We start from the raw sequence: 144,179 nt of genomic DNA, 5'->3' as shown, positions 1-144,179 counted from the left end.
TGAACAAAATTGTATTCTTCGGTTATACATAAAATCCAAATCTAAGAAATGAATTTTATTTTATGTTTTTTTCCTGATGTAAGTCTTCATAATAACAAAGAATGGAAGACAATATAAAGATTTCATTAATTCCGTAAATCAACTTGGGAGAAAATCAAGATATTTTTTACAATAACAAATATTTTTATGTGCTCATCTTGCCAAAATTATTGCACTTGTTCAGTTGACAAGACAAGGAATGGATGTAAAAGCACAGAAATCAATAAAACTTACAACTGTATCCCACTTCTCATCCACATCCTCAGCAACAAATGTGGAGGAAAAATATACTGTGTTTGGGCTAAAGGTATCCAAAAATAACATATAACAATGAGAGAACCACTTGCTATATATTTGGAATCTGATGATCAGTTAACAGATTTGTTCAGTCTCGCATTTGAGGTCACGGTGCAGGAACATCACCAGTAGTTATATTCTTGAAATTTTTTTGTTGGGATGTAACTGCCTGGTCAACTTGATTTCCACATTATTTTTTCATAGGGCTTCATTAAAACTATCTACCAGAGTAAAGTTTGGAATTTAAACTTGGCAAGTTACCTTGCATAACAATCCAATGAAGATTTTAAAAAATCTTACATCTGCTGAGATATACAGCGTACATCTGTGTACCTTAAATTGTAAGGTTCCACTCCCCCCAAAGCTGAAGCAATATATAATGCTTTACATTTGATGGCATTTTGAATTGAAAGAAATATGGCATTTGTTTACTTTTGGATACTTTTAGCCCAAACATCCTTAACAGTGTTTAAGAACCTGTCAGTAGCTTTCATCTAAGTCTGAACAGAAGATGCCAATTTGGAATCTGCAATAAATATAAATATATATATATATATATATATATATATATATATATATATATATAAATCAAATAAGGTAAAAGGAAACACTCACCGGACAGTAGGAAAATTCAAAATTTTCGCTAATTTATAGCATCATCGGTGTGAGAAGAAACAGAAGACGGAACCGGAAGTTGGGGTCCTGCAGAGTTGCCAGGTCCCCATTGAAGAAGAAGCGGTGCGTAGAACGAAAAAAACACTGTTTCGTCACCAGGCTCGTCGTAAACTGTGAGAGTGTAGGATGAGTTGGGAGGGAGGGTGGGTGAGGGTTGGGCATTACTGGGTGGCCTTGTTCAGGCCAGGTGGAGTGGTTGCACTCATGGCCGATATATAGGCCCTCTCCCATCTTTTGCAAACAGAGGTGTTGGCTGGTTGGGGTAGGAGGTGGATGATCGCTACCCGGAAGCAATCGTTGAAACTGATGTTGTGGTGGTTGGTGTGGACGGCGACAGTGAAGTCCAGGTTGTGGGTGGAGGAGCGGTGGTTATTGATGCGGAGGTTGAGGGCCGTTGATGTTTCCCCCAGGTAAAAATCACCACAGATGTTGCAGGTGAGGATGTAGATAAGGTTTGAGGCATGGCAGGTCCCTTTGGGATGGAGGGTAAATTTGCCAGTGGCCGTGTGCACCTGGAGGGTGTGAGAAGTGATGAGGATGTATATATAAACACAGGAATAGGATCAGAAAAGTTGCCAGAAGGGCGGATAAATATTAATGATGAATTAGACAGTAAACACTTACCACACGAAGATAAAGTATTCTATATTTCGCGATCTGAGTCGCATTTTCAAGTTGAAGGAGAAAGATCGGCGTTACTTAGAGAAGAGGCACAGAATACTGACCGTAGCGTCTCTACAATCAGTGTTGCCAGAAACAGTTGATAGATGACGAGAAGTACTTTCACCAGTGTTTACTGTAAGGTGGGTGGGTAATTTTGGGGAGGAGAGGAAAGGGTTACTGGTTGGCTAGGTTGAGTCCACACCAACAGCCATAACACCACCTTCAATAACTGCTTCCGTGTTGCCATCATCCATCTTTTACCCCCCCGCTCTGACACATCTTTCCGCAGGCGATGGGAAAGGGCCTACATAACGGGCATGCATGCCACTATACCCCCCAGACTCAACCTAGCCAACCAGTAACACTTTCCTCTCCTCCCCAAAATTACCCACCCACCTTACAGTAAACACTGGTGAAAGTACTTCTCGTCATCTATCAACTGTTTCTGGCAACACTGATTGTAGAGACGCTACGGTCAGTATTCTGTGCCTCTTCTCTAAGTAACGCCGATCTTTCTCCTTCAACTTGAAAATGCGACTCAGATCGCGAAATATAGAATAATTTATCTTCGTGTGGTAAGTGTTTACTGTCTCCTTCATCATTAATATATATATATATATATATATATATATATATATATATATATATATATATATATATATATATATATGCATAAATACATGTAACTCTTTTTTTATCTTCATGTGTTAAGTGTCGTTGATAATAAAGAAGATGATCAGCTGACGTCCAGATGATTTGCAGAAGCTACACTGTGCCCTCTACTATCACACAATAACAACTATGTTAAGCATGACAGTGAAAATGGATGGAGATGAAAAGGGGAAAAATTCCTCATATTTGTCAATTTTACATTAACCTGAATCAGTGTACAATGCAAACTACAGTAAAGCAAAAATAACATTAACAGTTCTTCAGTAAGATATATAAGTGAAAGGAACCAACGTGTGTCTGTTATCCAAGTTCTGTACATACAAACACATCCTTTGTAGAATTTATTTCATTATGTACTATGGAGTGATTGATTGATTGAGGGCACCCCTCTAAGTATATGAGGAAAAATCCCCTTATTTAAAATGCTTACCTTAAAGTTGAAAAGGGGTATAAAGAGTCCCATGGGAAAGGTTAAAAGTGCCAGTTGTAAAGGGACCTGCACACGACAGCTAAAAAATATTTACTAAAATACTGTCATCATCCCCCCTTTTAACCTTTATCCGCCTGACAGTTGAAATTTCGACAGCCACAAGTGAACCCCTTAATGCCAGATGGTCAATATTTCAATCAGAAACGCGTGGCAGCAATTAACGTGCAATTTCTCAAAAACTACACACGATATTTCAGTTCTGTCTTTTTTTGATCTTTAGTATATATTCGAAGGTATGACATACTCGAATTACAGAACAATACATCCATTGTTACTAGTAACAAGTGAAGTTTGTTACAACCATATTATTATGGGTTAGATTTAAAAGTGACTATAACTTGTAAAGTACTGCATCTTTTTGAAAAAATAAATTCTAGTAAAAAGCAGCATTTTAAGCAAGGTCCTCAATTAAGGATTTAGGGGGGACGCGGGGGCAAAGGCTTAATTGTCAAATCTTGTCTCGACCACATGTTAGCACACAGCAGCTATTCACATGTCATTTCTTGAAAACTGTACACTGTATTTCAGTTCTGTCTCTTTTGCTCATTAGTTTATGCCTAAAGGTATTATATACTGTAATTACAAAACAATACATCCATTGTTACTATTCTTAAAAGCATCGTTTGAAAAAGCCCTTTGTTTCCCGTTAGTTCCTACAGGACAAAATTGAAGATAAAAGGCTATAACTGCTGAACTACTGCATGTTTCTAAACAATTTAAATTCTAAATGTAAGAACAAGTAAAAAGCAACATTTTAAGTAACATCCGAAATTAAGGATTCAGGGGGAAGTGGGGGCAAAGGCCCAACCAACCAACAGTTACATTGTTTTCTACACAAATTGCATGATTCCACCAAAAAATAGTTCAATGTATTGTTAGTTTATACAGTATATAAAAAGCAAACCTAAAAAAAAAAAACTTTCTGAAAAAAAATAAAACAACTCTTTATGCACACCAATTTTAACATCAACTACAGGGACAATCAGTAGTAAATAGTCATTGTTAGGGACTTGTTGAAAATGCATAAAATTCCTAAATATAATTTTCAAAAACAACCTTGCATTGATTTTTATCATTACCTGGTTTGCCTGCCAGAAAATAATATGAATTATGTATAAGAATTTTAGGGTTTGTTTCAATGACTCCGTAACAATGGCAATTTTACCTTGACTTACAGGCAGTTACAGTGTGTTGTCCTGGCAACAAATGTATTAATTCATCTTCACTCCATAAAAAATAAGGTCAAGGTCTTATCATGTTGGGTTTTGTCTAATAGCAAGTGTCAGTCCATTTATTAGGACTCTTGACTCAGATTTTCTAATATTTTTATCTCTAGAAGTCCTTCCCACAACTGTCGCAGTAATGGACCATTTTGTTTATCATTCTTGGATGGAGTCGCTGGCTTCACATTTGGAGATCCACTTTATCAACAATACATTTTAGTCTTTAACCTTTGGAAAATTAAGATTTTTAGCACTGAAACAATTTCAACCCAAAATCATTCTAAAACACATTCAGCTAGGGTTCACATCTTATGGCAGTAAACAAATACAGAGAGGTTGTCACAAAACAAGACCAGAGCAAGAAAAGGGCCTGAAACTATCTTCAATTCGTATCCCCATGTAGCCAACAGCAGTTTGCAATGCAGCACAAATATGTATTTACATTTTCTTACCATCCATGTTTGTTACACACTATTCAATTTACGTTTTCCAATATCGTTCACACACATATGAAGCTGTTAGTCTGGGAACACAGAATCTTGTCTCTTTTATGCTTGTTAACATAAAACAGACCTAACATTCATGTACACACAGTCAAACATGGTGCTAATCTAATCCCCACAAAAAAGTTCATGCTGCGATGCCGAACATGCTGTAATTTATGCTATTTCCCACCTTATGCATATTTTAGATCCACCCAGCCTTCTCCTGGTGATTACGTCAATACATTCTATCCAGAAGTACGTATGGTACAGGCGATGACACGTATGTAACAGCTTCTGGCACGTAACCACTATTAGACTATGTCAGAAAAGTAAAATTTTGAATAAATTCAGAGTAATTACCACATTGTCGAACACCGACTCCCAACAATATTAACAGGGAAGGGATATACTTTGATAAGACAAGCCGAGAGTATACACACTGACACATACACATGATATAATATACAAAATCCTCTATCTAGTAGAAAAGAACCTGGATATTAACCAGCACATGCATTTATTTAAAATGATATGATCAATGTTTCTAAAAATGTAATAATTTTGTAATGGTACTTCAAATTCAAACCAAAAACTAATAAGCAGTTTATTTTAACACTTGTTAAACCTTATACATTTATGTTTTTCGCTCATATCAGTTCACTCACTAAAAAGGAGTGTAAATCAAGAGAAGTATAATGGAAAAGTAAAGACATTGAAGTTTAATTTCATTATAACCTACTGGATAGATACGCGACAGAGAATTAAAATAAAATTACAACAAAACTATTTAATTTGTAATGGATATGATGATAATATGAAAATCACATAAAATGTTAGTTGTAAAATTAAAGAAAAAAATTAGAGAAAAACAAATTTTAACATTTCCCTCAAAATTAGTATTCTAGAAAAGATTCTCTCTCCCTTGCTTCATTAATTAATTTCTGGAGCTTCCTGTATAGAATAAATTGACAACTTGAAGTATTTAAAATATGACAGAGGATAACACCAAAAGATTGGGGGAAAAGTGTAAATACCACTTACAGTTACCAAGTTATTAGGGCTGCATAACTTTTGAAACACACTCTCTCAAGAACATTTTAGTAACAGAAAAATTGTGTTTGACATTTAAAAATATGAAAAATATACTAGTTCTGAAATTAAACTTTTTTTTTTCCCTGTTTGGGAGTGAAACTAAGTTCTTCATGCATTCATTTATTTCATTTATGAGGTCAATGTAAGTGTCAGTGTATAAACTTTAGCCAAGTGTTCACTGAATTACAATATTACAAAGACATTTAAAGCTGTGCTTTCAAAAGATAATTAATGCAAAATATCCATTTCTTTGGAACACAACACTTGAACAACAGAATATGAAGAGCATATTCCAAAAATTCTGATTTCGCTTAACTGATTTCGTCCATTGAACATTTGACCAACATGTTCTTTTGTGCACCAGAAGATTAAATTTATTGACAACATTCACCTGTAGAAACAGACTATTATGTAAAAGGTGATTCTTCACACCATACATAATTTTATACATCACAAATTCTGCACGCATGATGTATCTGTTTTATATAGGGAAAGGGATGGGTGGGCATATTTAAAAATAGTTAATAGGTATGCTATGCATTTCTAATTTTATAAAAATTAATGATCTGGTACATAATTGAAAAATACTCAACTAAGAATTTTATGACAATTAAAAAAAAAAAAAAAAAAAAAACCTGAAAATGCAACTATCCAACTTATAGATTATAAAAGCGATTCAAATACTTACTGGCACTGCCTGATATTGGTATTGATGTGGAACATACATCGGCTGAGGATACATCATAGGGTAAGCAGCCTGGGGTTGGGGGAATGCATATGTATCTGGAGCTGCAGTGAAAAATGCCATTCCGTTGTGATATGTATAAGGCACTCCATTCTGGTAAAACACTGTGTTGCTTGGAGCAGCTGGTGTAGCCTCGTATGATCTGCTATATGGCTGCTGTAAGGAAATTTTAACGAATGCTGAACTGCAATTTAATACTAAAAGCAAGCAAAACACAATTACAATACCATCAGCAGGTTCATTGCTTAATTTTCAGAAGGCTGCATCTTCCAGTGGATGTACTCAATTGAAAGTTAACAGCCCTGTATAAAATGGAAACCCTGTTCCTATATAAAATGGCTCTGGGGCTCACCAGCCTCTAATCAATGGTGCTCTTGGGGAAGGTGGTTTCAGAGTGGCACTGAGTACTTCACTTCCACAATGCCTGAGAGTACTTCCACACTCTGTACGCCTTTATGCAATTGTGCATTGCACAGGGGGCAGTAAAACATTAGAGATCAAACTAGAACCATATGGTGATAACCTATCTATTAGACAAGTAATTAATTAATGTACTATAATACTGTGAGAAATGCAGTGTGGTAAGAATGATGAAGCCCAAAAGTACTGGGTTAAGCAACACAAAGTCAATTTGCATGTAGAAACGGTTTATATTATAAAACCACAAACTGTATTACTCATAGATATTTAGAAACCATAAAATTTACATGGAAAGCATGTTAATCTATACCATTTTTAGTAATAACAAATAAAGCAATTTTTGCCTAAAAGTGAAAATGCCTTTTTGTCCTGTGCCCATTGCTATCTTTTCCTAATGCCTAGCATCGCTGTAGTACTATGCCAATTGTTTCCCCAGCGAACATGTGGCCAGGTTGCAACTCCTTTCATTTATACCCCCCCCCCTCTCTTTCTAGCTACTTTCTCGTTTTTTTTCCTGCAGACACATAACAAAAAAATATGCTACTCACCTGTTTCTTAATGGCAGGTGCTATGTTTAATTTTCTCTCCTTTAATGTGATACAATCTGCCTGCAAAGAATAGAGAAAAAACACGTATTTCAGGAAGGAAAAAATGACATGTTCTTCACTAATTGATTGTAGAATGTCCACAAACATTCACCACTCAGCAGTTGTTAATTTACCGGTAGCTACTTTAGTCATACAGGGTGAGTCATAATAATGTTAACACTTAGAGCAATGAGGCACATAATAATATCTGCAATGAACAGAAAATTTTCTGCATGATTATTTATACACTTGTTACCAAGTTGTCCATATTCCACTTTGTCAAATACAGTGGACAATATATATAAATACATAGACTCAAGAACTGCTACTAACTAACTAACTCTCTAGCCTTCTTAAACCCGAAGGTTCATGGCTGCAGCAACACAGGCCTTCCATCTGTCCCTATCTTGAGCAAGATCTATATACTCTTTTCCATCCCTACCGATTTCCTTTAGGTCCATCTCAACGTTGTCCCTCCATCTTCGTCTTGGCCTTCCTACAGGTCTCTTACCATCTGGTTTCCCAACAAGAATCCTGTAAACTCCTCTTTCCTCTCCCATTCGTGCCACATGGCCTGCCCACCTAAGTCTTCTTGATTTAATTATTCTAATAATATCTGGACATGAGTACAAATTATGTAGTTCTAAATTATGTAACCTTCTCCACTCACCTGTCTCCTCATCCCTTTTAGGTCCAAATATTTTCCTAAGGATCTTATTTTCAAATACTCTCAATTTATGTTCCTCTTTCAATGTAAGGGACCAAGTTTCACACCCATATAATACTACAGCCAAAATTACTGCTTTGTATATTTTAACTTTTAGTTTCTTAGATATTAAACGAGAAGACAAAAGTTTATGAAGAGAGAAGTGACATGCATTTCCTGAATTAAGCCTACTTTTTATTTCCTCTTTAATATAATTTTCATTTGTTAATATTACTCCTAAGTATTTGAATTTGGAAAGTGGTTCAAACGAGTTGTTATCAATAATTAGATTTTGATTATTACCTAACACTTGGTTTCGGCCTGTAAGCATATATTTAGTTTTCTTTTAGTTAACTTCCAAACCTATCTCTGTAGCAGTTCTAAAAGAACTGCTACAGAAAACAATATGCATTTAAGTGTTAACATAATCATGATTCACCCTGTATATTATCTGGATTTAAGACTTTTTATATTCAAGTTTCTTAACTATGGATAAGTAGAACTAATAAAAAAAATAGTTTTCTTACAGGGACTAAACTTTCTTAGTGCTTAATGCTGGGATGTTTCACATAATTTTTCAAGAGTTTTAAATGGATCAATCATTTAAAAAATATATATAATCCAGAATTATATTTCAATTTTAGCTGGTTGGTATCTGCAAGTTCTACACATGATAGATAGAAAAACCCATAACATGTTCAACCGCAAATAGTTTACATATTCCAAAGGAAAATATTTTCAAGCTCACTCTACATTGATAAACTCTTAAAATGTGCTTTTATTGAAGTTTAGAAACAACCACAAAACTTACGCCTACCTCACGCTGCAAACGCTTTGCCTCCTCTTCAGTTTCAAAGGTAACAAACCCATAGCCCTTCGACACACCAGCCCTGTCGCTAATAATTTTGGTTGCCTTAACATTGCCATATGCAGAAAACAGTTGTGCTAGTTCGGATTCGGTTGTGTTTGCAGAGATGCCCCCGACAAATATGCGATTCGGAACAAGCGTGCCATATTTGGGAGCATTGTTTACATTGATGGAGGAGGCTGGTGAGGAGGAGGTGGTAGACGCCTCTGTTGTACTTGCAGATGACTAGAAAGAAATTAAATTGTATTACATTATTACAAGTATAAAGAATTCGGGTTCATAACAGTACTCTGGATAACTAACTTACCTAGGCATGCTTATTAAGTACTTACTTATTTTGAAGTCTGTCAATAACTGCAACCAATATCACATTCTCTCTCTAGTAGTTTACGACTGTTACAAGCATATAAACACAATTTTTGTTGTAACATTTCGGGATAACATAAATACCCTTCATCAGACAATTATTTTTAGTTTGATTAATGATAAAGTGGGTACCTAGAGGAAACTCTGGGGGGGTAAAGGTGGCCAGGGGCATGGTACTGATGAAGCAAGTGTGGGGCTCTAACTCCATACCCCCTATATGCCTTCACCCCTATACTTTTTTGATTGATGATAATTATAACCAGGGGTAGAAAAATACAGGGTCGCCGGTTGTCATGGGAAATTTTCACCAGATACCTACATATTTATAATCAGTTCTAATTTTTTCTTAATATTTCGAGTTTGCCTACGGAAATTTCCATTACAGTATTTTTTTTTTTTAAATAATGAGTACCGTGTGTGTTTTTTAATGTTTGTGTATTTTCTGTATCATGTTTATCATTAAATCAGAATAATAAACATGCCATTATAAATTTTTGCACTGTTGCTACCATAATTATAAAATCTGTAGCAATATGGTAGAGTTGGCCATATAGTACAATGTATTGTACAGTTATTCATGCTGTTTCCAGTTGAGCCTTCTTTGGGAAGGCCACTCCAGTGCAAGAATCTTGTATTAATTAATAAATTATAAATAAATAAATGTCTTAAGATCACATTTCATAGCTTATCTTAGTTGAATTCACCACTTTCTTAGCCTGTATTTGAAAAAAACACAGGCTCCTGAGAAAAGAGGGCCAGCACTTGAATTATTTTTAGTTTTGTCTACCCCTGGTTATAACAATGGGATATTCAACAAAAACCAAAAAGCAATTATACAATGAATCTTGTCAATAATATTACATAGTTACTGCTATGTTACAACAATGTAAGGAATTATGGATCCTTAATTTTGAAATCCAAAATGCCAGGAAGGTATTAGGAACATCATCTGCTATGTGTTCATGTAGACTGCTGAGTGAGACAGCTTTAACTCTCTTTCTCTCTGTGCTAATTGCTTCATCAAATCTATTTAAAATGGCTGTAGTAAGGTTGCAGAATATATTAATGAAATAAATCTATCACAATTCAACAGCAAGTGATGGTTGAGCCACACTGCAAGACATAAGGTGCAGTACCCATCAGAGACAACTGTTTCTCTAGATTTAATGGTTCGGTATTATCTAAAATTTCGGAAATAGACTTTTCCATGTCATATTTGTGTTCAACGGCAATTTCTCCAATTGTGATAATTTGCTATGAATGTCCTAAGGGTGAGAATTCCATTGAGTGTCACTTGCATTTTTCTCCATTGGCCACCCATGCACTGAGACATTTCAGAAACATTTCAAACATATCAAAGTAGATGAAACTTCCTTCTCAGAAAAATTTAAAAGTGTGACAATCAGTCACAACGAGATCTGGATGTTAGACCATCCATATAGCATGAGAGTAACACAATATGATGTAACCAACAGGGCATCAATACACCACAATTATGGGAAAGTGCTCAAGATTCAAATGTGTATACATGTTCGCATCTAAATATTTCAGACAGCAGCAGTTAAATTCACAATTCAGACTTGTTATTCTACAAAATAAAAGAGGGTGCTAAATGCAAATATGATATTTCTAATACTTAAAATTAAGCTGGACATTTAAAAAAAATACACCTATTTCTAATTATCTTACAGTGAGCAGAATGTTTACGTAAAATGTGCTACAAATCTTATATGCTACAATTTTGCTGATAGAAGAAAAATTGGTCTTGGGCATTACAAAAATCCCTCAAACAGCCATGCAAGTCATATGCAAGCAAAATGCTACAATCAGTGGAAACAAAATGATTAGCTTATCCATAACACAATTGAAAACATCATCATTCTCCTGGATGCTCTACAAAGATTTCACAGCAGATCTATTTTTTCTAAATTCCCAGTAAGAGCACCATTTCCAAACACAAGGAATATTATTAGAAACAGCTTATGAAGGTACAATTTCCAGCAGAGTTTTAAGATTATCCAATGTTTGAAAAAAAAGGAATGACTGAAGATGACCGGGCGGGCTCCTCTCCGATTTTCTTCATATTTGGCATAATCACTAATTGAGGCCTCCTAATCACGAATCTGAAGTTAAAAGTAATTGCAAAGTCTAGTAATTGCAAAATAAGCGAAAATAAGGCGTTAGTTTTCGGAATGGAAACCATAGATTTTCGCGAATTTTTTTGTTTCACAAGCAAATATTGAACTACGTTTGCCTAACCTAACCACACATCAATGGTTCGTATGGCTAGCGTCAATGGTCGCCATGTTTGATGATGTGAACAAGTGAAGTTCGCTATCCGTTCCATGGAGCGTTGCTTTACATGTGACAATATTCCTGATACTACCACGACACCAAATTTTGCCTAACCTAACCGAAACTAACCTAACCACACGTCAATGGTTCGTAATCATTTTGCAATTTCTAGATCCTGATACTACCATGACACAAAATTTTAACTACGTTTGCCTAACCTAACCACACGTCAATGGTTCGTGTGGCTAGCGTCAATGGCTCGCAATTATTTTGCAATTTCTAGACGTTTCCGACAAATTTTAACTTCAGATTCGTCATTAGCAGGCCTCAATTAGTAAGTATGCCAAATATGAAGAAAATTGGAGGGGGGTCCGGTCTTCTTCAGTCATACTGAAAAAAAAATACAAGATTTTGCACTTTGATTTGCTATTATTCATCGAAGCTAAGACAGTGACACGTAGTAGAAAATGATTTCTAAAATTTAATGAAGGTTGTATTTTGCAGTCATAGTGTGGTTAAGTTCTGCAGTATCTTATATAAAGCATATTATTATTATTTTATATAAAGCAAAGTGTTATTGTTAGCTCTTTTTCGGTTGCACCTGGAAAAGTAACATGATCGGTTGCGCTGTATCTGCGAGATACAAGTATGGTTTTACTATGATTACTTTTTATTTTTCACCTTATTTTATTTTAGCCCTACATATAATGATTCTAAAGCATCTTAAAAGCAATTCTTTAGCACACATATGGTACTTATTGTCATCTTAAAAACATTTATTTATATTTGTCACACTGCCGTCATCGCAATTGCCATCATACTCCAGTTCAGTCTAAATTATCTTCTCATACTGACGCATTATCACTGATGATATCATATTCATTGCATTCCCCATCACTGCTGTAGAGCATGGAATAGATGAATTCAGAATTTTTTCCTGATCCTAGCAGTCTATCCTACAAGGCTGTGCTACCATTAAACCAAATGTACTCGGTCGCTCAGTATCTCATAGATACAAATAGCCTACTAAGTCCAGACACGAAAGGGCACCAGGCGGAGACTGTGATCATCTGTATACAGACAAGAGGGAATAAACTACCGAGAAGCTTGGAACCAAACGCCTTATAGTTTTCAAGAAAATAAACAATGTTATTTGCATGTATCTCAGAGGTACAGAATGACCAATGGAGGGTTAAACTGACTGATTTATATTATTTAATTTTTTGTCTAATCATGACAATGTATTAGTTTTGGCTGCAAATACTTTCATTACGTGGCGAGAATAGCATGTAAGGCTATTTTCAGCAGGCAAGGAGGTCAGACTACTTTCACCAGCAAAAGTAATTACCTGAATCATGTCATAACATTGTATTTTATCACATTTTATGATACACTTCTCACAAAAACTTTGGAATAATGTTATATTAGGCATTAGGTGATAGGCAAAGTCTTGGAATGCAACAACACATTATATCTGTCTGTCTGCTGGGCGTTCTTGTGCTTTCGCCGACATATGCCACCATGCCTATCACCTAATATAACAATATTCCACACTTTTTGTGGTATAATTACAGAATACCGGAAGTATCTCAGATTGCGTTCAAATTTGGTATACTCTCTAATTTTGAGCTCGAAATCACGAATCTGCAGTTAAAAATTGGCGGTCACGTCTAGAAAATGTGAAATACCGTGCATACATTACCGCTAAGACTGTCGATACACTAATATGGTCGCCAACATTGATGATGTGAAGAAGTGAAGTTCGCTATACGTTCCACGGAGCGTTGCTTTACATGTGACAATATGGAGTGTTTAGTAAATGTGGAAAAAATACTTGCCCCACGAACCATTCATGTAAGGTTAGGTTAGGCAAGCATAGTTAAAATTCAAGGTATTCATAAACATAGTTTTTTAACGCTAATCATTGCAAAAAATTGTTGTTTCCTTCATAAATCACGGGTGTTTACTTCGTTCACGGACCCCCTTATTTCTACTTATTTCGCATTTTCTAGACGTGACCGCCAATTTTTAACTGCAGATTCGTGATTAGGATGCCAATATTAGTGAGTATGCAGAATTTGAAAGCAATCGGAGATACTTCCGATATTCTGTAATTGTTCCATTTTTGTAAGGAGTTTATATATTGATTGGTAGTGTTGCTGAAGTAACTGCTAAGAAGTTAATTTAAATTAAAAATAGTTTTGACTACTACTGTCACCAGGTAGTGAGAACAACAAAGTGCTGAAGACCAGAAATTACATGATCAGATGTTGGAAAGTATTTACAGAAGTAATTTTATTGCTAACAGCTCTAAACCTGGCCTGCCTAACAATGAAAGCATTTAAGAACGTAATACCCCTGCATACTTATGTCATGCAACATATTAGCAACACCAGTTCATATTGGAACATGTTGCGGTATTTTTTCAACTCCATGTTGTTCAGAAAAAAGTACTTGTCGCCTGAACGAAAATAAATGCACACTGACGTAAGCTTTATACACGACAACTAAAGAATCCACACATCCGTGTAGTAGGCCAGGCCATCACCCCCTGAAACTCATTTCGGTCAACAACCTCCAATCGTGACGTAGTGACAGGGAGACCCTTGGGGGGTGGAAATTCTCCACACCCTGCAAAAATGCTACTTAGTTGAGCTTCTAGCTGTGTACTGTGAAAGTGTGCTTTTACAGGTGGATGTGCTTTCGCCTTACATTTAGTGTTTTAGTGGGAGGGGGGGGGGTTTCTTGTTTTTTGTACAAGAAGTAAACTTTCGATGGCATCATGCCATTTTGTAGTTGTGTGCCATATTGTAAAGGGAATTATGACAATGAGTCAACAGTGACAATGTTTTCGTTTCCAAACCATCCACAAAGCCGAGAAAAATGGATTAGAGCTATCTATAGGAAATATTTTTCACCAACAAAAGCTTCCAAGGTAATTTCAAGTAGCTAGTATAAGATGCATGTTTTGTTTGAAATGGCGTTTTCAAGTTGCCTTTGTATACTCCTATACAGCTAGCAATTCCTCTCCTTCATTTAAAATTATTACATGAGTAATTAACTAGACAAGAATCTATGTTCTATTCATTCTTATAGACAATACTACTTTTCTCTATACGTAGTTCTCTTTATGATATTCCTCCACTTGCACATACTTTACACTACATTATGCTTAAATTAAATAAACGGAAACTCACCCTTGATATCTTTTTTTCTATTCCCTCTAATATTTAGTTGGGTAAGCTTATAACAATAAAGACAATCTAGAATAATTTTGTACTTTATAAAAAGGCTACGTTGCTTTTCAAACTCTCTAGGTTAATCACGATTACGAGTACAAACAGTGAATTGATGAGATATATCAACAAACAAGCAGAAGTGCTTATGAAGCCAAGGACAAGTAAAACTTTTCCAATTCAAGAAGAAACCGAGAACGAGACATTCATTTCAAACTCGTGGCAAAACAGAGAACGGCTCAACATTTTTGCAGTTCAAAAGGAAAAATGAGAACGATAGAAACAATTGCAATTCGAGACTAAACCGAGAGTGAAACATTCATTTCAAACTATCTCGATGCGAAAACGAGAAAGACAATTGTTTCAAGCTATGAAAATATCGAGAACGAGACAAACATTTTCAACTCTATACCAGACCGAGAAAAACATTAATTTCAAACTATGAAAAAATCGAGAACGAGACAAACATTTTCAACTTGATACGAAACCGAGAAAGACATTCATTTCAAACTATGAAAAACCGAGAACGAGACAAACATTTTCAATTCGATACGAAACCAAGAAAGACATTCATTTCAAACTATGAAAAACCGAGAATGAGACAAACATATTCAACTCGATACGAAACCTAGAAATACATTCAATTCAATGTATGACAAAACCGAGAAAATACATTCCTATCAAACTATAAAAAAAACGAGAATTTAATATGCTTTTGATGTAATTGTATCTTCCTTATATTGTGTAATCGTGCTTTATTTTTTTGAGGGGCTGCTTAATTTAGAAGGAACGAATCTTTGCATTTAATTGTGTGACATTATTCTGAAATTCTAACATTTTGCTTAGAGGTGATTTATTTTTATTTAATCTGTTTAGTTTTTATGTAATTGTAGCTTACTTACATTATGCATTTTTGCCAGTAAATTTGAGAATGAGCTCATGAAACTTATGGTGTTGGTGTTTTAATTTCCATCAGACGTTTTGAGGTAATGACATTTCAGAATGATTTTATTTTTTATTGTGATTTTAAAATTTTAAGGCGGTAGATGTAGATCTAAAATGACCTAATGGAATATAAAGTCAGCCAGGGCGGGTGAATCCAAGTGACACATGAATGACTTGGTCAGTGAATAAGTTAGAGCCATGCATTACAGCTAGGTTAAGAAAAGTGTAACCTATAGTAATTACATTGTGCACGATTTTCTTATTTTCTTTAAAAACAAGATTTTTCTGTCTGTTTGCTGCCTTTCCAGGTTAAAAGTGTGAACAACAATGAATGAATAAATATACATGCCATAACTTGTTTAAATTAATCGCTGGCTGAAAATCTGTATATCCTCCTAAATTTTATCTATTAATATTTTTCTTTCGAATGTGTTTCAATGCGAAGATCAAAATGCAAAGAATTGTGCGTACTGCGTAAATCACTACATTTGGAAGAAAAAAATAGATGTTCGAACTTATCTAGTACAATGTATATACAGGGTTGCTCAAAAAGTCACTCAACACTCTCGGTACAAGGCCACTGCAGCGCGCAACATGGAAATGGTGATGACCAATCATTATCAGGCCATTGACGCGATCGTTTTAAAGCAGTTAAATGTCTGGAAAATATATACTCCAAATATACTTTAAGGTAACAGTTCGTTATATCGGACACACATTAAAATGGGATATTTTATTTTGTGTTTTGCATGGTTCGTATTTACCAATTGTGTATTGCGGAACATAGTTCAAGTTGCCAATATGCTTTTTACACGCAAACAAACAATTTTTCACATAGAGAGTAGTTTTTGTTATTCCTTCTTTTGCTTCCTTAACTCACAATATGGCAGGCACAGGTTGTCTAGTGTTGTAGGTATGCAATGTTTCCAACCTTCTTCACCGAAAAATACCTACTATCGGTTCGTTACGTGTGCAAATTATACATTATGCACGGGTAGCTGACGGATAGCCCCACGAACCATTTCCGATAAGGTTGGGTTAGGCAAGCATAGTTTAACAAAAGGGGGGGTTGGAAACACTGACAGGAGGTTACGTCACCAAACGTATGCAGCATCCGGTTCACGTAGCAAAAGCAATGGCACTTGTGCGTGGGTGAGATATTTCTCTTGAAAAATACCTAAACCCACACCCACCCCACCCATGCACACCCATGACAGGAGAGGGGAAGAAAGGGAAAGAGGAAGAAGCCCTCCCTCTTTCCTCTCTCCCTATGAAGAAAAGAGAAGTGCCCACCAAACCAACCAGGACCCTCCTCCCCCCCCTCGACCCATTCTTTTGGCCCCCCTTCCAATTTGCTGGGGAGGCTCGTCACCCCCTTCCTGAGAGAGAGAGAGAGAAAGCCACCATCCTCTTCCCCATGGTCTCTCTCTCAATTTCCCTCTCCCCTCCCTGGGGATGACCGTTTCCCCTAAAGTAAATTCCTTCTCTTTTCTCTCTCTCTCTCTCTCTCTCTCTCTCCTGTACCCACACCCACCCCACCCACCTTGGGAAAACCTTTCTCTTTCCCTCCCCCTCTCCCCGTGAAATAGATTCTAGGATGAAAGAAAATACCTTGAGGAATGTTGGAAACCTTAGAGAAACTCATTTCCGTAAGTAGCTTCTTCTGTACAAATGAAGAAATGTGTCTCCGATATAAAGAACTGTTACCTACTTTAAACCCTGAGTGTATCAAATTATGCCAAGTTTTGTTTATTATGCTTAAACGTGATTATTTTGTATGTGTTGTATTTTGTATTACTTAACATCAGCATGTAGGTAATAAATGGAAATAGCACATGATCAGGGATAATTTATCCTCCTCCTTTTCTTGGTGTGCATTGTATCAAGTTTTCAAGAAAAATTATTCACAACTTATACAAAATGTAAACTTAGAAACTATCCATGGGATCTTTTAATACCTCTGCTTTGGGGATAATCCCAGGTAATTTTAAATATTAACAAACAGGGATAAAAGCAAGCAATTGCTGGTTGTGCATGCTAGTAAATACAACTCGAGCATCTAGACTTCACTTACACACAATTTCAACACATAGCTGGGAGATGGCAAAATAGATTTTATGATATAAACCGTTGGTTGCATTCGGACTGCGTAATTATGCAGTGGATTGCAGCTTAATTTTTTCACTTCCATTCAAGTACAAAAATAAGAAAGAGAAAAGTCACATTCTGGTCGAACTAATCATGCTAAAATATATGTAAGCACGATTTTTTGCCAATATTCCATTGTTACCTTGAGATACGTAACTATGTCAACGACTTCTTTCAATAAAAATGAAGACACTGTTTAAATAAAAAAAAGGTCGGCGTCTTCCATGGAATCTATTAATTTCAGGATATTTTGACAATAATTTACTTATTACATTTACATTCATTACAGGATTTTTTTTTAGAAAAATGCTCAATAATTTTCGATACAAACCATAGCAATGAGAAAACGTCGATACAAACCATAGCAATGAGAAAACGTCTTGGCATTTCCGGAAAGGTGAACAAAATAACTTCACGATAATCCACCAGAAAAGGTAGGTAGTATTCAAAACTCATGCAACATTTGTTGATTCAGTACCATCACCCGATATACACAACAATTTGTGCTTGAATGCAGCAGTGCATTTCATGTGTTTATATTATCTCCATGCACACGTTTTGGGTGAATTAACTCACCATTAAGCAGACGTGTTGGCAGTTATTACAAACCACCAGTCCTCTGCCCCACAAGATTCACTACACGAATCTCGTTCTCGTCTGCTTTGCACTAGTCATCTAATGAATTGTGGGAATTAAAATGGCGGAAGGTGTAATGCTGGTTGTATTTACTTATATACTTTTGCAAAACTAATGCGAACATACGTTGTAAGACGCGTTCATAAACGTGGTTTCAGTCACCTCCTTTAAATTTGTTACCAATATAGCCTATAGATGCACGTGTATTTTGTATCGTGCAAAATAAGACAAATTACAATTTGCACAAACCAGACCACTACTCTCATGTTCATGCGCGAAGAAGGGAAAGTAGGGCAAACTTCATCTGCCTATTGAATCATTATTTTTCGAAAACTGAAAAGAAAAATAATTCGCTACATGGTGGTGTTGAGTCTTAAATCCCAAGGAAACGTGGGCTTTCGATTTTCGAAGTGCAAAGTTTCAGCGTTCAGGTAGGAATTTTCGGGATATCATGAAGTATGGTAGGCAGTAATGTACCCATATTTTCGAAAGGAGTGCTTTTTTTAGTCTCTAGCTCATTAACTTGGAATTTTCCAGCAATTGAGTTTTCTAATTTACTGAATGGCTAGGGGGATAACCCCTACACACCCTCCCTTGGCCACGCCATTTGTCGTAGGCTAGTCTTTGCCTGAAATCTTCATTTATCTTGTACAGGGTGTACCAAAAGTCCCCTTACTAGGGTTACCAGACACACACATTAAAAAAGGTAGTGTCTGCTGCCACGTTCTTTTTCTGCTGGAACCTCAAAAAACATGCGCGTGGCAGCAGACTCTGTCTTTGTTTTATCGTGATTTCATCATGCTATGTATGTGATTACGTCTGTAACACATACTGTGAAGTTGTAGCGATTACTTTCACAAAAATGTTTTAAGAGTATGTCCCTTAGCATTCTTCTAATAATAAACCTAAATGCTCTCGTAGTTAGGTTAGGTTCTGTTAGCATTAAAATAAAATCGCTAAATGCTTTCTAAAGGAAAAGATTCTAAATTACCTATACATTCATTCCCACTAAAATTCCTGGACCTTTAGCAACCTTGCTAATGACTAGGGAATGTGCAGGACAGAACTTTTTTTGGTCGGGACGGGAGAGAATCGTGATTTCCGGACTAAGCCGGGAAATTTTCGGGACGGGAAATGTTTAAAAATTTCCCGACGTTGTGGAAATCACGAATTTTACGTCACTGTCTTTTATTTTCTTCTTCTTATTATTATTATTTTACAATTTCCGAGAAGTGTCAAGACACTTACAATGCAGAAAACATCAAGAATTAACCACTTTTAAAAATAACCATCTCGGGACCCTGAAAAGTTTGGAAATCATTCACCGAAGTCGGGATCGAGACCAGAGATGTCCAGCCTCATGAGACCCGGACTCAACCTCAGCCTCGACCTCCACGACCATTGCGAGCCTGAGGCCGTGTGAGGCCGAGATGGAGTTCGGAGGCTGAGGCCATGTGAGGCCGGAGGCCAAGATGGAGTTCGGAGACTGAGGCCGGAGACCGACCTTCAACTCGGAAACCGGGCCTCACGAGGCCGTGACGTTGACTTCCGCCCGCCGAACGATAAACGTGCAAGATCTTCAAGACGACTGGCCCGCCGAACGGGACTAATGTAACTCCTCCATGCAGGACATTTTTAGTCAAGACTTATATGATACAGCTGAAGATTTGATCTGCCAGGTTCTTTATTATTTTGTAGTGACGTTTAAAGAAGCTAAATTAAATAATCCCTATTTAAAATGTATGTAAGATTTTTTTTGCAACAAATGCAAATCGTTACGAATACGTCGTCTGTCACTGGAATACCCAGTCATCTGGCAACATTGATTTCTGGTAGTGGAAGATCAAAATCAAATGGTGTTCCCGTTTCGACCTGTAGGAAATTTTTTGAAGGTCGCACTTTAGATAAAGTTTATTTTTCGTTACCTAAGAAAGTCAAGTGTTACGGGTCCTGCACAAATATGGGTGCTAAAAGTGCAATGGTGGTGTTAGCTGAAGGGGCTGAAGAAATGGAATGTGTCATATCTATAGATGTGCTGCGTAGAGCCGGAGTAAGACTTGGAAATTTTGCTTATAAATTAAGACAATGGTACTACTTCGATCTCGCGAAAACACCTATAACTGATTTATTTCGCCCTTTTTAACCTTCCTACTTACGTATTCTGCATTCCGGAACATTCTTTACAGTGGATTTATGCTTTTCTCACGAAAATAATAGCGGATAGCCCCACAAACCATTCACGGATAGCCCCAAAAAACATTCACGGTAAGGTTAGGTTAGGCAAACAGTTAAAAAATCATTTTTCTAGAAAAAACAACATGAATTCGCGCTAAACAAGATTACACGATGAAAGAAAATAAATTGACGAACTTCGATAATGCTATAGAAACTGATTTCCGTAAGTAGTTTCTTCTGTAAAAATAAAGAAATCTGTTTTCACTAGATCGAAGTGTTACCAAGACAAATTACACTATATAGCCAAAAGTCACCAGACACCATAGGCACCAGCTAGGTAACTAATAAGATGTCTGGCCCGAGCCCAAACCAGGAAAATCAGACCATGATACTACCTCCACATTCACTTGTGTGTCCTGTTACTTTTGGCTATATAGTGTATAATTAGCTTTTAGTTGTTAACCTGTTGTTGTCTGAAGTTTAATTCCAGTCACAACAGTGATGTAGTAAGAAGTGTACGTCTTTGAGGTTCTTACAACACCAGGGAATGGTATGACCAGTACCATTGATTTTCTTTAATTTTGATAACACTATACTTTAAACACTAAATGTGAAATTTGTATGTTCAGGCAAGTGAATGGGCATTGGAAATGGGGGAGGGCAAAATGGTCCATCGTCCCCTCCTCCTCCCGGAAATTGACATGTATTGTTCATTTCATGTTACCAAAAAGCAGAAAGTTTGTTATTTCTATTGTTAATTACAAAGATTAAGTCTAGTTAGGTAGTATTTGGACAGAATAACCTAGATTAAAAACTGGGTTACAGTTCCGATTGTTTTATAATTCTTTTCAAATTCAAGCAGGAAGACTAATTATCATAGAATTTTGGCAAACATTGTCACACGAAATTTGAACCTTCAGTAAAGTAATGAGCACTGTTTGGATTTTGAAAAAAGTTATTTATGTTGAAAAAGACAACTTAAAAATTACTTTATGCAAGCATGCACACTTCCCATGGACAATGTGTTTTCCATTGACAAGTGACTGTAAGTATCGTAGACTACTGGGAATTAATGTAGATATAAATCGGAACCTTAGTAGAATGTGAGTTAGAGATTGGTGAGTTCATTGAACTCTCCAGCCTAGTTATTGCCTATTTTTGTGGGAGCAGGAAAAGGTTTATTATCCATTTTGCCTTGACTCATCTCACTCAAGAGGTCGCTAGGTGCCGTGGCTTGCCGCGAGTTGGTAGCTTCCTGGAGATGAGGCCTTGCTCGAAAAGGTTTATTATCCAACCTTAGTAGAATGCATTTAGCGACTTTATTTTAATGCTAAGGGAACCAAACCTGACCTGCCTAACCTAACTATGAAAGCATATATTGAACAAAATCTTAAGTAATCGCTAATACTCCGCAGTACGTGTTAACAGAAAATAAATCGAAATTGAGGCATGTTAAAATTGCATGAAATTGTAATAAAACAAAAGGAACTTGGACCAAAAACTGCATTTGATGGGAAAATTTTGAGTGTACAATAAAGGGACCAGTTTTTTCCCCCTTACCATTCCACCATTTAGGCCAAAAAATACATGATTGCTCAGTTTTTAAAATTCCAAAAATTGGAGTTTTATCTGAGAAGTCGCACAACATACACTCTATGTTCTGTCTAACGTTCAAAACAAATTTTTAACGAGATTTGTGAATGTTAATTTCAAAATAGAATATACATTTCCTCTGCATTTTAGTACATTAACTGCATGAAATGTTAGAATTAATGCAAAACAGTAGTGCTGGATAACCAGTTATCAGTTAGATTGATACTAATAAATTTGGAATAAAATACAGTTATTTTTGCTCTGTTTATAAAATGGTGGGTAAAAATTTACTATTCCACAAACACATGTAACATCTTCCGTTTCGTCAGTTTTAACATTCATATTTACCTATCTGCTTCACGGAACATTCTTGAAGGTGTATCCACGTTTTTTTGATGAAAGTAATGTCAAGTTTTCACATTATGAGTACTTCTTTATTTGCGTTGTTTCATTTCCGTAAGAAACAGTATGTTATGTACACCTTCACAGATCATCGCGCGTCGTGCGTGTGTTTTGTCGATACAGTATTTCCAACCTTCGTAACCCAAAAAATACTGAAGTGAATTTTTTTTAAGCTTCTTTGCATTATTTTACGAACAAAATTTTAACTATTCTTGCCTAACCTTGCTGGAAATGGTTCATGGGGCTATGCGTGAATGGTTTTTGGGGCTATCCATTTTCAAGTACCCAATTACAAAATCTAGTGGATCTTCCACACCCGGTATGAATTTCACCAGTCATCCACGACACGTCATCTTTTCGGAAAACACTGGTGTGGTTGGAAACCCTGCAATTGACAAGACAGAAGCACAACGTGGGATAATCTACGGAGGTGTACGTGCCAAAGTCTTTTGGGTAATGGTTCCGATTGTTTTATGATTTTTCCTAGCTCAAAGACTAATTATTGTAGAATTTGGAAATCATTGTCACACGAAATTTGAACCTTCCTTAAAGTAATAACTGTTTGGACTCGAGAAAAAGTTATTTATGTTGAAAAAACAAACTTGAAAATTAGCTCACGCACTTCTCATGGACAAGATATTCTCGGTCAACAAGCGACAGTAAATATCGTAGAAGCATGGGAATGAATGTAGAAGTAAATTGGAACCTTATTTTAATGCATTTAGGGACTTTATGTTAATGCTAAGGGAACCAAACCTAACCTGCTGACTTTATGTTAATGTTAAGGGAACCAAACCTAACCTGCCTAACCTAACCACGAAAGCGTATATTGAACAAAATCTTAAGTAATCGCTAAAACTCTACAGTATGTGTTAACAGACATAGATCGAAATCGAACCATGTAAAAATTGCATTCGTAGCATGATGAAATCGCAATAAAACAAAGGGAACTTGGGCCGGCTCTTCAATTTTCCTTTATTAAAGGGCGAGGTTCAGCCTGCAGCTGTTCTACCAATGAATTTCCGCTATGATACATACCCACATGACAGAAAACACCTTCCAAATGTTAGACAATGCTACAGGAACTTATTGCCGTAAGCAGTTTCTTGTGTAAAAGTGAAGAAATATGTTTGGTATATGAAATGGTATATATATGTATATATATATGGTATAATAATAATCATAACCATGATAATAATAATTGTTGTTGTTCTAGTATTCAAGTTTTATCTATGGTTTTCTCCTGCTTAGAAAATAATCTTAACACACCCATGCTACTGAGCTCTGCAAAAGTGTATGACCTGATATTTGTGAAGCCCAGATGAAAATACTCATCTTGAATTAAAGTAGAAACACCAAATTTGTACTAGGTTTTAGTTTATAAATTTTGTTATTTCTTTACCCAATTCACTTGTGGCCATCACATGTTCTCTCATTCAAAGACTGGTTTTGTTGCTTGCATGAACTTAAGTCACAGTTAGCCTAAAGGTGCATAAACAGAATATTAAATAAACAATTTTGCACATGTACTCTGATGTTTAGAAACTTTTATTTTTTCTATGCAGATCCAAGTGACTGTAGCAGGAATTGGTGGTAGTGATGCAGTGAAATGCAGCAGAGATGTTGTAATTAAACCTGACCTTAGCCTGAAAGAAGCTGTTCAGAAAGGGCCGTATGATGTGATTATTCTCCCTGGTGGTCTGAAGGGCTCACAAGGACTTGCTGCAGTAAGTGTCTATTGTTATGTTTCTTATTAGGTAGTAGTAGTAGTAGTAGGATTTGAGTAGGGAATCCTGATTAGAGAATTGATTTAGGTCTATTAACAAGGCTTCCACTAGTGTGCGTTATTTACACCCATATTTCACTTTGTGATGCTCAAGAAGCACTTGCTGGACGTTATGTAATGTCCAATTTTTACCATGGTTTCAGATCTGTTTATTATGAACATTCTTATCTTCGTTCATAAAAGGCGTTAGGTTGACAACCATTTTACCTATTGCTATTTATTTATTGTAAGGCAGATACAGCTTCTGCTGGAAAAATAAGCTGCACATTGGCCAGTTTAGCAGTTACTAGCTCTTCCTGTGGAGGTTAGTCAAATTTGGTTACTCAGTCAGTAGAAAAGCAATGTGTATGAAATTGATCTAGGCCCAGAGATTTTCATGGGTGAGGTTGTCACTTATATATTGAAACCGAGTAAGTTGGCCAATTGAGAATAAGGAATATGTGATAGACACTTCACGTGTGAGTACAGTTCAAAAACATAGAAGTGTTAGAAGAGTTGCTATAAGTTTCATTCATTTGATGTTGGTTGTCGTAGCATGAGCATGTTTAAATAAATCGTTTTATTTCATGAGAAGTATTAATGTCGCAGCAAAGTTCTATTTTGAAATTCGTAAATCTGAAACTAACATGGAAATTACTGACGTGAAATTTAGAAAATTTCACACTTCCACGTTGCACAATTTAATGGTGCAAGGCGGAAGTGCGAAATTTTCTAAATTTCACGTAAGTAATTTTAAACTCCGTTTACCGCATCTATCATGAATAATATGGGTATGATGATGAATATTTATAACAGTACTGTGGGAGTTACCAGTGGAGATAGTTCTACAGGGTGTCCCACGAACGGCGCAACTGGGAATTAAGAGTGGCGTTACTTTGTAACCGAAACCTGTACATACATAAATCATACACCAAATGTTAGCCCTGTCCAAGTAGATATTTTTAAACATAGAAACAACAAACGGGGTGCAGTGTTGTTCATGCAGTGTTGCCAAATGTAAGTGAAAGTGTAAATTTATTTTTCCACAAAGCATGGAAAATTGCATGTCAAACATTCGTACGGAAATTTGGATGTCAATTTCCACCTTGGGTAGGTGGACTATTTCGCCATCTATAGTTCAGAGAAGAAAACTGATCGTTTTCGCGTATAGCCAATCCTGAAATGCCTCGTAAAGGCGTACCGGTCCAAATGGGTGTTTTAAAAAAAATATGAGGTACAGTGGCAACACTGTTGATGTTTGAAGGCAACAAAAGGTGTGTTTAGTGATGGTCTATGACATGGAAATACTGGAAACAGGAAAAAAGAAAATGAAAATTATGGTGAAAAAAGTGTTACTTACCTACTCCTGGCAACTATGCAATGCGATAAGAGCGCCCACCGAACGAGAACAAAAGAATCAGTTTGTTGTGTACTCAGAACTGTTTGAGCCGTGCATTTCGCATTATTCGTAGGGGATGATTAGAATTGTTCTGTGAAATGAAGTACTCTTTGGAAGAGAGGGTGTTCATTGTGGAACATTATTTTTGTTCAAAATCGTACGCTAGTGTAAAAACTGTGTTTCGCGAGAAATATCCGAATAACAGTGTTCCAGAAAATTCGACGATCGACTTGTTTCCAGATTTCGTGAAACAGGATCAGTTAATGACAAACCCTACCACAGACAACCACCAGTTTTGACACAAGGTGTGCTGCAGGATGTGGAGCAGAGAATATCACAATCTCCCAGGAAATCTGTTCATAAACTTGCTGCACACTCAGGTGTATCAACAACAACTCACCGAGCGTTAAAACAATTCCACCTACGTGCATATAAGGTACAGGCTGTGCAAGAACTGAAGGAAGCAGACAAAGGTGCACGTGTAAGATACTGCCAGTGGTTTAGAAATTTTATTAGAGACAATGGTGTGAATATTTTGGTTAAGGTTTTTTTCACGGATGAAGCATGGTTCTACTTAAATGGATATGTCAACAGTCAAAATTCTCGACCCTGGTCAAGTAACAATCCCCATTTGTTACATGAACAATCACTTTGTCCATGAAAGATCGGTGTTTGGTGCGTGATTTCGCGGAGAAAAATAATCGGTCCATTCTTTTTCAACACAACAGTTGAAGGAATAGTTTATCGTGACCTTACCACACAGTTTATTTCTCTGTTGGAACGTGATGAACGTGATTGTTGGTTTCAACAAGACTCCGCAACATGTCACACGTCTAATGAAACTTTAGACATGTTGGCAGAGTTTTTTTGCGATCACATTATAAGCAAAAACTTATGGCCCAGTCGCTCCCCTGATCTGACGTCTCCAGATTTTTTTCTGTGGGGTTATTTGAAACAAACAGTTTACATTAATAACCCAAGAACACTTGATGATCTAAAAATAAACATTTGAACAGCCATTAACAATATAAACCAATCAACCTTGCATAAAGTTGCTTCCAACATGATAAAACGTGTTGATGAATGCCTCAGGGTTTAGTATGTCTAAACTAGATGTTTCATGTGCCATTGGGCCATTGGGCCACTATGATGCCACCACTGGTTCCGGCCCATATAGACCAACTTTTGCCATGAGCGTACATTTTGCCGTGACGTGATATTCATATATAGGCTGCGTCACCCACTCCCTCTTTCCTCCCCAGGGAAAATGGTTGTCATTTTCAACATCTTTTGTAAAGCTACACTGCCTGTTACGCACATTGCATGGTTGCCAGGAGTAGGTAAGAACACTTTTTTCACCATAATTTTCATTTTCTTTTTTCCTGTTTCCACTATTTCCATGTCATAGACCATCACTAAACACACCTTTTGTTGCCTTCAAACATCAACAGTGTTGCCACTGTACCTCATATTTTTTTTAAAACACCCATTTGGACCAGTACGCCTGTACGAGGCATTTCAGGATTGGCATTCTATGTTTAAAAATATCTACTTGGACAGGGCTAATATTTGGTGTATGACTTATGTATGTACAGGTTTCGGTTACAAAGTAACGCCACTCTTAATTCCCAGTTGCGCCGTTCGTGGGACACCCTGTAGTTTGGAAACATAGCATGTTACCTATGTGCAAATTCAAAAAAATTCAAAATTTCTGACTCGAGAAAAAATTGATCTGATACACAATTATTGGAGTATGGTAGTCATACAACTACAAATTTTATTACCTTAGTGCAAGCAATCACTGTATAATGGTGGATCCAGGAATTTGGTAAATTATTCCTTCATGTAAAATTTAGGCAGTGAATTGTAATTTTACAATTTAAGTCTTCAATTTCTCAAAAATGGATGTTGAAATTTTAAAAAAAAAAATTGATGTGTACACACCATTATTCAATAACACTACAAAATATGAAAATGGGTTAGGTTAGGTAGATTAGGTAATGTATGATAACATTTTGATAGATAAATTCTTATGATTCAAGAGTAAAAGTCTAACAGAAATACAATATAAAGACAATATTGTTTGCAATATAAAGACAATATTGTTTGATTCAAAAGTCAGGTCCCGTAGGCAACTCCATTATTAGTGCACATAACGAAAAGGAGAAAGTCCTGGTGTGAAAGTTGTCAAGGCCTCCCTTAAGTAGATTTTCAGGACACTCGTGGACTGGGAGACACGATTGTTCAGTGAAAATTGTGTGCTACTTGTAGACAATGCACGTGCAGGATGGTTTCCGTGCGTACTAGTTTGTAAACTTTAATTCGATCAGAAGACATGCACAAGAAGAGTGTGCCTTAATAGTTCTTAAAATGTAACTAAACATTATAAGTTCAACTCTCAATGCGAACCCCTGACTTATTCATTATTCCACCTGCTGATTGAGGTGATACAAAAACCTGTGGAACAATGAATGAGTTCATTTGCATTGATTTTCTTTTGTGCAAATGCTAAGTCAGTGATTATTTTTATAAGTTGCTTGTAAGAATTAAAATTCTGTCCATGTTCATTGAGAATTTATTTACTCCTAATTATCCTGTGGAAATTATTTTTGTTTTTAGATGATTATTAAGAACGATGTTATTGTGTTACATGTGTTCATTTGAAGCTATGGGAAAAGACACTGTATGGAGTTTCAATTTTAAACTGTTATACATATAAGTGAATTACTATCTTTTTCCGTTACACTTACTTGTAATGTTTACATAAATTTTGGTGGCACCTCCACCATCCACTTGAGAAATTCTTGTTTCACTGCTGGGCGGCTTCCGGTTTCTGTCATTTCCCTGCATGTCACTAGGAGAGCTGGTGTAATCAGTTTGTCTCCTGGGTTTCAACTGTTGCAGTAGCGGGAGCCAAATATGATGCACCTGACCGCTGCCAATGTTTAACTCATGCGGAAAGTGCATAATTGTGTGCATCTCCTTGATTTTGATGTCATTTAGTGTGCGCAATGTATACCTAAGTAAAACATTTTTGACAGTGTGTTTATTGAATTGGAGGTTGTTGGGTGATATTTTTTGGCTTCTGTCAAGTACTGTCGTGTGCGTTCACTGATGGCTGTTATAGAACTACCAATGTAACGCGAGTTGAAGTAATACTGGGCATCATATATTGCTGGATTGTCTAGGGGGATGATTGTTTGTGTTCCTTTAGTGCACTGGCTAATTTAGTCAGTGTTTAGTTTGATGCCGAACTGCCTCAGGGTCTTGGAAAGGCAGTTCGGTGTTACATGTTATTGTTGCTTGTTTACTGGTGATGGTTTGGATGCCGGATCTGCATCTCTACTTTTCTGCACCATGTTGGGGGGTTGATGCACCTTGTAACCAAAGTTCCCAAGTGGTTGGTGGCAGGGGCCTCCAAAAATAATAGAACTATTATAAGTAAGTCTCGCTGATAAATTTAATAATTTGATTACGTGTATGGAGTATACTATCGCGTTGTTTATCCCATAAACATGAATTAAACTGTTATGGTTCTTTTGATTTGATTTTCCAGTCTGCTGAAGTTGGCTCTGCTCTGAAGGAACAGGAAAGCCAGGGACGAGTAGTAGCTGCTATTTGTGCAGGTGAGTGTACGTTTCACATCAGGACATGGTGTTTTGTGAATAGAATACAGGTTGTAGTGCAAATGTGGTCAGTATCTTGGGAATGAATTTCAACGTTGACATTCATACATAAATTGTAAGGTTCTTCACATGCTATTGGATTAAAATATTCATAATGAACTGATTTGATGGAATCATGAAGTGTCTGCTAACAAGTGAAAAACAACTTGAGTATGATGATGACATAGCCTTAATGCATGAAAAGTATAAGAAAGAATGTGTTGTTAACATAGGCGTGCGCAAACCCTCTGATTAGGTGGAGCAAAAGCCTTGATGAAAGTTCAGTCGGGAAAGAAAAATCTCATTTTATCTCACTCTTTTAGTTTTATTGCATTGACGGGTATTGCATATATATATATATATATATATATATATATATATATATATATATATATATATATATATATATATATAAACATATTATTTAAATACATTACATAATCAATTCATCTGCTTCATAACAAACCATATTTAAACATGATATAAATTGTCTTTGAAATGTGCGTGCTCCTTTTCCTCCAATCCAAACTGTTATAGCAGCAACTGTTTGAAGTACTTATTTGCTTACTTGTCCGTTTGGTAATTCACAATGCATTACAGAAAACCAAGAAATTGCAACCGAAGCGAGCAAGAAAATTTTTTGATCCGAATTTATATAAATTGAAAACAGTATTGATTTAATAGCGTGCAAAAAAAATCATGGGATGCTATGGCATTCTTGTTTCGTTTACAATTTTTCTCATTCAGATCGGTCGGCTCTGAACTTGACAATACTGCAAGAAAAGCAGACATAGCAAGGAAGAAAATTTTACGAAATGAATTTTTATTTATATAAAATTAGAAGTCGAGACGGGCAATTGCCCCTCTGTGTCCCCCTGCAGATGCCCCTGGCCTGGAAGAAATAATGCAAGAAAGACATGAAAACTAATTCCATCTTCAGTATTCTTTTGTCCTGCTACTCTCAGATTCTGCTTGTCTTGCATTCTTTTACTTCAATGTTTGCCCCTTCTAGAATTTACTTACGTCCAAGGTTGGAAAAAAGCAATGCCCCCCTGCCCCCTTGTGGTTGTGCCCCCATAGTTGCTTCATACTTTCATCGGCTTGAAAATACTTCATTTTCTTTAAGAGTATAATATTGTTTAATAACAGCAATAAGATTCCTCTACACTAAATTTCTAAGTGAAAGTATAATAATATAGGAGCATGGAATGTCTGGAAATGGGGTGGGAGGGGACAAGGATGGCCACACCTCCCCCTTCGAAAACAAATATCAACCTATTTTACATGTATAATTTGATTTCAGTCATAGTAATTTACATTAATTATTTTGCAATAATTTCAAATTCAAGTGTTGTTTTTTTGAGGGGGCAACACTATTATTGGGTAATGTGCCCATGGAAAAATATCTTGTTTGTCCCTTCGTGGAAAAAAAATATGCGAACGTCCGTAATTAGGGGGCAATTGCCCCCCCCCCCCTCCGTGCCCACTCCTAAGGTTGTTAAGTGTCTAGTGTCTGATGCTTTAAAAATGTAGCAAAGTTTGATTTACTTTGTCTGTGAAGCATATAGGCTAGAGATGCTAGTATTGTTGTTGGTGAAATATGCATATTACATGCATTCTCAAATATTTAAACCTTACAATTAAAAACAATAAGTTTCAGATTGATTGATCTTCTTATTTATATGAATGCCCCCAATAATGAAAAAAAAATCCATATTAGGATATGACCAGAAATTCATCTGACAGAGTTGCACACTTTCAGCAGTTGAACCAGAACTGATTGCTTTAAATATGAAAAAGCGTCAAAATAATTTTTAAAAATGTTGCCACCATTTTGAAAATATCTTCTGCATAGGAAAATGTTTCAATCAGGAGATCTGATTTTGATTTGGCATTATATTTATATGATTAATGTCTTATAGGAAACTTTTCCTGCAAAACTAATAATTATAGTTCATAAATTTCCTTATTTTATTTAATAGCTATTATCTAGCCTAATAATCATCTTAAATAACTATTTGCAACTGCCACATGAGGAGAAATACAAAAAACGAAATCTCTGAAGTACATACTCTAGAATACATTGGATACTTTCAATATTCAAACATACTTTCACAGAATTGAAATAAATATACATCTTATGCAAATCTCCTTTTATTTGCCGACAATTGTAAAATATATACAGTGGAACCCCGATTTTACATTTTCCCGCAATATACATTAAATCTTGATGGCCCAACATAGCAAAATGTAAAAATTTCCCACATTTTAATTTTCTTTTCATCTTGGTACCCTGAAAACCGTAAAATCGAGGTTTCGCTGTATTAAAATATCAAATTTCTGTGATATGTAAAAGAATTTAGATTCTCTCATAAAGTGGTGCGAAATATGGAACTTAAACTTAATCCTCAAAAATGTACATATTGACCTTCTCCTTAAAGAAAAACACATTAAACACAAAATACTTCATGAATAATAATTGTGTTCAAAGAGTTGCCGCACCGAAGGACCTGGGCATCATATTTGATGAGAAACTCTCCTTTTCTGAGCACATCTCTGCAGTCACTAAGGATTCCATGCAAATCTGGGTCTACTCTATTGTTTTACCGAAATAAACAACCTGTCTGCTCTCAGCACTTTTTACAAACTTTTCGTTTCACCTAAAATTGAATACTGTTCTCCGATTGGGTCTATTGTCATCCCCTTCAAATTTAGATAAACTAAATTCTGTTCTAAATTTCTTCCTTGCCATTGTTCATCACCAAATTCCATCCACTAAACACTTGCAAAAGCCCATTCTTCTGAAAATTAAATATCCAGTCTAAAATGTAAAGATTTAAATGTTATGGTGCCTGACTTACAAAATTATACGAATGTAAATTGTCATGTATAATGACTGTTCGCATTTACCTTTTTTCAGCTCCAACTGCTCTTAAGGCTCATGGTATTGGTACTGGAAAAAGACTAACTTCTTACCCTTCAGTGAAGAATGAATTGCTCCAGGGAGGAAATTACAATTACTTAGAAGACAGAGTGGTTGTTGACGGTAAGAATTTTTTTTATTATTTCATTGCATTTGCAGCTTTTGATAGAACAAAGTTTCAGTGTATGTGATATAAAACAAATATTGCATGTGTTGCAATGTTTTTCATTCATATCTTTGTCCGTAAGCTGTTTAATGTGATGAAACTTTCATTTTATCTATCCTACTTCTGAAAACCACTCTATATTCAAATTAATTTTTTAATGCTATTTTTTCCATATTATAATTATTCTTTTTTTTTAGAAATTCTTCAATGCTAATAGGAAATAACTAATTTTTTGAAGGGGAGGCACAGATTTTTTGATAAATGAGCAAAAGAGTAAGTGTCATGGCTCTCCATGAAAATATTGACACCTGTTAAGTGAATATGATTTGTAATATTATTGCTTGCTTCAGTGGCAATATAAATAGTTCTGTAAAGATTGCATCAAGATTACACTTATTACTTAAAGACAATTATTGCACATTTTTTTATGTTGATGCATTATACAAAGTACCAAGTGATGAGGAATTTGCAAGTGTCTGTAATGTCGTTTTTATTTATTTGTGACATTGTTCTTGAATGTGCTGATTTTAATTTCCTCAGAAATAGTTCCCAGCGATTTATCTTCTATGTTGGGAGATAGTGAGAGTGTTTTAACAAATGTTTTTATCTTTGTGAGAACAGCTGACCTTTTCCACTCTCTCTGAGGAAGTCTTTTAGTGTATCCTTGCCTTTTTAATGTGTTGTGTATCTCCTGTGCAGATCTCTTTACAACCTGCACTCTTTTACCATTTCTCTCAAGTGGCTTTTTATACCCCATTTTTTAGCTGAAGTAAGGATTTTAGGTAACGGAATATACTGCAAAAGGGCCATACGTGTTAACACGCCCAAAATTTTTTTGCATCATCTTATGGCCTTTAGATGGAGTATTTATGAAGGTATTAATTTTGGCAATTAAAAATGTCAATTGTAGGAAAACCTTTAGTCTTGTGTTCTGTTATACGAGTATTTAAAATTTATAAATCATTTTTACACTGTTTTTCTTTTGGAAATACTACTGTATTAACAATTCCCTTTAACCGTAATGATTTTACTTAATATACTACATAATAATACAATGTCAATGATCCCATGGAATAGCAGAATAAACTCAGTGTGAATTTGAAGCTTCTTGTTGCATGACAATTTTGTATTTGTGAGCTTGGCTACCATTAAGAAACAAAAATTTTGTAGTAAAGAAGCATGCATACTGGAAACAAAATGTTGTTATTCTTGCTATGGATTCCTTGAGAGGTTTGAACCACACAGGCATTAAATATGAATGTAAACCGTAGAATAACAACATTTTCTCCAAGCAAGGGAAGTGAAGCAAGTGGGTAGTTATTGCTGAGGGATGCAAAATTCTATTCTTGCCCGAGATGTATAAATCTAGTTCCAACTCTTTCCATTGGAATGGAAATAAGTAATATAATTAAGCCTTGTTTCCATATTAAAAAAAACAAAAACACTAAACACATTATTTTAGATTAGTTCTTCATCAGAGGAAGACCCTGATAGAGGGTAGAAACGTTACGTCTGAAGTTTTTTTTAAATCTTAATAAACTGCCTTTGTCAGCAACCGTGTTTTTTGGAAATGAGTATTTTTTTTTTAATGTAATTTTATTCATTTTTATAACATGGGACTCATTTCATGCAACAATTTTGTTTTTTCTGAGGTGTCTGTGTGTAACATGAAGATTTGTTTTGCTTTTTTTTAAAGTTATGTGAAAGTTGTAACTCAACCAGGGATGAAACCTGAGTCTTAGACATCCCCTACCTGTTCTCTACTATCGACCTGCCAAGCCAACATCTGGTCTTCCCACTAGAGTTGTGCAATATTGAATTTTGATATTGACAATATAGATACAGTGGAACCTCGATTTTACGTTTTTCAGGGGACCAAGTTGAAAAAACTTAATATGCGGGAAAATGTAAAACCGAGGAACGTAAAATGGGGGTTCCACTGTATAACTAAATATCTTGATCTGAACTTGGGATTGAAATTTTAACATATAATCGTATTACTCATGGAATGGGTGAAAATAGTAGACCCAAAACACAATGGAGTGCGGTGGTTTGCTCTGAGTCTGTAATAATTAACCCTCCCCCCCTCCCTTTCGCCCATTGATAAACCACAAATAAGTGAAAATTAATGACATTGCATTTGTCATGTACAGTCACGGACACTTCTGGCTTGTAACAACACCATTGATTGTCAATGATATAGTCGGGCTTGGTTGTTTGTGAATGTCCATTCATCAATTTCATCATTTCATCACTGATCCTCATCTTCGCAAATTAGCCAAGAGGCACAAAACGCGAAGTAAAATAAACTAAATCAATCAATCAACCAGACATGTCCTTGACTGTACAAGGTAAGTAGGCACAAATGAAAGCCATCGTCAATCTCAATAATATTGATATAGTTGGTGTCAATATCCACATCAAAGCTCTGATACTTGATACTCAATACTGAGATATGGTTAAATCATACTTCTCACAGTTTTGAAACTTAGCTCTCTAAGTTCTTTTTTGATTTTTCATTTTAAAGAACTATGGTCCTCCCCGATGCACAGTGGTCCAGAATGCCAAAAAAAGTTGACAAAAATATAAATTTTGAATTTTCGGTAAGGGAGGATAAAACATGAACACTTCTCTAAACAACTAAATGGCACATGAAACATCTAGAGAAATTTTTCTCTAAATCAATTATTTCTTCGTATTTTCGGGCCTCAAAATGGCAGTTTGTGAAAATGGAATTTTCGGACTATATTTTGTACTTTTTTTTAAGACTTGTAGAAATATTTTTTTGTCGAACAATAACATTGTGCTAGGTAGACTCACAACTTCTCAGTAATACACAGGAAAAGAACACATATTTGAATTAAAGTAAAATATAGCATTTTTATTTTTGACTTAAGAATACAAAAGTTATCTTGAGTTAAGGGGAAGAGGGACAATTTCCCCTAGGTCTTTGTTGTTGGGCCAGCTGCCGATCACTGTTGCAAACTTTTTTTTTTTTTTTTTTTTTTTTTTAAAGCCAGATCTGGTTCTTTCTTGCACTTGTTTGGCTGTGAACTGTGACACCCACCCTCTGCCCCACTATGATGCCACCACTGGTTCCGGCCCATATAGACCAACTTTTGCCATGAGCGTACATTTTGCCGTGACGTGATATTCATATATAGGCTGCGTCACCCACTCCCTCTTTCCTCCCCAGGTATTTTAATATATTGCGCCGTGCATAAGGTGAAGATGACAATAATGTTATCCGGGAATCCTTTATTTTCGATTTCATATAAGCATCATTAGATTATTGAGATGGGCGATGCCGCCAAATCTAGGCGGTAAAAACTAAGAATAAATTGCCATCACTTTAAAGCTAACGGTAATAGCAGCGCCCCCACGCTCTGACCTAAAATTACCCTAGGAGGCATTTTATGCAACCTTCATTAATCTAGCTCCTTGAAAGTCATCTTTAGTTCTATTAATGGTGAAATTTAGCTCTTTAATGCACATCAGGTTTGGCAACACTGCCAGGATGGCAAGGAGATGCATTAGGTTTATGGGACCATTATTTTATTCGTTCTTTCGGGAATATCAAACATCCAATGACATAGAAAAGTACATGGATGGAAAAAGGACACGTTGAACTTTGTCATAGTAGAAGGAAAAGTCGAAAATCCCATTTGATTAGCTGTAACTTGAAGTTGAAGTTGATTTTCCATAAGGAATACATGGGATTCTGTAAATACTTATTAAACTTATTTTTCAAACATTCTGTATAGCTTACTAATCAACTTGAAAAACAGTTTTCACTTGCAACATGTAGAGAAATTCATACTCTCTTGCATACTAAACCCTTTTTTTAAAAAGCAGTGCCCAATCTGTCTATATTGAAATAAATGCACAACTGGTGCGTAATTGTCCCTCTTCGCCTTAACATAGCTTTCGCTGCTATTTCCCTCGACGATTTCTAAAGCAAAGGATACTAAGAAGTACTGTGAAAATGGGACGGGAGGAAAGATTGTTACTTTTGACAAAATAACTTACTAGTGAATGCGTGCTTTGCTGTTAATGTAGTCAGCTGGCAACCCTGAATCAAACGTGGTCTTGTGTGCAGGTGGTGGGGAATGGGAGGTCTCCGATTTTGTTATAAGCTGATGCTTAATACATACCGTATTTACTCATGTATAATGCACACTTTTTTCCAAAATTTTTGCCCCCAAAAACTGTGGTGCGTATTATGCACGGAATAATTCAGACAGCCAACATGAAACCGTGCAGGGTCATTCCATGATTTTGGGACACTTGCATTGATTTTCCATGTTTACGGAACCCTATCATGTTATATATCGTTGTAAAGCTTGAATCCTGCAGTTTCTGAATATGGAAACAGTATTCCATACAAGATATCAACACTAATGTGTAATGCGGTTGAAATAAGTTCATCAAAACATGAAGAAACTTTCTGATTTTTATGGTACTTTGGATGAAAGAAAACATAAGGAAAAGATAATAAAAATTAAAATGTATTACTGGCCAAATAATATGACATACATGGAGTGTGTAAATTCCTTAATAGAAGAAATCTTGTGCTGCTAACTGCTATTTGGAAGGATTTGAATGTGCCTCGTATAAATGTTACATTAGTCACGGAAAGAGAAAGTATATATTTTGAAAAAGAAGGAATGAGCAATTGAATAGGTATGATGTCATATTTTGAAAAGGAAGGAATGAGTAATTGAATGGGTATGACGTCATTCACTCTTGATCAGCATAGCAACAGATTTACAACCTACAACTAAGAAAGCCATTTCTTGAAACTGGATTGTACTGCGCATTATATACGAGATATAATTTTTTGTCACTTTTACCCATCCAAAACCAGAGTGCGCATTATAAATGCACACATACTATACACGTGTAAATATGGTATACTAGTAGTGTAGTGCAACAGTGATTTATTCAAACGCCACCAACAACCCCTAACACCCCCCAAAATTTTAATTAACATCTTCCCTAAACTTTTTACCAAAGGCTCACGCTGTGTACAAATAAATATTACCCACAAGCAAAATTAGTTCGTAAGTCCAAATTATAATTACATTAAAGAATTTGATAAACAATACCATTATTTGTTACAGTAATTGTATTAATTTTGAACATCGTTATTGTATTTCAAAATTGATAAAAATGAGAAGTAAATAACATGTTTAAATACCAAACTGAAATGCAGGAGCGCACATGTGGGTGAAATTTACACAGGAAATGTTTCTATGGCCCTGTGAGGGAAACTAACGAAGCATCACAGCTGATCCAAGGTCATGAAATTCGGAAGTGTTCACTGGGTGGAAAGGTACTGAGAAAGGTTCTCGGGCACTCATTGGTAAAGGTGAAAAAATAGTTCAAAATGGCTTGGGTCATTTTTACCCATTCACATGTCCTTACGGATTAATGGTGCTGGTGCATCATAGAAATGCACAAAACATTCTTCATGAAAAATGTGGTGAAGATAGGAATGATCAATTTAAACATTTCTTTCATTCGTATTAGATTCTATACATATTGACAATACTGCTGAAGACTGTGTTAACTTTAGTGTTGATGTGTCGTGGTTCTGCAGCAAAGTATTTTAAGGATATAAAGATTGTTGCTGAATAGAAGATAAATTTCTTAAAAATAATTTTAGCTTTAAAAAATGGGGTGTTTGTAGATGCTTTTTCTTCTACTCTATGCACTCGCAAAAGAAGATTATCAGTTTTGAAGAAAGTAGCGACAGAAATAAAAAGCGATAAACTGAAGAACTTCGTCAGGAAAATACATCTAAGAAAGTCACATTCACCATGTACAATTAAAGGAGAAGGAAAGATATCGGAACTAATGAATAAATATTATTTAATGCCTTGAAAGACATTAATTTATCTTGAAAGTGATTTAATAGGAAGTAATGAATAAATATTTATTAATGCCTTGAAGACCTTATTACGATACTTTTCACAATTGTTATTATTATTATTTGTTTTATTATTATTTAATGTATTTATGGGAATGTTTTTCAGTCTTCCAAGTGCATTGTAAATATTGTTTAGTTTTACTGTGGTCTTGTGTGTGTATTGAAATAGGTCAAAATTATATTTTTTGCATAAGAATCAAAATAATCAATCTCGTGAATTCTGTGAACCAAAAATGTCAATTTTACCTTAACTATGCTTATCTTACACATTTGTATTGATTTAGGGGTCAGATAACGAGCTCCTGATTTTTGCTGATTTTTATGGCATTCTGGATCGCTGTGCGATGGTGTAGTGGTAATGTCTTTTTATAATAGTTAAGGGTTCCCAGGTGTGATAACCAATGGAGGCACAAAATTGTTTGGAACATACAGTTTAAAGAACTGTATGTCCAGTCCCAATTAACCTATCTCTGTATAAAGTGGACTTCAAAACAAACTTTAACATTTAAACAACTAACTCTGTGCTGTAGTGATATAATGCAGGGTGTTTAAAAATTGATCTGGAATCTGGCAGTCTACTCAGTTATGAGTTACACAAATGTGTCTTAAGGATTTTCATGAGTCCTAAACAAAAATTCATACTCAGTCTACCTAGTCATAAATACTGTCACAACTTTGGAGGCTGGCTGGACACCTTCAGGGCAAGGGCGGCACTTGCCCACGGGGAGCTGTAAGACCTGAGTCATTGTGTGGTGTACTGTGGACGGCTGAAGGTGATTCTGATACAGGTCATGATGGAATGATGAGAGTATGAAAATCGAATGGCTGTCATTGCACTACATAAGATGGGCAAAGCAGCAGGTGAGATTTTCAAACTTCTCCAGAAGCTTCAAATCTCAAGGAGGTTCGTATATCGCACTATCCAGGGATACACTGAAACTGGAACTGTGAACGACAGGCCCAGGGCAAGGCGACCTCGACCAGTATGGACGCCAGAGGTTGTGAAAGCAGTGGTGGCATGTGCGTAATAAAAGCCTGTCAGGAGACAGTCAGTGCTGGCTCAGGACCACAAGATGTCCAAAATGTCCATGTCTCATGTGTTGCGTTGTGACCTGGGACTGCAAGCTTACAAACAACGTACAGGTCATTTCCTTACTGAAGCGTTATAATATCAAAGCAAACGCCTACTTACGCGGTACGCAGCAAATGGACACAGATGAATCCTTTTCACTGATCAAAAACTTTTCAATGTTGAGGAGGCATTCAATGCCCAAAACGACAGGGTACATGCGAGGAGTTCACGAGAAGCAGTCGACAAGGCTCCGATAGTCCAGAGGGTTTATCATCCAGTCAGTTATGGTGTGGTGGGTAGTGAGCTACGAGGACACAACTGAGCTGCATTTCTGCAAGCAAGGCATCAAAACATCGGCCAAGGTGCACCAAGAGACTTTTCTTGAGGTTGTGTTCGAGGGTCTCACGAACATACTCTCTCGCAGTCAGGCCTGGAGTTTACAGCAGGATTCGGCAACAGCCCATAAGGCTAAGACGACCAGCAGTGGCTCCAGAAGAATGTGCCGGACTTCATTTCCACTTCTGATTGGCCCTCTGGTAGCCGTGATCTTAACCCTCTGGCCTACAAATTGTGCTTCAGGAAATGGCATGCAAGAAAGGACACCTCAACATGGCCAGTTTGAAGCATTCTCTTGTGAAAGCATTGGCAGATTTCCCTGTAGATGTCATACGTAATGCAAGTTATGCGTGGCAACACAGACTAAAGGACTGCGTGCATGCTAAAGGTGGTCAATTTTAGTAGCTATGAGTGTTTTGTGTTTCTCACATATCCATGTACCATATATTATATGGATATTACACTATCCCTAACCATCTTGTATCTATTTCCTGCAAACCTTTTGACAGTATTTATGATATGACTAGGTATGTATGTGTGCATATATGCGCACTCATACATGCACACACTTAATTTTTCACTTTTGTGGTGTCTCCCTTTGGGGACTGAATGGTGGGTGCCGGAAATATTTCAAATGGGTGCCCCAAAACTGCAAGTATCAACTATACGAAGTAAGGAAACAGGTTTTTGAATCGGAAACTCTATATATTTGTCTCTAATCCATTTCGACATTTGCATTTGTCTCAGTATTTCACCAGATGGAACGCCAACTAGACTGGCTGTTTTCAGAAAGATTTTGCCAAACTTGCAAAAATCCAAGGAACATTGGTTGAGCCCTGTTGCCATTCTTCACATCTATTATTTGCCAGTGAGGAGGGAAAGGCCTTGACAGTTCTTGAGTCAGTTTGTCTTTTGTGTTATATATTGGCTGGTTACAGACTGGCAGCATGGATTTGGCCAGCAAAATATGTAGAATGTAGCAGATAAGATTCAGCACTTCTGTGACAATCGATGTTGTGACAGCATAATTCTCCAGTTGCATCATAGAATGCTCAACCTCTTTCCTAGTTGATGTCCCATTTAACCTTTAGCAGACTGAACTTGCACACGCACGTTTGTGCAACCTCTCCGAATTGGATTTTTGAAGTGTGCTTTTCAAACTTACCATGATGTACAAAGAAAATTGTAGGTCAAGAATTAATTGTCGTAGAAATATGAAATTAGTTTGTTTTTTTAACCTCCCAGTAATGAAAATTAACTGAAGAAAATAATTTTAGAAGTTAGATTTTCCACCCAAATTGAGTCTGCTACAAAACTGGTTGAGGCAGGCAGTATTGTGCATATCTTAGTTGGCATTTTAGGGCAATAGGTCTTTTTGTATGATTCTTGCAATAGGTGAGCATAGCTCACTTTTGTATCAAAGATAAAGTTTCACGTATGTTGGTGAGCTTAAATGTAGGAAAACAACATTTTGAAGTTGAAGTAAACTTCTTTGTGAAGTTGAGTTCGTCGTACTTCATGGAGGAAGTCCTAAAAACAACATGCTACATTATCAACAATGATTCTGCTTTTGGGACAAATCTTCACAAATAGGGTATGTGACCTTTGAGAAGTTGTTTTCGTACTATCAGCTCACCAAAGTAAATGTAGACTATCTTTGATAATTTTGTATGAATTGTGAACATTTAAAACTATTTTTCACTTCACAGTAAAGAAACAAGACAGGCCTTTTCCCTATATTCCTAGATTACAAATTGCATATCATGGGATGCAAGTACCAACATAACTTTGTACTGATTTATATACTATGCACTGTACACCATTACACTTATACAGTGCATTCAGTTTGGTTCGGGGCCGAGGTAGCGTGCAACTACAGACGGCAAGGCATGGCACAGATGCCAGCAATTTTGATCTGTAACATCCCGCTAATTTTCACACACATATCTTTAGCAAGCAGACAATTATATTTATATTGTATAATGAGTACTAACCTGTTTTATAAGAGTTGTTCAAAGTAGTGGCCAACTGCATTCACACATTCCCCGCATCTTTTGATGAAATTTCGATTGACATATTTATTCTGTTTGCAAGTAATTTTCTTGCCATTGTTAACCTGGCAGGATGCACGCTCTCTGCTGGGACGAAAGGACGTGTACTGGGTAAAAAAATACCCAGAAGAAAATTGCTTCTTAAGTCAAAATTTTAATTGTTTCAAAGCATGTACGTAAATACTAATATCTTCAATGATTAACCTAATTTTATTAAGTTTGAACATTGTTATTTCATATAAGATGTAAGTGAGTAATTGCATGCAATTATGCACTTTCCGCACGAGCTGAATATCGAAAGTGGTCAGGCTCATCATGTTTCGCTCCTGCTATTACAACAGCTCAAACCCATCACGCACAGCAGACAAAATGGCTACACCAGCACCCCTAGTGGTAGTCGAGGAAAGAACAACAGGAACCGAAAGTCAACCTAACAGTAAAGCATCGAGTTCGCAAGTGGGTGGTGGCAGAGGCCACTGAAATTAATAGAACATTTACAAGTAAGTTTCGCGGATATATCTCTATTAACTCACTTACGTCTTATATTATCAACTGCGTTGTTTATTCCCCTCAACATGAATTGTTATTTCATTGTGCAAAGATAAAGTTGAGAATTGTGAGACCATTGAAATACCTGCCAAAAAGTTCACTTTAGAACGAAGAATTTTTGTGTGACACTTATGTGAAAACTGAATCATATAGAGACGTTTGTAGGCAATTTTCACAGAAATTCCCTGGCATTGTAGCTCCAGATAGAGAAACAATTAGGCAACTTGTTCCGAGATTAAGAGAAACTAGATCATTAAATGGTAGAATTGCTGATTCAAAACTAATATAAGAACAGAACTTACGATAATTACGGAAGAGGAACTTTTCCGTGTCAATCAAAATTTCATCAAAAGATGCTGGGAATGTGTGAATGCAGTTGGCCACCACCTTGAACAACTCTTATAACACTGGTTAGTATTTGTTATGCAATATAAATATAATTGCATGCTAAAGTTATGTGCATAAAAATAAAGTGGATGTTACGGATCGAAAATGCCAACATCTATGCCATGCCTTGCCGTCTGCAGTCACGAGCTATCTTCTTGGCCCCAAGCCAAACTGAACGCACTGTGCTATGTAGATGTAGATGCACGTAGATTTTTAGATACACCATGATTCTGTTTTGTAGCTGTGCAATTATAGGGTTCTTAGAATTCTGGGCAATGTTTGTAAAGGGTAATTTAATTTTTGCAGGTAACCTCATTACAAGTCGTGGCCCAGGAACTGCATTTGAATTTGCGTTGGCCATTGTACAGAAGTTACTTGGGACGGATGCTAAAGACCCATTGATAAAGTCTATGCTGCTGGATGTTCCATGTCCATGCTAATTATTCGTTGGTTGATATGTTTATACTACAGTGTAACAAAATATGTTCCTTTCAAATTTGTAAGATGTAATTTGAACTGTAATTATGTGAAAAAATATTCCTGGACTGTATTGTTTTGTTCAAGTATTATACTTACTTTCAAATTTTATGTTCCACACTGACTGTTCACAAAATGTAAAATAAAATTGGAAATAAATAATTCTAGTGTATTTCCAGCAATTACTTTATCCCTGTGCTGTGTGCGGCATTATATACAGTTGGGGGAAAATTGATGTTATGGAATGACTAATACACACCCTAAAATTCCTAGTTTATATTCCTCTTGAGCAGACAATCCATGTAATAATAAAAATTGTAAGGCCATGAAGAGTGCAAGATTGTTTTTCAGGATAGGATGAAAGTTAAAATAATTCAGCATATTATCAATAAGTCCCTAACAACTCTAATTTACATTTGACTGTACAAGAGGGATGAAGTAGTTGGGTTTGAGTGCATGAGGTAAATAATTACCAGCATGTGTATTCCTAGTGTAGAATGTTGGTAGTGTAATAATTTGGTAAAAAGAGATTCTTACTTTTGTTTTACTCTTTGGTGGTGGTGGTGGTACTATTATTTTGCACGCTGAGTTTGTGTTTATCAGTTATCAGAGTTAAACAATATTTTGTGGCACACACACTTTATTACTTGAATAGAATTAAGGTTGATATACAGATGTGAAACCATATCAGTACTACTAGATATAAATACAAAAATACCTGTAATCAGGCTTCTGTTGTTATTTAATCTTAACAGGAACAAGTTTGTATGTACCTTATACTGGTATTATTAGTTGTTTTCATGAATTAGCATTGCTTTTTGATTAGTATGTTAAAACAAGTTGAATTATGATTATTACATATAGGGGGTGGAGGGGTGCAGTAACGACCACCGTAAGTTATCGTTGCCATTAACCTTTTGGTGCCCAAGGCCATTTTCACATGTAACCCCCTTGGTGCCCAAGCCGATTTTGAGCAAAATGCAGAGTTTCAATTAAATGAGTGTAGATCGGAGGCTAATTGCCTTAGAGAGATGAGTGATATACTGTTGTGCGCGGAATGAACCAGAGATTCAGACTATATAAAATTTAAGCAAATTCAGCGTATATGTGGTGAGGGGGAGGAGGCTAACTCTCAAAATTCCAAAGTTTCCGAAGAAAAAATTTGGTTCCCCCACCCTCCCCTCAAGAAAAAGTACATGACAGTGTCGACATGCACATGGAAATGATCGCTGACATGTAAGGAACACAAAAATATTTGCATTATTATCATATGACCAATGTAACTTGAGTTGTACCCCCAAAAGGAATGGTCGGCAAGCCACTGATTCAAGCTTCAAAATGCAGCGGTACCTTGAAATGACTTTAGCTCAGAGACTATTTGTCCTGGAGATATGAACAATATATACCGTTGTACGCAGAATGAATCCCACATTCTGACGATATATAATTTATGCACATTCGCCGTATATATGGGGAGGAAAGGGGGGGAAATCACCTGAAAATACTTTTTTTTTTTAAAAAAATGGGGTTTCTCCCGCCCCCCCTGAAAAAAAGGATATGAAAAGTTCAAAATGAACATAGAAATTATCACTGGCATGTAAGAAACAGAAAAATATTTGCATCATTGCCGTATGACCAATGTAACGTGAGTTATACCCCTGAAACGAAAGGCTTGTACGCCACTGTCTCAAGCTTCGGAATTGAGCGAAATGCAGAATACATTGAATTGACTACAGCTCAGAAACTAAATGCCCTAGAGATATGAAAGATATACCATTGTACGCAGAATGAATCACAGATTCAGACGATATATAATTTATGCACATTCAGCGTTCATATGGAGGGGAAAAGGGGGGAAATCCCTTCAAAAATACTTTCCTTAAAAAAATGTCAAAATGCACAAAATGCAAAATTTATGCAAATTTGGCGTATATATGGAGGGGGAAGGGAGAAAACCCCCAAGAATTATTTTGAAAATTGTCACCACCCAAAAAATGTCCTCGCACTTGGGCACAAAACGACACCTACGCACAACATTCATGTACGAAAAGCTAGAACGCAGTGAAAAATGAGCACCGATTCTTGCAGCTGCTTGAAATTCTATTTTTAGACAATGCAGGGTAACCCCTGTTGCAATGTGTGGACACTAGGGTGATGACTTTTTCATTTTTTTTCTCAAAAAATATTTCCTGTAGCACAAATGGATGAACTTTTGCCTATTAATGACTAAAATGAGGTATATTCCACTGAAATATTGAAAAAGGTCATGCACAAACCATTTTTAAATTTTATGTATGCCATTTTACCATTTCATAAAATTGTATTAACAATATTTATATATAATATAATTCAGCAAACAGAGTTGTGCAATAATTTATGCACCAGAGAATTGTATGGAATATTCCAGAAAATCATAGAATGCTTTGCGCCGTCTGGCCGGATTGCGACGTCACGGTGACATAATTACATGGGAAGCTTCTGTACAGTACTAAAATTTTCTTCAGCTGTTTTGCAGTGTGGTATAAACTGCTATATAAGCGAAGTGTTCAAAGCGGGTAGTTGAGTTTTGATTAGATTAAATTGGTGTCAACATTATTATTGCCTTATAACTATTGCGCAATGTGCAATTTTGCATTATCCAGAGTATATTATAAAGAAATCCTTGTATTATTTGGTGAGCTACATTGAACTCTCTCGCTAATTATAATTGAGCATCTAATATATTATTAGTGTCTGTCTTTTTTTATTTTCTATAATTGTTTTTTGCTTGTTTTTAAATAAAATATATGGAAACTCAATAACAGTTTCTTTAATTTGTTACGTATTTAATATTTACGTTAAGGCCTTTTCTATTTCTGTTGCTGAGTAGAAGACAACATGTCGTTCAAGAAGACCTCTTCTAACACTGAGAAGAACAAGGAAACCTGGACAAAGAACTTAGTCCAGTTTCAAGCGCCATCAAGAAGAGGCAACGTGGCAATTTATGAAGCACCCTTGAGTGAACGGAGTCGCATGCCCCTGAAAAGCCACGTCATTGGACGCTTCAAATTTCTTGAATCCACTGCCAAAGAATGGAGAGAGAGGATCAGTCTAATTGCTGTGGAGCTTAAAGCCCTATGGAGCAAAACATTGAACTTCCCGCATGTATCTGATCAAGCCATTTGTGCAAAACTAGCAAACCTTCTGAAAGACTATGAGCGATGCAGAAAGAAACAAAATTTTGATTCATTGAATGAACTGTTTGACGTGACCAAGGTGAAAGGCGAATGGATGTGCAAAGAGGATGAGAAAACCTCTACAAACTGCAAATTGAGAGCAAGGGCCAGGTTGGTTATTCCAGTCCTTGGGAGGATGAGAATGAAGCATCAACAAGCACAAGGAAGCATAACCCAACAGGCATTGCAAGATGCCTTGTTACAAGCTCAAAGCTGTCGTCCCATGGAGCAGCAATGGTGTGCCGCCAGCTTTCTGGTGAGGGCATTGAAATCCCAACACCATGTCCGTCAGCAATCCACAAGGCTATCTACACGAGAGCTGCTCAGATGAAGAAGCACTTGGTGAGCATGCTTCATCTGGAGAAGTGGAGCATACACTTTGACGGCAAAAACATTGATGACTTTGAATATCAGGCCGTGATCCTCAAGAATGAAGCAAAAGAAATTAAGTTGTCTGTACTCAAATTGAAAGATGGGAAAGCTCAAACAATCGCAGAAGGACTCCAGGATGTGTTAGAGTGAGTTCAACCTGTGGGGATCAAGTGTGATGATTGTTGCTGACATAACAAGCGTGAATGCCGGCAAGAAGACGGGCGTTGTTGTTCAGCTGCAGCAAATGTTCGAAGAGAAAGGTCACCCCAAACCCAAGTTCATCAGTTGCCAGCACCATGTGCTGGATCGCGTTCTTCGTGTTGTCATGGACGATGAGCTCCATGGTTCGACTAAATCACCAAACATAGAGTACTTCTTTGTGCAGGATTGATGAGCAATTATGATAAATTGAAAGCAGCCTTCAGCAACGGTAAAACTGAGATAAAGGAAACAGGCAGCTGGAGAGACGACATGAAGTTTCTCTACCACCTCACTCGTGTCTTCCGTCATTTCACTGACAGAAATGAGATCCCCTTCATGAAGTTTCAACAGATCCCAAACATCAGCAATGCACGATGGAACTCTCGTGCCATTCTAGCCCTTCTTGAGTTTATTCTGATGCCTGAAACCCGGAACAGGCTGCGTCAAATTTGTTCATTCATTTCCTACTCGTGGGCTGACCATTGGTTCAGCAGTCAATTGTTCAGCGCTGAAGATTTTAATGAACTATCTGCAGTTCTGAATGACTACCCAACAGGTCTCAAATGCTTGAAAACCCACTGGAAAACAGATGAATCTCCAATCAACATTGCCCAAAGCAACCAGTGCTGTGAGCGTGCGATCAAAGTTATGCAAGACTTGCACGGCTCCTGCCGCAACAATGACAACCTCCCACTGAGATTCATCCTGTTCAATGACATTATCGTGAATAATTGACTTCCTTGTGTGTTTGATGACCCTATATAATGTTGTATATATGTGACTCTACAGCTTGTGTTCAATTTTATATCTGCTTACAGTGACTTCAAAAAATGGGCAAAAAAAACTGATAAATAAATTTCTTAAAATAATTTTGTGCGTGAGTTTTTTTTATCTAATCACCTTGAAAGTAAGATTTTATGTAATCTTTAATGAAATCTCATCAAATTATGATACAGGGAAATGAGGTTGTAAAAAAGTCATCACCCTAGTGGACACTTGTGCTGAAAAAAACAAAGGTTTCCTTCAGCACGCTTCGAAATTCCATTCTCACAACACAGATTCAACAACTAGTCTTCCCCCTCCCCCTGCTTGCGCCCTCACGGAAAACTTTCATTTTGACATCGGATACTGATAAACAAGCTTCCTTCGAACGCAGTTAACAGGAGGGAGTGAAAAAGCATTGCTTTAGAACAACAAAGCCGGTCTTCCCTTGTCGGCAAAAATTGACCTTGAAAAGAGATGCAAAAGAGAAGTCACCTTTCCTGCCGTTTCCCCTCCATTTTCATGAAGACAAAAAAAATGCAAAAAAACATTTCTGTTAAATACATGTGTTAGGAACAATATAAAAAAAATGGAAATTCTAGCCAAAAATGGAAAAGTTATAAAGTAAAAACTACGACCTTGACACAGCGTCTCGTTCGAGATGCTTTGTACCGGGTATCTCGATTGAGATGCTTGGGTCCCAAAAGGTTAATGTGGCTAGTGTGAACAAACTACAAATCTGAAAATGGTGACCTACAGCAGGGTTTATGGTTAATTATGGGCAGGTTATGATATATCATAACCTAATACCTAATTTGGGATTAAAATAAAAATAAAAAAATTCCCAGGTATAGAATACAGTCATCCAGTGCCGACCAGTCGCTTCTTTATGACATTGTATGAGCTAAATAAACTACATGTAGAGCACCACCAGACTGACTCTTACTTTGAGTAAGTTACATGTAGCCATTCATCGTGAAACTGGTTTTATATTTTATAGCAATTAGGGCTGAGCTGATACCACTTTTAACCGACACCCATACCGATGCCAATACTTCAGTTTCCCACCAATACCGATGCCTGAAAATTGTAATAATTAGAAGTTGTTCAAAATATTGTTTAATATTAGTGGGTGAATGTTCCCCTCCAATTTTAAGCACCAATTACCACAGTTTTGCTTTAAAATATTGAAAAATTACATCAGAATATAAAAATACCTGTGAAGTAATCACATAAATCGAAATTTCAAATTTTGCATAACTTCCAGGATAATTGTACTCCCAGAAAGTGCATTTTTGCAAACCCTGTGAACGATTCACTATTCATTGATATATTCTTAAGAGGCATTATTATATCAGATAACAAACTATTAGTTGATATAAAAATAATGGCCGATTTTGGACAGTAACTTTGGAAATGCTATATTTTAGTTCAACATTATTTGTATTAATCAAAGTAATAACCGTTGCAATCAACATATTTTTGCCAATGAGAAAAAAGTTTATAAAATTTTGGTCTTCTGGAGTTGATGAACTCCTCGGAAGGCATTTTTGAAAGCATGCTGGTTATTGAAGCGTTTCTATCATAAGCTGTCGAGATGCTTGAAGAAGTGGTAGTCAGTTGTTGAGGGATCTGGTGAGAGTGGTGGGAGAGGCAGAGTTCCAAACTCAATGTGTTCAGCTTATGCAGCATTAATTGTGTGACTTGCGGTTGAGTGTTGTCATGCAGAAGGATTGGGTCTTTCCTGTTGATCAATGTCAGTCACAGATGTTGATGATTCCAGTGAATTTAATCGATTTCATGGAAATACTTCTCTGCTGTGATGGTTTGACTGGTATTCAGCACCTCACCAATCTGAGTTCAGAAAGCTGTAGTGGATGACGCAGGCAGCAGACCAGCAAACAAGTCACCTTGACCTACTTTGGATACAATTTCGTCTTTAGGAAGTGTTTAAGAGCTTTGTGTGGATCCAAACATTGTGCTGCTGTCGTTGATTGTTGTATAGTATCCACTTTTCATCGCACCTGACAGGACGTTCGAGAAATGAGTCGTTACTGTTGCAAAGACTGAAGAGTTCATTTCAAAACAACAATTTTTTTGTTTCTCGTTCAATTTATGAGGCACCCACTTATTCAGTTATTTACCTTTCCAAATTGCTTCAAATGGCGAACAATGGTCGATTTATTAATGCTGAGTTCTTTTGCAACCTCTCATGTTGTGTTTAGGTGGTCAGCTTCTACAGAAGGTTGCCCACGATAAAAATAGTCTACTTTGAACCTCACAACTGGCTAGTAAATCCCCTTGAGCCACCACCGATTGTGTTCGATGTGACAGCCACGGGCCCAAACGATCGCCCGGCAGCGTAGTTTCCATTGTAGCAAACTCCTGCGTAGAATGGAAAACTGAATGTCTCGCCATACCCCTTTGGCAACTTTCCCAAGACCCTGCAAGGTACGGGGACGGCATCAAGCAAGTGCCTGTTTGAGGAGTCCAAACCCACAGTAGTCCATTGCTTAGGCATCCGGGGATTTCACAGGAATGGACGAAAATGGGATCACTCGATTTCCTGTCTCTTCTACCTTCCTTGCATAGAATGCCTGGGATGCTTGAGAGGTATGGCTGGAGACCTTGTCCATGTGGATCCATACATGTGTGGTCTCGTCACCGTACAGGTGGGGGATGTGTGTGTCATACAGAGGGGCTAAAACGTTCTCCTGGAAATAAGCTGCGTTGACTTTGGTGTTGGAAGGCACTTTGACGAGTGGCAGTGTTCCCCGACTGCAATATCCGGCCACCACCAGAAATCACTTGGAAAACTTTCCCTTGCACTGCAGCACAAAGTCAGAACGGCTCTTCCGGTCTGTTGCACGGTAGAAAATGGATCAAACTCTGTTGGTCTCATCTAGGTAGAGCCACCTGTCATCCAGAGTACACACCCATTTCCACTTGTCCCCTGCAAGGTATGTTTTATTCAGTAACTGGCATTTGTGAACCTCTCCTGGATGTGGCACTCTGTGAGTCTTTGTCCGTGCGCTTTGTGACGTGCTTCCAATGAGATGTTCTTCCGGATGATGTTGGAAACTGTGCCTTTTTAGATACTGTGTCGTATAGCCAAACTTCTCTGCGTTTGGGGAATGTCGTCTGTCACTGATGTCCTAATGGCGTATTGGGGGTTCGAGCGGGCTGGAGCCGTGATCTCACAAACCACGTACCGTAGAGGCCTGTTGGGTACATCGTCGGATGATGAGACCCACACCAGCTTTGCTGACGATTAAACCCTCTTCTTTGCACCGTTTCACTACTGCTGAGTGACTATAATGGGCGGCGGAAAATCCACAAATGAACCCCTCCCAGAAAGCTGTCACTTTTACCATCATCGTTCCACGGATCGTGCTGAACTGATACTGTTATTTAGTACAGGCCCCAGTGTAGCCAGCTCTGTATCGGGACATAACAGCAGTTCAATGCGTCGTTCGCGATGGCCAATTGTAAATACGAGGGTCACTATTATATATTTATATTTTGAGCCTTGGCAACAGTGATTGAAGTTAGGCGGAATTTGGCGTTTGCACGGAATCGTCTGGCATTATTGACCATAACGTACTTCAAATGTTTTGTCAATAGCTTCATTTGTGTTGTTTATGTTGCCTTGGAGATTGCGCGACAACAATAAAATGGAATTAACTCGTGAACATTTTCGTGCGATGATTTTTTACGATTTTCGACGTGGATTATCAAGACGAGTGCATCGATCAACTTACTTCCACATTTGGCGATGAAGCCCCATCCTTTGCCACTGTGAAACGCTGGTATAACGAATTTAATCGTGGCCGCCATTCGCTCACAGACGAGATTCGCGAAGGTCATCCAAAATCAGTTGTTGTTCAAGAAAACATTGATGCTGTGCAAAACCTAATACTGCAAGATCGTCATGTGACATACTGTGAGATTGAGGCAACCATAGGCATTAGTTCCACCAGCATATATAAAATATTATATGATCATTTAGCTGTGAGAAAGGTATGTTCTCGTTGGATCCCACACAATTTGACAAAAACTCAAAAAGACGCTCGCGTCAATTGGTGCAAACAAATGCTCAATAAATACAATCGTGGTGCTTCAAAAGACGTATATAAGATTGTAACAGGTGACGAATCATGGATATATGCATATGAGCCGGAACGTAAACAGCAGTCGACTGTATGGGTGTTTCAAGATGAACCCAATCCAACAAAAGTTGTTCGCGCTCGAAGCACATCGAAACAAATGGTTGCCTGTTTTTTCGGGAAAACTGGTCATGTGGCAACTGTGCCTTTAGAGGAACGTAGAACGGTCAACTCTGAATGGTACACAACAATTTGTTTGCCAGAGGTCTTCGGTCAAATACGGAAAACAAACAAACGCCGTCGGATCATTCTTCATCAAGACAATGCCAGCTGTCACACATCTCGTCTAACAACCGACTTTATGAACAGTCAAAAAATCGAATTGATGGGTCATCCGCCGTACAGTCCTGATTTGGCACCCAATGACTTCTTCTTGTTCCCGAATGTCAAGAATAAATTGCGTGGACAACGATTTTCGTCGGCGGAAGATGCTGTTGATGCGTTCAAAAACCATATTATGGAGGTGTCTCAAGAAGATTGAAAAAACTGCTTTGACAAATGGTTCGAACGAATGGAAAAGTGTATTGACCATAAAGGAGAATACTTCGAAAAACAATAAAGCAGTATTCAATGTCAAATTCCTGTTTTTTCATTGTTAGGCTCAAAATATAAATAGTGACCCTCGTAGCTTATAATAGAGATAAATCAAGAGTTAGATTTTTTTTTTTAAGGCATATAGATTAAGCAATAAACAAACCTTAAAATGACATATAACAAGAAGAATAATCAGCATGATGTATATGATGTATTATAAAAAAATATTTGCAAAACACACAGCTAAACAATTCGGCCATTATATTCGCATAAACCCTAATACATTATAAAGAAAAAATTTATTGATTTTTTGATCAAGGTCATTAAAGAAACCTACACACATATTTAGAACACATTTGTGGGCATGCCATACATGTAATTTTACATAAATCACATGATGCTAAAATAGGCAATCTATGTTTACACATGCTTAAAATTCAGTCTTTGTAAGATTCACTTTAATTTTAAACCAATATTTGGAATTGTGAAGCAACCTTCCTGTTTTTGCAATTTGAAAATCTCTTTATGTTGATAATACTTCAGTGGAAATGATAATGATGTAATGGTGACACAAGAATTCATTTCCTACTTTCTTCATATATATACACTCCTGTTTTATGCATTTTTGTTTCTTATTAATTTGTTTTGATTTCTTCATGAGTTATTGCTGAAAAGCATTGCTTTGTATCAGGTTTGAATATACTTCTCATGCATTGGAACCTTGTGCTGGAAAAATACACAAAAGTGTGTTGATAATGATATATATATATACGTATATACACACACAAATGATGGAGACAGTAAACACTTACCACACAAAATGAAATAAGTTGATATTTCGTGGTATTTACCACATTATCATCGGAGAAAGAAGTATCACAGTGTCACGTGTGTATATATACAGTGACGTGCACTGAGGAGTAGCTAGTCTAGCAGAGATAGATAAATTAATCTCAAATCTCTACTTATTTCCAAATCACAATATTTATTGTTTTGTTGAAGCCACAGTGCATATGCAACACTTTTTTTCACGCGCTTCTCGTCCCTCGGTGCGTTCAACGGCCTAGCTCGCTATTTCTCCGCCTCACAGTTCCAGGTAGAAACGGGTTTTCGAAGGGAAAGGGAAGATTTCTGCCTCTACCTCCCTTGCCCCCTTGCCCCCGCTCCAATGGTTGAAAGTCCGTGCTTTTCAGGTCCTTCAGTCTATCTCCTATAGGACAGATAGGGGATTGGATTCCCTTCGCTTCCTTTGTAAATCCTCTAAAGAACTAAGGGGAAATTTTTCTGCGGTACTTCTGTCCTCTGTATTTACACTACTTTTTACACGTTGTACAATATGTATGTATAATATGGGATGTACTTTTACTATTTATGCAATTGGAAGGTCTTATGTGCAGACAAAAATTTTATGCTTTTTTAAAAAATATGGAATATGTAATGATTAAATAACACATATTTGCTCACGCTCTCTCTTACTCTCGTTTTATTTTATTTAAATATACTAATCTCTTGGCCTCCAATAAAAAAAAATGGATAAGCTAAACAATCATAAATACGGATGTATTTATTTGGGCAAATGAACGCATGTTCTAATTCTTGTTGTTGGTTTGGTTTATTTTACTTCGCTTTTCTGCCACATTTGGTTATCGCGAAAATGAGGATGAGTGATGATATAATGAAATCGATTAAGGGACCTCGCAAAGAACAATTCAGGCCGGGATTCGTGACGATCGTGCATTTTTGTTCTTATGTGTTGTACTCTGCCTGCAGTGAATGATGAGAAAATTAGAAATGAAAAATGTATCCCAGAACTGAAAAAGCCAAATGAATATCATTGAAGAAAGTAGAAAAATGGTTTGTTTAAAGTTGTGTTTTGTTACCATCACTTTTCCTAGCTGTATAGATGTACTCGCAATAAGTAGCTAAGAGCTTGGAAAGTCGTGAGGGACAATCATAAACAGAGAATTCTAGGCTCCTGATTTCACAGTGCCCTGCAGATGCACTGGGAGGAAATTATTGGTATTTTCTTCTCTCTTCCATCGCTTTACCTAATTTCTGCCATGACGATGAACGTTGATTAAATTAAACGGGTGAAGAGTGGTTGCAAATAAACACTCACGCAAAGGCCAGGGCTCGAGCCCGGATCCTTCAGTAACAAGATCGTGAGATGGGGAAATTATGGAAATCAAGCAATGCAAAATTTTTGAAAAAACGTTAATCATCAGGGCTAGGATTTTGATGAAATTGCATCTTTTTTTCTGGTGAATAAGAAACCCAAATCTTTTAATATTTATATGTTTCATGTCGTGCTGAAACTTTTAAGCACTATTTGTTGGGGCATTTTTTTGCATTTTTTGCCATTATGGGTTGTATAAGTCATTTTTTGGCATTTTAACTCATTTTTTGGTCATTTTTTTTATTTTCTTAGTTTTCCAGAGCACTTGTACGCTGCGAGTGCATGGGCAGCATTAACTTGAAAGGATTAAGATGAATAAATATCCTATTTTTTCATATCTTCCCTAGACAATTTAAAATATATGAAACCGCAGCTACCTTCCATCCGTCTCAGAAGAAAATAAACAACACGAATATAACGATTTCCTTACAATGAAATTCAATTGTTAGAAGTTCAAAACAGCTCGCAATTTTGACCCAGGAGAAGAAAGTCGTTGCCCTGCCTAATCTTATCTTCTAATCTGCTCAGACCAATTGTTGTGTTCCTTGAAAGTGAATGGATGGAACGTGTGATCTGGCCATTGTCGAAGTTCCTGTTTATTGCGAGAATTTACTTTGGTGCAGTGTTCAGTAGAGCAGGTTTTCGAAGCATTGGACAAGATGCCAAAAACCAAGCAAAGTACACAGTACAAATTAAAACCGTTTGTGTCCCAGTATGGTGAAAATACGTTCAGTACGGACGGATCAGTATTATTCTGTCAGCTTTGTGGTGTAAGAGTTGCTGCGGAAAATAATTTCATGGTGGAGCAACATGTCAACCGCGAGAAACACAAGGCAGCTCTGAAGCAAATTCAAGATCAGAAGAGGACGGTGCAATTGTTAATGGGTGAGTGTTCCTCCAAATCCTCTGTTATTTCTGAAGAACTGTGCGACGCTTTTATTTCTGCTGACATTCCTCTAAGTAAACTAAATAATCCTAAACTTCGAGCATTTTTGGAAAAACATACTGGGAAATCGATACAAGATTCTTCCACGCTAAGGAAAAATTATGTCAAGAAATGCTACAACCAAACAATGGATCAAATTCGGCAGAAAATTCATGGTAAAAAAATATGGGTGTCAATTGACGAAAGTACTGACTCACTCGGACGGTACATTGCAAATGTAATGATTGGTACGATGCAGGAATCCGAGTCTACTCAAGTGTTTCTAATAAATTGTGAATGTCTAGAAAAAGTGAATTATTCAACGATCAGCAAAGTTTTCAATAACGCGATGCAGTTATTGTGGCCCGACGGCATTCAATATGACAAGGTGTTGCTTTTCGTAACAGATGCGGCACCGTACATGGTTAAAGCAGGGAATTCTCTGAAAGGTCTGTACTCGAAAATGGTACATGTAACATGTCTTGCACATGCGTGTCATCGTATTGCTGAAGAACTGCGAAGTCACTTTCCTGATGTAGACCAACTGATTGCAAACATTAAGAAGATTTTCCTCAAGTCCCCATCACGAGTGTTAGCTTTTAGGTCTCATGCACCTGATGTGCCTTTGCCACCAGCTCCTATTCTTACTAGATGGGGTACATGGTTAGAGGCTTGTGGTTACTATTGTGAAAATTATAAAGTTGTGAAAGAAGTTGTAACCTCGTTCGACAGCAGTGAAGCATTGTGTATAAGACAAGCACAGGAACTCTTGGCTGATCCCGAAATGGAGGGAAAATTATGCTATATAAAGTCCAACTTCGGCTTCCTACCTTCTGCCATAACTTCACTCGAGACATCTGGAGCTACATTGGTTGATCAAGTTAATGTCCTTAACAAAGTTCAGGATAATTTGGAAGCAGTTCCAGGTACTGTTGGAATACAAGTGAGAGAAAAGATGCAGAAAGTGCTAGGGAAAAATGCAGGATACACAATAATATGTTCTATTCGTGACGTATTGTGTGGGAAAACGTTTTCATTGCCAGACTCTGAAACCGAATTAGAACCAAGTGACATTGTATGTTTTAAATATGCCCCTATTACCTCTGTTGATGTTGAAAGGAGCTTTTCTATGTATAAAAGTGTGCTAGCTGACAATCTGACAATCGTCATTCATTTCTTTTTGAAAATTTACAGAAAATATTTGTTACACACTGCAACTCAAAACTGAACAGTAACCTCTCATAATTTGTCAAAAGTTGCATACTAGAATTGCTGTAATTTGAAGTGCAAATAAAATTTTACTTTGGAATTTTTAACGGTTTTTAGGTCATTTTTAAAGTCATTTTTTGGCAATTTTTAGGTCATAAATGCATCTTTTTAAGGGCATTTTTTACGAATTTTTAGGTCATCAAAATCCTAGCCCTATTAATCATATATAAAGATGGTATTTCAAAAATTCAATTGAAAATTACTACTCAGGAAAAATGCAGTTTGCTTTACCGTACCCACCTATCTGAATGGTTAGCGCTTCCTCACATGTTTGTTGTCGGCCGACCTCCGTGGGGGAGTGGAAGTGGTCCCGGATCTGTACCCGATGGAGGCGTATAGTGGTTCGAATCCCACATTAAACTATAGGTCTAGTTCCGATTAGCCTTTCTGTGTATTAAGTGGAGTTAAAACGTCAAATCAACCATCAAATCAACCAACCGTGGGGGAGTGGTTACCACAGCACGCTACAACACCAGGAGTTCCTGGTTCGAACCCCTGCCTGGACATGGGTGTTCTGTGTGTTTGTTCCTTCATTAATTTTGTCGTATCATCTTCGCGATTAACCAAATGTATCAAAGAAGCGAATCAAATCAAATCATTCATTGATTGATTGTTTGATTTGGTTTATTTTACTTCGTTTTCCGCCATATTTGGCTAATCGCGAAGACGATATGATAAAATTGATGAAGGGTAAGGGACACACAAAGATCACCCATTGCCAAGCCGAGATTCAAACCCGGCATCTCTGGCTCAGTAGTCAAATCAAATCGTTTTTGATTTTCAAAAGTGGGTGGAAGTTATGTGTACAATTTTTTGTAGTCATTCCTAACTTTGCAATTTTTCCTGTATTTGACGTTCTTCTTTTAGGAATACTGGGCCCTAAAGGGGGGGGGGGGGGGGAATTATGACCCATTGGGCACACAACTCATTGCTACCCCAAGTCTCGACGTCACCGCACGTCACTGTATATATATATATATATATATATATATATATATATATATATATATTGTAGAGGAGTGAACGTTGTGATGCATCATAACCTCCTGCATTGGCTCAACATTCCTAAGAAAGGAATATCAAATGGAAGGAAAGAAAAGATTGCAAACTATGGGTAGACTACGAAAAGAATAATACATAATACGCATCTTGAATTGGTCACATGTAATTTCAACAAATTAACAATTTGCAGTATTCATGCTGTTCAAACTATTAAAAGTTTGATGGAGAAACCCTGAGAGAAGAACTGATAACTGTGGAAAATTGTCAAGGAGATACTTTACTGAGTAAAAGTTTTGTGTCACTTTTGTCAAGATATTCTATGTTCAGGTCTTAACATGTGTGTTCCCAAAATTACAATTGTGCCTTTGCTTATTGTAAGGAGTATGAAATGAATGCTTTTAGTTACATCATGGACACAATTAAGAAATAATAAGGTGAAGTATCTTTCATGTTGAAACAGTGAGGTATACAAATAAAATTTCCATGCTCAGTAATGCAACCTTTGCAAGCTTTTTGAAACATAGAACATTTTTGTTTTGTTTGAGGACACACAACAGTAATAAATAACTGGTTTTGCTACTCAACAATTTCATGGAAGGCAACACATCTCTATCACTCGTGAGCTTCTAAATAACCCATACCCTATTATTCTTGAACATCATGAGTGAATGTGGCCACCCCACACTTCAGATATCAGTCTTTGGCAAACAATAAGAGCTAAACAAACTTGAAAAACGTTAGAAAATTAAGTCCAAATCGTTTGGTTGCACCACACATTGATTGTACAGTTACTTATTGCATCTGTCATCTGCCATATTCTAGATACATAACTTTTCAGTAGCCGGCTCCCGTGGTGGAGTGGTTAAAACATCGTGCTACGATGCTAGGGGTTCCGGGTTTGAATCCTGGCCTGGGCATAGATGTTTGCGAGTGTCCATTCATCAGTTTTATCATGTCATCACTCATCCCCATCTTCGCAAATTACCCAAAAGTGGCACAAAAAGCAAATCAATCAATAACTTTTCAGTAACTTAAATGAAACTTACTTCTAGATGAAGCTGTAGAATATCTGCGCAATTTCTGACGTTGTTGCAGTCTTCTGCTTAGATATAACTGTCGTTTCATCTTAATTGCAACTGAGGTGGGAACATCAGGTACAATGAAACTGATTGCTTTGCATATCACAAACACCACATGCTGAAAAAGAACAGTTCATGACCTTGGTTTTTAATTTTTACCCAAAGGCATTTTAATAAATAACTAGTATTGAAACAATTTTAATTCTGTGTGTTAGTTGTGCTTCTATCTTGGGAACTCGGTGTGAGTACAAATCTATCTGTGTGTGTAAAATGAGAAGAAATGGTAAAAGGAAATATAGGATGTAGAATTCGAGATTTTACAGTTTTGGGAAATGGCAATTGTTTTTCCATCCCCATTTTAAAACTTTCCCATCCAAACCAAAAAGTTGCTGAAATTTCTATGTAGTGCATCACCTGTATGTGTCAAATTATAAAGTCCAAAGTTTGTATCCTTGAAAGTGCATTGTGCAAGGTTCAATATCTAATCAGAGTGTGATTTGTTCTTCCAACTCTTTATCAATTCACCATTTATCTTTTTATCTTTATTATTGTAGGGAGGGGCAACATGGGCACTTCAGGAGGCCCTGTGATTGTTTATGTAGACTTCATTACAAGTTTATAGGCCAATTAATTCAACAAAGCAAATAATCTGATTTTTCCTGACTTCATGGAACAATATTTCTCCGTGGCAAACTCCAAGGTCATTGCCAGATCTTACAACTACAAAAGACAAATTATGCTATCTCATACAATGATAAATTTGAAATCTAATTATTTTTCTCCCCCGTAATTAAATATAACAAATTGACATGTACAAATTACAAAGTAAGCATAAAGGCTACATTACAACATGTTATTGTATTTTATGGGCCTGAGCCAATTACTGCTATATATATATATACAGGAATAGGATGAGAGAAGGTGCCAGAAGGGCGGATAAACACAAATGATGAAGGAGACAGTAAACACTTACCACATGAAAAGAAATAGTTTGATATTTCGCGACATATGCCGCATTATCATCAGAGAACCGCATTATCATCAGAGAAGAAAGATGTCGGTCGGGGGTCATGTAGAGTAGAGGCACAGAATACTGACGGTAGCATCTGTACAGTCAGTGTTGCCAGAAACAGATGATAGATAACAAATGTACTTACACCAGTGTTTACTGCAAGGTGGGTGGTAGTTTCGGCGAGGAGGGGAAAGGGTTATTGGCTAGATTGAGTCCGGGGAGTATATGTGATTTGTTTGTTGATGAGGGTGGAGCAGTAGCCACAGTTGGTTAGGGCTTGGTTCAGGCGTAGGTTGTAGTTTTGGCGGGATGAGGGGGATGAATTGAGGCATTGGCCTCTGAGAGCTAGGAAAAATGGGATTGGATTTATACACACACAGACGAATCTGACCAACCTAGCTACGTCCCTGCCCATGCATTAATGCTAAATGTATAAAAATGTATGAAAAAAGTTTTACCAGCAGTAACATAGAAAACACAGCTCTAGTAAAATAGTGTTTTCTTCTGACTCCATATGTCTGATGATGCAAACAAGAAGTTTTTTTGTACATATATACAAAAAAAATAATATAGGATATTTCAATAAATACTACAAATGTATATAACTTACTTCATATATAACAACAAAGGCAAATTTCACTGCAAGATCCTTCCAGAAAGCAAGAGTCACGTTTCCCTCATTGTCCCTGAAGCCTTCATACAGACAGTCCTCTTTGGATGTGCCATTAGGGGCATGAGAAAGTGTATAATCAATGTAGCCATTCAGGGTAGAATGATCTACTAAAAAAAGATTCTCTGATAATGTGCTAGTTGTGAAAGCTATCAAAAATGCCTGTAACAAACAGAATTTGTCTTAGTAAATATTACATAGTTTTCTTAATATTAACTTTATACTGTTATCGTGCTTCCTGATTACATAATTGACAGTCAACACAATCAAAAATTACTGCATTCCTGTGCACATTTGCACCTTGCCATGAAGGCATATAAATGGAGATGTGGAGGTACACATTCTCAATCTCAACTATTTTTAGAGGTGATGTGATCAGCACCATGCTCCAGCCACCGTTATTCCCCCAGGATTTTTTTTTTTTAGCCTGGATGAACCTCAGAGCTGGACTCCGACCTTAGATCACATGCCATGGGAATTGAACCAGATCTAAAGTCTGCTCGGCCAAAGATTGGACTTGAGGAAATCCAGACTTTCTGCCTCCAGTTCAAGGGGGGAAAAGCGGTGTTGCTACATGCCTGATTTTTGTCAAGTCGAACACGACACCTCTTCTTGTCAACATTCCCCCTTCGCTCGCATTTCAGGGAGAGGCAGGGAATCTGAGACCTATTCACTTGCTGGGCTGTGGCAACCATTAGGCACCGCTGTGCTTGGCCTTGTTGAGGGTGCCACCTGTTTCGAAAACTACTCGAAACGAAAAATTTGGCAACGCTTCACCACGGTGACTGGACAAAACTGATTGGTTCAGCGGTTCATGTGACCCTCTTTGGCTTTCTACAGAAAAGTTAAAAATAAAATTTCCAAGTCCATTCTTTAGCCGGAACAACTGTACTGCGTGGCAGTGAGACACCCTACCAACTGGATTCCTGCAACATCAAACTGAACATAAATGGTAATACAAAGTTACTTATCTTGACCAAAACTGTTATTTTTACATTATAGTAAAAATAAAAATAGTAGAGCAAATGTGCAACATTTTGATTGCATGTACATATAGTTTACGGTTGTTACAAGCATTTGTAGATATTAGTGGTAATATTGTTGCCTTTGAATCAAAGGTTCCCAGGTTCAGTACCCAGTGGAGGCCCATAATGATTTAGATCCCACTTTAAACTGTAGATGCGATCCCAATTAGACACTCTGTGCATATAGTAGACTTAAAACAACACATCAATGTTTTTTGATGCAACGTTTCGCGAGAATACACTCTCCCTACATCAGACAAAAATTTTTGCTGTAACAACAGTCAAACTAAGCAGGTGTTCTTTTAAAACATTACATCAAAAAATGTATTTAAATGCATAAAATACAAGAGGAATAAATGTGATAAATGAAGTTTTATTGACCTTGTACTGGGCTGAACTTGCTGAACAAAAGTCCATAATTTATAAGGATTTATACTCTTATACTTACGCTAGTTATTACTGACAGATGTGCTTCAATGTCAAGAATATGAAACCAAATTCCAATGTCCTTTGCTTCTTGAGGGGCAGGCCTTCTTGTATTGCTAATGTAATTATCAGCATCCACTCGAAGTTCTATGTGATTTGCAAAGAGAGCTACGAGAGGTACCAATGGCATAGCCACCACAAAGAGAGTGATGAAACCATACTGCCACACTGTGAGAGGATAGATTGATTATTGAGTTATTGTTACATTTACATATGAATTGGAAAAACACAATCAGAATATTAATTTTTTTAAAATTTTGTCAGCCCTTTGCCATTATTAGGGGCATACATATTTAATTTTTTTTTTTTTACCAAAACACAAAAAGTTAAAAAATGCACTTTAATGCTGATTTTTTTCATGTTTTTGAAAGGTGTGAGGTGTATTTTCCTAACATGTTTTGTCACGAAATAAGCTAAATGAACTGCAAAATGAAAAAGAAGCTATTAAACACAAAATTTATAGTTTATTTACCAATGCGACCCTTTCTGAAGTCTAAATTATCCTGTGAGTTATGCAAATCACGGAAAATTGATTAATGCTGCTGTACATATTTGAGGAGCAAAAATTGACTACACAGGAATAAACTTAATACACACTCTAAGAAGTAGTTAAATGCACTATTAGAAGGGAAATGTTTATTTGGTGTAATAAGTATAGTTTTAAAATTAAATTTATGGTTTTATTCACATTTTAACACTGAAGTGCAATTTTATATACTGCTCTTAATCCATAGTTTTTGTACCGAAATCATTTTCTATTATTAACCATAAATTTATGGATGGCCCTCGCTATTGTCAACAGTGAAGGAGTAAAGCATAAGAATGTAATCTCCAGATGCAATAGTTTACTCTTTACAGTAATCACTAATTATGTGTCCTTGAATGCTGATTTTCTCTGGCATCTATATTTATGGTAGCTCTCACTTATTTAAGCTCTCCCCGATGGCTAGTGGTAAGTTTGTCACCTTGTAATTAAGGGGTTGACCTCCATGGTGGAGTGGTTACCACAGCATGATACAACACTAAGAGTCCTGTGTTCTAATCCCGGCCTGGACATTAGAGTTCTTTGTGAGGTGTCCCTTCAACATATCATCATTCATCCTCATCTTCACGATTAACCAAAAGTGGCACAAAGCAAAGTAAAATTAACCACATCAATCAATTGTAATTGATACCTGGTGGAGGCACATAGTGGTTCTGATCCCATTTTAGGTCCAGTCCATGTCTGTGCATGAAGTATACTTAAAACAAAAACTCAAAACTCTCTTTTATTTTATTAATTTTGCATTAATAGTCTAAATTTATACATGTATTATAACTGACATACCAAATTTCTATAGCTGTAGTCCACGCAGGACCTTTGACCTGTGACAGCTGAATCATTTTTGACAATTCCTTGTAGAGCATTCAAATGAATCCTTTTTTGTGATTTACTTTTGCTATTGCCTACATTATTTGTGATGGTTTCACAAAGCCTACTTACTGTTAGGTATCTAGACAACATCGAAAGCAATCCACAAAAAGATTCACTTGAATGCCTTAGAAGGAATCGAAACAAACGTAATTTTTCAGAATTTGGAATAACATGGCATTCACAAGAAGTGCAATTTTCGAAGATTACTTTTTCCTTACCATGGGCGAAAGGTTCAGCACAGCACAGCCTTAACCAATACAATTTGAATATATTATACTAACATCTGCCCATATTGTATTCTTAGCAATTTAAAATATTATAGCATATAGCTTTGACCTTTTGCTGTTTTCTCTGGCCACCTTGTCTGAATGATGCACTGCAACAATCTAGCATCTATATTGATCTAATTGAGCCTAAAAGAAATAGACAGTTCCAAAGTTTTACAGAAACAAAGAGTTTTAATAACATGGCGAAAATACTTACATGGTTGGAAGAGTATGTCCTGAAGTTTACATGGCTAAGTTACAAATGTTCTGTGTGTGACCCTTTTGTAACGTGACAGATATCAATGTGATAGTCCAGTTCTCCTCTCCCAGTACTTTTCACTTTGCACTGATAACCAGTTTCCTCCAATATCTTGCTCCAATTGTAGATGGACTGCCTTGTGGATAGTTGTTTGCTATACCATGTTCTAAACCGACGTTGTACGACAGTAACAAAATTTGTTCTTGCGAATTCAAGCACACAGAAAGCCTTTTCTACCTAGCTAGTGCCCATATTGCTCGACTGATGTCAAGCGCGGTCATGTGATGCTGACGTCACAAAAACAAACGAAAAGTGGAGTTTGTATATTTGAAGACTTTCTCCATAAAACAGTACTAAATGCTTCCTGATAAAACAAACACTTTTTGATTTATAAAGTGTTTAATCTGTCTATTTCTTTTAGGCTCACCCTGTGCTATACTAACATCTGCCCATACTAGTATTTTTAGCAATTTAGAATATTTGTAAATTATAGCATAGCTTTGACCTTTTGCTCTTTTTCCCTGGCCACCTTGTCTAAATGATGCACTGCAAGTTCAATCTAGTATCTATATTTATCTAATGTACATCAATATAGTACCTTTTTTACTTCTTATTTCAACTGACACTGGTACATTGGTATTAGCTCAGATAATTTCTATTTTCCTGTGATGCTACTTACCAATTTGAAGATAATCCTGTTGAAGGGTTGTATCACTTTGAAGCAGGAAATCTCTTTCCCACTGGTTGCTATACTCTTCATCCGCCTCACTTTTCTGAAACAAGAGTCATTGAATTGATGTACTATATTCAAAAGAAATAAATCAAGTTCTTGCCATGAGTTTGAAAAGTGACCATTGCTTGTAATATGTGACCTCTGTGACAGAGTGGGTAAGTATACCATGCTACGACACCCAGATGTCCTGGGTTTAAATTCTGGCTTGGTCTTGTGAGTGCCCCTTCATAAATTTCATATCATCCTCAACTTTGTGATTAGCCAAAAGTGGCAGAAAAGCAAAGTAAAATTAACCATATCAATAATTAAATTATAATTAAATCATTGATTTTAATGCGTCTAAAGTAAGAAACAAAGCAATGTAAAACTTCACTTCCAAATATAACACGGAAATTACATTTAAACAATATCCAATATCTAGTGGAGACAAAATCTACAAGGCACATTTTAAAATAAAGGACCGATTATTTATAAAAAGTGACTGGCAACAGTGATTGGATCGCACCTGTGCAATAAAATCAACTGGTCCATTGACAAACCAGAAATCATACTTTAGCTAGTCAGCTGTTGATTATCATGTGAGTTAGAGCATGTTAAAATGGCTGCGCGAATACATGGTCCTGCCAGTTGAAAGTATAGTCTGTGATTCAATTTCTTAACTAGTATTATAGTTTCAAAAGATTGAAGATGTTTATCAGCATTTATACTTCATAATGACTTGCATGTGTGATTTCTTAAAATATATGTTGCTTCCCTAAATCAATCAAATATAACTTCTCCAAATACCTTGTTTTTCTTCCGTTTCCTCCACCATATCATGGCTCTTGGCATTATTGTCTCTTGTGCGTTAGTAAACAATATCTTGCCTATGAACAGGACACCCAGTTGCAAGTGCAATTCCAGTAAGCAACCACCAAAATAACACTGTAATATGAGATATAATTTGAAGAAGAATTAGATAATGTGAATGAATTATATCTGGAACACTGAATACAGAAAAATGGCAATATTAAAATTCCCTTTTGTCAAATAAAGAACATCTCAACTCGACTTGCAAATTTGCAGTTTTACAATCTAGATAATTAGAGAAATGTACCAACCCCCATGGCAGAGTGGTTAGCAGAGTCCATTACAATGGCAGTGGTCCCCTGGTTCGAATCCTGGCCTGAGTCTTTGTGAGTGTCTTTTCATCAATTTCATAATATCACTAACCTCATATTTGCGATTATTCAAAAGTGGCAGAAAAGCAGCACTAAATAGAAAAAGTAAAAAGGAAATCCAATGCAGAGAAATGTATAGGTTGATTTATTAATAATACATTATACAGTTATTTTCCTGTAGTTTACGGTTATTACAAGCATAAGAAAACAGTTTTTCTTTGTGACGTTTCAGGAGAACACACGCTCCTTTCATCAGACATTTATTTTCATTTTGATTAAAGATACAGTTATAACAATGGTTAGTAATTTTTTAAACAAAAATAATCTGTTATATAATGGATGTTGTCAATGTTACATTGTTGTAATATAGCAACTTAACTGTGAAAAAAACACAGTCTGTTTTATTTTTATTTCAGATTTAAAAAAAAAAAAAAATTATGAATCCAAAATATCATCAGGTAATTCAAATTCATCATTGATTTCACAAAGTCTCTTGATGTTTTCTGTTACATTAAATTTTAAAGATGGTGGCTTACTCCATTTGTGAAAAAGAAAACTCCATACTGGATCTATGTTACCATTTTCATTATTTAATTTATTCCAGTGTTCTTCTGCAATGAACGAAGCTTCCCAGACATTCAACTCTGTGTTTCCCGTTAATCTTTTTAAAACCCTTCTCTTTTTAATCAAATGCTTCTCTTCGATGATATGACTTGACAAACCTGTTCTTGGGTTTAGATTTATAATGTCCAAATCGTGTTCGTGCCATCTTATTGCCATTTTCCTTGCTGTTTGTCCCACATAATCTTTTGAACATGAACAACTTATATTATATATTCCTGTGGTTTCCACATCTGGTAGAGAGTTTCTCATTTTGAATTCATTAAATGTACATTCCAAACTTCTTGGTGATCTAAAAACAATTTTGAAATTAAAACTTCTAAAAATTTTTGCAATTCTATGTGAGAATCCCTTGTGGAATGGAATGCACACAAATTTCTTTTCAACAGATTTTTCATCTTTGTCTGTATTTCTCTTTTCCTTTAGTTTTCTTGCAACTTGTTTTTTGATTTGGTTTATTCTGTTAGTGTGAAAACCATTTTCTTTTGCTGTATTAAAGAGCCTTTCTTCTTCATTTTTGATATCCTCATTATTAGAACATAGTCTTTGTGCTCTCAGGAAAAAATTAAAAAATATGTTATCCATTGTTATACGCGAATGTTCTGATTTGGCATGGATGTATTTTTCCCCCGCTAATTTTTTCCTATGGACTGATGTTTGAATTGTTGAGTTAGTTGTCTTAATTTGCAGATCAAGGAAAGAAATTACATTGTCATTCATGGGTTCACAAGTGAATTTTATGCGACGATGTGATTCATTTAACAATTTAAATACGTCCATGATGGTGTTCTCATTTTTAGCGATAATTAGCACATCATCCACATATCTGATGTAGAGTTTGATATCCGCACCTATGGCATTAACAATTGGAGATTCTATGTAATGAAGGAAAATGCTGGAGATGATTCCGGATACTGGGTTTCCCATTGATAGACCATTACTTTGCTGATATATTTTGCCATCAAATATAAAGTAATTGTAATTTGCACATACAGTAAACCATCGAACCATTTCCCATGATTCTACTGGGTTAACCTTCATCTCAATAAGCCATCTGTGTAATGCATCTGTGGCACCTTCTATTGGGACACTAGGATATAAATTTTCAACATCAAAACTTGCAATACGATACTCATTATTCCAAACAATATTTTTTAATTTCTGTTTCACTTCAAATGCATTTTTAACACTGAATGGTGTTTGTTGTTTAATTATAGCAAGTCTTTCAACTAAATATTTGGATAGTTTGTATGCAGGATGTGTGAAAGTTGCAATGATGGGTCGTATTGGAGTTCCCGGTTTGTGAGTTTTTGGTAGTCCAAAGGCAATCGGCAGGGTTGAATTTTTGACAATGAGTTTTTTCTTCATTTCTCTTGGTATCGTGATACTGGTTTCAATTACTTTCTTTACCTCATTTATTATTTTAGTTATAGGGTTTCGAGAGGTTTCTGTGAAATTGTTTACTTTGAAACATTCTTCCATTTTTTCTTTATAGTCCTTAATTCGGATAAGGACAGGTTTATTTTCCTTGTCCGATTTTATTAAGAAAATGTTGTTTTCTTTCAACCAGATCTTGAAACCATGAACTTTTTTCCCCAACCTTATATGCTCTTTCTCCCGTTCCGTGTATTTTGGACCTCTGTTATTTCTTCTGTTGTATTCAAAACTTAACCGTTCATCAAGAGCATCATGTGTGAGACTTCGTAATTTTCTCTTTTCCTCCTCATCATCTAAGAAATTCAGTGCTTTCTCTATTGAAATCACAAAATCTTCCTTGTGTATATAAGCACTACCAACTGAAAATTTCATTCCGAATTGAAAAATTTCTATATACTCATCAGGTACCTCAATATCCGTAAGATTTATAAATAATCTGTTGTCAATGTTCTTAGTTTCTATTTTACCAGTGACATTAACTGCTTCCCTTCTTTCATTGCGTGTGTTCTCCTGAAACGTCACAAAGAAAAACTGTTTTCTTATGCTTGTAATAACCGTAAACTACAGGAAAATAATTCTATAATGCAAGCAATGCGTACATACAAGAAAAACTATTACATTATACAGACTTTTAATACAGAAATTTGTTTCTGGGTACAACAGTATTGTGTTTAAAATTTCCTATTCCCACTTTGCCTCTTTTAATTATTAATACCTTTAAGTAGAGTCACATATTTATGGTGAACAAAAATTACACATTTCGGGATCAAAAGTTGTATATAAAATGGCATTTCAGTGTTAAAATGTGCCATATATAAACACTAATTTGATTTTAAAGACTACACTTATTACACAAAATAAACATTTCCCTTCTAAATTTTGCATTTGAAAGTTTATTTCACATCATTGCTTGACAAATATGGTAGGAAAATGCACCTTACACCTTTCAAAAACATGAAAAAATGAACATTATGGTGTGTTATTTCGTATTTCGTGTTTCCGTCAAAAATGAAATATGCATGTCTCTACCTATAAGTGCTTAAATTTGCAAAAGAGGGGCAAATGGGATTAAGGGGTGGATTAAGGCAGGGGTAAAAAAGTTCTTGCTGCTGTTAATACTTCAAAGTAATAAAATCGTCCATAGTTCATTAACATGCACTATATTTCTTAGATTGGAAACATTTTAATTCACCAATGGTATTTTTGTCAAGCCATGTAACTGCAGTTAGCTTTAGCAGTGATGGCACATTAAGAGCGAATAAAGGAATAACGGGGAAATGTAGATTTTGCAGGTATTTGCTACAAGTAACAATGTTTTAGTTTTTATATTTTACACACATTAACAATACACCATAGTAACAATAGATTATTTGTGAAAGAAGAACTTACGCTTTCATTTCGTACACCAAAAAGTTTGGTGTAATGCCCAGGATATCCAACAAATGCACCTTCAAAATATGCAACATAAAATATTGATGCATAAAAATTAACAAACTCCAAGACAAATGTTTTTACTATGAGCTGATTCTCAAACTCTGTATCTGTTCGATGTATCTCTGTAAACAAAAATACACTTAATTACACTTGTAATAGATTAGTGACTTTTCTACATAAATTTAAGTTTTAATCACAAATATTTTGAAAAATATTTTCTCGAGCTGTTATAGAATACTGGCTTTGTGGTTAAGTGCCTTAAAAGTGGTTGGGTTAGAGTCCTGACCTGAGCATGGGTGTTCTTTGCGAGTGTCCTTTCTTCAGTTTTACCTAATCATCACTCATTTTTGTAGTTGGGATTAGCCAAAAAGAGGCAGAAAGGCAACACTAAATAACAAAATGCAAATACATTTATCATTGAGTGGATAATGTGTGTCTGTCTTGAATTTAGCTGTCAGGGTTCTGGACCATAGTTGAATCAAGCTAAAGGAGAAATTGAAGAGGAACCATTAAGGTTGCATTGACCATGTTTCTTCATGACTCTAAGTCCAGATTAGGTTGGTTTGAAAAAGGCCACTGAATTAAAAAAAAACATATAAAGTGTGGTAAAAGTGTAGGAAGTATTATTAATCTGGCATAATTTATAACCGAAAGAGGGGCTTCACAATCATACATTATACAATCTGTGGATTTAAGGTGTTCTGTTTCAGCTGACTTCTGTGACGATGTGGTGAGCACTGCATCTATGATGCCGAGGGTCCTGGGTTTGAATTCCAGCCTGGTCATAGGTGTTCTTTGTGAGTTTCCCTTCATATCATCACTTGTCATCATCATGATTAGCCAAAAGTGGCAGGAAAGAGATGCTAAATCATAAAAATGAAATCAGATTGTTTCAAATAGGTGCATACAGATAGAATAAGGAGCCTGCATGCCAGAATACTTTTTCCCCCTTTGCACTGTGATGGGTACTTGTTAAATTTTATTTCTAATGAAAAGTGAGCTGTGGGAGAGATATTGTTACGTCACATAGGAAATATTGTTGAAACACATGGTTTCGCTTCTGGAAAATCAAGATGGTATAATGTGGTAAAGAGATGGTGAAAATATCGTTGGGGAGAGTTTCTCTTTCCTGCATTGCTCTTGTTCTTGTGACTAATTATTTTTGAATGTTCACTCCTTCATTAACATAGGTTATGACATCACTGTATTGTTTTATACTCAGCTGACTCAAGTTTTGATTTCCATTGTCTAGGTTGTGCTGGGCTGTGTCATGTACTGTGCTGTGCTGATCTTATGTTTGAATAAGCTTTATCTTGTGGACAAATTTAATGATATATACAGGGTGTTTCTGTGACCGTGTTACAGACTTGCAAGGGTGACGGAAGGGAACAAATGCAACAAAATGAGATACGGAACTCTGGTCCGGAAATGCCCCAGTCAAAAGTTACAAAAAAACCTACGAAGGGCAGGCAACCAAGCACAACATGGAGGGAAATCATAAAAGAAAGGGGAAAGAATCCAACATGCATGCCATGGAGAAGACGTAACATCAAACTCGACGTGTGTAGTCTAGAAGCATGAGTGTTGCGGCTGCAATCAGTCAATGGAGTGTACGCTAGAGGAACTGGCTGATATGGTGTTTGTGTATGGACGAGCAAATGGGAACTGTAGGGAAGCTGAAAGGTTGTATCGGACCACGTATCCAAGGTGCAAACATGCAGCGCACACCATATTTCCCAGACTCTTCCAACGATTATGGGAAAACAGGGCAAGTGCGACCTCAGTTCCACGAGCAAGGAGGACGAAGAACTCCAAGGACACCTGTCCTTGAAGAAGCTGTGCTGGATTGGGTGGAAGTACAACCATCCATTAGTACACGGGCTTTTGCATGTAAAATTGGTGTGGCCCATAGTACTGTTCGGAAAGTTCTGAGGGAGCAGCAGCTGCACCCTTCCCATCCACAGTGTGTCCATGCCTTGGGTCTAGCTGATTTTGCATCCCGCATCGTGTTTAGTGATTGGTTACTGCAGCGCAGTGTGGTTGGTTGACCCCCAGTTCCATGCTTGTATGCTTTTCAAAGATAAGGCACGTTTCACGAGAGACGGGATGCTGAATTGTCGCAATAGCCATGTATGGGCCGATGAAAATCCCCGTGCCACAATTGTTAAAGGCCATCAAGACAGATTTGCTGTAAACATGTGGGCGGGCATTGTCGGCAAACATTTAATAGGTCCATATCTTTTATTTGATTTTCTTTGTGGGGTCATGTCAAAAAAGTGTTGTCTACGAGACACCTGTGAGTAATGTAGAGGAACTCTTGGCAAGAATCTTTGCAGCCTGTGATCTGGTCCGAACGACTCCTGGGATATTAGAGCAGATGCGACAGAGCTTATTGCGACACTGTCATGCCTGTGTCTAGGCAGGGGCAGAGTCACTTCGAACAACTGATGTAATAATGGCTGCAGTTACTACTCATTAAAGCCACTACAGTGATTTTTCTGTGTTTGTTTTCCACTTCCCCAGACATCTTTTATGGTTCCCCTCCGCATCGTGCATGGAGTACCCGTAATTTGGCTGGTAAAAGTCCCACATTGGAGTTATCGAGAATTCATTTTGTCCATAGGATGGCAGCACTGTACTGAATGACCACGCAGAGGGGTAGAGTATTCTATCCATCAGTTTGTGCACAGCAGCTGTTTTCTTTAGTTGTCTTGACGAGTGCCCTGCGAATTGCAAAATGGAGACAAATATCGAGCAAAGAATTTGTTTGAAATTTCGTGTTGCCAACGGACTGTCATGTGCTGAAACGTTAAGAATGCTACAAAAGGCATTTGGTGATTCGTGTCTGTCGAAAACACAAGCATATGCATTGTACACGACTTTCAAAGAAGGCAGAGAAGTTGTTGCTGATTTTCCCCGTTCTGGTCGACGAAAACGTCGGGAAAATCAGGACAATGGTGCTTGAAAACCAGCGTGTGAGTGTGTGAGAGGTGGCTCGTGAGTTTGGCATATCACACATGTCCGTTCACAACATTTTGACTGACGTGTTAGGCATGAAATGCATCGCGGCACGACTTGTTCCGAAGAAGCTGAATTTCCTGCAAAAAGCACATCTCAGGGATGTTGTTGAAGACATGATTTAGCAAACCTCTAGTGACTCAACCTTCATGAAATGCATCATAACTGGTGATGAGACATGGGTGTATGAGTATGACATGCAAACAGGTCAACAATCTTCCGAATGGTGCTTCGAAAATGAACCAAAACCCAAAAAACCATGGCAAAGTCGCTCAAAAATTAAGGTAATACTCATTGTTTTCTTTGATTATCATGGTGTTGTTCACTTAGAATTCCTTGCAGTGGGACAAACTGTGAATAAAGAGTTTTATGTGACCGTTATGAGGTGTCCACATGAGAATGCTCGCCGGAAAAGACCAGAGTTATGGAAAAACAATTCTTGGATTTTGCACCACGATAATGCGTCGTCGCACACGTCGACCACGTGTGGCCAAAAACTCAACACATGTCCTTGCCCAAGCCCCATATTCTCCAGATATGGCTCCATGTGATTTTTTTCTCTTTCCGCGACTCAAGTTACCACTTCGGGGAAGGTGTTTTGAATCAATTGAATCCATTAAAGGAAATTCGCAGAAGAAACTCAGAGCGATACTGTCTTCTGCATTTGAAAAGTGTTTTGAAGACTGGGTTAAGCATTAGCATCTGATGGGGTCTATTTTGAAGGCAACAAAATAAATGTTCATGATTAACCACGTATTTTGTGTTGTATTCACAAATTCCAGGTACTTTTTGTACGTAGTAGTATATCCAAATTTGAATATGTTGAAATTGATTCAGACATGTACACATACCATTTCTCATGATATACATCTTGTGATTTTTCCGATTGGGATAAAAATGAAACTGTGTTTCCCCTTCAAACCCAATAAATTAAGAAATACCATGACAATTATCTTTTGCACTATTAATGTGAACAAGGGCGCCGACTTTCCAAAATTTCTGTGGGTGCATATCAATGGCGGTTAGATCTGTAATTATCAAGTATTGTATACTTTAAACAACTTACATGCACAATGATTGCAAGAGGCAATGATATTATCAACACATTACTAAAAGAAAACACCACATTCATACAAATTAAAATGAAAAAATCTTCATAAATGCAAATAATTTTAATTGTATTGCAGAAAGAACTATGCAAGGATTTTGTTGTGAACAGAAACTACAAAATGACTAACTTTATGTACCAAATAATAATAATAATAATCATGACATGTTAACTTTCAATATAAAACACATTCCTTCTTACGTCATTTGCACTTATGAATTTGTTTGCAATTTTGGTAATGTCAATATTTTTAGTCATTTCTTTATGAACATGCAAAATTGCCAAGTCATTCAATCTTTTTTTGGGTCATTGTTGACCGCAAAAACGTTTTCAATCGTCCAAGTGCTGAAAATGACCTCTCAGAGGTACAAGAAGTAACAGGTATAGTTAAAATCACCCATACAAACTTCACAAATTCTGTGAGCATTTCACGCATGGGACGACTGTTTTCTCTACTTAAAATATTTGTAATGTCTGACAAGTTGGCCACTTTTTCTTTGTTTCGTTCTGCACATATCTAAAAACATGTCCCTGTGCAATGTTAGCTTGTCTTTATCAAAGTCTGTCCCATAGAACTGCAGAATTCGATCAGCACCAATTTGACCGATAGCAAAAGCTTCAAGTTGTGAAATAAGTTCCAAAACCTTTGTTTGAAATCTACGATTTAGCGAATCCACAGCCACATCAATTATTTCAGAAAATATTTGTCTGTACATTTCCTCCAGCATTTGATACGTATGAGGATCACTACCTTCATCGTAGCATTTTGTCATCTTCCTTTTTCAAGGCAAAACTGGTTCATCAATGTTCAATTCCTCCGCTTTCCTCATGGTTTCATTCCACAACTCAAAAAATATATCCCTTTGTGAAGCTAAACTTGCAGACAAAGTTTCCACCAAAGTTTTCATTTCTCGGTATGACAATGATTTCTTCTGAAAAGAAGAATGAAGTTGTTCAATCTTGCCGAAAACTGAAATTAACATTTTCAGGAAAATATGAAATCTGATTTGAAGTAGGTTTGAAAAATATCCACTAGCCCACCGACTTCACTTTTTTCTTCTGACAGATCTTCCAAAAATTTCAAGAGAACGTCATAATTACTTTCCAATGATTGTAGTGATTTTACCCTTACACACCACCTTGTGGGACTGAATGGTCGCAAAGTCAGTCTGGGAATGTTTTTTACAACACCATCTTCGTTGTCTTCTTGTAGCGATTGAAACACTGCTAGCCTCTTTGGCGAATGTCTTACAAATGATATTAATTCACGAAGAATCACCAGAAAGTCTCGCACATAACTGATACCTTGCATCGCATCTTGCACTACCAAATTCAAATTATGCGCCAAACAATGAACAAATATAGCTCTTGGCTCCAACTGAGTAATCCTACTTTGTAATCCTGTTGAATGTCCACTGACATTACTGACAGTATTTTATGTCGAGAGATAAACGTCTTATGACATCCTGGACGACTTCAAACAATGTCCTAGAACTTGTTGAAGCTACTTCATAGAAGCTCATAAACACTTCTTGAACTTGCAGATTTTCATCGACAAATCTGAAGCATATGGATATTTGTTCCTTCACTGATAGAAACCCACTTATATGTAGTTCGTTGCAGCCAAGATTTCAACTCGGGAGCATCTGCTCTAAGCAGCAGCAACTGATGAATATTTGATGCTTCATCGGTGTGACCCCAAATTGCTATTCCTTGCTGACTTAAAAATTGGAGGGACATTATTATCTTTAAAATGGCCTTGCGTGCATTTTTCATATCTCCTAATTTATATGTTGAGATAAGAGATGACACATTGGTTCCTTGTTTCGTAGTTGCCAGAGCAGTCAGGGACGAACGATGAAGTGTACATTTCTCGTGAACCCTGAAACGTTCAATTGCCTTTTGCCACTGGGAAAATCCATTTCGAACAAATGCATTACAAGAATCCCTGTCTGCAGAAGTAGCAGTTGCCGATGGAAGCACTATACTGGAATCAAAAGCGTTTTTACACACACTACAGAACACTTTGTCCAATTCTGTGTCGTAATAAATCCAAGGAAATGTCTTTTTCCATCCTTCATAGTATGACCTGCCTGACGATTTCTTGACACTTGTTGCTAATGAGTCATTCCATGCGAAATCAACACAGCCTTTGACCTGACCATCTCCGATTTTCATGAAATTTGGGGAGTTGAAACTATGCTTGGAACTTAGTAAGTATAAAAATTTTTAGTTTCGTGCGTCTTGTAATTGTTAAATTATTCAAGGTCAAAGTTAGCATAAATTGCCCTTTTTGAGCCCGCTTAGCTATACTAAATGTGCTGTAACTCCGCCCCTATTTTGCCTAGGAAGCTCAAATAAAGCTTATTGTACAGGGAATTGAACAAGCTTTCCAGTGATATATAACAAGCCTACCTTTGGATAAAAATATAATTTTGTCACGTGACCTTGACTTTTGACCTTGAATATCTCAAAACATGTCATCACCAAAAATCGTGAAAAAAATATATTTCGTCCCTCATACCATATCCTAAAACATACAAAAAAATCATTCTGGGACTGCAATGGGATCAGAAGATACAAAATAATATGTGTAACTATGTGACTGATAAAAGCCCCATTATATGAACTATGAAGAGTCAAATGTCCCTTAACACCCCCTACAAAATGTGAAGGAGTTATCCTGGGTATAATTGGTCATAAAAGAAATAGGTTAGGCACAGGGAGATTCCTAGGCGTGTGTGTCAAGCGCAGATCCGGCATATTGTTGACTGCCATATTGAATTCAACGCAAAAATTTCAAAGGAAAGGGGGTGATGTGAAATATCAAATGAGGCTAGAATTTCACGAGAAATGAAGTGGCGAAGGATTTTCCAACGTATCTTACGCCAGCAAAAAGTTATACACATATCTTTCACTTACGAAATATGCACATTATAATGTTGTCAATGTTCCTCTGAGCACACTCGTTGACGTCTCTCACACTCGCATAGAACATTTTGCAATGTAGCATGTGCAACAACATCGCAAGCAGCAACTATGCCTTCTCTCAGATGGTCAATATCAGGGACTTTTAGTGCATGCACCATTCTCTTCAAATGTTTCTGAAGGTAAAAGTCCTCCCTAAGATGTTAGATCTGGGGATTGTGCAGGCCTTTTAATAGATCCCCGTGTGCCCATCAATCTACCTAGAAAATTACCATGAAGAAATTGCAAAAATGTCCACATAGTGTGGTCACACTCTGTCCTGTTTCAAAACTCTCGAAAAGTGCCATATCCCGTAAGCAAGGGTGAAAAAACCTGTTCACTTAACAAATCCAAGAAGCCCTCGCCATTTAAGGTTCCATTGTTGAATATGGACCAACCATTTCCGTTCGCCATACATTATACCACATAATTAGCTTACCAGCAACAACCATTCCACTGAGCAAATCACAAATGTATAGCATATTCTTTTATTAACTTCACCGTGAACATAAAAATTAGCCTCGTCACTGAAGAATTTTTCATTCCAAAGGAAGTGTCACGTAATTGTTTGAGATACTTTTCACAATATTCTTCACTATTCAACTATTTGGTGAATGTAGCTGATTAAAATCATATGCAATGGTGCGTATACTTCTTTCTCTCCCAAGATGTCAGCGTGATCTCGATGAGTTCCTAACACGTTAGGAGCATTCCAATGCTTTGTTTTTAACACCTCGAAAAGGAGAAAATGGTTACAAGCATGCAGTAATAAATTTTTGCTGGTTAAATATATGTTGGATAAACCTTCGTCACTTCATTTCTCGTGAAATTCTAGCCTGATTTGATATATCATATCACTCCCTTTCCTTTGAAATGTTTGCGTTGAATTCAATATGGCGGTCAACAATATGCCGGATCTGTGCTTGACAGACATGACTAGGGATCTCCCTGTGCCTAACCTATTTCTTTTATGACCAATTATACCCAGGATAACTCCTTCACATTTTGTAGGGGGTGTTAAGGGACATTTGACTCTTCATAGTTCATGTAATGGGGCTTTTATCAGTCACATAAAGGTAAAGTGTTCCCCTGTGCATAGCACCACGCCATGAAGGCGTATAGGGGGTGTGGGGGTAACGCCCCACACTTTCTTGATCCGGTCGTGAGTGGGGGTGATGTGATCAGCATCACGCCCCTGACCACCTTTACCCCCCAGGGTTTCCCCCAGGTACCCATGTTATTCGACGCTGGGTGGGCGCCGGGGCCGTTTCCACCGTTAGAAAAGTTCCCGGATTTGAACCGGCCGGGGATCGAACCCGGGACCTTTAGCATGGTAGTCAGACGCGTTACCGACTGAGCGACCGCGGCCACTTTTATCAGTCACATAGTTACACATATTATTTTGTATCTTCTGATCCCATTGCAGTCCCAGAATGATTTTTTTGGTATGTTTTAGGATATGGTATGAGGGACGAAATATATTTTTTTCACGATTTTTGGTGATGACATGTTTTGAGATATTCAAGGTCAAAAGTCAAGGTCACGTGACAAAATTATATTTTTATCCAAAGGTAGGCTTGTTATATAACACTGGAAAGCTTGTTCAATTCCCTGTACAATAAGCTTTATTTGAGCTTCCTAGGCAAAATAGGGGCGGAGTTACAGCAGATTTAGTATAGCTAAGCGGGCTCAAAAAGGGCAATTTATGCTAACTTTGACCTTGAATAATTTAACAATTACAAGATGCACGAAACTAAAAGTTTTCATAGTTACTAAGTTCTATGCATAGTTTCAACTCCCCAAATTTCATGAAAATCGGAGATGGTCAGGTTAAAAATTGCACATATCTGTGTTGATTTGGCATGGAATGACTCTAATGTACTACAGAAACCGGCAGAAAACACATTCTTGGATTCCTTATTTTTTGACTGAACATGCTTTTCACTATGTTCAGTGTCAGTAATATCCACCTGTGATGACGACGACAAACGTATGATGAATTTATCTATAGCGACTAGCAAACCTACTGTTCGAATTCGAAAGTATGTAAAGAAGCAATACTCAATATTGTGTTTCAGCTTTCCACACGCGGCCCGTGCCACGTTTGAAAATTGCAAAAAGTTTTGCCCGGCGAAGAGCTTTTGCTCCACGCATCCGGTCAGTAGACCCTCTTTGCACTAACTATTAACACGGTAACACCCCTTTTTTCTGAAAATGAGAACTTCCCAGTCTACAATCTAAGCTCCCGTGTACTTCCAAGCCATTGTCTCTCGGAGAACAAACAAAACGATAACAATCCAGATTACATGAAAACAACTTCACTGAAATCGTAAACCACGCCGCTCTTATCTGATTGAAAGAAACAAAAGAAGAACAAATCAACTATTGAGGTAGTTGGTCACAATCGGCTTCCTTGTGTTTCGGTTTATTCTTTATTAGTGCTCAATATCGGCAAGTAGTTATTTTAAAACAATTGTTGACGAATGGAGTGGGCATATTGTAGTGTGTCACTTGTAAGGAAACATGAAAACAAGCAGAAAAGACTGGATTCTATTCACAATAGAATATACTTCCATCGTTATTGTGGGGACCGCCTTTGACTTGGCCAGAGACAGGCAAGGAAGGGGGGAATGTGTTGCTTGGTTGCCTTTGCACAAACACATTTGAAACAATTATGTTATAGAGGTTAGAAATTTTAAATTCCATCTTAATGTTTTAATTGCTTATTATTTTTTGATAATGGCAAGTGAGAAATATTTATTTTATTTTGTTTTTATCAAACTAAAAATCTTGTGGGTGTGGCGCACCCACAAGATTATTTATGTGGGTGCTCTCCCTCCCTCTCCCCCCATATATATATTAGGACTGAGCCGATATCGCTTTGAAGTAACACTGTTTTCAATGCCCATACTTTAAAATTGTAGCAGTTAAAAGTTATTCAGAATATTTAGAAATTTTAATATATAATTTTTACATTGGAACTATACCATACCAATCTATCTTAATTTTTCTTTAAAGTAATCATAATTTCACATGAATCAATTGTTTAATCACAAAACCTCCAATTTCTTCCCCCCAATGTTCTTGCAAGAATAAAAAAGATAAGCATTTTGCATAATTTCCAGTATATTTAGACTCCATGAAAGTCACTTGGCATTTCTGTAAACCCAATATTACATTGATATCGGCTCAACTCTTTATACATATATATTTTGTACATCTCATAAGTCATATATTATATATCCTGAATAACTTACCCCACTTAGTAAGCTTGAGTGCCACAGTTTCAAAAACACATGACATGAACATAATGCAAATAAAATTGATGAGAACTCCTGTAACTATTGTTATCATGTGGGCTGTATCATATGTCATATTTGTGTAGTAGTAAAGAAAGAGAACAAAGAATATTTTATACAGAACAATAGCAAATATGTACAATGCCACGAAAGCAACCTGCAAGAGGAGGAGAAATACATAATTTAACACTATATATATGTAATTTATATTTTATTCATCATCTTACTTCTGTGGTTTAAAAGTGAATAGTAAAAAATAAAAAAAACTGCACTATAACTTTACTATGTTAATCTACCACAGATGATAATATTATTTAAGGTTCATACATGCAAAAGGGGGTAGTAATAAGGGCATGGGGTATAGTTTTGCACAGAGTATACTGTTTTTGACATGTGTTCAAATGTTGTATTTATTTTTTTGTTATTTTGCATTTCTGCTATTTTTGGCTAATTACAATGATGAAGATGAGGGATGATTAGATAAAATTGATGATGGGATCACTCAAAGAAACACCCATGCCCAGGTTGGGACTTGAACCTTCGAACTTTGGTTGTGAGATCGAAAGCCAACCACTTAATGTGCTCGACCATGAAACTGGCTGCTCGATTATATTGAACGGAGCCTCGAATGCATTCTAGATTAGGTATATGTTTTTCCTTACATGGAAACTGCAAGAAGCTCTTTAAGCTGATTATTTAGCTAAGTAAACTTTAAAATGCCACCTACATATGTGTTTAGACACCCATGTATTTTTATTTTTAACTAGAGGTTTTCACTAATCACAACACTATTTCACATTTTTTGCTCCAGCATATTATTCTTCAACCTATCTTCTTTCTATTCATGTGCCTTGTGCACTTGTTTAAGTAATATATTCCATATTCCATGAAAAAGTAAGGAAATGTTAAATGTGGTAGTTGTACCTGTACTAAATATGGATTTTTTTTTATATAAGGGATAGAATGAGAAAGAGTGCCAGAAGGACAGATAAACAAAAGTGGAGTAGGAGACAGTAAACACTTACCACAATTGAAGAAAAGTTTGATATTTTGAGGTCATGACCTCATTTTCACAGTAGGTAGAAAGTGTGGAGTACAAAAGCGTAGAGGCACAGAATACTGACGGCAGCGTCCATCAGCACAATGGTGCCAGAAACAAGTGATAGAACATGGGTTTTGTGAAAAGATCCTTTCACCAGTGTTTACTGCGGGATGGATGGTGGGTGGTTGGATGGGTTGTGGATAGGGGGAGATGGACGAATACTTATTGGGTGGCTAGGTTGAGTCCAGGGGGTATGGTGGCATGCATTCCTGGAATGTAGGCCCTTTCCCATTGCCTGCGGGTGGAGGTGTCTGTGTGCTGGGGTAATAGGTGTATTATGGCTACATGGAAACAGTTGTTGAAGGTGGTGTTGTGGCTGTTGTTGTGGGTGGCAACGGTGAAGTTGAAGTTTTGGGTGGAAGCTCTGTGGTTATTGATGCGGAGGTTCAGGGGGATAGAGGTTTCACCCAGGTAGAAGTAACCACAGATTTGACAGATGAGGGTGTATTAGGTTGGAGGAGTGGCAGGTCCCCTTTGGGTGAAGGGTGAATTCACCAGCTGCAGTCGGGATCTGGAGGGTGTGGGAGGTGATAAGTATGGGGCAGGTCTTGCATCTGGGTTTGTTACACTTGTGGGGTGGGGGTGGTGGGATGGGAGCGGTGGGTGTATTATGGACCAAGAAGTTCTTGACGTTGGGTGGGCGTCGGAAGATGACCCTAGGTTTTTCCCGAAAGATATCTCTGGTGTCGGGATCACTGTGGAGGATGGGAAGGAGGGAGTGGATGGTATGATTAATTTTCAGGAGGTTAGGGTGGTATTAGGTGATCAGAGCAGGAGGGTTGATTTTGGGTTGCATGGCATGGGTGTGAGATGTGGCTCTGGTTATTTGTTTGTTGATGAGGGTGAAGGGGTAGCCCCGGTTGAATAGGGCTTGGTGCAGGCATAGGTTGTAGTTTTGGCAGGATGAGGGGGATGAGTTGAGGTGTTGGCCTCTAAGGGCTAAGGAGAAAGGTATGGCTTTTTTGGTGTGGTGGGGGTGAGAGCTGGAGTAGTGAAGATAGTGGAGGTGGTTGTTTGGTTTGATATGTATCGTGAACCCTAATGTGAGACACGAGATGTTTGTTAGTAAATCGAAATAATTTAAAATGTTATATTTTTTGGAATTGGATCTATAGATTTCAAATTTCCACTCAAAAAACATACTGCAATTGAGTTCTGGTAAGTTTAAGTTACAATGTTACAGAGTTGTCTGGAAATTTATTTGATAATGTCTGGATATTTGTAATTTGTCTTAGCAAAATGAGTGTTGATTCTGAAAAAGTAACCCTACTTCCAAAAGTGTCCATCCAACACCAGCCAACACAAATAGATATCTCCTGCATGATTATTCAGATGCCTGATGAAGGAATCTATACCCCATGTCCTTAAGAAATGTCATTTTAGAGAAGTTCAGTTTTTATTACAGAGGTGCCAAAATGCTGAAGTCATACTGGTCAATATGACACCTTGCAATCTTACCAGTATCTTCAAATAAATCATTATTTGCTGGCCTCTGTGGCAGAGTGGTTAGTATAGCATGACACACCAGGGATCACAGGTTTGAATCCTGACCTGGTCATGGGTGTTTTTTGTGTGTGTCACTTCATCAATTTCATCATATCATCACTCATCCTCATCTTTGCAATTAGCTAAAAGTGGCAGAAAAGCAAAGCGAAATAAACCAAATTAATCGATAAATTAAATCAGTATTTGATGTTGGTTCATTCTTAACACTGAATGGGTACCTGGGAGGTAAAAGTGATTGGAGCATTGTGTTCTTCATATCACCTCCGAAGTGGCCGAGATTGTGAATGTGTGGGACCCTATGACCACATTCTTCATTGTGCCATCATGGCATGGTATACCCGTATAGTCCTACTGTATGCTATTACTGTGCATGCAATGTAAGCATGTACTCAATTTAAGGATGTGACGAAGCTGAAAATTTACCGATGCCGATGTCCTCACCGATAATTTTTGGAACTGCGATTCCGATACATAAGATTATTTAACTGAAATGGGATGGTATTTTCAGCATGACAAAAATAAATTTGCTATGTACATTTCTATTGCATATTATATATATTCTCAAAATATGTGAATGTACACTTGCATCTACAAAAAGTGGTTATGTGAACTTTTAAGATGAACATAGATTCTCAAGAGATTTAGCATTAGTACACGAGAAATTCTTTGAAACGCAAAATGAATTCCTGTTCTTAATGTTGTAAATCTAATGCTGGTAGATTCAACTTCAGAAACACAAGTTTTGGAAGCACTTCTGGAAGTAACCTACTTCTTCTCTTATCAAAAATCTGTTCAGCAACATTGAACACTCGTTCACTGAATACTGATGCAGCAGGTATGCCCAAGTATTTTCTCACCACTTGCTTCAGGTTTGGATACTCATTTTTGAATTTTCAATACAAGAGTGGATCCTGATCACATGGATCAGTCTGTTCAGCAATGTACTGTTCTATATCTGATCCTCTGAATGAGTTTTTACAATAATTTTATTTTAAAACTCCACAGTGATGAAGGTCCACAACCTAATTTTCAAAAGATCTTTCAAAATTGAAATATAGAACTTAGAAGGTAAAACTCTAGTATTATCTGTACCGGTTTAAATATCGGATTTTTGCCGATGCCGATACCGATATGTCAATTTGTGCCAATTTTCACACATCTGTAATCGGCTTCGGCACATCCCTAACTCAATTTCATTGTTTTAATTTATTACCTCATGTTTCATTCCATGAAATGTAAATAATATTATAATTCATATATGCTTGTTTTGCAAAGTAAATGTCTAAATACTTAGCTTATTTTTCAAAGGCAAAACTGCAATTACCTGGTTTCATGCATTAATTAAGGTGGTGAATGAACTATTCGGGAATAATTACAAAGTTATATCGGATTGGTGGAATATAAGTTGATGATATCAGTAAATTGTATATCAGTACTTTATCGACATTGGCAAGAAATAATTACATATTTCTACAAGCTTAATCTATTTCAAAGTACCATGACTGGAAGGACTAATAAGGCAAGAGTCTTTCTTTTTATCTCGGTTGATTTGGGAAACATAGGTTCCATCTTTCCTGTTACAGGATTCTTTGTTTGAAATGGAGCTTTGGCTGCAAAGTCAGCTCTCAGAGGCTCTTCTTCTATCTGAAGGTCCCAGCAGTCCCACTGATAGGCTAGTTTTGATGCCTGGCGTTTCCAATATTCCAGAAAAGTAACAGCTGAAGTGGAAATTTTGTATGCTTAATAATTTCACAATTTTAATTTGCTTACAAGAATAGCAGTAACATTTCCAGTAATAACAAAGATGACGCACACACACTAAATTGGAACTTTGAACAAAGTGTGATAATTATCTTAACTATGGGTCAGAAGGCTTAAGACTTGGCTGGGCCTTTGCCTGACACCAGGGTAGTTCAAATTTTGCTGTTGAAAAACCATTACGATTAGAGCCCGGAAGTTCAGGCATTTATTTTCGTTAAAATAGGCAGGCAAAAAGGCATTTATAATGTGGAAAATAGGCACTAAAAATGAGAAAAAAGGCAAAATAAACCGAAAAAAGGCACATTTGGAAGTTGCTTACTTTTATCTATAATTTCTGGCAAAATGTTAAAATCTAAATTGGGAAGAGTATTTCAATTTTCTCCGTCTTGATTGCACATAACTACAAGGTGCTTTTTTAAGTTCTCAACATTCATTGATAGTCGTCTGTCAGAGAGAATGTTTTTCATAATAGAAAATGATCTTTCTACTTCGACAGAAGTTATTGGAGCATACATAAAACAAGCTAATGTAGCTGGACTCATTTTGGTAACAGCATTTTCTTTCACCTTTAAGAATATCACAAATAGTTTTCAATTGTTTCAAGTCATCATTTTCACTCACTACCCGTTTGCACTTTCCCGCAACAGCTGACCCCTTTTCTCCTGGCACTTCCATCATCTGCTGCATAGATTCCTCGAAGATTTTCATGGATGCTATAATTGTAATTGTCTGGCAATGCATCATAATGTGCAAAAATAAACTTGAATAGCACAGGAGTTTTTTCACTTCACGAATTGAAGCCGCTTCATTTTCTGGAAGAGCATCCATCACCTCACTGATTTTTTGAAGGTTGTTAGCACTCGTATGTAACTGCTGATATCCAGGTTCCCCATCTCGTCAAGACTGGTTGCGGAGGTAAACTAAGCTCAATCGCAACTTCCTGAAATTTTCGGGTTCGAGAGGGAGATTTCAGAAATATCTTCTTTGTGTTCGAAATCAACCTGTCCACTTCAGCAGTCAATCATGCACAAGAAATGTTAACCGAAAGGCAATATCCTAACTGAGCATGAAATACATTTTCTCACACTTTTCTCCTTCAGCAATGTTGAAACACGCATGAGTTCAATATTACTTAAATAAGGCGAAAATTATTCACTAATAAACGGAAGAAAAATAAATGCCAACAACGTTTTTTGGGAGAAAAATAATCTATACGCCTTCATGGCGTTGTGCTAAGCACAGGGGAACACTTTACCTTTTTTTACATTTTTTTTAAAAAAAATTGTCAAATTTCATTGAAAAAGGCAAAAAAAAAAGGCATTATAATTAAAAATAGGCAGTGGGGTCCCAAATAGACAAAATAGGCAAAATGAAAAGGCTTCCAAAACATTCGAAACAACATAAGAAACGTATATCCAGAAAAATTTTATCAATATGTGCAGTAGATAAAAAGAGGCATTTTGCCAAACTTCCGGGCTCTAGTTATGATATTCCAATATCTGAAAAATTACATATGCTTAGATTTCCTTCTAGAGCATTCATGTGAATCTTCATATGGTTTGCTTTTACTGTTGTCTAGATATTATCAATAGTTTAATAGACTTACGTAGCCATGAAACTATCGAGAATATTTAGACAAGAGAAAAAACAAACCATCTGAAGATTCACTTGAATTTTGTAGAAAGAATTCCAAACGTACGTAATTTTTTAGATTTTGGAATGTCTTAGCAGTTTTCCAAAAGGAGAGGAAAATTCGAAAGCAGTTGTCCTGCCATCAGCCAGATGCAAAGCTAACCCTTAAATCTGAAACAATTTCCACCACTCGGTGTTCCATTGTCTGCTGCCAAACATTGCCAGCTGTCATGTGAGTCCTTCCATCCACTGGAAAGAGTGCTGGAGACAGCACGTACTTTATTCTCTGCCAGACAAAGCCTGCTATTTTCTTTATGAGGAACGCTTGATCCAACACTTACACCAGAGACGGACTTGAATAACTAATATATATTGTGTACTTGCACTTTTGAAGGACTCCTGCAACACATGGCCAGTTGCCATGCTTGAACCAATCATACGTTTGGCAACAACAATCTCAGATGACAGACTGCTGAGTTGTGGGGACTCTTTCAATATGAACCTTCTGATCTATAATAGATAAAACTACAAGCATGCAATGACTTGTGAAACGCCTGTGTGTAAGAAGTTTTTATGAAAATAGTGAAAAATAGACATCATCTCATTTCTCTAACTTTATTGTCTCCTTTTGTTTGGTATTCAAAACCCAGAACATGCACAGGCAGGTTCTGGAAGAGAGAAACTAAATACTTAATGCAACATTATAACAGTTTTCATCTCAGAAGAATCACATTGATTTCTTTAAAAGTAGGAAAGGGAAATAAAAGAAATGTGCAAAGCATTGATTGCTAGATTGCAACAGCCCCACGTCCCCAATTCCAGTTGCAAAGGGGATAAAAACCCTCAAAAATCCCACCCTGACATGTCAAAAATACCCACTTCACAAGCAAAGTCAAGTCCCATGGGATGTCACTTGTATCTCTTCCTACCTGAAAGGACTGAACTGAACTGAAAGAGGAAGAGGTGATTACATGGTTGACAGTGAGAGCAATGCTAGGGGAACTTTGAAATTTGTGTAGTAGTAGTGGTTGTGTGGTCAGTGATTTATGCACATCTCCAATACCCCCTAAATACGAACTTACACCCAGCAGATGGAAAATTCTGGATAAATCCTGTTGGTGGTGGTAGTAGTAGTATTTGTATGAGGACTAGTTGGAAAATGTGTTTCCCAAGTCTGTCATCATAAAGAGCCATATGCCACTATTTTTTGACGTAGTCCCAACAAACATTGATGCACTGGACATTACCAGTTCACAAGTTTGAAGGATTCCTGTTCGTAAGAGGGTGTGTTCTAATTAGCAATGAAATTGTTAATGGCAGCTTCAAATCCTGCATTGGTGGTGAATCGCTTCCATCCCATAGATAGAGTTGATGAAGTTGGTGTTTTAAGTCCACTTTATGCACAGTAAGGCTAATCGAGACTGGACCTACAGCTTAAAGTGGGATCCGAACCACTATGCATCTCCACCGGGAATCGAACCCAGGACCCCTTGATTACAAGGCGATGACGGTACCACTGTGCCATTGGGGAGGCCCTGCTTCCATTCCAGTCTTATGCAAAGCAGGGAAGAAGTGGAAGTCAGTGGGTGCCAGGTTGGTACCATAGGATGGGTAGTCCATGTCCTCCCAACCAATGGTGGCAAGATAGTTGACAGTTGCTGTCTTTGTGTGGGTTTTCATATTGTAGACAAGGATGAGGTCTCCTGATGTAATGCCTCTTTCTTTGAATGGCAGTCTTCCAACATGCCAGGGGTCTGGCAGTGTCAGTCAGCATTGATGACACCTCTCAAATTCCAACAAGAGAATCCCTTAGGTATCCCGGAAGACAGTGAAAAGCACTTCGGCTGTTGAGTTGGTTGTCTTGAACTTAATTTTGACAGAGGACGTCGTATGCTTCCAGTTCAAGGAGACAGCCTTTGACTCTGGAGTGAAGTGGTGAAGCTCTTGTTTCCAGGCACATTCTGGAACAGAAAATCATCTCCTCTCTCATAGTGCAAGAGCTGTTGCATGCGTATTGCCATTTGTTGAGACTTGTCAGGAGTGAATTTGCAAGGTGCCCACTGTGCAGTACCACAGGATGCCATGGATGATTTTGTGGGCTGATGCATGGCCAATACAGAGTTCAGTGGCTACATCATGCACAGTCAAGCTTCTGTTCCCTTTAAACAGCTCACCAACTTGTCTGATGTTCTCATTTCTAGTGATTGTTGACAACTGCCCAAGTGTTGCCTGATCCATCACACTTTTATGCCCATCTCAGAACTGCTGGCATCATTGCTGCACCATTTGCTTTGACATTATGTCAGGACCATACACCTCTACCAACAGGCTATGAATTTCATTACTGGACATTCTACAATTGCAACACACCTATGTTCTCCACCTTCACAGTCAAGGTTGGACATCACAAACAAAACAAAAGAGGAATGATGCCTGTATAACCACAACATATTGCCAACTGAATGATCATCTTTACAGTTTTTGGGAAATAAAAATATGAGAGACAGGAGTATATGAAGTAGAATGTGGTGGATGTACAAGCAAATACATAGGAGAGACAGTGAGAAGCATCAACGAGAGAATTAAAGAACATAGGAGAGACATTAAAGAGGAAGATCCAAGAACAGCATTGAGTGAGCATATGTTGACACATGGGCACAGGATTAAAAAAGTACAAATGAAGGAGAAGAGGGAAAATGAAGTGGCAGAGACAAAGCACATGTGCATAAATGGGGGAGAGAGTGCCACCAGAAGGAGGAGGGGAGGGAAAACAGAAGAGTAGGTCACAGGATGGAGTGGAGAGGGAGAAACAAGCAGCTATGGCATCTGCAAGGTGAAAAAAACAGTTTGCCTGGAGGAAATAGGGTCACAAAGTATTCCTTCCTTAGAAATGTAGAGTGACTAGCCATGTGAGATTGTGTTGTTGTATGCGTATCTTGGTGTAAGCTTGAAAAGTTCTGGGAAACCAGGATGAAAAGTCGTAGATAAAATAAAAACCACTAAAAATAACTGTATTAGATTATTTTGCATCTACAAAAAGTGGTTATGCGAACCTATAAGAAGGCCATATTACAGTATCAGCCCAAATTATATCATATTCAGGTTTTCTGAGGATAACTTTTTTGGGGACTTATCCGATCTCTCTGAAATTTTCACAGCAATTTTGAACAGTCTACTAGTTACTGTAGCCGAGTGTGGTGTGCAATGGTAAAAAGCAGAAGTGATTATTTCCCCGATTTTCGAAAATGGCGTTTTTCCATATTTTTTTAATCTTCATTTTAGAAGTGTTTTTCTATCTCAATCTGTAATTGTTTTGTTGAAATTTATTATAATAATCATTTCAGTGATAAGTAAAACAAAGCAAGTGCTCGATCTCACCAAGGTGCAACAAGATGCAATTGTGGTAGGCCATCGCCAAGGGAGTACTCAGAAGAAGCTGGCAGTGCAGTTTTCGATCAGCCAGTCGGCTGTGAGCAAACTTCTGAAGTGGTGGCGGGTCCAGGTAGGATACGTGAAGAAGGAGAAGACTGGGAGACCATGCATCACAGACTGTGTCACGGATAGGAATATACTGCGCTTGTCTCAGGAGAATCCCCAACTTACTGCAGTGGATACTGGACGGGAACTAGCGAGTCCAGAACTTCGCCAGACATCGCTGCCGTGGGTACGTCGCAGCATGGCCAGAAGATGGGTTTTCCAAGAATACAATGACCCTAAGCACCGATCGAAGGATGTCATGGAGTGGTTCGCGTATCGCAGAGTGCCAGTTATGGAGTGGCACAGCCAGAGTCCCAATCTGAACCCCATAGAACACCTCTGGGAGGAGCTCAGCCGACGTCTCCAAAGCACCAGAGCCACTTCTGCAGATGAGAAGTTCAAACAGCTGAAGGAGGAGTGGGAGAAGATCGACCAGTCTGTCATCGATACTCTCCTTGATTCCATGCAACGTAGATGCCAGGCTGTGATTGATAGCAAGGGATTTCCTATGAAGTATTAACTGATTGTTCACGTTGAAGTGGTTAGAGCACAGCAGAGTAGGCATAGTAGGCTAATTTTGAGTGTAATAATGACGACTAGTTTTTTTGCTGCTTTGCCCAAAACGACAAAATAAATTCTGTAAAATTTGAAAATGAGTTCTCGATGCTGTATACCTGTTTCAACTGTGTGATATATCTCACTAATATGTTGAAATTAGCAGATGAACTCAAGTATGCTCAAATAAGTTATCCTCAAAAAACCAAAATATGATATAATTTGGGTGGGTACTGTACATTGAACCTACACTAAAGGCAATGCCTCAAAATAAAATAGAGGCTTTATAAGTGCTAAGGCTGGGAGAAAAAAAAAACTAGTGGGTCAGATGTTCTTGCAAGTTGAAGCTTGGGTGGCCCTGTCCTAAGAGAGATTCTAAATTTAGATATGATATTTTTTAAAAAAATTATATAATTAAAAGAAAAAAGAAAGAAAAATGTATTTGAGATAGATGTGTGATAGCCTGCAGAGTATACATGCATTTTCAAACATTTATTAATTCACTCTATAATTAAGGTATCTTACCCCAAAATGAAGAAAATATAGCAAAAAATATGGAAAACTCATTGTCGAAGAATTGTGACACTTTCAGCATTGTACATATTTCACTGTAACTCCAGTAATCACATGAAGAACATGCTGGGCACATTTTGTACTTGTTTTTACTGGAACAGACTTGCTGAATCACACTCTCACTCCCTACTGATAATATACCATATATGAACACAACTACTCCCACCAAAGCAAGTGGACCCAACCAAGTATTGTAGAGTTCTGTAAATAAAAAAAACCTATTATTTATCATTAATGCAATAATCTTATACAACTTAATCTAACACTATGTACTTGTTGAAACGCTAAAAAGAAGAAGAATGTTTAATTCAAATGTAATACAAAATAAGGTGGAAAAATTGACTTTTCATCTCTTTCACAGGATGTAATATGGCAATAGGTAAAACAGATTGTTGATGATGAGAAATACACTGGAATTTGAACACTTGTCGCCTGTGGCAAATATCTTTCAAGTAAGTTTGACACCCATATATATATATTACTCAGCGGAAGCCCCATGCCTACTGAATTTACTCTGAAAACATCCGTGGTATACACAGTATCTCTTGTGTTTAATCTTCACAACCTTCTCCCTACACTGAAAATGAAATGAACCAAACGAAAAGATAATTCTAACCCAACAGCATTTCCGGACCTCCTCCTCCCCTAAATACATCCTTGATGGTCGCTTACAGAAGTATTACTTTTGTGAGTACTCTAGGAACATGTTACTTAATATAACTTCTCCAAGCACATGAATGGAAAGAAAGGTTGAAGAACAATAGGCCTTTACAAAAGATGCCAAAACATTGTTCTGATTACTTGAAGAGTGAATCATTTTCATTAATGATTCATTAATAATCAAATTAAAGATTCACTCATAACTAAGTAATAATAATAACCTGTGGTGCAACAGCCCATTGAGGGCCCAGGCCTACCTACAGACTGCCGGCCTCAGTCCAGCCAGTTACGTGGTGACGTGTGGTCAGTATGACGAACCCCTAGTCATCGTCATAGGTTTTCATTACCAGGTTATGCTACTCATTTGTAGCTCCCCAATTTTCTCATGATGGCAGGTGGCCAGCAGTCCCATACACAAGCCGAAATCTCAGAAGAAATGTTCTTAGCTTCCTCCAGGAGACTTGAAATTGCATGCATCCCTTAGCAGGAGTCCAAAGTATGATGCCTTAGACTGCAGGGCTACGGTGCAGGACTCACTCACAACTAGGGCTGTGCAGTGTATCGATATTGAGTGAAAATTTAAAAATATAATGGAGCATTGATACCAATATTATTGAGATCATTAATGGCCCTCTTCATAAAGATCGTTGTGCTTGACTTAACTTGCAGATAGCCAACCTCTGTGGCCAACTCTGCAGAGTGGTTGCCACAGCATGCTACGACGTCAGGGGTCCCAGGTTCAAATCCTGGCCTGGGTAGGGTGTTTTTTGTATGCTCCCTTCATCAATTTAATCAAATCATCACATCCTCATCTTCGTGATTAGCCAAAGGTGGCAGAAAAGCGATGTAAAATAAACAAAATCAATCAAAACAATGAACTTGAATATGAGGAATGCAACAGCAGCATTCATTGGGCCTCCTGATGGAGTAGTGGTAACGATGCCACTTTGTATCCAAGGTGTTCTGGGTTCGATACATGGTGGAGGTACATTGTACAGTTGTTCAGATTCCACTTTAAACTGTAGGTTGTCCCAATTAGTCTATCTGTGCATAAAGTGGACTTAAAACAACAATTCAATCAATCAAGCAGCATTCAATCTTGCTTATTTTTAGTTCCTTGATAAAAATAGGCTGGTTAAGAACTATGGACTGCAGAGCGAATGACCCCATTATGTTGCCTAAAGCTTTGACCTACCCAAAGAATAACACAAGCTGATTTCTCGTAATTAAAATTTCAATTCAAATGTCGGACTCAAAGTTATTTAGTTTTATTCATATTTTCAACAACGAACTTTGATATTAACAGATCAATATTACACAGCCCTACATATAACTGCAATTTGAAGAGGAGAAATACATAATCTCAAACTCTGTGACTTCTTTTTCCAGTACTTGCATGCATTTTGATAGAATTTAAATAAATATGAACCTTATACAGAACTGCACCTCACCACCTTAAATTCAATGAATGTTTTTGCTTACCAAACCAGGCAAAATACATGGCAATCTTTTCGCCAAAATATTCTCTTATGTGATGTAATGGTTGTTCTTTATACCACACCCTGTATGAAGCCCATTGAGCATACAGCACTTGCCTTCTATTTAATGGAAGTTTTAGTTTACCACCTTCCCATGATGGCATAAAATCTCCCTGAAATAATAATAAATAAAAATAAATACAGGTACAAGTTTTATACTCTGATTTCATAAAATATTCTGCACTAAAGGAAAGATAATAATGAACATATAAATTATGATAAATATTTTCGTAAATGGATTGAGAACATAATGAGTCAACACATAAAGTGTCTTCAATTGATTTATTGATTTGCTTTATTTTACATCGTTTTTCTGCAATTGTTTTGCTAATCGTGGACATAGTTTTCTAAGGTTATCAGAGGAGGATTATTTCTCTTGTAGTACAATTCTTGCATGCATATAAAAACAAATTTTGATGCTACATTTCGGGACACATCATATCATGCATTCATTCTTAGTTTGATTAATCTCACAGTTATAACAATGGAATAAATAATTGTAACATTAATCAAATTAAGAACACGCACTCCTGTTTTCCTGAATTGTAACATGTAAGAACCATAAACTACAGGAGAAATAATTCTACAATGCAAGGAATATGTACATACAAGAAAAATTATCAGAGGAGGAGAAGGGAGAGGGTGAGTGAGTGTTGGCTTGTTTGATTGATTGATTTAGTTTATTTTACTTTGCTTTTCTACCACTTTTGGCTAATCACGAATATGAGGATTAGTGGTGATAAGATGGAATGGATGAAGGGACAATCACAATCATATGTGAACAACCCCACATAAGATTATATTGGCTGTGAGTCCAAATGTCAGAACCTCCCTAGTCTGCAAAATCCAGTTCATGGTGTGCTATGTGGAAATAAAGTTGGGCATTTGAGTGTCTTCGGAAAGGGGACACCATGTTGGCATCAGAGGGAAGGCAAGACTTGACTTTGTTTAAAAATGGTGGCCATTTTTTTTTGTTTCATGATTTCGGGTATTTTTGGCCTTTGCAGACAGTTGCGATAATTATGATAGCTCAGCTAAGAAAAATAATAGAAAGCTGTGGTAAACAACATTATTTTCAGTACATTTCAAGCATTATTTTATGTTCTGTGCCTTTTTGCAACATCTCTAATGAAAATGGCTGAAATTAATCAATTTTGAACAAAAATCAAAGTTTAGGATTTTTTTAGTATGGAAGTAATATAATATCAGGGATATATATATATATATATATATATATATATATATATATATATATATATATATATATATATATATATATATATATATATAATGGATAAAAGCAAGGAGGGCCAAAAGGGCTAAGTAAAAATCAAAGAAGGTAAAAGGAAACACTCACCGGACAGTAGAAAAATTCAAAATTTTCGCTAATTTATAGCATCATCGGTGTGAGAAGAAATAGACGGAACCGTCTAAGGGGCACCCAACTTCCGGTTCCGTCTATTTCTTCTCACACCGATGATGCTATAAATTAGCGAAAATTTTGAATTTTTCTACTGTCCGGTGAGTGTTTCCTTTTACCTTCTTTGATTTTTATATATATATATATATACATACATAAAACATACATCCAAATTTTTTGGCAGAAAATATTTCATCTCTGCTAATGGTTTCTTCTTTTAGTTCAAGCTCTTTGAAAGTGCCTGATTTTCATTTTTTTTAACCTGGGACTCCCTATCAAAAAATTACCCAAAGTGGAGTGTCTTTTTCATCACAAAATATTACTTTATTTAAAGAGATTTTTACTTTCTGAGTAGGTAAGAGTGGTAACGCAGTCATTTTCTGTTAGGACTGTCATCCTTCTCTCCAACAATACCTAAATCATCACTTTACTCCACATAGTTTCTGAGATATGACATGTTTTGTGTCACACGGTGTGTTCGTTTGCCCACTCAATTTTTGAAAATCTTCAAATTTTCAAAAATTCGTAACTTTCAACATATTTGTTGGACAAGTCTAATATTACATATTTGTCATTATGGACCAAGTATCTATCAGTAAAAAAATAAATGAAGCAAATCCATGACTATGAAGCAACTTTTTGTTCTTCAATTGGGTGATTTCACGTGGAATGACCCATTTGTAACCTTTTCTAAAATGTAAACACAAATATACATTTCTCAATTTGCTTACCTGATATTGAAAGTGATAAATATTATAAATTTTCATATAATTGTAGTCCAAAAATTATAAAATAGACTAATATAAAGACTTCAACATCAACCACTCATCTTACAGTTATGGTTTTAACATGGAAGTCAACAAATTTAGCAAATTTCACACACATTACAATACAAAGCATTTCATTTCCGTGGGAATTCAATGCCATCCCATTATGAAATTTTGCACGCAAATAGTGAATTGATGTCTTCAAAACATATTTTTTTTAAAAAAAAAATTAAAGGGGGTGTTTTTGAGATTTTCAAAATAACTTTTTTTTTGAGTTTATGAGAAATTACAAAATTCAAGTAACACAGTCATGTTGCATTTCAAATTAAAGCTCACTAAAAGCAGAAGAGAATGACACCAATTTGAGCTCTTTAGGTCAAATGGTTTTTGATCTACAGCTGTTTACAGCTTCCAAAATGTAATCAAATTTTGGGATTTTTGCTTTTTTGAAAGTCAATAACTCAGAAGCAAATAGCACAAGAAATCTGAAATTTGACAGTTTTCGTCCTCTTGATAGGTAGAATGAATAAACAAAAAATCTTAAAAATCTGAGTCCTAAAGGTTCAAAAATATTTTTTTTTGGTTGATTTGACATGAAATGACCCCATGTGTGTCTGCATGTAAAAATAAATTATGGCAACTAGTGTGCCAAATCAAAGACAAGCAGATATGTTGTACTATTGGTTTATCTACACATACCCCTAACACTCCCCCAAAATTTTATCTACACCCCCTAAAATGTTTCACAGTGGCCTAATTTATGGTCATTTTGGCTCTAAATTTACCTTTACACCCCTGTATACGTACAAGCTTACACCCCTCCTAGATGAAAATTCTGGATGTACACCTGATTGGTACTCGTACCATGGTCAAAATATCATCAAATATGGCAGTTGAGATTCAGGATCTTCATTTTATTTTATATATTTTATAAAATGAAGATTTTATTCATTCACATGTATTAATGGTGGAGATTTAAGATGTTCAAAATTTATTTTACTTACGTCATGAAGAGGATATGCCGCTAGAAAAACACCATCCTCGAGTAATTGGTTTAAACCAACATGCCCCTCTTTTCGGTCCCCATAAATAATTGCAGACAGCAATGTGTGCACAATTCTAATTCGCTGTGTGTTCGTGAAGAAGGTTGCCCTATTGCCACTTCCTAAATAGCTGGAATAGTTGACAAAAATTCTGTGGAAGTTTTATCTCATAGTATATTATAAAAACAAACATAACATCAATTGTTTTCACATGATTATATTTTACATAATATTAAAAATGCCATGTAAGGGGGGGTGGATGTAAGATCACACACATTCTCGATCTCGGCCAAAATATAAGTGATATGACCAGCACTCCATTCCATCTACTTTTTAATCCTGTATTGATGTGGTCAAATTGTGCCCATTGATTGATTTACCCTCAGCCATTCTGTGAATGCTAGGATGCTACCTGCCACCTCAACGGTCGAAGACATATTAAATGGTTGATGCTCAATCTCATAACTGAAGCTTCCAGCCTAGCCCTGGCATATTCAAAGGGGGGGGGAGCTGATGCAGCTACAGCCCCTTCTGAAATTTTTGAAAATCAAAATTTTTCAAACAAAAGCAGTAAAGAACTAGGGGAAAACCAAAGTGGTGAATGCAAACTTCCCTTTAAATGACTCCCTATTACCATTTTGTCTTTGGACAACTTTTAAAACAAAAGTTAAATATCATAATTACAATTTTTTTTTTAGTGTATTCCTCCGTCCCCCTAGAATAGTGCTATGTAATATCCACCTTTACAAATTGAGCCATCTCTGGAAATATCGTGCATACGCAAGTGCAGCTTAGTGTTCTTTGCATGTATCCTTTCACACTAATAGAAAAGCAATAAATTAAGAGATAAAGAAAGGAAGAGAAAGCTCAGCTGCTATCGTTAATGAAGGCCACAGATCCATCCTCCTGTAGTCATTTTCCTTTCACTCTATCCTTCATCCTCCCTCTTTTATGTCACATTTAATGTAATAGTACAAATAATCGTATTGACCAACCATGTACATTACGAGTATCATTAATGGTGGGGACATGCCTCCATCCCCCACCACCTCTCTGCGAAAATGCAGAGATATGTATTGCCAGGCTTATACCCAGGATTTTTTTTAGGGAGGGGCCAGATCCCAAAATGTATATGTATGTATGTATGTATGTACAGAGAGAGAGAGAGAGACATATTACAAAATAGTTCAAATAATTCTGTTCTGCAAATTAACAATGTTTTCAAATTTCCTTTAATTTTTTTATACCAGCGCCATTCAAAAGTGATGATAATTCTATGTTTTGAAAATATAATATATTTATAAATTAAATGTTACGTATTCGCAATTATTATTACAATAAGGAACATGTCTAAATGTGAGTTAACGAAAAAAATATAAAGAGACATTTTCGCATCACGACTGCAGTTCAAAGAAAGTTGGGGCAGGAATAAAAGTAATGGACTGTTCTGACTAAATCGGTGAATCGGATGTCTGGTAGACTTGCATCAATGGTTATAAAACTAAAACTACCCAATATTGCACATTACAGACTTCTGTTAACCTTCCTCTCTACACAACAAACACATTCATTTATGCAAGAACAAAATTTAAATTTTTACAAATTTGAAAAATTGCAAATGTTATTTTCGTAGCTTTTTATAAGTTCACATTTAAATATTTCATGGTTTGAGGGGGGGGGGGACCATGGCCCCTCCCCTGGGTATGGGCCTGTGTATTGCCTTATGTCCTTGGCAGCTGGTGGTGCTTACTTTGGGTTATAACACTATTAAACCTTGTTTCCATGATATGAAAATCTCAATATGCTGACCAAGGCAGAAATTTATTTTATTATAAAACATAAACTAAACGTAACGTTTCAACCTTCTAGCAAGGTCTTCTTCAGACTCTGCACCAAGTACAAATGTAACAAGGTACAAAAAAGGATGATATATATATATATATATACACACAAACATTACTCCCCTCCACTTACTACTTTGGGTGTTCCATTTTTCCAAGGGATGCAAGAAAAGGGGTATAACATGCTAAGCTGTGATGTGATCAGGATTTTCGTAAAGGGGAGTTAAATCTTTTTTTGTTCTTCTTTGTAGCTGATCAGTGGTGATTCATTTATTTTGAGTTTTTTTTTTTTTTTACTTTTAACCACTATATTAAATCTTTATGTACCTATGTTTCAAAGACTGGTTCTGCTTCCATCCTCAGGGTAGTGTGTTATATCTAATAAATCATTTGTTCAGTACCTGGACACATGATGTGTTCGAGGACGGTGTCTACGAGGGTCACTATTTATATTTTGAGCCTAACAATGAAAAAACAGGAATTTGGCATTGAAAACTGCTTTATTGTTTTTCGAAGTATTCTCCTTTATGGTCAATACACTTTTGCATTCGTTCGAACCATTTGTCAAAGCAGTTTTTCCAATCTTCTTGAGACACCTCCATAATATGGTTTTTGAACGCATCAACGGCGTCTTCCGCCGACGAAAATCATTGTCCACGCAATTTATTCTTGATATTCGGGAACAAGAAGAAGTCATTGGGTGCCAAATCAGGACTGTACGGCAGATGACCCATCAATTCGATTTTTTGACTGTTCATAAAGTCGGTTGTTAGACGAGATGTGTGACAGCTGGCATTGTCTTGATGAAGAATGATCCGACGGCGTTTGTTTGTTTTCCGTATTTGACCGAAGACCTCTGGCAAACAAATTGTTGTGTACCATTCAGAGTTGACCGTTCTACGTTCCTCTAAAGGCACAGTTGCCACATGACCAGTTTTCCTGAAAAAAAAAAAGGCGACCATTTGTTTCGATGTGCTTCGAGCACGAACAACTTTTGTTGGATTGGGTTCATCTTGAAACACCCATACAGTCGACTGCTGTTTACGTTCCAGCTCATATGCATATATCCATCATTCGTCACCTGTTACAATCTTATATACGTCTTTTGAAGCACCATGATTGTATTTATTGAGCATTTGTTTGCACCAATTGACACGAGAGTCTTTTTGAGTTTTTGTCAAATTGTGTGGAATCCAACAAGAACATACCTTTCTCACAGCTAAATGATCATGTAATATTTTATATATGCTGGTGGAACTAATGCCTATGGTTGCCTCAATCCCACAGTTTGTCACATGACGATCTTGCAGTATTAGGTTTTGAACAGCATCAATGTTTTCTTGAACAACAACTGATTTTGGACGACCTTTGTGAATCTCGTCGGTGAGTGAATGGCGGCCACGATTAAATTCGTTATACCAGCGTTTCACAGTGGCAAAGGATGGGGCTTCATCGCCAAATGTGGAAGTAAGTTGATCGATGCACTCTTGTCTTGATAATCCACATCGAAAATCGTAAAAAATCATCGCACGAAAATGTTCACGAGTTAATTCCATTTTATTGTTGTCGCGCAATTTCCAAGGCAACATAAACAATACAAATGAAGCTATTGACAAAACATTTGAAGTACGTTATGGTCAATAATGCCAGATGATTCCGTGCAAATGTCAAATCGTGCCTAACTTCAATCAGTGTTGCCAAGGCTCAAAATATAAATAGTGACCCTCGTATATATGGAGTATAAAATCTGTTGCCTTGCAGGATTATTTTCAGAGGTCCAGCCTCCACCTTGTCTGGTAGTCTCGTCAAGACCTTCTTTTTGTTGTAGTCAGTACTATAATTGACCATCTTTTTCGTGCTTTTGATTTTTTTCTTTAAGGAATGCTGGGCCCGAGGGGGAATTGAATCCCTGAATTGTCTTTTCTGAACAATGTTTAAGTCCAGTATTGGTCTCCCAAGTTCCTAGCTCAAAGTCTCTTTTCAGGCCCTCCTTGATGACGTAGTGGTATTATTGTTGTCTTGCAATCGAGGGACCTCGGGTTCGATACCTAGTGGAGGTACAGTGGTTTGGATCTCACTTTAAACTGTAGGTCCAGTCCCGATTAGCCTTTCTGTGCATAAAGTAGACCTAAAAATTTTAAATTCTAAGTCCCTCTTCATCAGGTACTTGAGAAAAACTGCCAGTAAACTGCTTCATCCTATTAGGGCTGCAGTAGTGCACCACTGATTAACTGAAAGAAGTGCTACCTGCACAGCATTCAAAACATTACCAAACACAGCTCACATGCTGTTGCCCAAATGCAGATGAGGTACTCTCGTCCGAAACTGAAAGTAAGTGCCAGATTACGTTTTGAGCAGAAATACAAATGAAGGAAGAACAGGATTACGTTTGTTCCTCCCTTGTTCTTCCTCAATTCAAAAGGGGGCACAAAATTGACAATGGAGATGAGGAGGAGGAAAGGGATCAGGGAGCCCTCTAATCCCTACTTGTGGCTCATTGATGCCTCCAGTGAGACAAATTACCACAATATAAAGTTTTATAGAGAAAATTTGCAAGAAAGGGGGAAAAAATGATATGCAATATATGGGGAAATCCACACATTGCTTCTGTATATCTATGTTTAACTTTCAAGGCTGTCCATTGAACTTTGGAATTTTAGATTTTAAAAAGAAAACGAGGATGAGATTAAATCACCGTATCCAACAACTCAGGGAATTTGAAGCTTTGAACTGAAATTTTGGGGCCATAATAAGTTAACCAGCTTGCAACAACCTGTAGTGTTGGGATAGGGAAAACTCAGCCAAACTTTCTCACCATATGAAGCTCTGTAGAAAGCCATCCAACAACAAACACCCATGCAACCAAATGAAATTTTGCTTACTTCTGCTTTACTGCTTTTCTTAAGCAGATCATGATAGCATCAGAATTCTAACAATACTGAACTAGAAAATAACATGTTTCTATACATACGTGAGGAAGAGACTAAGAAATTTTTTTCTTTGGAAATATTTTGTTGTGCAACATTCTAACATCAGCAGCAGTCACCACTGCTTCATGTTCATTAAGATTGTAGCACTTTTAATGTTCCATACTTACAGAACCAGCACAGTCATTAAAAATTAAATACAGTTTCAACATTACAGCATGCTAGAAACTAGCCAACTCTTTGATATCTAAGGTAAAAGCTTTATTTAGAGAATAATTGAAAAGTCTTTTACCTTTCCAAGTCAGCGTAACGAAATCGGACACAGTAAAATGATGGTGCATAGTATGGCATGTCCGGAGTAAAGATATTAGGAAGCTTAAGGATTTTAAATATTTTACCTAACAAACACACATCCTTCACAGGTACGTGATACTGTAAAACATGCAATGAAGTTTGAGCTTAATACAATGTTATTCAAATTTTGCTTACATAAATACTGTGATATAAAAATATAGAATAAGTGAAAGTTTTAAGTTTAACACTTTTCCGATCTGACGGTTATCACGCGTCTTTTACCTGTGGATGGACGTTTTAGGGCATCCAGAAAAATACACCATTAATGGCATCACAATGTATTATACAAGGTGTGTTCAAAAAAAGACTGAACTTTTTTAATAGCGTGCCAACAGTTGCAGATGGCATGATCCGACTATTGTGCACACTTAGCGGCATATCTTGGTAAGAAATCGCCTTTTACTGGGTTCTGATCTATGTGTTAGTTGTTGAGTAGCAGCCGATTGAGTTAGGTCATGCACAAGCGGTTCGTCGGATTAGTGACAAAGCAACAATGAAAGAGTTGGAGGAACAATGCGTGAATGTGAAATTTTGTGTGAAACTTGGGAAAACGTTTACGGAAACATTCCAAATGCTTAACCAAGCATATAGGGATGACTGCATGAGCCAAACGCAGTGCTATGATTGGTTTAAGCGCTTTAAGGAGGGCAGGAGTTAAATTCCCGAAGATCGAAGGGCTAGGTAACTTTCCACGTCAACAGACTACCAAAATGTTGAGATTTTTTACATCGTGATTCGTGAAAATCATCATTTAACTGTCGGTGAGGTTGCTGAAGAAGTTGGCTTAAGTGTAGGATTCTGACTGAAAAACTTGACATGCATCGCGTCAGTGCAAAATTCGTTCCGAGTTTGTTGACAGATAGCCAGAAGCAGAATAGAGTTCAAATCTGTCATGAATTGCTTGCAAATGCAAATGCGGACGAAAACTTTCTCAAGAACATCGTAACACGAGATTAGACATGGGTTTACGGATACGACGGCAAAATGAAGAGACAGTCTTCTCAATGGATGGGGTCTCCTCGACCAAAGAAAGTGCGGATGAGTTGGTCAAAAATCAATGTGATGATGGTTCTGTTTTTTGATTGGATAGGCGTTGTGCACGATGAATTTGTACCACCTGCTCAGACGGTAAAGAAGGAAGTCTAACAGAGAATTCTAACATGATTGAGAGATGCTGTGCGTAGGAAGAGGCCTGAACTGTTGGGGAATCAGTCGTGGATGTTGCATCATGACAACTCTTCACCGCACACATCGCTCCTTCTCACAAGTTATCTGGTAAAAAAATCACACTTCTGTTGTGCCCCACGCACCCTATTCTCCGGAATTGGCCCTTTGAAAGGACAACGTTTCATACCATCGAGGAAATTCAGGAAAATGCGACAAGACTACTGTGCGCCATTGAAGAAAGTGCATTCCAGCAGGCGTTCCAAAATTGGAAGAAACTATGGCAATGGTGTATTGATGCTGGGAGGGCCAAAATTGGAAGAAACTATGGCAATGGTGTATTGAAGCTGGGAGGGAGTGCTTTGAAGAGGATAGTGGTTGAAAGTGTGTATCATGAGCAATAAAGCAAGAACAGCAAAAGTTTGGTATTTTTTTGAACACACCTCGCATATCAAATGAAAGCTTAGATTACATGTTACATTTTTATAATTTACACATTGCAATATTTATTGAAAAATTATGTATTTTTTGTATTTTTGAAAAATCAGCATAAACATGCACTGTGCACGTTATCAAAAAACAACAAAATAACAGTAAGCCTTTACCCAACCAGCATAAGATGTTCTCTGGTGGCAAAAAATAGAACTATCTCCAAGTGTGTGCAATGATATGCAATGTGAGTTTCGGGCAAATACATTTAAATGCAATGGAAATATGGCGATCGTATCCTAGCCGATTGGTGACCGGAATGGGTGTTTTACTCTGCTCGCATCACATCCGATTTCCAATCGGAAAGTGTTAATCATGGTGCAACTGCCCTGGAGGGCCAGGGCCTACCTACGGACTACTGGCCTCACTTCCACATGCCTCAGCAGAGGTTGGCGATCATGCAACCAGTTATGGGGTGGTCAGCACCCCCAGTTGTTGTTATAGATTTTCATGACCAGGTTATGCTACTCATTCTTAGCTCCCCAATTTCCTCACAATGGTGGGTGACCACCGGTCCCATACACAGGCCGAAATTTCGAGAAAAAAGTTGTTACACTTTCCCTCAGGAGACTCGAACCAGCAAACATCCCGTACCCGGAACCCAAAGCCTGATGCCTTAGACCACATAATGTGGGACTGAATAAGTGAAAGTATCTAGGAGATTTTGATGCAACTATCATGATATTTCACTAAAGCTGCTTTCACACCAAAGTGAAAAGCAACATGACTACAAACTGCATACACTGGAATAGGAACGTTACCCCAGTCTGAGGGTCTTCTTCAGACTAAGAAACAAATTCATGTGAAACAGAGATCACACAGGGAGTTTATATATACATATATACAAAGTACAGGGTCTAGAGACACACATACACATTAAGGCATCAGTTAATATCTGATAGCTTTCCTTTTCAGGTAGCCCTGCCTGTGACGTCTTCTGATAGGAGATAGACAGGTACGTAGCGAGTGTCTCGTACCACCAACTTACGGGATGTAGACGGATTCCTTATCTCGTGGTCTTCTTGCATCCTCTTTTCTTTTTCTTCTTTCCTACTTCCCTCTTCTTATCCTTTTCACTCTTTCTAGCACTCTCTTAGATTCTTTGTTAACTTATGTTCTCCATTCAAATTCATTATATCTTCTCCTTTCTTCTCTATTTCCTTCCATTTTGCTAGTACTCTCTTCTTCCTCCCTATCCACTTACCCTTATCCTATTCTATGCCATGTCCCGTTTCTTTCATATGCTTGAATATCACATTTCTGTCTGTTTTAACCTAACGTCATCCATATGTTGCTTCAACCTGAGAGATCTTCATTTCATTTGAATTTGTTTCTTAGCGTGAAGAAGACCCTGATATAGGATGAAAATGCCACGTGTATAGAGTAGTGTTTTTTTTTTCACATATTTAAAGACCGCCTTGGTCATCAGCTTTAGTGTTTTTTTTATCTTAACAGTTCTTTTTTTGCCTTGTTACTCCTTTCCCTTCGAGTACCACATCTTACGGATGTTGTTTTCCATACTCCACACTGGCTATTTGCACTTTTATTATAGGATATTTGATGAAAACTTATAAATAGAGTTGACATACACTGAGGATAATACTAACCCTGATAGGAACTTTCAGACTAACAGCCTCAGCAGTATTTGCCAGTAAATCCCATGGGGCATGGATTTTAATGAAGTGCAATGTACCTCCTCCATATAGCACCTCTTCCTATACAAAAATAAATTAAAATTATGCCCTCGAAGTAAATAAGGATAACTGGATATTTAAACAGAAAAGTCATGTGATTTATTATTACCACTATTAAGATACTCTATTACTGTACTCTACAGTCATAATGCATATTTATTTTGAATAAAGGATGTAAAATTGGAGACAAGGGCATATTTAAGGGGGATCCAGACCCCCCCCCCCTCCTGAAAGACTTATCAAGTACTAAATTGAAATAATGAAAATATAATTGTTTTAGCATTCGTTATACAATCGATGGGCATTTATTTTCACTAAACTTATTGGGAGGCAAGGAATTGGGATAATACGGCTTTGAAGGACATTACCAAGGATTTATGCACACTTTCCCAGCAGCAGTGGCATCTCAGTTGGTTCAACGTGGTTGAGTGGGCCGGATGGCTCTGTGTTAGCTAAGAAGAATTTGGACTCCCTGGTGATTTATGTCGAATCCTGGCAGAACTATGCGACGCAACACTCCTGTGGAACTTACGTATCCCAAATCTAGTGAATTAGTGCAATGCCCTAGCTTACGCCAAACAACTTTACCAGAATTTCACCCGGACTTGGCTCTAACGGATCCTCCAGCGATGGCATCGGTGCAAGAATTACAAGCCACGGTGGCTCAGCTACAAGCACAAATGCAGCTCATGTGGGAAGAGTTAAAACAATCTCAGGACGCGGTCACCCCTAAGTTCAATGTAGACAATGTGATACATTTATTGACTAGCAAGGTGGCAGGTCCTTCGACTCCAACACGTGACATGGTTGAGGCAAAACACCTGCTGCTCGAACACAAAGTTTCTCGCCCAAATGATGCCCGAAGACCCTCTTCTTCGACCATCTCCGGACATTCTCCATTGCCTTCATGCATGGTTGGAGGGTAGCAGCACACAATGCTTCAACTAGTGTGGCCCGTGGTTTGGATATTGTGGAACCACCACCAACACTGATCTACTCTCGGCAACCAGCTCAACATGGATGTGCAAGGAAGCCCTTTCAGCAGGGAGCAAAGAAGGAATCCGCTAAAATGATAATATCCATGAAACATTAATCATGAACTTTGCGTTCCGTCAATTGGATCTAACTTCTTTTTTTGTTATTCAATAAATATTAAATTTTTTATTTATTTGACATTCATGTCCTTGCCAGGGCAGTTGTTTTTATACAAATTTTGGCGATCCTAACTACACATAAGCTAGAAAATGAATACATGCTGAATATACAGGGTGTCCTTAAAGTCCTGTTACCATTATAATCAAACATAACTCTGAAACCAGATAACATAGAGCAGGGTGTTATTTTGCAAAATGTTCTACAGCTCTATTATTATTATTATTATTATTATTATTATTATTATTATTATTATTATTATTGGTGCAGTGGTAGTGTCATTGCCTTGTAATTAAGGGATCCTGGGTTCGATACCCGGTGGAGGCACATAGTGGTTTGGATCCCACTTTAAACTGTAGGTCCAGTCCCAATTAGCCTTACTGTGCATAAAGTGGACTTAAGACACCAAATCAATCAATCACCTCAACGTGTGCCTCTCTGGTTGCCCTCAGGATGTCAAGACGATATTCCACTTTTACCCTTACACGCTGCAGCATATCAATATCAACTGTTTGCACACCTGCAATGATCCTTCTTCGAAGTGTAACAAGGTCTGGAACAAAGGTTTGGTACACACAATCCTTGACATATCCTCAAAGGGAAAAATCCAAGGGGTGATATCAAGAGATTGTGTGGGCCAGGCGATTGGTCCTTCATGGCCTATCCATCTCCCAGGGCTATGTCTATCCAGAATATTATGAGACAAATATGGGGTGCTCAGTCTTGTTGGAAAATAATGGATGGCTGCAACTCCTCCACCTGGGGGAGTAGGTACTGTTCAAGCATATTGCAGTAAATTATCCCTGTAATGAAGGCACGGCTCATGCATTATTTACCTGGGGGTTCACTGAAGTCATGTGATGACACACATTCAGTTTCCGCAAATACACTTCCTTCGCCACACAAAAGGATGGGGGGAGGGCTTAAAAGGTTTTTCCAGAATTTTTTCTTCTGGGAGTATAAGGTTTCATAGTAGGGGTGTGCGAATACCTTTAGGGCTGAAACTATTTAGGTCTAGGAATTAATTCATGTGGTTGTTATGCACACATTGAAGCTGTAGTTCAAACAAAAAATACATAAATACCTTAAGAAAAATATTGTCCATCGCGAGCCACCACTTTCGCCCATCTATCAGGCAAGTTACGGATTCCGTGGTGAAAGAAATCCTCATCCTTTGAAGCGATCCAGTCAGAGACCCATTTTTCGATATCTTCTGAAGAAGTGAACCGCTGTCCAATCAAATCGTTATTCATGCAATCGAACAAGTAGTAGTCCGAAGGAGCAACGTCTGGTGAATACGGCGGGTGGGGTAAAACTTTCCATCCGACATTTTCTAAATAGGTTTTGACCAGTTTTGCGACATGTGGGCGAGCGTTATCATGTTGAAAAATAGATTTATCATGTCTGTTCTCCCATTCTGGTCGTTTCCTGGCCAGAGCTTGCTTCAAACGCATTAATTGTCGTCGATAACGTTCTCCATTAATAGTTTCACCCGGTTGCAGCAGCTCATAGTACACCACACCTTTCATATCCCACCATATGCACAAAATAACCTTTGCACAGTGAATATCTCATTTCGGTTGTGATGGACCTGGTTCACCTGGCTTCACCCAGGCCTTTTTTCGTTTCGGGTTCTCGTAATGGATCCACTTCTCATCACCAGTAACAATGTGATGCAAAAACCCCTTTCTTTTCTGTCTTTGAAGCAGCAATTTGCAAATGGTTTTTCGTCTTTCAACGTCTCTGTCTTTCAATTCATGTGGAACCCAATGTGACATCTTTTGAATCATTCCCATGGCTTTGAGGCATTTGGAAACTGTTGTTTGATCAACGCCTAATGCTTCTGCAAGTTCTTCCTGCGTTTGACACGAATCCTGATCGAGCAATGCTCTCAATTCTTTGTCTTCAAATTTTTTTGGCTGTCCAGGTCGCTCTTGGTCTTCCAGGCCGAAATCACCACTTCTAAACTGTGCAAACCACTTCTGATACGTCCACTCAGCTTGTGCATGGTCACCATACACTTCCACCAAAATACGATGACTTTCGGTACCACTTTTCTGCATGTTAAAGTAATGAAGCAGAACACCCCACAAAAACACTTTATCTGGCACGAACTGCGCCATGTTCAGTTGACTACAAAATGCTGTTGTTGACGCGTCAATCAACTGCCCTATACTACGAACGATGAGCGCTGACAGGAGTTTTCAATGCATGTGTGGATACACGGAACTGTGGGACGATATGCTCATTACGCCATCTCTTGTCCAGGCACACAAATTAATTCCTAGACCAAATACAATAAATTGTGAAAAATGTGGGGTTTTATTGGAAAATCTTGGATGTCCTTAGGTAAGGGTAAGGAAATTACTGCAACGCTTTTATAATAATTACCATAAATTGCTGTGACTGAAATTAAAGTATATGCATGTAATATATAATTTTTGGTTGACATTCATTTTCCCTTCCGAACGTCTATGCTGACTAATCAGAACTGGTCCTACATTTATTAAAGGGAAATGGCATTTGCATACTAGAAATCGAACCTGAGACCCTTTCATTGATACGTGGTAGTTTTGTTCTAGTTTGGGGCTCGTCAACCAGCACACGCTTTCTTTCAGCAGGCAAGGAAGTTTGTTTACGTTAATTATGTGCATTTCTAGCGGTCATTTCTTAACTGCACGTAGAGCAATGCCTACACTGCATCAAATGACGTAACCTAGGTAAAGTCCATCCCTTGCTTCACTCGCAGCATCATTTAATATTTTCCAACAAGTATCCAAGCACTTCAAAAACTAACAAACTTGAGACATTGACACCGAGTGACAGCGAGTCATGTCTTCGCGATATTATTTTTTATTTGCGAGCCTGAAGTGTTTCCACCTTTAAAGAAAAAACTCTGAATGCATGCACAAGCTATTTTGGTAATGTATCTCTTTTATTTTAATTCATCGCATCTAATTCCAGCTTTTATTCATTTCTACTCATCCATCTCTGCCACAATCTTGCATTTATTCCAAGAAGTTCGGGGCAAAAATTATACAAAGAGAAGAATGAATATGCAATGTGTGCGCTTCAAACTTGAACCCCACAGGGCAATACTGGAAGGAAGGAGGCAGCGAGAATGGAGCCTTGTACCATGGCTTCTGCGAGAGAACGAACTGCGCATGACTGTTTGTTGAAGATAAGAGTTCAGCAGTATCCTCTTCCATGTATTTTGCCCTATTCCCTCCTCGAGCTTCTGCTCCCACATGAAGCTTTCACAATGGTACGAGCGGTCCTGTGGGAGTTCAACTGAGGGTCTTGCACCAGGGCGGCCGACTCGGAGTTTCTCCTTCTCGGCAAAAGAGTTTGCCTTGTTACAGACACAAATACATGATTTATTGTGTAAAAATTTTAGCAAAATAATGTGAAAAGTTAAGGACATTGTTTATTGTTCATTCTCGAGGTGATTATCGTATATTACTTGTGGTTGACTGATCCGGTGCACTAAAGGGCCAACCGTGTCTGCTGTAATGCTGTCCTCCATAAAGAAAAATGGGCGTAGAACACAAATGCCAACAACACACACAAAAAAAGACAAAAATAAAACTTTTAGATCTGTAGAACACTGCAAGAAACCGCCCTGCTCTGTGTCATGTGGTTTCAGAGTTATGCTTGATTGTAATGGTAATGGGACTTTAGGGGCACCCTGTATATCTATTATTTTACCATATTTTTACTTATTCATGTAATAATATCAATACAAAATTAATTTGTATTTGTATTCTATTTTTATTATTATTATTATTATTATTATTTAGACACTTGGTCAGACCCCTCCCCCGAAATGTATTTCTAGATACGTCCCTGGTTGTAGAGGAGGGTTAATTCGTGTACATGTATAAAATTACTGAACTGCATCACTAGTCCCATGCATTGATTGTATAGAACTATTGTATATTGTACAGGGCAGGCAAATAGATAGCAGAATTTAAATTTCCTTTAAAATGTATGATGGTACATAATGCTTATCCCTGGTTTATTATGAGTTGAATATTTATTGTTCCAAGAAAATACAAAAGGGAATAACTTTTTAATAATTTAATATAATACTATTTCTAAAGCATAATAAACATTGTGTTTTCAGTATGTATTGCACAGATAATTTCATTCCAGTCACAGTAATTTGTATTAGATAGCACATGCCTGTTGCTTTGTAATCAAGGAGTCCTTGGTTCGATCATCAGTGGTGGCACGTAGTGGTTCAAATTCTACTTATTATAGGCCCAGTCCTAGTTAGCCTAACTGTGTATAAAGTGGACTTAAAACAAACTTCAAACATAGTGTTAATTAGTATAAAGTACAATCCATACAGGCTGTTGCAGGAACATAATAACTTGAAACTGATGCGATATTTTTTGAAGGAGATTGCACACTTTTAGGGAGAAAATGCTATACTTTTCCCTTCTTGGAAACATCCTATATATGTCCATATGGCGGCTCCAGGATTAATCATCTGCGGGTGCTGAATAAAATTAAGGGGGTGCGATGTTGAAAATAAAAAAAAGCATGAATTATGCATGCATGTTTTAGCAGAGGTGCAACCATGAATTTTTTGTCTGGGTTGGGGCAGGTACCGTGATAAACGTGCCAATAATAATAATAATGACATTTTATTATTGTTAGCAGTAGTAGTAGTAGTACTAGTATCAAAGACGACATTATCGTTGTAAATCACGTACAAAGGAGAGAAGTTGGTGCTAAAGCATTTGTGTTGGACAAACTATTTGAAATATTTTATCAACATGTTCAATTTCACATTAGCTAATAATTTAAAACAAGCACACAAACTGTATTTTTGAAAGACAGAAAATGCATGACCAATATAATTCTTTTGCACATATGACATGTATAACTTTCAAGTAGAACATATGTTTTACATATATGCAACATGGAGCGATGTAAAAAAATAAGAAAATACATATGCAACATGTTAACACTAATTTGTGTACGTATTCAGTTTCTCATCCGCCTCATAACAAACCTACAGCAAAAATGATATAAATCTCTCAAATTTGCACGCTTCTCTTCATCCAAACAATTGTTCATGCATTTAAGGCCAAACTCCTTAGCAGTAACAGTCTGAAGTACATAGTTGGTCTTACTTCTCTCTCTGGTAATTTACAATGGTTTACAGAAAAGGATGATATTGCTCGCTTCGCTCGCAAGAAAATTTTTGTGTCAAAATTATTGCAAACTGAAAACAATATTAATTTAATAGGGTGCTCCATTCTCTCTTTTATAACATTTTAATTTAGATTATTCGCCGCCCCCTAGCTATGGCTCTGAACCTTTGTGAAGTTACGAAAAAAAATTACGAAATGTATTTTTATTTGCATAAAATTTGAAATCGAGGATGGCAATAGCCTCTCTACCCCTCCCCCTTTTACAAGGTGCCCTTGTCTGTCTGGAAAAAAAAATTAAAGAAATACATGAAACTAATTCCATCTTGAGTATCATTTTGTCGTGCTACTCTTAGATTCTGCTAGCTTTCCTTTTTTTTTACTTCAATGTTTGCTCCCTTGCTCCCCTTAGAATTGATTTCCGACCAAGGATGGGGGAGTAATGTCCCCCTGTGGTTGTGACACTTTCATCTGCCTCAGATGCTGCGGTGCCAGGACAAAACACGAAGTGCATGGCAACTACATCTTTGTTAAAATCCCCTACTGCCGCACTATCCCAATGAACTGTAACATTTCTTTACAAACTTTGGGCTCCTCGACAAAGTCTGAGATGGTACTTTACTAAATATGTTACGTGGTAAAAATGTTATGTGGAACATATAGAACGTACTAACAGGAAAATTACCCGTCACGATAGAACTCGCGTTAAATAATTTCCTGAGCACGACCTCATGATATATTGAAAGCACCTGAAATTTTTGTACCAGTGTGACTTGGAGAAAATAGGAACAACAAGTAGGCGGACAATATAACCATTTAAAAACAACAATGCCCCCCCCCAAAAAAAAAAAACTGAGCTGTAGGCAAATATCGAAAAACACAAACATGTCACTTAAAACATAAGAGGAAACAATTCTTAACAACAATACTGACAAAAGAATAGACAACGGCCTCTTATGTTTGTAGAGATTGCCGACAGTACACGAAAATATGTGTATATGCAGCTTCTCTTTCAATGCTTGGCTGTTGTATACAATAACAGGGGTCTCAGTACAATACCTAACATTCGAGCACTGGTTTTGATTTGATAGGGTGTGCGGAAGAAAATTAGGGGGTGTACAAGCACCCCTTTGTGCCTCCCTGGTGCCACCCCTGACATTAGGGCTATGACTTTTTTGTAACCCCATGTTCCTGTGTCATAAATCGATGAACTTTTGTTCAAAGGTAATGAAAAAGGAAATAATTTGATTTAGTTTTGGAAAAAGGTCACCCCCAAACCGAAAAATCCATTTTACCATTTTACCATATATGCGTAGGCCTATATGTAGTTTATTGTTATAAAATACAAAATTACAAACTTACAAGTAGGAATAGCATAATTATAGCATAATACATAATTATTAGACAAAATAAATCTGAGCTGAAGTTTCTCCTTCATTTTACAGACATTATTAAGATCTTGAAGACACTTGATTGCTCGTTCTGCACACAGATTTGTTCTGGGAATTCCCAGTGTCGATGGTTCTTGATTCCAAAACCTTTTCACACAATTTAATGCTTTTTCATGAACCTGCAAGCTGCTACATAGCTTCTGATAATCATCTGTATTGTAGATTTGGTCAGTAAACCAATGGTCAGCCCTTCTGTAAGAGATGATTCTACAAATTTTGTGTAGTGAGTCTCTTCTCGCTGGTAGAAGAATAAATGCCAAAAGAGCTAGTATTGCTCGGGAATTCCATTTTGCATTACTTAATTTAGGTATTTTCTGAAATTTCCTTCAGGAAATTCTCCAGTTTCTTTAAAAAGCAGAAAACCCGAGTTAAATGAAATAGAAATTTCATATCATCACGCCATCCTGCTGTTTCAGTAATCTCTTCTTTACCATTCTCAAAATTAATCTTATAGCTGCTCGTAGTTCTTTACAAGTTCCAGGATAACTTAAATGGATATTCGATATTGGGTGATGTGTTGTTTCCTCCAAGTTCGTCATCCACTTGGTCAAGAACATGATATTGACAACCAATGAATTGTGGTTCTTCCAGTTTCTTTTGAGCAAACAGTCTCTGTAACTGAATTTCAATCCCATCTTTCTTCCAGTGTTCACATTCATAGTGTCTGCAACAATAATTTTTAATGTCTTCCATAAATTGTATTCATCAAGAGCAGCTGTTATCCCTTTGGCAATAGTATCCGCTTTTCCGTCTGGTAGATCTAGTGCTTCTAACTTAACTTCTCTTCGTTCATTCTTCAACACTATCATTTGATATTCTTTGTCATCAATGCGTTTACATCAAAATGCAACGACCAGTTTTCTAAGTGTAGTGTTTTCTTCATTTCTTCTCTAAGTTTAACAGCTTGGACCTGTAAATACCAGATTGTGAAGGTGTCTCAATGTCGATCCCATCTTGAGATAACTGTCGGCAAATGGTTGCTGCTTTGCTGGTTGGTAACTTTGAAGATGTTACTAATTTAGTTGAAGATTATGTTTTGTTATACAGTTATACTTCTTCCTTGTCCTTGTAGACTGTTCATCTGAATTTTCTGACTCTTCATATTCACTCTCAGTCTCTGATGTTTCGGAAGTTGACGTAACAGCAGTTGTTGTTGTTGTTGAAGTAGACTGCAAGGGCATTTTGCTTCTTTTGGAACTCTCAGCCTTCCCAGTTGTATAACCAACATGTCCTTTGCTTTTGATCTGAAGATGATATAACCTTCTGTCCTCACTGCACAGCCATTCATAATTTTATTTTGTGATGCCAAAAACTTCATTCAATTGATTATATTTTTCTCGTTTTACACATTCTTCGTAGGTGTTCAGCACCTTATTCAGTTTTGCTTCTATGACTTGAATTGATAAGATTGGGAAATTTAATTTATTTTGCCATAAACTTGTTACTTCTTTCCTTCCTTTCATGGATGCTCGAAGGAACAGATGGCGACCAACAATTTGAATTTTGAGTGGTATCTTGCTGTAGTTTTCCAGTGATTGTTCTTCTAGTCGAACAATCCATCTTTTCCTATGTGATTCTTGAAATCGTACTAGATTCTTCGTCCAGTTGGTAGGAGCACTTTTCTTATAAGACATTACGATTACATATGATACTTGGCGATTGGAATTATTGCGGAATAGTTCATACTTCAACAAAATAATGGCTAAGCACACAATTATACACAACACGTCACACTGCGACGTCACAAAATGACACTACACCTTCAGTTTTCTAAGTTCCTTTGTTCCCCAACGCGGTATGCGAACAATGTTTGCCGAATATAATCTGCATAACAGTGCTCTTTCCTCCCGTTTTAAGTCAGTCACATCCACTACTGGGCTGCCTTATGTTGTCTTCTTCTTTCGTGCTGCGGGGCATCTCCACTTTATTCTCAGATGTCCTGCTATTGGTTGGTGTATGTGCCAGCACTACCTACCAGCATCTTCCAATACTAGATTACGATGACTCTTGACGTGTCTGTCAGGAAGAGGGCTTATTAATCGGAACAGAGCTCTTTCAGAAAAACAATTACCAGTGCTCAATCGTGAAGCTTGTGTACTCTAAAACAATTATTGTTCCAGAAAGTTCAAGAGACTTCTACTAAGTTCTAGAAGACTCCAGTAAGTTCTATAACATCCAGAATGTTCTAGAAAGTTCCAGAAGGTTCAATAAAGTTCTAGAAGTCTAGAAAGTTCCAGAAGGTTCAATAAAGTTTTAGAAGGCTCCAGAAAGTCATAGTGCTATACTTGCAACATGCATATACTACTTATATACGATTGTAGAAATTTCGTGTTGGGGGTGACTTTTTACGAAACTAAACAGAATTATACCCTTTTTCATTAACTTTGAACAAAAGTTCATCGATTTATGAGACAGGAAATCAATTATTCTACAAAGAGTCAAAACCCTAATTGTCCAAGTTGTTTTCAATTTAATTGAAAAAAAAAGCAAACAGGTACTTTAACATTTTTACATTACTATTGGGGATTTACAAATAACTTGCCTCTTCTAATTGGAGTCCAAGAATCTTGCATGCTCTCAGGAATCTGCGACGTGCCTTATGCATTTTCTTCATTACTACATTATCTCTCTCATAATCATATGTGGCATATGCTAAAATATAGTCAATTTTTCGCATACCATCCCTGAAATAAGTTGTTTTTTCCTCTGCTGGGTTGCTATTTTCTGTTGGCATTTCTTCTCCAGAGGTATTTTCATCCTGTAAGAAGTGATTAACAGAATTCTTTACTCAGTATTTTTGATTGAAAACTAAAGAGCATTTCATTGACTCCTAACACATACACTTGGGACATTAGTTCTACAGGTTAGAAAGTTGAAGGAGAAACATATTATTACTAAAACTATGTTATAAAACAAAATGTCAATATACGGAGCTGTCCTTAGGGGTGTGTGACATGTGCTACATCACAGGCTTTTGCACTTCTGATGTATATGCAGGCCTTAAAGTGAGCTGGTGTGCACCAGAACTCCATTTCGGCAAATCAATTTAGTGCAAGAACTCAGTTCCTGCTGCAACATTGGGCATCCATTTTATTTATTTAATATTAAATATTATTTATTCTTATACAAAAATCTATTCTTTGTTACATTAATTATTGTAAACAATAGACAAAGAGGAAAAGTTCTTGTACTAAATTTGTCTCCTGTCACTGGTTGGCTTGGAATTTAGAAGAAGAAAAAATAATATATTTTTCGTAAGTGCTATTTATTTAAGATGAAAATGAAAACTTAATTTCTTGAAATGACAAACGTGATAGATTTTGTGTTTATATATTTACTTTGGATGCAGTAATAATAATAATAATAATAATAATAAATACCATTGTTATTCTAATATGCATTTAATATTATTAGTGGTTGTAGTATTAGTAGTACTTGAGTCCATTCATTTGTGGTTGGCATTCTAGATATTAACTTAAAACAATTTAAGCCCTGAATATATGTCTAGGGAATGTAAATTTGAACCAGGATTCTAAAAGGTTAAGAAGAGGCAACCAAAAAGGTCAGAAAAGTAGTCAGAAAAGAGCTGTCAAAATATCTTTCTCTCTTGAAATACCTTTTAATAGTGTAGTGGAACAACAGGCAAATGAGCTTGCACAGACCCGCGACTTCTGTGCATTGTATTCCCATGTGGAGGGAGCATGCCTTGTGGCCTGAGTTGGACTGATTGAGGAGAAGGTACATGAAGGTTTTGGCCAAAGGTTCTTTTCTTGTTGTCGCTCTATAAATGGTTTCATGCTATCAGCTTCTCTGCTAGCATGATGTAGAGTATTGCTATTTTTTAATTTTTTTTTTGATAGTGTAATAAATGCCAATGATAAGAATGAATCTGATTGGTTGCATAATAATATGTGTTTTTCGAGCTCTCGTAGCTGAAATAAGCCTTGAACTAAGCCGCGCGTCAGGCTAAGTTTGCAGCAGGTTTTATGTATCAATCCGTGTGAGAACTGAGCACAGAATCTTCCATGCCAGTCTTACCTCAACCGCCGAGCTGCTTACATCACAGACACTGAGAAAATTCACAGTATTGCCAACCGCACAACACATCAAAACCCGCATGCATGTCAAGCGGAATGTATTTTTGTTTCTTTTTATCTCCTGAAACATAACATTTTAGAAGTACTTTTGGCGCATAAATTATTTTAAACATGTGTCATTACTTAATTACTTATCTTCGAAACATGAGAGCATGTGCATGGACGTCCGCAGGATTTTTTCCAAGGAGGGGCAAGGAAGGTATTTTTTTCCGGGGGGGGGGGGGCAAAAAAGTAACATTTTCCCTCAAAAGAGTGTAGTCCCCTAAAAAAAACATTGCTTAAATTTGAATTTATGGAGTTAATGCAATAATTAACACATATTATTGTGGCTAAAATTAAATTATATGTGTGAAATACATAATTTTTGGTTGACTTTCATTTTCGAGGGGGGGGGGCATGGCCGCCCTTGCCCCCTTCCAGACGCCCATGAGCATGTGTGTATACTTCGAGCATGCAGAAATAAAAATAAAGAAATATATAAGTAAACAACGATAGGCCCTCTTGAATTTAATGACAAATTATTGTTTTTGGTATAAAAAAAATACATTTATGAAAAACTTTGTTACTGTAAGACACACGCACTTCAAGTTATACCAGCAAAAAAAAAAAGCATGATTTGTTATTGGTGATATATACAATCAGGTGCATTGTCTGCTGCTATTACTCTGGTTTCAATTTATGAATCACTTCACTAAACCAGGATTCAAATCTTGGTCTGTCCATTTCTTGCTAATCATCCTTCCCTTTCTTTGCACGGAACAGTAAATATGCGCCTTCAACAAAGACTTTATTGCCACCAGTGGGTGAAACAATATGCCTCCCCCTTCCCCTCTCCCTTCTCGTCGGTTTCTTCAGCGCTGGCGGTGGTTTTGCATGGTGGTATATAAAAAAAATTCAATGTACGCCCCTGCCCCTCCCCTCACCGAGTTAAAGCACGTCTGGTCCAAATAATAAACATGTTTCTTGTCACGGGGATATCTTTTAATACTGCGGACATTCTTTTGTCGTCAAACTACAAGCAATCGTTTCCTCTTCCTAAACTCAAACTGCAAATCATTAAACACCCTGGATACAGTTCGTGCGCACATTGACGGCAAATCACCTCATGCCCTGTTTTACTTTGATCTTGTTTCCGTAAGGAGGATTATGCATTTTAAACAACTTGCTTGATTTAAAGAGGTTTTCCCTTCAGATGAAGCCCACAATAACACTCGCTGAACAGGAGACCTCGATTCAGCCATTCTCTCCGCTGAATAGCACGATTATTAATCACAATAAACATAGGGTTAAAATAGTGGGATGTGCAACACTGATATCACGAATTCCACGCACTCTGCATCGTATTCAGTCTTGCTCGACTCGCACTTGGGCTTCAGCGATTCCTCAGCACAATACAAACTCCAGTTGGCAAATCTGCAGATCCAAGTTCGTCTGCACAGTGATTGCAACCGATCAAGTCCACACCTGCTAATGGATGTATTATTTTGTCTGTATTTTACAAATTAAATAACTGTTTTCTTGCAAGTATGCAGTTGTGTCGGAATAGAACCCCTCTCAGTGGAGCTATATTCTGCGCGCACGTTTGGATCTACATATGCGAAAACCTGCTGCAAAGTTAACGTGACGCTTGGCTTAGCAACACTGTGCCAGATTTTCTTGGTGTTTAATGTGTTCATATATTGAGAAATGAAAGTTATCGGTTTTCCACTTTTGAGCTGTATAAGGGTCTTGCACATGTAGTTTGCAGAGGGCCTTGTACTTCCTAAACAGCCCTGTGGCAGTACTTAAATAGAATCAGAAATCTGTTTGGAACTTCTTACCTCATCACTTTCTGCATCTTCTTCAGTTTTTGAAAATATCAAAGTTGAAAGTTGCATTTTTGGAATGAAATGTCCACTTTCTAAATCTGCTATGTTAGCTGCTATGCCCATAAAGGCACTCTTTGGAGTCTGCAAAGTTATAATTATGGCATAATGAATTATTGTGCAAGGGAAGTTTGTACAATTATACCATGCAATAATGTTAACAGGTGAAATATGAATTCCCCTGTTAACATGTCTACCCCACGTCATCCATATATGAATATACTTGCATGTATCTCTCCCTTCCTCTCTTTTATATTTGTAACAAAAACGTGAAGCAGTAGAAAGAATATTGACCAATTTTCCTCATGAAGCAGCTGATAAACTGCTGATTATAAACAAACAAACAAAAAGAACAAAACCAACTCAGTAAGTACAGAGACAATAAAATCAATGTAATTATAACTTCAAAAACAGATTTTGTTAATAAAATTCCACATGATCACAACATGAAATTTCACAAATCAATTTGTATAATGTTGCTTTTTTGCAGACTTGCACCTTGAGAAGGGTGAGGGGCAGAGGTCTTGTAGCCTATGGTGCTGAGACCAAGAGGATAAAGAAAAAAATTGAAAAAGATTAAGTTAATTATTAAAGCCCTGTTAAAGTAATGGTACTCTATTAATTAACTTTCTTGATAGTTTGCCCGAGAATAGCTTTAGTGGAACAAATTCTTGCTTGCTTCCCTTATAATAAAGACATTTCTTGCTCTTGATTATGATGATGTGATATATATGAGGTACAAAGTAGTGATTAGTGTGAGGATTGACACTAAGGAAATGCAAGTAGAGCCATAATTCTGTGTGAATTTGCGATAGCAACTTTTGGTTTCATGTGCAACATGGTTCTATCATCAGCCCCTGCAAAAAATTGCCCTGGGGCTCATCCTACCTCAAATCAATCGGCACCTGGGGACAATCCTGGGTGGGTTGGGGGGGGGGGGTAAAGGTGGCCGGAGCATGATGCTGAACACATTACCTCCAAAAATGGCCAAGATCGAGAATATGTGGGGCCCTACTATAGGCGTAACTCAGAGTTTATCTTCGGGGAGGTCCAAGTCGATCGATGAAAAGTACGCATTGTATGTACAGGGTTTTCGTAAATGATTGTCGGGGTTACAAACAAGCACTGTATTTTACGTAATAAAGGTAGATACATGCAATTTTTTGCAAAATGTTAGAAAACTCACCAAGTTTTTATGACAAAGTCACAAATGTTCCATGTGCTCGCCTCGCAATATCCTGCAGATATCTGAGCGATAATCCATTTCGTGCCACACTCGGGATAGCATATGACGTGTAACACTGTTGATGGAATTCGTTATACGTGTTTTCAGTTCCTCGATGGTAGTGGGTAATGGAGGATAGTAAACGGTATCTTTTAAGTATCCCCAGAGAAAAAAATCGCAAGGCGAAAGGTCAGGGGAACGAGGCGGCCATGATAAAAGGTTTTCATCCTCATCACTCCCGCGCCCAATTCAACGTTGTGGTAATTTTCTGTTCAGCTATGATCGCACTTCAGTGGAAATGAGGTGGGGCTCCATCCAATTGCATGATGAAGGTGTTAGAATCTTCTTCCACTTGAGGAAATAGGCACTCATTCAACATATCCAGGAATGTCAATCCTGTAACCATTTTCTCCATGAAGAAGAATGGACCGTACACCTTTTCTCGTGACACAGCACAAAAACCATTCACTTTAGGCGAGTCCCGAACCAATTCAACAAACGGATGAGGATTTTCCCTTCCCCATATGCGCACATTGTGTGTGTTTACTTTTCCACTTAGGTGGAATGTCGCCTCGTCAGTGGAAACGAAATTCTCGATGAAATTGTCATCGTCAGTCATGAGATTTTGCATATCGCTGGCAAACGTTTCCCGTAGACGATGGTCATTACGTGTTAGCTTTTGATGCAGACTTAGGCGGTATAGTTTCATGTTGAGCCGTTTTCGTAGAACAATCCATAATGTTGTCTTCGGAATGTTTAGTTCCTTGGATCCAGCAGGAATTGATTTCCTCGGGCTCCGTAGATAGGTTTCACGAACTCGCTCCACATCATGTTCCGGCACTGATGGTCGACCACTGCTTTTGCCTTTGCAAATGCAACCTTTTTCTTTGAACTGTGCATACCACCTTCTAATCGAATTGTCTGACGGTGCATCTTTCCGATATCGCGCACGAAAATGTCGTTGCACAACTGTAACGGACCTCGTTGCGTGATATTCAATGACACAGAACGCCTTCTCACTAGCAATATCCGCCATTTTGGAAAACTGCCGCCTAGCGGCAGAATCTGGAAACAGAGGTCTATGAAACAAATAAGGAAGAAAACTTGTTGAGTTTCTCAACAATATCGTGCATTTGTCGTTCACCCAAATCGGTTACAACAATGAGGAAACCCCGACAATCATTTACGAAAACCCGGTATATGTCTATACATACATACATACATACATGTGTGTGTGTGTGTGTGTGTGTGTGTGTGTGTGTGTGTGTGTGTGTGTGTGTGTGTGTGTGTGTGTGTGTGTGTGTGTGTGTGTGTGAGTGAGTGATGGATCTGTATGCGTAATGCACGTGTATGCGTAATGCACGTGTATGCTTGATGCATGTGTATCTGTGTAGCATTGCTATGTATCCAAATTTTTAAAACATCTTCATCTGTTAGGGACATCTGTTGTGAAACTGACATATGTATATTCAGATCCCTACCGAAAATAGATTTTGGCACCTGTACCCCATGTTTGAGAAAAATGTTATTTTCTTAACTTACACTTCTCTTCAATATTTGTGTGCAAACGATAACTCTGGTTCCGTAAGGCATCCATAAAATATTATGAATTTTGTCTCGAATACCTCTCGTTCCTCTACAGTAACATCTGTTGTTAATCAGCTGTAGCAAAGAAGATGATACAAAATCGTCCTTTGATTTCCAAATATGCATTTGGCATTAATTATTCTCTGTTTATTGAGTAATCTATAGTGCGTTACTATTCCGCATATCGAGTACAATTATTGCAGAATACAGAGAGTTGGCAATACATCACTTATGATGAATTATTTTGAAGTAGTAATAATAAGTACAGATTTTATGTGACTTAAATAAATTGCTTTACTGCAAGCGAAGCGAGCAAGAAAATTTTTAGAATTATTTCTTTGCAAACTAAAAATATGTATTATTAATTAAACAAAGTGCCAATACTTTCATACCACAGTGTCTTGGGATGATCATCCTTTACATTTTTTTTTTTTTGGCATGTTTACCTCGGCATCGGCTTTCTGTCCTAACTATAGCTCTCTCTGTGTAAATAACAATTCTAATTGGTCTATTTTGCAAGTGAGCACTTCAATTTCTGCTGAAAATTCAAATTCACAGATTGAGATTAAGAAATGAACTCTCGGTAAATTAAAGCATCGCGTAGCCTACAGTTCGTACATTAAGACTTTGAAATATAGTGCATGGTGGGAAGGGACAGGAGGGTAAAATATGTGACGAGTCATCTGATTTGCTTACTCCAACTGCCTTAATATTATATATTTTTATTATTTGTAATTTTTACAGCATTCAAGCATTGAACGAAACCAGTCAACACAATTTAGCATGTCTACCAAAATAACAGATCCCAAATTCTTGACTTAGTCATGACTTTTTTTCTAAACTTTTTGTTTTTCTAAACTTTTATTTAAACTTAATTTGCAACTTTACCTACTTAGGTAAAGTTGCAAATTAGCATTAAGAAAATAAATATTTATTTAATGAAAAGCCCCTACCAAAGATAAGATAAGATAAGATAAGATTTATTTCCATCCACTTGATCATATGAGTACAAATAGCACTATGATATGAGATAGGTCAATTACATGTATAATTTTGAGTACAAAGGAATTAACACATACTTAAGCATATTAAAAGTATAAAGAGTATAAAATAAAATTACATGTATGATATTGAGTACAAAGGAATTAACACATACTTATGCATATTAAAAAGTATAAGAGAGTATGGAATAACAGAAAATAGAAGAAAAATCAAAGGTTATGACTATTAGTGAACATAAAAATACAAGAAAAGTCAAAGGTTATGTCTATTAATGAAAAATATGATCTAAGTACTCCTTTGTGCTATAAAACAAATACTTCATAAGCAAGCTTTTTACTGTTATTTTAAATTTGGTTGGATTATGATTCTTGAATTCCTCTGGCAGCTTGTTATAGAGTTTTACACCTTGAAATCCTAGACCACTATGTGTTTTGGATGTGCGGACAGTAGAAAGGTGGAGGGAGTTGTGCATACGAGTGCTGTACTTGTGTATGTCCAGATTTTTTGAGAAGATTTTAGAATTTGTATGAATAAAGTACAACGTTTCTAATATGTACAAACATGGAAGAGGTAATAATTGAAATTCATTGAAAATTTGTTTTGTTGGGTTTGAGAGGGATACATTCTTCATAATTTTTAATATGCATTTTTGCCAAATAAAAATTTTCTGCATTTTGGGTGAACTGCCCCAGAAAGAGATACCATATGTGAGTACAGGTTGAATCTGTCCAAAATATACTGTCCTTAAATCATTCAAAGTTAAAACATTTCTCAAAATTCTCATCATGTAGCAGAGCCTGCTTAACTTTTGAGTTAAAATAGTAATTTGTATGTCCCAAGACAGGTTTGTGTCTATCCATACTCCTAAGAATTTTATTGCATTGCATTCTTTGACAACTTCATTGTTAATAATCACATTTAAGTTTTTTATTTGTTTTGCTGGATTAAAATTTATTAGAAATGTTTTATTAACATTCAGGGAAAGCTTGTTGTTGTTTAGCCAGGTGTTTAGTTGTGTTGTTGTTGAAATGGAATTCTTTTGAAGTTGCTCATATTCCAGGCTTTTTACTATGATATTTGTATCATCCGCAAAAAGTATTGTTTGAGACTCTGATAAGGTTTCTGGAAGATCATTTATGTAGAGTAAAAATAAAACTGGTCCTAGAATTGAGCCTTGCGGTACACCTGTATTGAGGAATAGTTGGTCTGATTTGATTTTGTTAATATCTACATAGTGACATCTGTCTTTTAAATAAGAGGTGAACCATTTTTTTGCTAAACCTCTGATACCATAATGGTCCATTTTATCTAGTAAAATGTCATGCTGAACTAAATCAAATGCTTTGGTGAAATCTAAAAATAATCCGTGCACATGCATTTTTTTATCTCTCGATTTTAGTATGTTATTTGTAAATTCAAAAATAGCTTCTGATATTGACTTACTTTTTTGGTATCCAAATTGATGTTTGGATAAGATGTCGTATTTTTCTAGGAAAGTTACTAATCTATTTAGCATAATTTTCTCTATTACTTTAGAGAAGACCGATAAAAGAGAAATTGGCCTATAGTTTGAGCATTCTTCTTTGTTGCCTTTCTTGAATAATGGTCTCACTTTTGCTATTTTGTACTCACTAGGAAAAATACCTGTTTCTAAAGATGTGTTGCAAATACTTACTAGTGGTTGTAAAATACTATTCGCACATTTTTTTAGTAGAGAACTTGAAAATTCATCTGGCCCTGATGAATATTTATTTTTTAAATTTATAATTACCTTCTCGACTTCTCCCTCGGTTACTGGTGTGAGAAACATAGTGTTTGTGTTTCTGGGACTGTTGAAATATGTTCTTAATCTAGGTGTAGAGATTACTGCATTTTTATTTACGGTATTGGGAATGTTTACAAAGTATGTATTAAAAATTTGTGCTACATCAAGGGGATTGCTTATTTTCTCTCCATCAGCCATAATTTCTGTCTTTTCATTCACGTTCTTTGTTTTCTTACCAGTTTCATCATTAACAATTTCCCATAGTTTCTTTGATTTATTAGCAGATTTGCGTATTTTATCTGCAATGGCCAATTTCTTAGCATTGTTTATTACCTTCCTGAGAATAATTACATATTTTTTGTAGTGGTCTTTAAGTATGGGATTCTTGTTTTTCTGGATTTCTTTATATAATTTTCTTTTTGTTTCACAGGACTTTTTTATCCCTTTAGTTATCCAGGAAATTGATTTTGTTTGATTTAGGGGTTGTCTGTATGTTTTGTATGGAAATGCTACTTCAAAATGATATTTTACTGTCTTTGTGAATAAGCTTACTTTTGTATTTACATTTTCCTCCATGAGCACATCAGTCCAGTTTTCTTTCTTTAATGAATATACAAAGTTTCCTATATTTTCCTTGGTGAATTTTCTTTTTTCTACAGTAGTGATATGTTTTGCAGTTTTTTCTTTTATATTCTCTGGTATATGGACACTTATGAAAACTGCTTCATGATCGGACAAGGCTAAAGGTAAAATAGATGTGGTGTATTCAAAAAAATCTTGGTTAATTATTATTTGATCAATGCATGATTTACTTGTTGGTGTTATCCTTGTTGGTGAATTTATTGTTGCAATCAAATTATGGGAGGTTAGAATTGTATTTAGTTCATTTCTTTCCGGACTGTTTTTTAAAAAATCTATGTTTATATCGCCCATCACTATAATGGGTCGTTTCTTATGTAGTAAAATGGACAACATTGTTTCTAATTTTTCAAAAAATGTGCCTAAATGTCCATCTGGTGTTCGGTATAAGCAAACTACTGTTGCTTCATTTTGTTGTAATTTTAAATTCACTACTGCGTGTTCAAAATTGAATTCTTCATTTAAATAATTCGTTTTTGTTACGTTTTCATATGGTATATTGCTTTCAACCAGTATGGCAGCACCACCTCGTTTGTGTTGTTTACGGCAATATGCGCTGGCTAAATTAAAATTTGGGATTTGTGTGGAAGAAAACTCTTCTTCTCGCAACCAATGTTCAGTGGCACAAATTATATGTGGGACTTCTTTGAGGGATCCAAGAATCACATCCAGCTCATGGACCTTGTTCCTTAATGACTGAAAATTTTGACTCATTAACCTAAAAATATTTTTGTTTTCAGAGATAAGAAGTTGTTCATTTTTGTTTATGTGTCTATAAGGTGTGTGTGTTTGGTTTGTGTTTTCTAAATTAAGCGTTTTTGCTGTGATGAGGCCTTGTACGTTTTGATGAAATATATTTAATATGTTTTCTTTTGCATTTACTTTTTTAACATGATTACCTTTCCCTTCTTTTGTTTTTTTATCATCACTCTTGACACTTGGTTCTAAAATAAAAAATCTTCATGAAATTTTTGTGGTAAACGTTTTTCCCTTCTTGACAGTCTTGGAGCTCCGTCACTTCTGCTGGGAGAGCGTTCGACATGCCGCCCTTTCTCTTCAATGAAACCAATATCACTCACAGTTTTCACAGCAATGTCGCTAGCTTCTACACCCACCCTATCATTTTCATTGCTGCTCTTGTTGTTTGTCTCAGTCAAAGTGTTCTGTGTTTTTCCCTTGTCGGATTCAACTAGCGCTGCTCCACTTATCCACTTCCTTGTGTCAGTACACTTTTTCCAGCAGAGTGGGATGATTTGATTTTCCTGTGATTTTCTGTTAATAACACCATGGATCATTTGACATACATACCGTTTTCCTTTGTGGTTCAAGTGCTGTCCATGTCTTGTATGATATTCTCTGCTCATGGTGTCAAGGTCGATTATGGTTACATTTTTGAAGTGTTTACAAGTGTTCTTCATCTGTTTATTTATTTTTTGTATTTCGATGTTTACACACGACTGAGGGATGAGATCATATCTGTGGGGTATAGTAGTTACAATTACATTTGTATGAGTCAGTGAACCTAGTGAGTCACGTACTGCCATTATTGCATCGCTGCCCTGATTTGTCGCAATATCATTGGAGCCAGTGACTATAATAACATAGTCATTTGAGCTGAACCTCGAACACTCCTTCCTTGCTGCTTCTAGTACATGTTTTGACTTTGCCCCGGGTTTCACTGAACCATATATATTCATTGCTGGTAGAAAATCTTTCATATTGGTGGCTAGGTAGCGCCCATGGCTGTCGGCGAAGATCACTGCTTTGGGTCTCTTTTCTTTGATTTTCAGTTTTGTAGTACCTCCTCCCAAATGGTCAGTTAAGATGAAAACTGAAGCTGTACTTAACAAGAGAATTAGACTTGATGCATCCTGGACTGCATTTGTCAGACTAGTGACGCTCTGGTGTCTGGACTCACAGCCAGTATATTCTTATGTGGGGCTCGTGTTGGTAGGCCCTATATATTTGTGATTGTCCCTTCATCTATCTTGTCTTACAACCATTCATCCCCATCTTTGCGATTATCCAAAAGGGAAGAAAAGTGAAGTAAAAATAAACAAAATCAAGAAGTCATTGTGATAGCACTTGACCACAAGGATAATTTCTTAATTTTTTATAGACTTCTTGACCTATTAGTTGATTTCTTTACTTATTCCTGACTTTCTTGACCAGACAAGATTTTGGAACATACACTTGGCACTGTGGGGAGAATTATATTTCAAGTACTGAACAGACACGAGGATCTAGGGAATTCGGGGCAGTGATAAATTCAGGTGGCGGCCCAGGGAAGGGGAGGAATCCCCTCTGAAAATAGAACCCTTCCCGAAAATTTCAATAACCTGGTACAACATTTGGACAATAGCTGAGAAATTTGGCAACCATTTTCACTTTGGGTCTCTTTACTTTAATTTAACATAGAATGTACTTTTCTGCCTTTTTCATAATAATAAGTAGGGAAGGGATTTTAAGGTGCAGCACCTTTCCAAAAATATAGCTGTTTTCACACCAATCATTTGAGATATGTATTTTTTAGTACATGAAATCAAGTAAAATGAACAAACTTTGTTGCACATTTTTGCAACTTTTCGTGAGATTAGCACATTTATCCCTTTTTTACCACCTCTTTGATGCTTCAGCATCTGTATCCTTTCTTTTCTTTCATGTTTTGTTAAAAAATTGGACAGAAAAATTAATGATTTTCACTCTTCTTGAGCAGCTACATAAAATCCTTTAGTCTCATTTTGTAGAGCAGAACGAGAGCTATAAAATGGTATTGCAGCCCCAATAGTTCCCAACATAATGTAGCAAAACTCGCGAGATAAAACACAAACTTCAACAAAACCTATTCGGCAGAATCACAGTTCTCTATGCGGTCCACATGCATTATATACAGAAGGCACAGAAAAAGAAAGCATTGAATAAAGGCATTTTAACAGCACCTTTTTTTGAAAAATTTCAGAACCTTTTTTTCCTTTCCCGACCATAATTTTGCATCTTAAAATCCTTTCCCAAATAATAAGCATGGATTCATTCCTCTTTATAATTGAAAGTCAAAATAATGAATGAATTATTATCATCCGTCATTGAAACTCAACAAGGGACAATAAAATTTAATTACATATCACAGGGACGCTACAAGTTAATAATATTAGTATTTTTTAAATAGTGTTATACTTTTGTGCCTATTACACCCCCCTCAAGAAGTTTGATATCCCCTCCTCCCAAGGGAAAGTTGCTCGATTCAACACTGATTTGGGGTCCCACAATATTTGTTGTAAACCATGTGTGCCTTTCCCCTTTTAAGAAAACGAAACATGATTGATTGAATTAGTTTTTGTATGTCACTTTTCTGCCACTTTTGAATAATCGCTACTATGAGGATGAGTGATATAATGAAACTGATGAAGGGACACTTACAGAGAACACCCATACCCAGGCTGGGATTATAATTCGGGGTCCCTGGCATCATAGTGCACTATGCTAACAACTCCGCCATGGAGGTTGGGTATCTTTATTTGTTGTTATGTTTATCTTTGCTTGGCAGACACTTGCTACGCTTATGTGCATTCCCAAACACATTTCTCTCTCCTTGTTATAGAGCACGTATTTACACAATTTTCTCAAGTTTTACCCATGCACAACTAACGATATTTTGATTGATGAGACTGAAACACAACGTTTGATGCAAAAAAAAAAAAAAGTTGCACCAGAAGCTGTAACATGGGGTTCTTCACCCCTCCCAACTTTACATATTCTTCAACAATAAAATGAGCATACTTGGTCTGTACTTCAAGGCAAAACAGATGCGCTTCACATGGACAAATATTGAAGAAAGAAGAAATGTTCCATATTTCTTATTCGTTATGTTCGTCTTTCGAAGTTGTGACGAATTTGACTCATCGCTACTTGATTTTGCTCGGACCCCCCACCTTTGAATGTAGGGATGGTCGGAACCTTCCCTGGGTGGGGGGGGGTTCAGGGAGAGGGGTCCCGATGCCTATGGGCCCTACCCCCACATCCCCAAAATCTGCCTTCATGGCATGGTGCTATATGCACAGGGAATTTTATCTTTACTTTACCTAACTTTTGGTTTCCTGATGTTGTGCAACATGGTTCTGTCATCAGCCACTGGTGTACATTCAAACTTCTTTCTTCAAGGCAGATGGCAGTGAGGTTCCATTGTGTGAATTCTTGAGTTTCTTTCTAAGTCCTCTATATGCTTAGAGAGGATAATCGGGACTGGGCTTACACTTTAAAGTGGGATCCAGACCTCTATGTGCCTCCACAGGGTATTGAACCTTTGAATGGATTTGATTGGATTTGCTTTATTTTACTTAGCTTTTTGTGCCACTTTTGGCTAATTTGCGAAGATGGGGATGAATGATGTGATGAAATGGATGAATGGACACTCACAAACATCCATGCCCAGGACAGGATTCGAACCGGGACCCCTGGCATCATAGTGCAATGTACTAACCACTCCGCCACGGGGTCCGGCCCTTTTACTCCTTGATTACAATGCAACTAAGTTACCACTCTGCTCATTGGCACACGCAGGATTTTTTTTCGGGAGGGGCTGGAATTGTAAAGTTGAATAGTGCATAGAGGCTGGATACACAATAAAATATTTCATGTATTTGGAGCCTTTCACTATTAAAATTGCACTCGAAGGCAAAAATGGTAATTAGGGGTCATTTTAAGGGGTATTTGCATTTAGACCTTTGTTTTTTTAGTTCTCTACTGATTTTCACTTGATTATTTTGATTTTCTCAAAATTTTGGGATGGGCTGTAGCCCCATAAGCCCCCCTACATATGCCACTGAATACGCCATTGGGGAGTCTCCATTCTGTGAAGAGTTATTGTGTTTTGCCAGAAAATGGCTGATTTGAAAACTGAACAGTGTCAATTGCCTAGTGAAGCATAAGGCTATGCTGGGCCTTTGACCCTCTTATTTTAAAAAAACACCATGATATTCCCAATTCTGAGAAATTATGTCTGTTTAAAATTCAAGTAAATTTTCATTTAGTTTACGTTTGCTGTTGTATAGGTATTTGTGATAGTTTCATGACACAATAAGCCTATTTTCAATCTTTAGCCAGCATTGTGGAGGAATAGATAGATCATCCAGCCCGACAGCTAACAAGGCTTTGCCAGTTAGATGAAATGCTGTCAACATATTTTCTGTGGAAAAATGAGACAAAATTCTTAAAAATGAATATAAATTCAATGCACACTAAAAAATAATAAAAGGAAATAGTTACAAACTTACCTTCCGTTTCATTTTTAAAAATAATAATCCACTTCTTCAGCATAAACTATACACTACAAGAAAGAGAAGAAAATATGTTTTAATCATGTAGGATAAATCCAAGTAATTAACTATATACAGTAATGCTCCTTCTGAGGAAATTTTCTCTGTGCTTGAAGTGGGTAAGAGATAGGGTAAATACAGTTTCCCAGCTGTAAATATCTGCATGTGACATCTTTTTTTAACCACCATGTATCCTCCATTTTAACCACTATGTATCCATTTTTGCCTCAAGACTTGAGTAAACATCCTCAATTTAAGAATTTCACTCCAAGCACTAGCTAAAATTATAAAAGAGCTATTTGGGACTGGACCTACAGTTTAAAGTGGGATCCGAAACACTGTGCCATGTGCCTCCACTGGGTATCGAACCTGGGACCCCTTGATTACAAGGTGATGTCGTTACCACTACGCCATCAGGGAGGCCCTACGAAATAAATGATTATGACTCAAACTGAATATTTAATAGAACCTCATGCTTAACAGGTGACATTACTAGGAAATTTCAATGAGAAACACATGCTTGACCCAATTTGAACCTGGGTCTCTAGCATACTGTGCCATTGCTCTATCAACTGAGCTACTGAGCCAGCTCTGAGACATTACTGCATAACATAATGAAATAGTTGAAACTGTTTGGCCAAGGCCCAAGATCCATGTAACATAATGAGCTCTTGTACAGGTGGTCTTTAGTTAATTCTAGGAAAAGGGTGAGAGTGGTGAAAATTCAAGGTTTCCTTTTCTTAATTCTATATTTATTTATTTATAGGTTTTATGACATTCATGCTATAATAAAAGATTCAGAAATTTATCTTGAATCAAATGCTCATATAATATTAACTGTTGTAAGTAGAGCACAGATAATGGATGATATTCAATTTGATGTCATCACGCAGTGCACTTTGGGAAGAAACATTAATGGTGCAGGAATGGGGGCTAAAGGGGTACATTATACCCCCAATTTTTGAAGGGGGTGCTGTACCTTTTAATTCCGTAAATTCAGTTGTACCCCCTGTATCCTCCTTAGATAATTTGACAGACGCAAGTTACTACTGTTAAAAGAACCTATTTCCATTTCCCTCAATACAAAAGTTTATACTGTTTGTAACTCACAAGCATTATCTTCCTTACCACAGGAATTCGAACCATTCTAAATTTATTTTATTTATTGTGCTTGCTACTATTTAGTTCATTGACCTGTGTTCTTGGAAACCTCTTTAAGGACATGAAAATTGTTTAAAATGTGTGTGGAACGATGGAATCAAGTAAAGCTTACTTTCAGAAAATCACACTCCAGAAGAATGCTCTTTTGCGTAAGGGGGGGTACACTTTTCTAAAGAAGTGGTCACGTCAATTCGAAGATAAGATACAAGTTTTCATCAGAAGAGTATATGACTGACCTCCTTTTCATTTGAATTTTCCAAATGAAATACTTACACAAACGAGACGAGACATGACAGACCAACTTGGGGGGGTACAATGTACTCCTGTACCCCACTCATAATTTTTATAGCTTTGTAAGAGGGTGTTTGGAAAACTATACTTAAACCTATATATTAAGAGATTTTTTGAAAATGGAGATGGTACTGAGACAAGAAAAGTCTGTGTTTCCTCTCAATTTTCTAGACGAGGCTGAAATAAATCTCTGAAAAATCAAAGCGAGACGATCTTTGATGTCCAAGATGATCTCGTTCAAAGCTCTGGTATCATATTTGAAGAAATTGCTTAAAATAAATTTAAATTACAATTTGTCTTATCCAGACATATCAAGCTTATATCATATTGATTTTTCAAATAAGTTGTATATGTTGTTTACTGTAATTGCATAGTTAATCTATTACTGACAATTGCGAGCCTATGCTGCCCGGTTTCATCTATTCCAGATAAAATTCCATATTTTGATGGTTCGCAGTGTCGATACAAGATGTAAAGCAAAAATACATTATTGATTGATTGATTTGCTTTTTTTTTACTTCCCTTCTTGTGCCACTTTTGGCTAATTTGTGAAGATGGGGATGAGCGATGATACGAGGGCAATTTGGAAAAAAAAACCTCCGTTTGCGCATGTGCAAGAAATAGCCGGGGATAGCATTGTCAGTCCTGTGGCGCTGTCCGCAGTAGTTCAGTAGGCAGTGAGCAGTGGAAGGAGAAGGTTGTGTTGTAGTTGATTCGTCCGCTATAACAATTGAAAATGAACGCTCCAATAGCAAATCCTGCTAAATGTGTAGTGCATGCAGTAATACGATTTCTCTGTGCAAAAAACTTGCGGCAACTGCAATCCATCGCGAACTGTGTAATGTTTACAGACCAAACGTAATGAGTGAAGGTGTTGTACTTGAATGGTGTCGCATGTTTAAAGATGGACGAACTGACATGCACGATGCGGCAAGAAGTGGGCGCCAATCTGTAGTCACCCATGAGGAAATTGACAAAACGGTCCATTCATGATATCTGAACTTTCTGTTCACTTTCCCCAAATTTCTCAGACTGTTTTGTTCGAGGTGGTGACAGAAAAGTTGAGATACCACAAGTTCTGTGGTCGTTGGGTTCCAAAACTCCTTTCTGAGGAGCACAAAAGACACTGAATGGGTTCTGCTTTGGACTTTCTCTCGCGTTATGCCAAGGAAGGAGAACAATTCCGGCGATGAGACCACCGCTGGACACACTCAAGAACTTTTGGAGCAGTTCCATTGGGATGTTTTTGATCATCCACCCTATAGCCCAGATTTGGTGCTGAGCAACTACCACCTCTTCAGGCACATGAAACAGTGGCTTGAATCACACTGCTTCGACAATGACAATGTGCTTCATGATGCTGCTAGAGGGTGGCTTCGTTTCCAGGTGGAAGATTTTTTTGCAGAAGGAATTTCAAACCTTGTAAAATGTTATGCCAAGTGCCTCAATTTGAATGGTGATTATGTCGAAAAGTAATGTAATGTTTGTTACGTACCCAATAGGACCAAGTAATGTAAATAGTTTCCACCAAATGGAGGTAGTATGTTGTACTTTTCTAATGTGTAGAATAAAAGTTCTGTATCTACGAGTGTCTGTCATTGATAACCAAACGGCATTTTTTTTTCCGAATTGCCCTTGTATGATGAAATTGATGAATGGACACTCAGAAACATCCATGCACAGGCCAGGATTCAAACTCGGGACCCCTCGTAGCACAATGTGCTAACCACTCTGCCACGGGGGCCAGCCACATTATTAAGAAAGTTATTGCTTTAATGGCCTCTATACGTTGTGAAACTTTGAGTGGTGACACAATGTATTTGTTGCTTATACGAGGGCTGCTGGAAAAGTTTCTGCAATCAATATGAAAAAAGACATGTGAAATTTTGGGGATGGCTTCATTGTTTTTCAAAGTATTCACCCTTAAGATCGATACACTTTTTCATATGCTCAAACCAATTTTGAAAGCATTTTTTCCACTCTGAAGCTGATACCTCAGAAACCTCTGTTCGGAATGCGTCAACAGCTGCTTCAGGCATCACAAATCACTCATCACGCATCTTATTTTTCATGTGTGGGAACAAAAAGAAGTCATTAGGTGATAAATCAGGTGAGTACGGACAATGAGTCATTAATTCAACATTTTTACTGTACAAAAAACCAACAGTTTGGTGTGCTGAGTGGGAACTGGCATTTTTGTGGTGATGAATAATGCGACGATTTGGGTTTGTGCTACGCAATTCATTGATGACCTCTGGCAAACAAATTGTTGTATACCACTCAGCATTTACAGTCATTCGACCTTCTAAAGCTATTGTTGCCACTTTGAAACACCCAAACGGTGGATTGCTGTTTAGTTTCGGGTTCGTATGAATAGATCCAAGTTTCATCCCCTGTAGCGATGTAGTACACCAAATTTGACTTGCCCCAGTTGAATTTTTTTAGTTTTTCTTTACACCAATTCACACGAGACTGTTTTTGAGCTTCGGTCAAGTTTTGTGGGATCCAATGGCTTGAAAGTTTCTGTACGTTCAGATGACCATGCAAAATCGTATGCATTGCTTTTGTGTCAATGTTCAAGGATGCCTGAATCTCACGGTATGCCACATGCCGATCTCTCTCAATCATTTTACACACAGCATCAACATTACTGGTAACAACAGACGTGGATGGACGACCTTCACGAAATTCATCACTGAGAAATGTGCGACCACGTTGGAATTCGAAAAACCAATTATACACAGTCCTATTAAATGGTGCTTCATCCCCAAAAGCCAAATGAAATCGCTCGATGCATTGTTTCGGTGTTAAACTACATTTGAAATCATAAAAAAAACATTGCCCGAAAGTGTTCACGAGAAATTTCCATTTCTCACATGAAACTACTTCTTCAAACTGCTGTGAAAAATAAACGAATAGGCTTACACAAACAATCAAAGATAACTTAAACATAAAAAAGGTCTATTCTTCCGATTTATATAATAGCGGAACACTAGCGCCACTGTTGGTGGTAGTTTGCAGAAACTTTTCCAGAAACCCTCATACTAAACATTTCGTTTGTCAGGATGAGCTATCTCGTCTTGTAATTAAGGGGTCCCACATGCACAGTGCTTTGGATTCCACTTTAAACTGTAGATCCAGTCCCGATTATCCTATCTGAGCATGAAGTAAATCTAGAATAAGTTTTAATAACTTCTGAGTGGAAACCGAAACAAAAATAAGCAGAAACAAGAACGAGAAAGACCTCACCATACAGGAAACGAGATGAGGCTGTCACAATTCTCGAATCATTGCATCACGATATCATTCCTATATGAAATTGAATGTTATGTAGACATTAAAACAAGAATCAATTTGTGATTTTATTAAAGGGGGAAGGACTACTTTTACCCATGTTATAGGTACACTTAGAATTGGACATTAATTGCGTGAAATCTAATTTGATATCGAATGCAACACAAACACACTACCATTTTAAGTTAGTCTAAAGTCAAATGTAAGAAAATTAGTCAGATGAATGCACGAGATAAATGAGACTCGCTGCAAGTTCTATAGTTTGACAGTTGGTTTGTCAAGGTCACAGTGATACTTAGACTTGATCTATTTTCTTGCAAATTTTTCTGCATGAAAGCAATGCATTGGGGGTCGAAGGAAAGTTAAAGTAGGTTTAAAACTTCTAAATGATTTCTCTAATCAGTTAAGGTTAGGTTTGTGGCATTGAACTCGCTTTCACATTCAGCTATAGATATTGGTAGATTTTGGATTGGATTCACAAGATCTTTGAGTGAGATGGAATTATTTGATTGACTGATTTAGTTTATTTTACTTCACATCTGCCACTTTTGGCAAATCGCAAAGATGAGGAGGAGAGATGATATAATGAAGGGACACTCACAAATAACACCAATTCCAGGCTGGGAATCCAACCTGGGACCTCTGGCATCATAGCACACTATGCTAGTTACTTCGCCAAGGAGGCTGGCAAGGTGATAATGTGTTTTGGATTTTCTTTGTAGATGTGAAAACCTTTAACTGTGAAGCGCACGTGCTTTTGCTTACATTAAAGTTCACCTTTTCACATAAATTGACATGTCACCCTAAAACACACACATGTGTCTGCATTTAATAACACTACATACGAAAATAAACCTTGACCAGCTCTTCATACTGTCCACCAAAGATTGAAAAGAGAAAAGAAAGTTTCGAGCGTACAGTTTTCTTTGCTCTCTGAGATCTGAAGAATTTCGATTTTGTACATGAAATGAATGATACTGGAATACTTTCAGTGCTTGAAGAGCATCATTAGGTACAGCTAATTATATTACAAATAAATGCTTTGCCAAATGTTTTACAAATATTCCCAAGTTACACCTCTTACAAGTTTATCGGGAACCATCTCAACTCATTTCTTTTGTTTTGTTTTATAATACAACGTCCTCTAGATGTCTGAGAAAATACCATACTTCTAAAAGGCATTGGATATGGTACACATCAGCCAAAAATTGTTTAAATATATTTTTATGTGCAGCTATGGAACTTTAAAATTAAAATGAACTGAACTGAATGGAACTCTAAGTGTGATATATATAATATGGTTTCTATATCCAGTGTGTTGGAGATGATTAATTTTGTTTGGGGTGCCTCAATATAGAGGAGGGGAGAATCCTCTTTACTTCCTTTAATCTCACCCTGCAGTAAAATGAATAGATGTATCTTTGTTTGCAATTTTCACATTTCAAACTCTTGATTTTCTGTTCCGTTATATTCAAAAAGAGCCCAGAACAAGGTCTACAGCTTTATATCTTTTGGAATTGTTATCTGGCCTTAAGAGATGTTATTAAAATAACCATAAATTCTAAGAAAAACGAAGAAATAAAAATTACATGCAATTGTGCATTTAAAAAAAACAACAACAGGAAATTCGTGTGTACTGTTCTAAAACGGAATATTTTCCATGCCTTCACATTATACCTAGGTATAAGTGGTAAATAGTAGTATATATATATATATATATATATATGGTAGACATATGGTGATTAAAAGTACGAGAAAACCTCGTCAAGAGATTACTTTATGCTTGTTCATTCCCTGGAATTGTCCGACCATTGAGCAATCCCAAGAATGTGCACGCATCGTTATTTTTCTCAGAACTTGACTGAGAGGTAAATACATGTATCTAACATGATTCCGCATGTTCAAAAGGTGTAATAACCTTTCGAGGCAAAATATTATAAAAGCAAGCTTGCCCCAGAGCTCGCTCTCATTCCTCTTATTTTACTCATACAAGTTACAATGAACTGAACTACAACAATGGTGTACGAAGTTTACAATTGCATAAGCCTTGCAGCCATTCATGCGGGATTGCTTGGAATAGTGAGCCAAGGGTCACGATATCGAACCTTGGCATCAGTCACAATATGGTCAGCAAGAAGCATCTGAACAAGATACATCATTCGTCTACCAGGTATGAACAAGCATGAATAACCTAAATTCAATCATTCATATCTCCTTTCTCTTAGCCGGAGCAGGTTCAAACCACAAGTATATTTAATCTCTACCTAAATGTGTTATTGAAGCATCCCTGTGACCTCAGATCCCTGGTAAAAGAGGGATTACAACAATATATATACACACACACAGTGGCACGTGACTTCGGGCTACAGTAAGAATGATAAATTAAGAAAGACCGAAAATTCACAAAAGTATTCCTTTTGGCATTAAAATACATTTTTAACCAAACATATTATATTTTTACGCCCCTACTGCAAACAGAAAATGTTAATCACTAGAAAAGTAGAAAGTGAATTACCAGATTAGAAGGAAACCTTCATTAGCTAAATAGTTCAAGTCATCGAAGGCAACGTTGACTTTCGACCTTGCAACGAGATTTGCAAATAAGTGGACTTCTAAGCTAAAAGACAAAATCCGATATTACCACTTCCTTTTCAATACCTTGATTTACTACAATTTTTCGTATAATTGGTTCACTTCCCATTAGTCTACTTGACGCGTTCCTCGCTATAATATGGTTGGTAATTTTGTAATTTTTCAGAAAAGTTGTGTTCCTTGCAATATTGTTGTGCACTGTTTCACCGCAAAGAAATGATGTGATGTTGAGTTGCCAGCATGCAGGCAGCAAACAGGATTTTTTGAACGACTGTAGCGCCAAAATGATGCACCAATGATAAGAATGTTACTCAGACAAGTTGTCTGTTTTGATGTCCTCTATACGTTTCTATGCTCTGTGGGCACCATTAAAATGACACCCTGTATATTTTTTTTTTACAGATTCTGTTGTATTAACCTTTCGTTCAGGTTTTTACATTGATTCAAATTACATGTATGTATTTTCATATTTGTATAGTTACGCTACTGTTTGTGTGTGTGTGTGTGTGTGTGTGTGTATGGGAGGCTGAATTTTGTACCCCCAAAATGAAAAACGTTCCTGTGCCACTGAGAAACACCATGATGTCTGGCAAACAGATTTGCATGTGTTAAGGACATGTATGAGAAGCCTTCTTACAGCGAGAAATTTGTGATATTTTATACATACACATTCCTCATATGATCATGATTAGAGCCCGGAAGTTCAGGCATTTATTTTCGTTAAAATAGGCAGGCAAAAAGGCATTTATAATGTAAATAGGCACTAAAAATGAAAAAAAGGTAAAATAAACTGAAAAAGGCACATTTAGAAGTCTCTTACTTTTATCTATAATTTCTGGCAAAATGTTAAAATCTAAATTGGGAAGAGCATTTCAATTTTCTCCGTCTTGATTGCACATAACTACAAGGTGCTTTTTAAGTTCTAAACATTCATTGATACTCGTCTGTCAGAGAGAGTGTTTTTCATAATAGAAAATGATCTTTCTACTTCGACAGGAGTTATTGGAGCATACCTGTACATATAACAAGCTAATGTAGCTGGACTCATTTTGGTAACAGCATTTTCCCCTTTTAGAATATCACAAATTGTTTTCAATTTTTTTATGTCCTCATTTGCACTCACTACCCGTTAGCACTTTTCCACAACAGCTGACCCCTTTTCTCCTGGCACTTCCATCATCTGCTGCATAGATTCCTCGAAGATTTTCATGGATGCTATAATTGTAATTGTCTCTGGCAATGCACCATAATGTGCAAAAATAAACTTGAATAGCACAGGAGTTTTTTTACTTCACGAATTGAAGCCGCTTCATTTTCTGGAAGAGCATCGATCACCTCACTGATTTTTTGAAGGTTGTTAGCATAATATATAGCTGCTGATATCCAGGCTCCCCATCTGGTCAAGACTGGTTGTGGAGGTAAACTAAGCTCAATCGCAACTTCCTGAAATTTTCGGGTTCGAGAGGGAGATATCAGAAATATTTTCTTTGTGTTCGAAATCAACCTGTCCACTTCAGCAGTCAATCATGCACAAGAAATGTTAACCGAAAGGCAATATCCTGACTCAGCATGAAATACTTTTTTCTCACACTTTTCTCCTTCAGCAATGTTGAAACATGCGTGAGTTCAATCTTACTTAAATAAGGCGAAAATTATTCACATAATAAACGGAAGAAAAATAAATGCCAACAACGTTTTTTGGGAGAAAAATAATTTATATACACATTTTTTTAAAAAAATGTCAAATTTCATTGAAAAAGGCAAAAAAAGGCATTATAATTAAAAATAGGCAGTGGGGTCCCAAATAGGCAAAATAGGCAAAATGAAAAGGCTTCCAAAACATTCGAAACAACATAAGAAACGTATATCCAGAAAAATTTTATCAATATATGCAGTAGATAAAAAGAGGCATTTTGCCAAACTTCTGGGCTCTAATCATGATAATTATACCTTGAATCACTTTGGCAAAGATCATACGCACAATGCTTACCCAGTACGGTTTCAATGCAGGAGCTGATCTGTTTGCGTGAAATATTGCGGCAGAGCGTGATTTCGGCCAAAGAATTGTGGGGGAAGTTGTTCGCTGAATATCATCCATTATATATGATAATTTCTGTTAACATTTTCAAATGAAATCAATGAAATATTGGTGGTTCATGCCAAAAGTGCCTAAAACGTGTATTTTAAGGTACATACATATATTTACATATTTCTTGACATTTTAATTTCCTTGGAAATTGAGTATGCACCAGAAGATTTGTACAAGTTTAAATATGCACTAGTTACTTCGTGTACTGTCGGTACAAAGGCCTGTTACATAACCGGAGAAGTTTCACATTTCAATATTTGATTCACACATTTGTTCCTTACGTTTGCGTGCTTTGTTGAGGCTGAGAGCTATGCCAGCAGTAGATTTTCTACCAGCAGGGTCATCCATGCTGGACAGGTCTCAGAAGAGAAGCCAGACTAAGGCATTCTGCAACGTACCATCTTACCTATTGTATCCTATCCCAATATTCCTACCTAGTCCCTAGTCCCGTCCTCAGGGTTACGAGGTAGATGGAGCGGATTCCTCAGCCGTAGTGATGGCAACCGTTCTAAAGGAGCAAACCTGGTACAAACCCTGGTCCTCCAGGTTGGGGGTTGAGCATGGGGTTAACGACCCTATCCCATAAAACAAACATTGTTACGGAACTCAGAAACAATGATAGCCGGACGGATTATATGGAAAGACACAGGCATGCTAAAGGACTACGTAAACGGAAGAATGATACATACCTGGCCACATGGAATGTTAGAACATTAAGTAAACCAGGTGCATTGCAAAACCTAAATGAGGAAATGAAGAAATACAGAATAATAGTAGCGGCATTGCAGGAGATCAGGTGGCAAGGAAATGGAATGTTATCTACTGGGGATTATACATTAATGTATAGCGGAAGCAGTGAAAGTACAAGAGGTGGCGCAGGATTCCTACTAAACAATAAATATAAAACTGTAGTAAAGAACTTCAAACCAATAAATGAGAGGCTACGTACGCTGAGAATGAAAGCCAAGTTCTTCAACATTACCTTAGTATGTGTATATGCCCCAACGGAAGAGGCAGAAGAAGATGAAAAGGATGGTTTCTACCAGTAGCTGGATCAGGTAATCGATTGTATACCAAAACATGACATTAAGATAATAATGGGAGACTTTAATGCCAAGGTTGGACGCGAAGAAGCATTCCAAGAGACTATAGGAAAGGAAAGTTTGAATGAATTTTCAAATGATATTGGTCTGAGACTGATAGATCTGGCTATGTGTAACTTAATGGTCATTAGAAGCACCTGGCATCAAAGGAAGAACATGAAGAAAATGACATGGTGTTCACCCGATGGTGTAACACAAAAACCAAATTGACCATGTGCTGATAGACAGAAGACATGCCTCTGATATACTACAAGTAGATAGCTGTCGAGGAGCAGACAGTGATTCGGACCATTATTTAGTACACATTAAATACAGACAGAGAATAGCTACATATAGGGATGGAAGAAGAGCGAAAGTGACCTCAAGGTATGATGATGAGAAGTTAAAAAGAGATGAAGCCATTGCCAAACAATTCCGTTTAATGGTAGCAACCAACTTGAACAATGAAGTCAAAAGTGGGAAAGCGAAAGTGTTGAAGGGAAATGGAGTATAATAAAGGAGATACTACATGAAACAGCACAGGAAGCGCTGGGAGAGAAGACGAAGATCCGAAGAGGTAAATGGTTTGATGAGGAATGTAGAACAGCAATAAATGAAAGAAATGAGGTACGAAAGAGAATGCTTAATAGGAAAACCAGGTATAACACAGAACAATACAGACTTAGAAGAAAGGAAGCAGACTGTGTGTGCAGGAGAAAGAAATGATGCTTTGAGAAAGAGTGGATTGAGGAACTTGAAGAATATAATAGTAATCAGCAAGTAAGGAAAATGTATATGAGGGTGAAGGATATAAGGAGAGGCATCCAACCGAAGACAGCTTTCTGTAAAGACCAAGTAGGAAACCTAAAAGGCAGGAAAAATGAGATCTTAGAGAGATGGGCAGAATACTTCAGTCAGCTACTTAATGTGGAAGATGGGTTCCAAGATCTAGAATTGAGTGATGAAGAGGAGTACCCAGAGGAGGACCATGATGACGAAACCGGAACATCTCCAACACTCGAAGAAGTTAGAACAGCTATTAAGTCTCTTAAGAATAACAAAGCCCCTGGGATTGATAATATCACTGCTGAAATGGTTAAGAATGGAGGAAATCAACTAATAAAGTATATACACAAATTGTTATCTGATATATGGGAACATGAACAGATGCCCGATCAATGGAGTATGGCAATAATCTGCCCTATACATAAAAAGAAGGATAAAACTTGCTGTGAGAACTATAGAGGTATAGCCCTACTGAGCGTAATATACAAAGTGCTTGCAAAGATCCTAGCAGGAAGATTGTCACCACTAACTGAGGGAATAATAGGGGATTATCAGTGTGGTTTTAGACCAAACAGATCCACTACGGATGAAATCTTTATGGTAAGGCAGATAATGGAGACATGTTATGAATAACATTAATATTCATCAGTTATTTATAGACTTTAAGCAGGCATATGACAGTATCATACGAGGAAAATTGTATGAGGCAATGAAGGAGCTAGGGATCCCAAACAAGCTAATAAGATTAACCAGAATGACGCTTAAGGGTACTAAATGCAAGGTGAAGATTGAAGGACAGCTCACAAGGGAATTTGCAGTGAACCAAGGTTTGAGACAAGGAGATGTGCTATCTACGATATTGTTCAATATAGCTTTAGAAAAGATCATGAGAAGAGTGGGTCAAGGGTGTAACCCAGGAGGGACTCTCTTCAACAGAGTGAACCAAACTCTAGCATATGCTGATGACATTGATATGATGGCACGAAGATTGTAAGAAGTGAAGGAAGGACTGGAAAGATTAGAGAACATAGCTAGTGAGATGGGACTCCAAATAAACCAACCCAAGACTAAATACATGTTCTCAGCGCGAAATATGGAATTCAGGGAAGGCCAACATATACAACTTAATGGAGGCACCTATGAAAAATGCAAAAGTTTTAAATATCTTGGAACATTAGTTATCATGGATAATAATATTAAGGAAGAAATAAAAGCAAGAATTACAGCTGGTAATCGAAGCTATTTCTCACTGTTAAGAGTTTTCAAATCTTGCAGCCTGAGTAGAAATTTGAAAATCAAAGTATATCAGCTAGTCGTAAAGCCAGTGGTGACATATGGAGCAGAGACATGGACTTTGGTGCAAGCAGATGAAGAACTTTTGCGAAGATGGGAAAGAAGGATACTGAGGTAAATATACGGGCCAGTAAATGAGAATGGACAATGGCAAATAAGGAGAAACGATGAAATTTGAGCACTCTACAAAAAAACAGATATAGTTTCCGATATAAGAAGCATGAGACTGAGGTGGCTAGGACATGTGGAAAGAATGCCTGAAGACAGAGCGGTTAAAAAGGTCTATAAAGGGACACCAGGAGGGAGAAGATTAAGAGGAAGGCCAAGGAAAAGATGGTTGGAGGACGTTGAGGAGGACCTTAGGAGGATGGGAGTAAGACGGTGGAGACGTCGAGCAGAAGACAAGAGAATGGGCTATCATTGTGAGAGAGGCCAAGGCCCTTTAGGGGCTGTAGCAGCCAAGGAGTAAGTAAGTAAGTATTCGTTCCTTACTATTACAGTGTCGTGTTGAAAAAGTAACAGGAATATGTAATATATTATGTTCAATATTGTATTTGAGATATGCTTCTGTGACTATTTGTGACTTGTGCTTGGCGCAAATGCTGGTAATATTATGGTTTTACTTTTTTAATGGTTTTTACTGCATAAATATCCGAGTCCTAGTTATAAGTAGCTTCATCAGCAAAAAGTGCATGGGAATTGAGAAAATTGATTGGAGTAATCTTATTTAATATACATGTACTTAAGGGAACTTCAGTGGTTCTATTGTGGATAATCCTTCTCTTTTAAACTCTGTGTATTTTTAACTCTATTCTTTACCATAACTTAATTTTAAAATTATGACTTATATTCCATCTTCTCTTATTTTTGTAATAATTCAAGCTATTCACAAATACAGGTTGAGAATACTGCTTAGTTAGAACATGTTCAGATCAGGAGGACCTGCTCCAGTGTTGATTCCATATTTGAGTTAATATAGTAAAAATTGTTTTAACATTCTGTTGCTCTGTTGTATCAAATGATAAATAAGAATAATTTGGTTGTTTATTTTTTAAAATCTAAACAGTTTTTGTACTGAAAGTAATTTCCTTAAAATTAGGAGATGTAAGTGTTTCAAATAAAATATTAAAAATACTTTAAATTCTTAAGTGTTTCTTAAAAATAGGTAATAATAAGAAGCTTACTTTTATTTCTTGAAAGAGCTGCTTTTAAATATATAAGTGTGGTAATATTAATTAAACACTTAAAACTTCTGAGTCATAGTTTTGTCAATGAATACAACTGTTAGTTATAGCAATTTGTATAGCTGTATTTATTGTGCAATATCTATGAAAATCAAAATTCTAGAAGCAGGTATGATCCTGTTTAAGGGAATTAAAATATTGTAAGCTTAATTAATTACTATATCATCTTACTTACCATTGACCATAGCAGAGTATTCAGGCCACCCAACTTAAATTACCTTGCACCCACATATATTATACTTGCTTGTACAGTGGGATCCACTAGTATTGCTCCACAAATTGTCCATGACTATTTTCATTAATTTTTCTCTCACATCCTATGTGATTTTAAGCGATGGATTTTTATGTATGCTGCTGCAAAAGTTGTCAACAGCTTGTTTTGAGTTTTCTTTTAATTCTTGAAGCTCTTATTGGGCCAAATTAAGTGCACAATCATGGTGATGGACAGTTTGCACAGTAATACTCGTGGATCCCACTGTACCATCTCGCCTATCTGC

General features: G+C 37.0%; 3 protein-coding genes across 9 annotated transcripts in view; 1 reads left to right on the top strand and 2 right to left on the bottom strand.

Annotated features, from left to right (window-relative positions):
* Window positions 1-18,667, bottom strand: part of LOC145998733 (uncharacterized) — a 28,051-nt gene extending 9,384 nt beyond the window's left edge. The window contains exons 1-4 of one of the 7 annotated variants that reach the window (XM_083135273.1): window positions 18,529-18,667; window positions 8,906-9,187; window positions 7,350-7,409; window positions 6,325-6,537 (exon numbers count right to left, since the gene is read on the bottom strand). In XM_083135273.1, coding sequence (XP_082991399.1) covers window positions 6,325-6,537; window positions 7,350-7,409; window positions 8,906-9,187; window positions 18,529-18,531 — 558 coding nt within the window. In that variant the 5' untranslated portion in view covers window positions 18,532-18,667. Of the gene's footprint in view, window positions 1-6,324; window positions 6,538-7,349; window positions 7,410-8,905; window positions 9,188-17,878; window positions 18,038-18,283; window positions 18,509-18,528 lie in introns of those variants that run through there. The other 6 variants (XM_083135274.1, XM_083135272.1, XM_083135267.1 and 3 more) reach the window with 6 other exon arrangements.
* Window positions 18,668-20,284: 1,617 nt separating this feature from the next.
* Window positions 20,285-43,652, top strand: dj-1beta (class I glutamine amidotransferase-like superfamily protein dj-1beta). Its single transcript, XM_083135275.1, has 5 exons — window positions 20,285-20,638; window positions 24,324-24,485; window positions 29,479-29,548; window positions 32,508-32,633; window positions 43,310-43,652. The coding sequence occupies exons 1-5, from the start codon at window positions 20,327-20,329 to the stop codon at window positions 43,441-43,443; spliced, it is 804 nt and encodes a 267-aa protein (XP_082991401.1). The 5' UTR covers window positions 20,285-20,326; the 3' UTR covers window positions 43,444-43,652.
* Window positions 43,653-52,988: 9,336 nt separating this feature from the next.
* LOC145998317 (anoctamin-7-like) lies at window positions 52,989-143,929 on the bottom strand. Its single transcript, XM_083134723.1, has 18 exons — window positions 143,858-143,929; window positions 129,809-129,861; window positions 118,276-118,404; window positions 114,897-115,116; window positions 104,507-104,610; window positions 101,185-101,324; window positions 96,086-96,254; window positions 92,839-93,007; window positions 90,649-90,897; window positions 84,196-84,416; window positions 80,049-80,247; window positions 69,654-69,820; window positions 65,833-65,970; window positions 64,993-65,086; window positions 62,337-62,542; window positions 60,804-61,025; window positions 59,149-59,299; window positions 52,989-53,456 (listed from the first exon to the last, which is right to left on the bottom strand). The coding sequence occupies exons 2-18, from the start codon at window positions 129,818-129,820 to the stop codon at window positions 53,437-53,439; spliced, it is 2,610 nt and encodes an 869-aa protein (XP_082990849.1). The 5' UTR covers window positions 129,821-129,861; window positions 143,858-143,929; the 3' UTR covers window positions 52,989-53,436.
* Window positions 143,930-144,179: the final 250 nt, after the last annotated feature.

The sequence above is a fragment of the Lepisma saccharinum genome, chromosome 14 (assembly GCF_977018435.1).
Source record: "Lepisma saccharinum chromosome 14, izLepSacc3.1, whole genome shotgun sequence".
NCBI lineage: Eukaryota > Metazoa > Arthropoda > Insecta > Zygentoma > Lepismatidae > Lepisma > Lepisma saccharinum.
Note: the sequence above shows the minus strand (reverse complement) of the source record. Positions and strands in the feature narration are given on the sequence as shown.

Excerpts from the sequence above, each read along its gene's own strand:
- dj-1beta (XM_083135275.1), top strand. The coding sequence starts at position 20,327 with ATGTATGTAAGATTTTTTTTGCAACAAATGCAAATCGTTACGAATACG. Across the intron at positions 29,549-32,507 it reads AGTAGCTGCTATTTGTGCAG|CTCCAACTGCTCTTAAGGCT; the intron begins GTGAGTGTACGT and ends ACCTTTTTTCAG. Across the intron at positions 32,634-43,309 it reads AGACAGAGTGGTTGTTGACG|GTAACCTCATTACAAGTCGT; the intron begins GTAAGAATTTTT and ends TAATTTTTGCAG.
- LOC145998317 (XM_083134723.1), bottom strand. Across the intron at positions 65,971-69,653 it reads TTGGTGTACGAAATGAAAGC|TGTTATTTTGGTGGTTGCTT; the intron begins GTAAGTTCTTCT and ends CTCATATTACAG. Across the intron at positions 59,300-60,803 it reads CCTTTGTTGTTATATATGAA|CATGTGGTGTTTGTGATATG; the intron begins GTAAGTTATATA and ends GTTCTTTTTCAG.